At 38.4% G+C, this 144,179-nt stretch overlaps 3 protein-coding genes and 1 pseudogene across 15 annotated transcripts in view; 3 read left to right on the top strand and 1 right to left on the bottom strand.

Moving 5' to 3' along the window:
* USP44 (ubiquitin specific peptidase 44) overlaps positions 1 to 39,666 on the top strand; it is a 53,286-nt gene extending 13,620 nt beyond the window's left edge. For 2 of the 10 annotated variants that reach the window (XM_077845862.1, XM_077845868.1), the window contains 6 exons: positions 2,710 to 2,776; positions 26,864 to 28,358; positions 31,409 to 31,604; positions 33,696 to 33,804; positions 37,554 to 37,759; positions 38,687 to 39,666. In XM_077845862.1, coding sequence (XP_077701988.1) covers positions 26,934 to 28,358; positions 31,409 to 31,604; positions 33,696 to 33,804; positions 37,554 to 37,759; positions 38,687 to 38,886 — 2,136 coding nt within the window. In that variant the 5' untranslated portion in view covers positions 2,710 to 2,776; positions 26,864 to 26,933 and the 3' untranslated portion in view covers positions 38,887 to 39,666. Of the gene's footprint in view, positions 1 to 1,685; positions 1,828 to 1,924; positions 2,081 to 2,709; positions 2,777 to 8,605; positions 8,838 to 11,963; positions 12,052 to 19,762; positions 19,895 to 26,863; positions 28,359 to 31,408; positions 31,605 to 33,695; positions 33,805 to 37,553; positions 37,760 to 38,686 lie in introns of those variants that run through there. The other 8 variants (XM_077845864.1, XM_077845871.1, XM_077845866.1 and 5 more) reach the window with 7 other exon arrangements.
* Positions 39,667 to 42,551: 2,885 nt separating this feature from the next.
* METAP2 (methionyl aminopeptidase 2) lies at positions 42,552 to 78,201 on the bottom strand. 4 transcript variants are annotated; one of them, XM_077845873.1, is made up of 11 exons: positions 77,970 to 78,200; positions 76,062 to 76,169; positions 67,100 to 67,165; positions 62,485 to 62,587; positions 51,063 to 51,224; positions 50,148 to 50,329; positions 49,236 to 49,330; positions 48,905 to 49,001; positions 45,150 to 45,253; positions 43,916 to 44,031; positions 42,552 to 43,238 (listed from the first exon to the last, which is right to left on the bottom strand). In XM_077845873.1, the coding sequence occupies exons 1-11, from the start codon at positions 78,118 to 78,120 to the stop codon at positions 42,986 to 42,988; spliced, it is 1,437 nt and encodes a 478-aa protein (XP_077701999.1). In that variant the 5' UTR covers positions 78,121 to 78,200; the 3' UTR covers positions 42,552 to 42,985. The 4 variants fall into 4 exon arrangements, with proteins under 4 accessions (XP_077701999.1, XP_077702000.1, XP_077702002.1 ...); XM_077845874.1 differs by having other exon boundaries at positions 76,062 to 76,166; XM_077845876.1 differs by lacking the exon at positions 77,970 to 78,200 and adding an exon at positions 77,059 to 77,209 and having other exon boundaries at positions 76,062 to 76,166.
* On the top strand, positions 77,827 to 126,418 carry LOC144282346 (uncharacterized). Its single transcript, XM_077845878.1, has 9 exons — positions 77,827 to 78,845; positions 80,361 to 80,475; positions 80,689 to 80,764; positions 91,594 to 91,666; positions 91,805 to 91,889; positions 105,521 to 105,975; positions 111,399 to 111,458; positions 113,735 to 113,834; positions 125,456 to 126,418. Exons 6-9 carry the CDS (start codon positions 105,795 to 105,797, stop codon positions 125,682 to 125,684), a joined length of 570 nt encoding a protein of 189 aa, XP_077702004.1. The 5' UTR covers positions 77,827 to 78,845; positions 80,361 to 80,475; positions 80,689 to 80,764; positions 91,594 to 91,666; positions 91,805 to 91,889; positions 105,521 to 105,794; the 3' UTR covers positions 125,685 to 126,418.
* LOC144281639 (methylsterol monooxygenase 1 pseudogene) lies at positions 97,403 to 98,540 on the top strand (annotated as a pseudogene).
* Positions 126,419 to 144,179: the final 17,761 nt, after the last annotated feature.

Below are 144,179 nucleotides of genomic sequence, written 5' to 3'. Positions count from 1 at the left end.
TTATTATTTCTCAAATTTGTCAATTGAAAAACAAAAGTAGTGGTGTAATATACTCCATAGGCTTAATATTACATTAATCAAAGCTGATGACCATGAAAACCATGTATTGTTGTATTTGAACCACTAATTTCAGATGAAATCTAAAACACTCAAGTCCCTATTGTTAACACTGACATGCCAACAAAAACATTAAGGAAATCCTTTGTAGCTAGTTTATACTAGTATGCGTTTACTTGAAAAAACAAAATATGTAGTAACTAATGTATCTAAATCCTAATGTAAAAGCCTTCAATAAAATCCACTCAGTCAAAAGTTGAACAAATTATACTACATAGCTTAATTTAAAATCTTTGTTGTCATGCATCAAAGTCTGATAACCATACTTTACAATTTAGTGTATGTGGTTAGACCATTGCCTAGATTAAATAAATCCAAAGGTACATATCCATTCCTACAGGAGCCAGTTAACCTGAAAAGGAGGATAAAATCAGTAACCTATCACTATCACAACTTGCTATCTCTCCAAGTTCTCTGATCTTGGTCAAAACTGAGTTCAAAGGGCACTTGATAAAATTGTGGATGAATAGCCTTGGTAAAAAACTACTTAAAATGCCATCTTCACAAATGAAGTACAGTACCCCTTTACAAATGAAGTACGTACTCTAAATATAGGGAACAGAGCATGCTGTGATCCAGTTAAGAAAGGGTTTTCCTCTCTATTGCTAAATTGAACACCTCTCAGAGTGGATCCCACTCTGGGAGAATTTGAACAAGTTGAGCCTGTTTCCTCCTCAGCTGTAAAATGAGGATAATAACACTGACCTCCTTAGGACAATTGGGAGAATTACAGTAAGTACAGTAAGTAGTGAATACAAGCTAACTAAGCAAAAGCAGGAATAGTAGTACCCAGAGCTGCAGCCCTCACTGTTCTCATTCTGTCCTAATGCATAGGAGATCATGTACAGGTCTTAGAATAAAAAGTAGGAATGTGTTTTAAGAAGGAAAGGGTGATCAACTTCAGCAAAGGGTGAAGGAAGATCAATGGCTTTTGAATTTGACAGGAAGGAATTGTTGCAAAGTTTGCTTTAGAATATTTTCAAAGCAGTAAAGTGAAAAGCCTGATTGTAAGTGACTAAGGTGGCTCAGTTAGGCATGGATCATGATCCTAGGGTCTGGGATCAAGCCCCACACTAGGCTTCCTGTTCAGTGGGGAACCTAATTCTCCCTCTGCTGCTCCCCTTGCTTATGCTCTCTCCCTCTCTCTCTCAAATAAATAAATGGATAAAATTTCTTTTTAAAAAAAAGGAGATGGCAGGTGTAAGCCAGAGGTTTTCAACAGTTTGCCTCCAGCAATCACTATCAGAGTCATGATGATTTTTCTAAATCAGAGAAGGACCTATATTTCTAGGCTTTTTATTATAGTTCTCATTTACAATAAATATTAGAATTGAGAAAAACAATTACTGAGACTGTCTTGTTACCATGGTCTAAGTCACAAAATGTCCTATTAGTGGTTGACAATATATAAAATCATTGAGGTTATAATGGTACAGAGAACACTGATGATGCACTAATAAATGGAAAGTAAAGTGGGCAGGGGGAGGCAAGCCATATCTCTAAATAGGAGACTGACAGAAAATGAATTTTTAGTGATTGTGATGAAATATGGTTTCATGGCAACTATTTCTATGGATACAAGCTTGTTGTTCACGATATGAGGGAGAAGAGAAATACAGTGGTTGAGACAAGAAACCATAAGTCAGGCAATTTCTTTCAAGATGTGGAAAACTGCATGTTTGAAAGCAGAGGTCTAGGAGCCAGTGAAAAGTAAGAGAACAAAGAAATAGAAGAAGAAAGCAAGAAAGCTTAGCCACCAAGTACTTCACATAGGATAGGATATGATTCAATAATGATAATAGGAATCTAACATTTATTGGGAACTATTATCATTTAAAAATTGTTACATCTCTGTGTTATACACAGTAGCAGCTTAATAGGAACAGTGCAATTCTGATTCTTACTGTTGTCAACAAATTTGTAAATTATGTAGAAAGATCATTTATCCACCTTTTTAAAAAAGGTATACTTTTTAATTGTATTTTTATTTATTTATTTTTTTTAGATTTTATTTATTTATGAGAGACACACAGAGAGAGAGAGAGGCAGAGGGAGAAGCAGGCTCCATGCAGGGAGCCTGACGTGGAACTCAATCCCGGGTCTCCAGGATCATGCCCTGGGCTGAAGGCTGCGCTAAACCGCTGAGCCACCCGGGTTGCCCTACTTTTTTATTTTAAAGATTTTATTTATTTATATGAGAGAGAGAGAGAGGGAGAGAGGGAGAAGCAGACTCCCTGCTGAGCAGGGAGCCCAGCAACAGGGGCTCAATCCCATGATGCTTAACTGACTGAGCCACCCAGGCACCCCTCCACCTTTTGTACTTAAATTTCACTTTGAATTCATGTCATACTGCATGTTTTACAACAGCATTCACATAATCCTCAACAATGTGAATCTGCTGAGTCGGTTTTGTAATTTTCATTTTCAGATATAGAAATTAAAATACATGAAGGTTAAATGACTTGAAAAGGGTTCTTTTTATTTTTCTTAAGCCCAGAGTTGATTATGAAGATATAACTCTTAAATTTTCAAGAGATAAAGTGTCAGACTTCCTAACTAGCACTCATCTTAAAATGTTTTTTGTTCATTCAGATTCTATTTCCCCAAAGACCCAGTGAGTGCCCTGATGCTATTCCACTCTTGATCAGATCTCTCAGAGGTAACATAATATCTATGCGTGTTTCTCATTTCTCCCCACCCTTCCCCCGTCATCCTCCAAATTTCAAAACTCATTTCCCATTATCTTCAGAGCACTATTAATTTATCTAATTCATTAGTTTGCATTAAGATATTAAAACTGATCAGAGCTTGGGGTACCTGGCTAACTCTGTCAGGGAGCATGTGACTATTGATCTTGGCGTTGTAGGTTCAGGCCCCATGTTGGGTGTGGAGCTTGCTTGGAAAAAGAAAAACTGATAGAAGCTGAACAAATTATCCTCTCCTAGATTTGCATTTTAACCTGGGGCCTTAAATTGTTTTATTAAGATGGCATTTCTGACCCTCATAATGGAGCCAAGGAAGTTTGGTTTTTCCTGGCATCCCTTCACATCAACACATCAGAGGCATACTTTATAGGACTTTTTGTAGAAATAACCATAACCTTCATTACATGTACCGGAGTATTAAACAAAAAGGGAGAAAATTACTCATAATAAGACTAGCCAAAGTTATAATCCTTTTTGCCCAGCTTAATTTTGTGATTGATGATAATATTAAACCAGTTTCATCTTAATTCAGTAAAATGTTACAAGCATAAGCAAATAAGTTAAAATGTTTAAGTTACTCTTTAATACTATTACTCATTTTCATGAAAAGAAAAAATAATTTTATAAGTGCTGGTGAATTTATACAGTTTCCTTTCGTGATCAGTCCTGAGACATTTTAGAGTTCTCATGCAAATAGATGAAAGAAAACTTCATTGTTGCTAAAAAGATCTCGTTTATGTCACCTTTTGTTTTCTACTTATTGACTCATCATTATTTTTCTAAAGATCAGGAGCCACATATATCTAGTTTAAAAATTAAGAAACCTCTATCAAGCATCTGTTCTGCTTAGTTCTGTAAACACTTGTTTCAGGACCAAAGACAAAATGAAATAGATGGAGGCTATCTGTCTTACATACAACCTCCTTTCCCTTTAAGACTCTCCTGTGGAAATGTGGTTTTCTAGAACTTCATTCATCTCTGGTTACCTGAGCAAGGAGAAGCTTACTGATACTAATAGACGGCTGAACCAATGACTGTCACCAAGGGGGCTCTCAGCCTGAAAGAAAGTCACCTTAAGATCTTAAGAAGAGGGGCACTTTGGTGGCTCAGTTGGTTAAGTGTCTGCCTTTGGCTCAGGTCATGATCTCAGGGTCCTGAGACCAAGCCCCTCATAGTGCTCCCTGCTCAGTGGGGAGTCTGCTTCTCCCTCTCCCTCTGCCCCTCCCTCTGCTCATGCTCTCTCTCAAATTAATAAAATTCTTCAAAAAAAAAAAAAAAACCTTAAGATGGCAGAGAAAAGCAGGGTGGTCATCCTGGATTTTGCACATGAAAAATTGTCAGCTTTTTTTTTTTTTTTAAGATTTTATTTTTAAGTAATCCCTACACCCAACGTGGGGCTCAAATTTACAATTCCAAAATTAAGAATCACATGTCCTACCTACTGAGCCAGCCAGGTATGCCAGAATTGTTAGCTCTTTTTATTGCATGTATATATCCTGAAACTACATTATGAAGTTTCTTTTATATGATGTAGTAGTTTACTACATTAATTGCTGCTTTATGTTCAGCTTTCTGGTTTTTTGCAACTCTAAAGGATGATGTTTCCTTCCTTCCAAATCATTTGGGAAGATGTACATGATTATACAAGCAATTATGGTTAACCACCTATACTTTCCTTATTATTTTTTTTTTAAGAAATGGGTTTAAAAACATGTACAGAGTATAAAACAAAATTTAGGTATCTCAATCATCTTTCCTCATGAAAGATTACTTTCCCTAATGAGGGGTGCCTGACTGGCTCAGTTGGAAGAACAAGGAATTATGGAGCTCAGAGACATGAATTTGAGCTCCATATTGGGTATAGAATACTTAAACTAAAAAAAAAAAAAAAAAAAGAGGGAATCCCTGGGTGGCTCAGCGGTTTAGCGCCTGCCTTTGGCCCAGGGGGTGATCCTGGAGTCCTGGGATCAAGTCCCACATCAGGCTCCCTGCATGGAGCCTGCTTCTCCCTCTGCCTGTGTCTCTGCCTCTCTCTGTGTGTCTTTCATGAATAAATAAATAAAGTCTTTAAAAAAGAGAGAGAGCAAGAGAGAAAGATTACTTTCCCTCATGAATGGTAGTTTTAGTATCTTTTTGGTATGGTTTACTAAAGTTTTATATTAAAATTTCCAACTCTAATCCTTTTCCTTTCTCTCACTGCTTTTCCAGATTCTTCCCTTGCTTGCTATGAGAAACAGAGACTAAAACTTGGTTCTACATGTTTCTCAGAATACTAATTTTTAACTTCTATAGTATTTATCCTCCAGTTAACTATTACTTTAGTATAGAAGGAAAACACAACTTAAGGGATTATAAACACAAACAAAACTCAGTTCCTGACCTTAAGAAATTTTACAGGTTAGTAATAATCCTGAGAGAAATGATAATGATAAATATATTTTATTTTTCTTTTTACACTTTATGAAGGGTTTACACATGCAAAAGTTGATTTGATCTTTAAAACATCCTTGTAAGGAAAAAGGACAGCAACTATCTTCTTAATTTTACAGAGGAGATAGAAGTAAAACTTGCAACACATTTAAAGAACTAAAAATATGTAGATAAACTGTCATACATTGTGATTATAACCAGATAAACAGGGACGCCTAGATGGCTCAGCGGTTCTGCGCCTGCCTTTGGCCCGAGGCATGATCCTGGATGGAGCCTGCTTCTCCCTCTGCCTGTGTCTCTGCCTCTCTCTCTGTGCCTCTCATGAATAAATAAATAAAATCTTAAAGAAAAAAAAACTAGTTAAACACGTTATATCATTATACACATACATCCTTAGCTTATCCTTAGAAAAGTATCTAGGCTTACAAAAATATCTATCCCACATATTTGCCACAATGCCTAAAAATCTCATTTTATTCATTTTTATCTATCTATTAAAAGATTTTTAAGTAATCTCTAGATGAGGCTTAAACTCACTACTTAAAGATTAAGAGTCATACACTACTCCAGGGCATCTGGGGGCTCAGTTGGTTAAGTATCTGCCTTTGGCTCAAGTCACAATCTCAGGGTCCTGGGATTGAGCCCTGTGTTGGGCTCCCTGCTCAGCAGGGAGTCTGCTTCCCCCTCTCCCTCTGCCCTTCCCCCCAACCCCTGCTTGTACTCATACTCTCTCTGTCTCTCTCTTAAATAAAAAAATACAATCTTGGGGCAATAAAATGTTGGTGCACCTGGGTGGCTCAGCGGTTGACCATCAGCCTTTGGCTCAGGTCGTGATCCCAGGTCCTGGGATCGAGTCCTGCATCCGGCTCCTCACAGGGAGCCTGCTTCTCCCTCTGCCTGTGTCTCTGCCTCTTTCTCTCTCTGTGTCTCTCATGAATAAATAAATAAAATCTTAAAAAAAATACTAAATATACTTTAAAAAATAAATAAAATAAAATAAAAAGTCAACACTCCATTGACTGAGCCATCCAGGCACCCCTAAAGTCTTATTTTAGAAATCCCATAAAAAAAATAAAAAAAAGAAGTCCCATAATCAGTGTCTATAGGAGGTCCATTACAAATAGTCTTAAATAGAGAAAAATGCAAAAACATTTCCAAGCACAAATAATTTACTACATGATAGTTGGGCTCCTTAGAAAATGGAAGTTTGGGATAAAGGGTGCTAGAACAAAATGGGAATCATTTTGCTGGGAGAAAAGAGAGAAAGGCCCTGACAGATCTGAGATAAAGCCTTGGGCAAAAGCAGCCTGTGGATCCCCGAGAAAACTGAGTAGGGTGGAGATGGAGTCGATACTAAAAGGAGACCCCAAATGACTAGCCTCACAATTTTGCTACTGCTAATGACAAAACCCTGGGCTCAGTTTCAGTTTCTGGTAGGTCTATGTTGGAAATTCACTGCCAATGTACAAGCGTCCTTCACAGGCCACCAAATAAACACTTAACAGCCCTTTAAAATGAAATCAGCTTTGGTATCTTCTACTTCTTAACTTACATTTGCCTCCCTTACCAGGGCACCACACTCATTCTTTCTTTCTTAGAATTAAAAATGGTGTCTGTTTGGCTCTATCCATAGAGCATGCAACTCTCCATCTCAAGGTAGTGAGTTTAAGCCTCACATTGGGCATGGAGCTTACTTTAAAAAAAAAAAAGAATTTAAAAAGGCTAATTTTAAAGCCATTTCTTTCTCCTCACTTTCTTCTATCTATATTCACTAAGACCATATTTTGTCATCTGCCATTCTATTTCAATATTACTCTCTCTTTTCTTATATATTTGCCTCAAATTTAAGATTCTTTGGGTAACTCTATTTAAAAAAATAACTGCAGGGTGTTGCTACACCTTAATCAAACTATAGGTCTGAGTCCTTTAGTATTTTCTTTACCTATTTTCTCCATTAAATCCTTTATCTCTTCCTAATGTTGAAATGAAGGTCATGGACATCTCAGTGCCTAGCATGATGCCAAGCATATACGTGTTCAAAAATATGTGTTAAATGAATCCTTTATAACTTTTTTAAAAAGATGTTATTTATTTATTCATGAGAGACAAAGAGAGAGAGGCAGAGACATAGGCAGAGGGGGAGGCAGGCTCCCCATAGGGAGCCTGATGCAGGACTAGCAACTTAATCCCAGGACCCCAGGATAACCACCTGAGCCAAAGGCAGACAGTCAAACACTGAGCCACCCAGGCACCCATAACTTTCTTTTTTTTTTTCTTTAAAGATTTTACTTATTTGAGAGAGTGAGTGTGTATGTGTGTGTGTGTGTGTGAGAGAGAGAGAGAGAGAGAGAGAGAAGAGAGAGAGATTACTAGCAAGGGCGAGGGGCAGAGGGAGAGGGAGAAGCAGGCTCCCCGACATGAGATGGGACTGGATCCCAGGACCCTCGGATCATGACCTGAGCCAAAGGTCCACGCTTAACTGACTGAGCCACCCAGACACCCTCTTTCATAACTTTAAGAATTATTAATAGGAACATATAGTCTATCAAATTCTGAGAATTATTTTTTTAAAAAGATTTTTATTTATTTATTCATGAGAGAGACACAGAGACACAGGCAGAGGGAGAAGCAGGCTCCATGCAAGGAGACTGATGTGGGACTCGATCCCTGGTCTCCAGGATCACACCCAGAGCTAAAGGCAGACGCTCAACCGCTGAGCCACCCAGGCACCCAAACTCTGAAAATTCTTGTAAGTAGTTTCCTCAAAGTTAACAAGCTCCCAAATTCTTTAATTGACCATTAGGATTCCTAAGATATTTCGTATCTTCATGAAAGACTGGAATACAGAATTCTAAAAATCTGCACAAAGATTAAAAAGCAGCTCTAAGATTATACAAAATTTGCAGTGTTTTGTCTTCCTTTAATTCATTCACATTTTCAGGATCCAAGGAAGAATAGGTTTGTGTTCTACCCACTTCAGAAGTTGGATATGGCCAGAGAATTGAGGTATCGGAGTCATTAAAATTTTATCGTTAGAAAACTGTCCACTTACCTTAGAAAAAGGGCAAATTGCCATTTCTCCCAATGTGGGGACTGTGGAAACAAGGGAAACCCCCATACACCATTCCACGATCCCATATTTTGTGAGGGAGCATCTAATTTTAACTCATGAAGCATTTTGAGAATATTTTTGGCCAGCAGTATACTCTTAAAAGCTGTAAAGAGACACACAAGCAAAGCAAGTGCACATTCCTTGTCCCCTAAGAGGTTACAATGCAGAGAACCAGGCGTGGAACTCAGAACAAAAGCTGTGACTGCATAATAAGGTATTGGGGTGTGGGGGATGGGGCTCTGAGAGCCTAGTTACTAGGAAAGCAATTTCCAGGAGGTGAGAGTTTAGGCTAGCCCTGAAAGAGTTTGATTGTAATGATTTGCAGGAGTGAAAGTTGGAGGGCCTTCTACGTAGGAGATAAACATCTACCCTGATTTAAAGGTGGGAAGTGCCTGAAGTGTGTGAAACGTAAAGAGACTGACCTAGCAGTCAAAGGCGGATAAAGGGGAAGACTGATTTTGAGGAGATAATAGGTAAGTTTGGGGAAGACTTGATGACGTGTGAAGGGAAGAAGACATTTTTTTTCTTTGTTATAGTAAGCTTAGATTTCATGAAAATTAGTGTAAAACAAGTAGGAAAATTGCATGAGAAAAAATGAGTATGACAGCTATATAAAAATGAGATTGCAGTAGAGAGGTTCTGGGGGTCAGGAAACAAGCTGGACACACCAAAATTTAGGCCTAGGTTCTTAAGACCTAGAATAAAATGGTAGCTGAGGGAATTTTCAAAGCTGAATAAATAGTAATAACAATACATATAAAGCTAAACTACAATCTCATTGCTTATCTTTAATCATTAACACAATTATTTAAAAGATTTTATTTATTTATGAAAGACATACACAGAGAGAGGCAGAGACAAAAGCAAAGGGAGAAGCAGGCCCATACAGGGAGCCTGATGTGGGACTCGTTCCCGGGACTCTAGGAACACGCCCTGGGCCGAATGTAGGTGCTAACCCACTGAGCCACCCAGGGATTCCAATTATTAACACAATAATCTCCAGAAAATTTCTTATCTCCAGCTCATCCTTCCCATCCAGCACCTCTCCCTAGCTTGTATTTTTGTATTCAGTCCTATGCCTTACTCAACTTGCCCTTGTTTTGTTGTCTTCCCATTTCTTTTTTTTAATTTTTAAAAAATTATTTATTTATTCATGGGAGACAGAGAGAGAGAGAGAGAGAGAGAGAGAGAGAGAGGCAGAGACACAGGCAGAGGGAGAAGCAGGCTCCATGCTGGGAGCCCGATGTGGGACTCCATCCTGGGACTTCAGGATCACACCCTGGGCCGAAGGTGGCGATAAACCGCTGAGCCACCCAGGGATTCCCCCCACCTTTTTTTTTTTTAAGGTTGTATTTATTTATTCATGAGAGATACAGAGACACAGGCAGAGGGAGAAGCAGGCTCCCAATGTGGGGTCTGATCCAGGATCAGGCCCTGGGCCAAAGAAGGCGCTAAACCGCTGAGCCACCTGGGTTGCCATTCAGGCACCCCTGAAAATAAGATTTTTGAGGATATCAGATATACTTAACCTTCCCCATAGTGCTGAAAGTTAGGTTATTTTTTAAAGATTTTTATTTATCCATTCGTGAGAGACACACACACACAGAGACAGAGACACAGGCAGAGGGAGAAGTAGGCTCCACACAGGGAGCCTGATGTGGGACTCGATTCTGAGTCCCCAGGATCACGCCCTGGGCCAAAGGCAGGCGCCAAACCACTGAGCTACCCGGGCTGTCCAAGTTAGGTTATTTCTGATTTTCACTATCCTAAATAACACTGAGATGAATAGCCTTCTAAGTTGCTGGAGTCTCAGGTAAAAATTATTTGTATTCCCAAAAGTAAAATCCCTAGATTGGCAGTGGCAAACTTTTAATATTTGCCAAAGACCTTCCGGAAGGGGTTTTTCACATTGAAAATGAAGAGCAAGGGTACTGAACTCCTATTTTACTTTCTAGGAAATGCGGGAAGCACTATATCGTTATGTCGGAAACACTTAGAATGAAAAACTCCCTCTTAAGAGATACTCTCTAGTAATGCATTTAGTACATTTTAGAAATTAATGAGCTAAGAAAGATTACAAGACAGCGGTTGATGTGTTTTGAGTGGGAGGAACGTGCAGGGGACAGAATTGAATTATAAAGAATTATTATGCACTTAAGTATGAGGGGGAAATGAAGGAAATATTAAGCTCTATAAATTCATTCCTTATGTATAATCTTTATGTGCATGACTACATTTTATGCAGTTGAATCATGTACATTGGTTTTTTTTTTTTTAAGATTTTATTTATTCATGAGAAACACAGAGAGAGGCAGAGACACAGGCAGAGGGAGAAGCGGGCTCCATGCGGGGAGCCCGATGCAGGCAGGACTCGATCCCCGATCTCCAGGGTCACGCCCTGAGCTCAAGGCAGACACTTAACCGCTGAGCCACGCAGGCGTCCCTATTTGGTATTTCTTCAAATATAAATTGATCACACTGAGGCCGCTTTGTGATCTACATAAGAATTCTCGAGGTTAATATGCCAGATGTTAATTAGCCTTTTCCCTTCAAACTTCTGTTTCCGATAATATACTACGAATACCTTCGTGCGCTCGTTTTTATTCTCCAGGTCATACTATGGAACGATATTCCCCAAAGTAGCTGTTGACTAGAAGACATGCACAATTTTATAACTCGCCTTACATATTGCAACGTAATGCACTTCACGGACGTGCTACTAACTTGGCGCGTCCGTCTTGCTGCTCCCACCTCTCCTGAGAAAGGCAGGGTCTTTCCACTCGCAATACTCTCCTCAGGGTAGCGGAGGCGGAAACGGCTCAGAGCTGAGCAGAGAGTAAAAGCTCGACAAATACTAACGGCTTAGTCTTCGTGTACCTGTACGTTTGACTTTAGTCCAGACTTTTCAGCTTCATCTTCATCTACCTGGACGTTGGGCTTTCCTCTTCTCCAGATTTTTCTCTCCCGGCTCTTCCTTTCGGTGTCTATCTCATTATCTTAAATTGGCAATTTCAGGTCAGTCGGCAACTTCAGAGTCAACTAATTCTGGACAGGGGTGTCCCTTCGGGCCCCTTAAGTTTATTTCTCACTAAGTGTGCCATTCTGGAACCTTCCTTGCCCAACTGCTGTCTGAGGAGGCTGAGTCCAAGGGGATGCCCTTGAGCTCACACCTGGGTTCCTCCTCAGAAAGGAAACGTTTTGTCGAAGAATTTCTACGCCAGTTAACCTGCGCTGATTTTTATTTATTTATTTTTTTGAAGACAACCGAACTGGCGCGCGTCTCTGCCAAACAGTCCGCCGCGGCCTGAGTCGCAGAAACTCCGTGGGCTGTGCCGCGTCTCCGGACTCGCGGTGCACGCTGGCGACGCCGCCCCGGGCCGCGGCCTGAGGACAGGTGCCAAGCCGGCCTCGGGAGGGAAGCCCGGCTCCCAGCGCCCCCGGGGGCAGCCGCCGAGCGAGGCTGTGGAGCGAGGCTGTGGAGCGAGGCTGTGGAGCGAGGCTGTGGAGCGAGGCTGTGGAGCGAGGCTGCAGCCCGGGCGCTCCCGAGGCGCGGGGGGCGGGGCGGGGCGGCGTCACCGGTGACGTAGCCGCTCGGCCGGGCCGCCGCCGCCGCCGCCGCCGCCGCCGCCGAACCGGGGGGCGCGGGGCCCGGCGTGAGCGCAAAGATGGCCGCGCCGGCTCGGGCGGGTGAGTGTGGCGACGGGCGCGCTGCCTCGGCGTTGGCCCAAGGGGGCGGGGGCTGTGCGGGCGCGGAGGTCCCACGGGAGCCCCCCGGGGCCGGGAGGCACCTGGCGGCGTTTTCCCGCCGCGCTGGACGCGGGGGCCCCTGAGGGAGGGAGGGGGGCTGCGACGGACGGAGGGGAGCGAGCCCCCGGGCGCGGAGGCGGCGCTGGCAGCGGCGGCCGGTCGGGCGAATTTAGAATTGGCGCCTGTGGGAAGTTCCGGTGGGTTGTGCGATGCCGCGGCCGGCGTCCCGGTGGGGCCGCCTGCCGAGTGCGCAGGGATGCTGCGAGGAGCCGCGTCCTCGGCGGCCGGGCTCGCCGTGCGGCCACCCCGCGCGGGGCTGGAGGGGGGCGGGTTGCGAGGGGAAGGGGGGAAGAGCGAGACTGTCGGGGAGACGGGGGGGGGCAGATGTGCGAGACCCGCGGTCCGAAGCGTTGAGGAGACGGGATCGCGAATCCCGCGCGCACCGGGCGCTCTGCGGAGCTGGTCTCCCTCTGCCCCGCCTGCCACCGAGGGATGCTCCACGCCCTCGGGAGGCTTTGCCAGCGCCGTTTCTGGTCCTCCGTTTGCGAGGAACGGCTTGTCCTCTCTGCCTCGGTCGGGTCCCAGCGTTGCCAGCACCTGCTGCCACTTAGAGACACTTAGGATTTTGGGATTCTAGCCTAAACCATCCCCGCTGGCCTTCGGGGAAGGAATGCTAATAAGCTAACCTCGTTTTGAGGCATAAGAAATGGGTCAGCAGTAGGAGAAAAAAAAAAAATGCTCAAGTTTAAGAGGTAGTAGGACACGGTCCTCCTAACCCTCACCCCCAATTAAAAAAAAAAAATGAAACATGGTAATTGTTGCAACTGCAAGTTTGAGCTGTTGTAAATTCTACCGGTAACTGGATAATTTCTTGCAGTCTTAATTTTGGAAGTAAACAATTTAGCGAGTCTCAGAAGAGTCGCTTTGTTCTGAAGCCCTCCCGATTCCCTCCCCCCTCCTCCTCCCGCTCTTTAATGGTCATATCTTGCAAGTAACGGGATTGTGAAATTAGCATGGAAATAGGACCTTCAGGCCCTGCACTTGAATTCCTTATTATCTGTGAAGTAGCTGCCTGTGGGGAAAAAGTAGGGGGGTGGTAACATTGGGGCCTGGAATTCCATATTGAGTCGTCCTTAAAACCAGTATTCAGTGTAAACAAGGAAAAAGAATTGGCTGTTCACTGTGATCAAATTCAGAAAGCCAAACATGAGTTAAGTACATGTTTATAGAATATTTCATAATCTCAGTGAGATATTTAGTTGTCTTGAAAGAGAGGAAAACTTTGTATTCTTGGAACCCTAATCTTTTTATTTTTAATTTAGCATCTTGGGATTTGAAAGAGATTTTTACTTAATTTCCCCCACTACCACCCCCCCCCTCCCAGATTTTAAAGAGATTTTAAACATTTTGGCTTGTTGAGCTTCTATCTTCCCTGCTCTGATTTCTCTTAACATTTTGTGTACTAGCCATTAATTTTGCAATGGATGGCAGATTTTTTAATCTAGGATTTTTTCATAAGATTTTCTGTATTGAAATTTAGAAATATTCTAATATTGAACAGAGTTCAACGCATACATTGTAGACAGTTGAAATTTTTTTGTCTGTTTTGATTGAACATTCATCTTGTTTTTAAGATTTTATTTATTTACTCGTGAGAGACACACAGAGAGAGAGAGAGGGAGAGAGAAAGAGAGGCAGAGACACAGGCAGAGACACTGGCAGAGGGAGAAGCAGGCTGCCTGCAGGGAGCCTGATATGGGACTCGACCCAGGGACTCCAGGATGATGCCCTGGAATGGTGCTAAACCACTGAGCCACCCAGGGATCCCCTTGTTTTTCTTTTAAAATATCAATTGTCTCAGATTTTTTCAGTTTAAAAACATTTAAGTGATAAGTGAATCTGTGTTGTATACTATACAATGATACACTTACTGGAATATTTAAAATGAAAATCTGTTGATTTGGGTTAAAATATTTAAAATATATTGTTTCTACTTAATTATCTTTATACCCCCCCTTCAGATTTTTTTTCATTTTGTACTGCAAAAAGAAAGGAGTAAGTTATCATATATATCCTCTACCAAACTTTTCCTCTACATACTTGAATCTTATTGAGTATTATGGTGGTACATAAGAGGATTTTCTGCTCATTGGGTTGTCTGAGGGCAGAGTCTGGTTGTATTTTGTTTGTATCCCTAGCACCTATCTGCTTAACATGCTGGAAAACCCCTTGTAAATGTTTGTTGAATTGTGTTTTCAAATGGTATAGAGATACAGAGAAAAGCAATATCTTGACTTCTTGGTAGCAGAAGAAAAAGGGTGCTCTGGAGTTTTTCTCCTTCCTGTAATGTTAGGCAGAACAAACATGGTTGCCAGATTCTAATGGCAGATTAGAGAGAGACTAGAGCACAGGCTTAAGAGTCTAATCAAGGTAGGAAATTTGAATTCAGTAATGGCGGACAGTTTTGCCAGTAGGCCCAACCTAAATATTTGACAAGTAACTAAACTGTAGGACTCAATAATACTGGCTTTCTGGCAAAGATTAAGAGTATTGAAGTACATTGGTTTTTCACAGCACTTTCAGGTACCATAAAACTTTATTATAAAGAATTCCTTTTTCGTGGAGTTCTACATAGGAAAAGCTAATTTATTTATAGTCCCAAGAATATACTTGTTAGGCCAAATCATGAATATGCTAGAATGATAGTCTAGGCATTTTATGCAAAGTATTTGAAATCCGTTTTCTAGACACTTAGTAGAATGGTCAATCTTTTTGTCAACATTTCCCTCATTGTTATGAAGTTAGCTGCAATAGATTGATGTATAAGTATGGTGGTGTGACACTAATGATAAATATTTTGGAACAAAATTGCCCATGAGTGAAATACTTAAAAGCAGTGATGGGTGAGGAAATCAATTAACCTGGTGGGAGAACTTGCTTTCTAGAAGCTTTTTCTTAGAACATTATCAACTAGATTCAATTTCTGTGCTTCTGGGGGGTGGGGGGGGGTGGCAATGTTAAGAGACGTGAAGAAGATCCAGGGTAAAAGGATATCCTTTTTTGTCTAATGAGGAGTTTCAAGCAAGATCAGGGTAATTATAGACTCTAGATCTCTAGAAGCAGAAAGAATAACCACAGCCTTTCTAGGATAAAGGAAAGGAAATACATCATGATTGACAAGAAGAGGTGCCAAAGCACATAATAGGCATAATAGCATACCTAAGAGGGAAAAGGGAGTTCATTGTGTTCGTTCATTCAATAATTTCTTCCTTCAGAATTTTGAACCCTTTTGTACCAGTCACTATGCATGTCCTTTGGCATTTTTTTTTTAAGATTTTATTTTATTTACTCATGAGAGATACAGAGCGAGTGAGAGAGAGGCAGAGGGAGAAGCAGGCTCCACGCAGGGAGCCCGATGTGGGACTCGATCCCGGGTCTCCAGGATCAGGCCCTGGGCTGCAGGCGGTGCTAAACTGCTGCGCCACCGGGGCTGCCCTCCCTTGGAATTTTGTAAACATCTCTTAAGATAACAGGGTACTATGGTAGTTCCATAAAATAAATGGAAATTTGTAAACTACTCATAAGGAGTGGGTAGGGTTTGCCCTAATTACTATGGATAAAGTTATTTTCATTCTTAATCCAAATGCATGCAAAGATTGTGGTGGCTAGTAATTTTTAAGGCCTACTTCCTGTTGAAATTGCCATTTCCTCCTATCTTTTATTATGGAAAATAATAAGTCTCCCTACTTTTAATAGCTTTTAGAGGATCTGTTTAGGTTATTTGGTACCGTTAAAAGAAAATTAAGTTTTGTGGGTGGCTCTGTCAGAAGCAGCCCACTCTTGATTTTGACTCGGGTCGTGATCTCTGGGTGAAATCAGCCCTGTGTGGGGCTCCATGCTCAGCACAGATTTGGCTTGGGTTTCTCCCTCCCCCTCTGCCCCTCCCCTCCTCAAATAAATCTTTCTTTAAAAAGTAAGTTTTGTTATAAAAATTAGCTTTGTTAAAATTTAACATATGCCTGCTCTTTAATATCTGTCCCTCTGGGAGGTTCTCTAATAAGATAAAGATGATTACTGTAACATGATTTTATTAAATATTCTTTTTATAAAAAATTATTTATTTTAGAGAGAGAGAGAGAGAGAGCACACACACCCACAAGGAGAGGGGCAAAGAGAAAAGAGTCCTAAGCAGACTCCACACTGAGCACAGAGCCTGAGGTCATCACTCTGAGATGACCTGAGCAGAAACCAAGAGCCCCTTACTCAACCCCTTACTAAATAAATAAATAAATAAATAAATCTTTAAAAACTGTACAACAGTGCTATGAGACACACTAGGAATTATATAAAATGCAACTTATATGATCATTTGACAAAGTATGAGCTATGGAAACGGAGAAGCTTCTTAATAAAGCAAAATAGTTTAGCATTTATTCAGATTTGAAAATACAGATTATTTTTAGGAGCGTATATTAGCCAGATCCCTCATTCTGTGTCACTTTAAAAAAATTTTTTTAAAGATTTTTTACTTTATTCATGGGAGACACAGAGAAAGAGGCAGAGACTTAGGCAGAGGGAGAAGCAGGCTCTGTGCCGGGAGCCCAATGTGGTACTCCATGGATCTCAGGAGATCCCAGGACCCTGGGATCAGGCCTTGAGCGGAAGGCAGACATTTAGCCACTGAGTTCTGTGTGTCACTTTTTTTTTTTTTTTTTATTGATTTATTCATGAGAGGCAGAGACACACACAGGCAGAGGGAGAAGCAGGCTCTATGCAGGAGCCCCATGTGGGACTCAATCTCTTGTCTCCAGGATTACGCCCTGGGCTGAAGGCAGGTGCTAAACCGCTGAGCCACCCAGGGATCCCCCCATGGTTTCTTTCTAAGTGTCTTAAGGTGTAAAGGGAGTGGCCAGCTGAAAAGATCATTTTGTTGAGGTTAACAAATTTATAGTGGAATGTTAATTTTTTAAAAACCTTTTATCTATTTTTTTGAGAGAGAGCATGCACACATGACCAAGAAGTTGGGGGGAGGAGGGGAGAGGACTAAGTGGACTTCCCACTGAACAGGTAGCCCAACTCCATCCCAGAACCCTGGGATCATCACCTGAGTTGAAGGCAGATGTTGCTTAACCTACTGAACTACCCAGGTGCCCCGGATTGTTAATTTTTGAATAAAATATTAGCTACCCTTCTAATTTTTCAGTGATATTTGTAGCTCTTAGTAATATTTATATTTGGAGCATAAATATATATTTAAAGGGTCACTACATATCCTACCAAAACCTAAAATAATCTTTTTTAACTTTTTGATCTATTATTTTTTATTTTTTTAAAGATTTTATTTTGTGGACATTTGAGTGGCTCAGTCTGTTAAGCCTCTGACTCTTGATATCAGCTGAGATCTTGGTCTCCAGGTCCTGAGTTCAATCTTATGTTGGCTCCATACCCTCCACACAGGGTATGGAGCCTACTTAAAAGAAAAAAAAAGATTTTATTTTATTTTTTTTAAAGATTTATTTATTTATGATAGAAATAGAGAGAGAGACAGAGACAGAGACACAGGCAGAGGGAGAAGCAGGCTCCATGCCAGGAGCCCGACGTGGGACTTGATCCTGGGTCTCCAGGATCGCGCCCTGGGCCAAAGGCAGGCGCTAAACCGCTGAGCCACCCAGGGATCCCCAAAAGATTTTATTTTTAAGTAATTTCTACACCCAACATAGAGCTTGAACTCAAAACCCCAAGATTAAGAGTCGCACACTCCACCAAATGACCCAGCCAGGTGCCCCTGTTTATTTTTTAAATTTAAAAAGATTTTTAAAAATATTTATTTGAGAGCAAGCAAGCACAAGTAGGGGTGCAGGCAGAGGGAGAGGGACAAGCAGACTCCCTACTGATCAGGGAGCCCCAACTCGGGGCTCAATCCCAGGACCCTGAGATCATGACCTGAGCCAAGGCGGATGCTTAACCAACTGAGCCACCCAGGAGCCCTAAAGATTTTATTTTTAAGTAATCTCTATTCCTAACATGGGGCTCAAACTCACAACACCAAGATCAAGAGTTAAATGCTCTAGGGGCACCTGAGTGGCTCGGTTCTGTCCATTAAGCCTCCTGACTCTTGATTTCAGGTCAGGTAATGATCTCAGAGTTGTGAGATCAAGACCTGTGTGTGTCATCCCCCCTGCCAAAAAAAAAAAAGTTGAATGCTCTATTAAGAGTTGAATGTATACAGACTGAGCTAGCCAGATGCCTAAAACAATCTTAATTAGGGGTGGGGAAGTATATCTCCATTTACTTTTGTTTAAAATCTATTTGGGTATCTGAAAGCACAAAGAATGGAACAAGACATGTGGTAGGCTGTGGTTAAGGATGGAGAAAGTAGGATAATGACATCACAAAATATCAGGAAATTGCCTTGACTGACTCTGAGGGGGAAATGGCCACTTGAGGGGGATGGAGGACAATTTTGGTCACTAGTGATCCATGACTTCCTATTCTTTCTTTTTCCTTTCTCTCTCTTTTGAAGTATAATTGACTTCCTATTCTTGACCACTTACTCAAATGTTATAAAGAGAGCTGAAGCAAAACCTGCATTTAAACAAGTTGGTTGATTGTGCCAAGAATTGGGTAACCTGGAACAAGATGGCTATAAAACCTATAGGATTGGTAATTGTCATCATTTAAGTGGTGTTTAAAACCATGAGCATACATGAAGTGGGGCACCTGAGTGGTTCAGTTGGTTAAGTGTCCGCTTTCAGTTCAGGTCATAATCTCAGGGTCCTGGGATTAAGCCCCTCATCAGGCTCACTGCTTGCTCAGTGGGGAGTCTGCTTCTCCCTCTCCTTCTCCCTCTGCCCTCCACCCTGCTTGTGCTGTCTCTGATGCTCTCTTTCTCTCTCATATAAATAAATAATCTTTAAAAAAATCCTGAAGGATCTTCATACAGTTTTTGTTTTTTTTTTTTTTTTTTTTTGCTAAGATGATCAAAATCTGTTTGAGATATTATCCCTCACTGGCCATAGGGAACCTACCCAACAGTTCAGTGGGTATGAACTGTATATTCACAAACACAAGGATTCACATTTGGTACAACCCAAGTCCTTTAGGAAGTTAGAAGAGATAGATAGATAGATAGATAGATAGATAGATAGATAGATAATAGATAGATAGATAGATTGATTGATTTAAAGTAATCTCTAGACCCAACATGGGGCTCACACTCACAACCCTGAGATGGAGAATTGCAGGCTCTACAGAGTGAGCTAGCTAGGAACTTCATAAATCTGTTTTATTGGACTATGGGGAACAGAGGATTTCTTTTAAGATTTTATATGTTAGGACTATGGAGGGGGAGCAGAGGAGGAGTAGGGGGCCTGACATGGGGCTTGATCCTGGGCCCAAAGCAGATGCTTAACCCAGCACCCCTGGGGAACAGGATTTTAAGAGTAAAACCGTCAAAGCAAACTTGAAGATTAATTTGCCAAGATAGTACAGGAAGAGCCTGGATGATGGGAAACCAGTTTGGATGTTACTGCTGTACCTCAGGAATGATATAATAAAAGTCCATAAAACTCTTCAATTGAAAAAAAATAAGAAAAAAAAAAAGAAAAGAAAAGAAATAAAGACTTGGGAAGTAATAACCTTATATCCATAGGTGACAAATTGAATGTTTGAGTGGAAAAGATGGGAGGGAGGAGTAAAAACAACAAAACCTATTCTGGATACTTCAGTGATGATATACTATCTTTAATAAGAGAATATTGGAAAAGGAACTAATTCTGTGAAGGTAAGATGTATTGGTAAGCTAAGTTTTGCAGTGTGCCTGAGACTGATGCAGAAAGATTTTGGTGGTCAGCTATTTAGAACTGCCAATAGGATGAGCTATTGAAATAGATGTCAGAAAGGTATTACTACATGCTTAAAACCTGGATTGTATGATGCAAAGGGCTATAATTTGAGTAGGTTAAAATTAATTTCAGACACTCTACACTGGGTGGTAAGCATGAGCAGTTTTGTTTTATTGAACTGTAACAAGTTAAATGTTTTACTAATGATATTTGATTTTTTCTATGATATAAATTTTTAACTAAAAATACCATATTTAATAAAATTGAATGTTTTATTTTTCTTCTAGTCATTTTAGCTTTCTATTTTGTAATTACCTTAATTATATGTTAACCCTCTGTAAAATAATCAGCTTTCAATAAGTCAAATACAATTATTTTCTTGAACTTTAGGGAATTTTAAAAATAAAAATGCTTAGTTATAGGGCATGAAAAGCTTAAATCATTTAAATGGTTTTCTTTGAGCCATTTGAAAATTTTAATTGTCTTTAAGCAGTGAAGAATGACAAAGCCCTCAGAATATTTATAAATTGGTCTTTAAAATAAAGATAGCGTACCTGGTTTCAAAAAACACATTTCGTAGATATTCATTGGAATTTTAAGTATGAAACATTTTTTTTTTTAATTTTTATTTATTTATGATAGTCACAGAGAGAGAGAGAGAGAGAGAGGCAGAGACATAGGCAGAGGGAGAAGCAGGCTCCATGCACCGGGAGCCTGATGTGGGATTCGATCCGGGGTCTCCAGGATCGCGCCCTGGGCCAAAGGCAGGCGCCAAACCGCTGCGCCACCCAGGGATCCCTAAGTATGAAACATTTTTTAAATACACAAAATGATAGTATATATATTATTTTAATCTTTATAGATTTCGTTCAAAACATCATGACTTGTGTGTGTTGCTATTATATACAGGGACAGGTAATATTTTATCAGATTCTACATGAGGATGCAGAAATATTTGGTTATCTCTATTTAAAGTGAATATATTGCTAAAAATTACATAATCAATCTCCAAACTAACCAGTTAATACATAGTTTCTCCACAGTGGATTAGCAAGTGAAAAGAAGTGCTCTGAACCCAGTAGAGGAAAATAGGAAGTGTCAAGAAAATACTCCCATCCCCCTTTGCTTTCCTCCCAGCTCTTAGGTCTTTGTGTGTTGAGGCCCCTTTGGGGATACCTTAGTAAGTGTCTTTGAGCTTTGGCTCTAAGCAGCAGTGCTAGCTGGAAATCTCAGGCAGCAATCTTGTTTGCTAGCTCTTGCTTACTTCCCTGCCCTTCTCTTGGTTGTATGCCCCCTCTTGGTTTCTTTCATAAGTAAACAGGGTGGGCCCCCTGCTCTAAAATATTAATCTCCTGATCTGTCATTCCAGCCTCTGGTTTCACTTCTTTGTGTGTTTGTTTTGGTTTTGGTTTTAAAAATTTATTTTGGGGATTCCTGGGTGACTCAGTGGTTGAGTGTCTGCCTTTGGCTCAGGGCGTGATCCTGGGGTCCTGGGATCGGGTCTGCATCAGGCTCCTTGCTGGGAGCCTGCTTCTCCCTCTGTCTATGTGTCTGCCTCTCTCTGTGTTTCTTTTCTTTTCTTTTTCTTTTTTTAATATTTTATTTATTTATTCATGAGAGACACACAGAGAGAGGCAGAGACACAGGCAGAGGGAGAACCAGGCTCCGTGCAGGGAGCCCCACGTGGGACTTGATCCCAGGTCTCCAGGATCGGACCCTGGGCTGAAGGCGGCGCTAAACCGCTGAGCCACCGGGGCTGCCCTCTCTCTGTGTTTCTCATGAATAAATAAAATCTTTTAAAAAAATAAAAATTTATTTTGAAGTAATCTCCACACCCAACATGCACTTTGAACTCACAACCCTGAGATCAAGAGTGTCTTGGGTTCTACCAGCTGAGCTAGCCAGGGAACCCTGGTTTTCACTTCTTTGGATTTTTTAAAGGATTTTATCTTTAAGAGATCCTCTTTTAAAATGCAAATACCCTGGTAGAGGTCAGACCTTAGTTCTCAGCTAACATCTTAATTATCAGCTAGCACCTTAGTTAGGGTGAGAAGAATGAACCCTTGGCTAAAAGTGAGAAGTTGGGGTGAGAAGAATGAACCCTTGGCTAAAAGTGATAAAACTAGAAGGAAACGTGTATTTACAGCAGCAGCTGCAGCAGCAGTATTGTCAGCTAACATGTACTGAGAGCCACATAATTAAGTGACAGGGTTTATTCTAGGTGCTTTATACATATACATTTATAAAATTCCCTCAACAACCCTGCTGGTGTTCTTACTATTGTATTTTAAAGATAAGAAAACTGAGGTGATTGGAGCATAAATAATTTGTCTAAGGCACACAGCCACATGTTAACATTGAGGCTTTTGGATTTCAGAGTGTGCTTTCTAACCATTTTGTTGTGATACCTCTCCACTGCTATATTGCCTCCCAGAGAGATGGCATCTGATAATCATTTCACCCTTTTCATGACTTTTTATTGAATAGAATCATGTTGAAGGGTGCGGAAGTTCTTACTATCTAAATAGATTTTTTTAGTAATATCTAGGCATGTATTTGCAGAATATATTAAAGGGAGTAAAGAGGCTATATTTAGCACATACATATAGCTAAATCATACACTAATATGTATACCTACTTAAAACTTATACAAGTAATATGCTCATAATTTCTAGATATTTGAAAATATGAATAACCCCAAAATAGGCTATATACTTTGTAGGGTTTTTTCTTTTGAGTCTTCTCTGAATTTTGTGTAAAGTGTTAACTCATACCACCTTTAAAATTTAGAAAGAGGGGCTCCTGGGTGGCTTAGTCAGTTAAGCCTCTGCCTTCAGCTCGGGACTGGGATTGAACCCCTGTGTCCTGTGTCTGGGAAATCCTGCTCAGCGGGGAGTCTGTTTCTACTTATCCCTCTGCCCACCCCCACTTGTGCTCTCTCTTTTGCTGCTTCTCTCTCAAAAATTTTTTTCAAAGGAAAACAGTTTTTTTAAAGATTTTATTTATTTATTCATGAGAGACACAGAGAGAGAGGCAGAGACATAAGGCAGAGGGAGAAGCAGGCTCCATGCAGCGAGCCTGACATGAGACTCAGTCCGGGGACTCCAGGATCATGCCCTGAGCCAAAGGCAGACACTCAACCACTGAGCCACCTAGGCATCCCTCAAATCTTATTTTATTTTATTTTATTTTATTTTATTTTATTTTATTTTATTTTATTTTATTTTATTTTATTTTATTTTATTTTTTAAGATTTTATTTATTTATTCATGAGAGACAGAGAAAGAGAGAGAGAGAGAGAGAAAGGCAGAGACACAGGCAGAGGGAGAAGCAGGCTCCATGCAGGGAGCCCGATGTGGGACTTGATCTGGTCTCCAGGATCATGCCAGTGGCTGAAGGTGGGCGCCCAACCGCTGAGCCACCCAGGGATCCCTCCCTCAAACCTTTAAAACATTTTTATAATGAAATAATTTCCCTTGAGTACAGATAAATGGCATTTCTCTCTTCATCTCAAGCTGAACTAATAATTACTGTCTGACTTACAGAAATAAATGTTTAAATTATCTCTGTATTCTTTATATGATCCTTTTAATTTTATTTTTATATGATTTTTTAAAAAAGATTTTATTTATTCATGAGAGACACAGAAAGAGAAAGAGAGAGGCAGAGACACAGGCAGAGGGAGAAGCAGGCTCCATGCAGGGAGCCTGATGTGGGACTCGATTCCAGGACTCGAGGATCACGCCCTGGGCCGAAGGCAGGCACTAAACTGCTGAGCCACCCAGGGATCCCCCCATATGATCTTTTTAAAAATAAAAGTAGAAGGGTGTCTGGGTGGCTTAGTTGGTCAAGTGTCTGCCTTCATCTCAGGTCATGATCCTAGGGTCCTGGGATCAAGCCCATGTCAGACTCTTTGCTCAGAGGGGGAATCTGCTTCTCCCTCTCCCTCTGTGTGCTCTCTCTTTCATTCTCACTCTCTCTCAAATAAATCTTTTTAAAAAATAAAAGATAAATAAAAATAGAAGAGAGCCCTAGATTTTTCTCTTACTCTCCATATTCTATCAGTCCTTTCAGCCAATGTGTGTGTAACACTAATTTACCTCTGCTCCCATCTTTGTTTCAATGCCGCTGCAGCTTTAATTTCCATACAATATCTGGAGTAATAATTTCCTTTTTTTTTTTTTTTTAAAGATTTTGTTTATTCATAGACACAGAGAGAGAGGCAGAGACACAGGCAGAGGGAGAGAAGCAGGCTCCATGCAGGGAGCCTGACACGGGACTCGATCCCAGGTCTCCAGGATCACACCCCAGGCTGCAGGCGGCGCCAAACTGCTGCGCCACCGGGGCTGCCCTGGAGTAATAATTTCTTATAATCACTCACCGTGTATCTAGATCTGCCATTTCAGATCCATCTATAACCTATGTATCTGATCATGTCATTCTTCAGAATTCTTTAGTGGCTTTTTATTGCCCACAGGCCCTGGAAGCAGGCTTGGGGATGATTGGGGCAGGGAACTTTTGAGGTTCCAGGTACTGGTGAAGGAGTCCAAAAGGGGAGTTAGGGATGTGTGCTGGTAACCACATCCTAAAAAGCAGGGACCCTCTAAAATGTCAGGTCTGGGCCCTGGTGGTTTGGGTTCAAAGGCAGAGTGTGCTGTAGCTGTGTAAACTTTTGGTGGCAGCAAGAATCAAAGTGGGGAGACCATTTAAGGAGCCTTATTGCAGCAATCCAGGTAAGACTTGATTGTGCTTGGCGTGGTGAGAGCAGTGGAGGTACTAAGTAGTCAGGTTCTAGATATATTTTTAAATATATAAACCAATTTTAAATATTTTAAATATTTAAACCAACCATTTTTCCTGAAGGATTGGTGTGGGGAAAGAAAGAGGAGTCAAGAATGAGCATTTAGCTTCAGTACCTGGAAGGATTTAGGATAATGGAGAATATTCATCACTGATGTTTTAATTTTGCCATTAGCAATTATTGTTGAATACTAGCAGTTCTAATAAGATGCTATATTTGAATAGGTTTTGGACTTTAGGAAATTTTGGAGGAAGAGAAATAAACTTAAAATATGCTCTTGTATGCACATGTAATGGTCAGGACTGGTCAGCCTTAAGTCCATATTCAGGATACACCCAGCATCTGAAAAAGTTAAGTGGAGGGAAAGGGCCTCTTTGATTGCTAGGAGATTTTACAAAAAAAGAGGTGGGAAGGAATCAAAAATTAGCTTCACTTCTGTAGCTTTCTTAGAGCCCTGGAGGTGGCATCTGCAAGTACTGCTGAAATTCATATTGTCTTGCTGCCCTAAAAAACTTAAAGCATCGATCATGCTACATAAAATGATCTGAGTGTTTTGTAACTAGGTTTTCACCTGTGACCTGAAATTTGTGATTGATTTGCGTTAAATCAGTGAAGGAACTATTTTGTGATCCCTACTTTTTAACTAGATTTCAGTTTACTAGTTTTATTTTTATTTTTAAATATTTTATTTTTAAGTAATCTCTTAACCCAGCATTGGACTCAAACTCACAACCCAGAGGTCAAGAGTCATGTGGTCCACCAACTGAGCCAGCCAGGTGCCCTATCTTTAGATACTTGTAGCAGAAGTAAGTATTCCTGACTCTATTATGATAAAGGAGCATGTTTCTGGTCAAAACCATATAGGTTTCATTTGTTTTATTTGATGGGGGGTTTTGTTTTTGTTTTTAGAATGAGCTTATGATTTCAGATAGTGTGTAGGCCTGCCAGAATGTAAAAGTTCATAATATTGTCATCCACTTCATATTCTTCCTTTTTTCTCTTTGCCTGTGTATCCTTGCACATTCCTAAGAGGCCATTCAAACACAATTCTCCTCTTTTGTGTTCCTCCCTCCCTAAGGCAAATTGTAAAGTCTATCAAATTAAAAGTATGTTATAAAGCCATAAATTGAAGGTCATTATTGATTTACTAGCAAAAAGCTAAATTTAAAATGGTAATTAGGTAGAATATTGTGATTTATTTAAATAAATAGAATATTAAGATTTGTACACTATAACTGCCATAATATATATATATATATATATAGATAGATTTTATTTATTTATTCATGAGAAACACAGAGAGGCAGAGACACAGGCAGAGGGAAAAGTAGGCTTCCATGCAGGGAGTCCGACGTGGGACTTGATTCCGGGTCTCCAGGATCACTCTCTTGAGTGCTGAAGGCACTGAAGGCAGCGCTAAACTGCTGAGCCACCCGGGCTGCCCTATAACTGCCATTATAGCTACCATTTATATTGGGTGTTTAGTATGTGGTAGACAAATATTTTATCTCAATTCTTCATTGAAATTGATGTGATTCTTCCCTGTTTTACAGAAGAATTTTAGAGAAGTTAAAATAATTGCTCAAATCAGACAAACAGTATGTGGCAGAGGTAGAATTCTTATCTCTTAAGTTTTTATTTCAGAACTCATGCTTTTACACTGTGGTTATGCTTTAATAACTATGTTGATAAGGCTCTCAAAATGTGGATATTTGTAAGATCTATTTGAGTCCCTTTAAGAAAGGGAATGTAGTTTTATAAATTGCCCTCAACTGTTACATAGGAGGATGGATCTTATTCTAGTTCATTGAAAAGGGGTCAGTACCCATTCTTTACCAGTAGATGGTGGCAGAAAATTAAAAACAGTTTTCAAAGGGAACCCATTAGAGAAAATAAAGTGAAGTGTGTGGTTCTCTCTGAGCAAGGCGGATGAGAGATTAGAGACCTCCAGAGCAAGAGAAAAGTGAGAACTGTCTGTGGCTTATGACAGGCAGCCCAGAAATTGGGAGGAAAGGAAGCAAATTTATAAAATTATTCTTGGAAAAATACCTTATAAAAAAGAAAGATACTGCTTTCTTTTATTTAAAAATGGTATTGTTCTGCTTAGTTTTCAGATGCTTCAGGTATCGTGAACAGAGACTTGTTTGGATTATGTGTTTCTCAGCTAGACTAAATAAATGTTAACAATGGATAAGTGCAAACATATTGGGCAGTTGCAGCTTGCTCAAGACCATTCCATCCTCAACCCTCAGAAGTGGCATTGTGTGGACTGCAATACAACTGAGTCAATTTGGGCCTGCCTTAGCTGTTCTCATGTTGCCTGTGGAAGATATATTGAAGAACATGCACTCAAGCACTTTCAAGAAAGCAGTCATCCTGTTGCATTGGAGGTGAATGAGATGTATGTTTTTTGTTACCTTTGTGATGATTATGTTCTAAATGATAATGCAACTGGAGACCTGAAGTTGCTACGAAATATGTTAAGTGCAATCAAAAGTCAAAATTATCAGTGCACCACTCGTAGTGGAAGGGTTTTGCGGTCTGTGGGTACAAGTGATGATACTTACTACTTACCTGATGGCACCCAATCTCTCCTTCAAAATGAAGATCAAATGTATACTGCCCTGTGGCACAGGAGAAGGATATTGATGGGTAAAATATTTCGAATTTGGTTTGAACAATCATCCATTGGAAGAAAAAGGCAAGAGGAACAATTTCAGGAGAAAATAGCAAAAAGAGAAGTGAAGAAAAGACAACAAGAATTAGAGTATCAAGTTAAAGCAGAATTGGAAAATATACATCCAAGAAAGAGTTTACGTTTGCAAAGTCTAGCTCAGTCTACTACCGTAGAAATAGTTCCTGTTCAAGTTCCACAACAAACCCCAGCATCACCAGCAAAAGATAAAGTAGTATCTACCTCAGAAGATGTAAGATTAAAAAAAGCCAGTGACTCCTCAGGTAAACGAAGGCCAATAGTAACCCCTGGTGTAACAGGATTGAGAAATTTGGGAAATACTTGCTATATGAATTCTGTTCTTCAAGTGTTGAGTCATTTACTTATTTTTCGGCAATGTTTTTTAAAACTTGATCTGAACCGATGGCTGGCTGTGACAGCTGGTGATAAGACAAGGTCACCTTATAAGCATCCACCAATCACAGATGCAGTATATCAAATGAATGAATGCCAAGAAAAAGATACATGCAGTGCTCTCTCCAGACATCCAAGTTTATCCTTAGGACTAAGTGGTGGAGCATCCAAGAGTAGAAATATGGAACTTATTCAGCCAAGGGAGTCCAGTTCACAATACATTTCTCTCTGTCATGAATTGCATACCTTGTTCCAAGTCATGTGGTCTGGAAAGTGGGCCTTGGTCTCACCATTTGCTATGCTACACTCCGTGTGGAGACTCATTCCAGCCTTTCGTGGTTATGCCCAACAAGATGCTCAGGAATTTCTTTGTGAACTTTTGGATAAAATACAACATGAACTAGAGACAACCGGTACTAGGTTACCAGCTCTTATCCCCACTTCTCAAAGAAAACTTATCAAACAGGTTCTGAATGTTGTGAATAACATATTTCATGGACAACTTCTTAGTCAGGTATGGGTTTTTTAAAATCTCATTTTCATCTTGGGGAATTCATAAAATGAAGCCTAAAAATATACCTTTTCTCTGTATGTCTAGTGTGTTAGAGCTAGGACTTTTTTAAGGTAAAAATTGCTTTTTCAGAAGTCAGCTCACGTAGTGTTTCACTCATTTACAGGTTTCCTTCATGAATCACTGAAAGTTTTTCATCTATGATATCAATGTTTTTTATTTTTGTTTTTGTTTTGTGTGTGTGTGTGGGGGGAATCAGGAAACAGCCTTTTAGGTTAATATTAAATTCATTTTCTGAGGGATTGAGAAGAGAGGGTTTAACTCCACAGAGAATAGATTTGAAGATGCTGCTGTACTGGGAATGGATTTTAGTAATCTCAGGATCCAAGAAGTAGCCCTGGAGGACTTTTTTTCTATAAAACCAAAGGGGTATAAGATCTGAAAACTTAAACAAATAGGGAAATTTTAAAGTAAATAAATACGATTTCATTGAGAAAAATCCTGAATGGTTTCCTTTATTTTAATTACAGCTGTAAAAGTTGCCTTGTGAAAAGGAATCACAAAACCAGAATCTCCCATCTAATTAATAACTCTCTGTAATGAGTGGACTTATTGGTAAACTATTAGTAGGCAAAAGGCTCTCTACTTTTCCATAGCATAGAGCTTAAAATTTTTTCTGTTTTAGGTAATTGGGCTGTTAGGTCATTTCTTTCCCCTTGCACACCTGCCTCTTCTCCTCAGTTCAACTTTCACAGTAATGATACCATCTTTATAGCATACTTTTCTGGAATGTAGCTTAAATATATTTAAAAAATTTTTTTTAAAGCTCATCATGGGGCTTGAACTCAAAACCTGAAATCAAGAGTCACGTGCTCTGTGGACTGAGCCAGCCAGGTGCCCCTGTAGTTTAAGTATTTCAAATATAATTTTCCTTAGAGTTTATCTGTGACACTTATTCCACTTAATGTTTCAGCAATGTAAAGATTCTACATTGTGCCATTTAGCAAGTAAGAGCTGTTTCTTGTGTTGCATGCAATTTTATTTTTTCATCATTTTTATACGGAAGTTTAAAATGCACTATTAATAGGAGTGCCTGGCTGGCTTAGTCAGTAGAGCACGTGGCTCTTGATCCTTGGAGTGATGAGTTCAAGCCCTACATTGGGCACAGAGCCTACTGAAAAAGTTAAAATGAACGATTATAAGTAGAAGTAATTTATACTCCTAAAAAAACCTATATGATACAGTAAATCTATGCAGTAAAAGAGAAATCATCCCCTTGTCCCATAACCCCACAACTCACACATAAAACTATTAATATTTTGGTATATATCCTCTGGTTTTCCTTCTCCTGTAGATTAAATTTTTTTATTTAAAGTTGTATATTTATTTTAAGTAAACTCCGTGTGGAGCCCAACATGGGGCTTGAACTCAAGACCCCAAGATCAAGACCTGAGCTGAGAGTCAGGCACTTTAACCAAGTCACCCACATGCCCCTATCTTCTGTACATTTATATTTTCTCATTCTGTGTGGTCATGATGAATTTACCTGATTTTTTTTTCATTATTAATGTAAAGGTCATTAAAATATTTGATATTTTTTTTACAGCATGTTAATGTCCATTATATGTAGAGACCATAATTTAGTTACCCATTCCTGCATTGTTGACTTATAAACTATTTCCACTTTTTCTGTTATTATAATGTCACAATACATTTTTTTCTAACAATTTCATTAAGACAGAGTCCTAGAAGTAAAATTGCTTGGTGTCAGAAGTTAAGACTTTTGATACTTGACTACAAATTTCTTTCCAGAAAGTTACTATTTTCTATTTCAAGTAATGCAAGGTGCTGATGTGCTTATTTTTCCCTTTATGGATGACTTGAAATTAGCCAAAAACTGGCATAATAATTTTTATTCTCTTCCCTTCAGACACATAATAAACTCTTAGGAAACTGGAAACCAGTCATCCAAGGAGATTCAGATGATTGGTTCCTGGAATGGCTTCTTCTTTCTTTTTTTTTTTTTATTCAAGAAGCTGTTCTCAAAAGGTTAAATCCCCGCCCAATGAGTTTCCAAACACCAAGAGTATTCTTTTCTTTGTGTCAGTTTGTTAAATCTAGAATCTGCATTAGACATGGCTTATTTATTTCATTGCCTGTTCCAGGAACCTCTCTTTTATAAAAGAGTTTAGTAATGTATCATGTAGGGATTCTTAGATCTATAGAGTCTGTCTTCAGTTTTGTGCAGTGTTTGTTGGCATTAAATCCTGCTGAGTGCTTCACTGGTTAAAACTGCCCCATGTTCTTTGTGGTTCCTGTATTTGATGAAGATTTTAATGTAGTGACGTTTGCTTTAAGTGATAGTATGACATCATTTACATTAAACGTATTGTCTTTTGAAATTATCAGTTGGTAGGTATCCAATATATATAAAAATATACAAATAGTATTTTGTTTGTATCATGGTTAAAAAGCTATAGGGATTTGGGGGGAGAAAATTAGTGGAAGATGAGGAAGGAGAAAGGGCAAAATACAAGGCTAATAATCTAAACACATTAAATGCGTGTAAATCGGTTTCTTTTTTTTAAAGATTTTATTTATTTATTCATGAGAGAGACAGAGAGAGAGAGAGAGAGAGAGGCAGAGACACAGGCAGAAGCAGGGAGCCATACTTGGGACTCGATCCCAGGTCTCCAGGATCACACCCTGGGCTGCAGGCGGCACTAAACCACTGCACCACCGGGGCTGCCCATAAATCAGTTTCACACACACACAATGTATACCTAATTAAATGAGTCCACAGGTGTTTGTTTACCTACATTCAGATTTGATTAATGCCTTTGGAGTACATAATGAGTTTAATGATAGTCATCGAAAGGAAAAATTGTAATAATGAAAAAAATTCCTGAAAGTATATAAAAAGCAGATTACTCAGAATTTTGATGGTGCATTTTCAGAAGAAAAGCTAATTCACTGGGAGTGACCTCTAGAGTGAAAGGAGTAAATGTTTTGATGGGATTGTAATCTGAGGAACTAATTATTTTTATTTGCAGGTTACATGTCTTGCATGTGACAACAAATCAAATACCATAGAACCTTTCTGGGACTTATCACTGGAATTTCCAGAAAGATACCAATGCAGTGGAAAAGATACTGCTTCCCAGCCATGTCTGGTTACAGAAATGTTGGCCAAATTCACAGAAACTGAAGCTTTAGAAGGAAAAATCTACGTATGTGACCATTGTAACAGTAAGTAGAGACTTTATATTGAGAGAAAGCTGAGAGATATCCTGAAAGCAGTTATGGAAGTAAACTTTGTTGGTTCATCAAAAGAAACTGGGATAGATATTTCTACTTTATAATTGGCGCTGGTGAACTATGTGTTTGTTTTCCCTTATTGATGACCTTTAAACTTTTTTGATCTCATAGTCAATTATGGAAAAGATTAATAAGAAATTTGAACTTAATATGTGAGGCAGAATAAAGAGGCAATAGGGAATAGTAAAAGGAAAGCATGGTATTTAGTACTAAATAAAATGTTTGCTTTATGAGTCCTTTTGCTATCTATACAGTCCTTTTGATATATAGATAATATACATATATAAGTGTGTATATGCATATACATATACATATATATGCATATATATATTTATTAAAGGAAATATATAGCTGGACTGCTGCTATGGAGATTGGCTTCATAAAAACAAAGATTTAGTCAAAAACCATCTGCTATCTCTTCTATATTCATTATTCTAATTGCTATGGATAGAAATAAAACACCTTCAAGGTGCTCACATACCTAATGGAAGAAACAGACAATTAAGATCTATTATGAGAAATTTTCTACTAGAGGTGAACCCAGGAACTCAGCACTGGGGGGTTGAAATAGTAATTTCAATTAAAGGAAAGCATCAAACTCCAGGGAAATTGTGTATGAAACTATGACAGATCTGCTGTGTCTTTTTGGTATCTTTATCTTCTCTATCAGTATGCATGTGGTATCTTAGAATACCAGGTATTCAGGTGTTCTCTAATTTCCATGTTTGAAAAAAAGGATCCTGGATCTTAGATACTAAACTTCAAAGGTAATATAAAAGAAATATTGGATGTTCCAGCACTGAAGAAATGTCACATCAATTGATGGTTTTTTTAGAATGCCTTCTATTAACATTTTCTGAGTGCTAATATGAACTCTGTGATAAGTAGCCTAAGATTTATAATGTTTGAAAAAAACCTTTATCAAATTCGAATGATGAAGTAATTTTTTTCTTGGACATAAATGTGAATGGTTCTAGATGCCTCCAACACCAAATCTGGGAATAGAAAGATATTATGAATGAATATAGAATATGGTTTTATAACCTGTTTCTATGTGTTTACTGGGTTTACCAAATAAAGTCCTATAAGAGCTGTTATAATTTAATACATAAAGGCAAATGTTTAAAATTATAAGTCAGGGAGTTGACATCACGTATATAGCCGTATTTGAGGCCATACATTCAGGGAGGTGATCCAAAAGTAGGTCTAGGACATTAAGCAGCACAGGAACAGGAACAGAGTCTCAGGAACAGCACAAGTCTCAGGAACAGAGACCTGGAAGACAGGATACCTATGGCAGGTGGAGATGGCTTAGAAGACAGCCTCCTGGGAGACTAATTCCACCTTAGGAGAAGCAGCTGCTGCTGTGGCTGGAGTCAGAGCTCTTGTATACGTTGAAGGACCGCTCCTGGGTGTCCAGAGCAAGCTCTGGTAAATAGTGCCCCAGCCAGAAGCTTTAGGTAGACCTCTAGAGAAGCAGAAGAGACAACAAAACAGAATCCCAAGTGCCACTTGTTTAAGATCTGGTATGAAAACAGCAAAAGCAAGACACTGAGGGAGGCCTCAGGCTCTGAGCTGGAAGAGGACTGCTTTATCAGGAAGTAGGAAAGAATATTCTGAGCTATTAAGGGCCCACCCCCCCTGGAATTCCAATTTCCCTCAGTAAATGAACTGACCGTGATATTTTCAAAGAATTTGGGAAGAGTATATTAAAGTATGTTTAGGGAAAGTTTTAACTTTTTTCTTTAACTGGAATAGTCAAATTCATTTTTAAATATTACAGCACTAGATCATTCTGTTGCCTTATTTGTAGGAGTATATTAAATCAGATACTTAATTGTTTATGTGTCTGTCTGCCTAACTAGCTCTTAAATTGTGTGTGTTTGTACTTACAAGTTTTTTGAGAACAAGGCCATGTCTTTATCTCTAGCACAGTATAATATGTTTCTAAAGTATCTAAAGTCCACTCAGCATTTCTTTGTATTTTTAAATTTGATTCTCATTCTGTCTTTGATGTCACAGCAAAGCGTAGAAGGTTTTCTTCAAAATCAGTTGTACTCACAGAAGCACAAAAACAGCTTATGATTTGCCACCTACCTCAGGTTCTCAGACTACATCTCAAACGATTCAGGTCAGTAGTAGTAATATTCCAACTACACACTTCTTTTGTTTTAAAGATTTTTTTATTTTTAAAGTAATCTCTGTACTCAATGTGGGGCTTGAATTTACAATCCCAAGATCAAGAGTCTCATGCTCTACTGAGCCAGCCAGTCTCTCTTCCAACTATACACTTCTCATTTAGTCATTCCTTTTGCTTATAGTGCTTCAAAACTTAACACATGATGAAGCAGATTTTAATAGTATATATTCGGCTAGCAGATGACTTAACATCTATCTACTTCTGGGTTTTTTTTTTAAAGACAAAGAAATTCTGTCATTATCTCTAGCCTTGACCCATGGACATCTTCCGTATTCAATAAGAATACCCTGGTTAGCTTCCCTGGATTGACGATGAGTAGACCCTTCACATTTTCTGCGTAGTAATATTATTCTTGCAAACTTCTGCTTATAGAGTTTAATATTCAGCATATTTTAGGTATAAAAGTTTAAAATTTTTAACTTAAGAGTGGCCCAACTGCTTCATTCTTGGAAAATATCTAAGGTATTGTATAGTTCAATTCAGAGCAGTTAACAAAAAAAAAAAATCTCTAGTGTTCAGAAACAGGTGAATTAGTTTGCATAACTATTGGTTAAGCAAGGCATATGGATTTTCACACCTTGAAATAACTACGTTAACCTTAGAGCTTATTCTTAAGTTACTTTATGTGCTGTGATTTGAAACTATTGAAATCATGTTTTTCACACATTGGTTTTTGGTTTGTTTAAAGTTTCTTTTTTTTAATTATTTTTTTAAGATTTTATTTATTTATTCATGAGAGACACGGGCGGGGTGGGGGCGGGGCGGCGGGGAGAGACAGAGAGACAGAGAGACAGAGACACAGGCAGAGGGAGAAGCAGGCTCCATGCAGGGAGCCCAACATGAGACTCGATCCCGGGTCTCCAGGATCACACCCTGGGCTGAAGGTGGCGCTAAACCACTGAGCCACCCAGGTTGCCCTAGACCATCCTATTTAAAAGTAGCACCACCTAACCCTCATTACATTACCTATTTTTGTTTATTTATTTATTATTTTTTAAAGATTTTATTTATTTATTCATGAGACACCGAAAGAGAGGCAGAGACACAGGCAGAGGGAGGAGAAGCAGGCTCCATGCAAGGAGCCCGATGCAGGACTTGATCACATCTGCCCTGAGCCAAAGGCAGATAGATGGTCAACTGCTGAGCCAACCAGGTGTCCCTTATTTTTGTTTAAATGGTAAAACCCACTATCTGCAATTAGTAGTTTATTTACTTATTTCTCTCCCTCTGGCAGTAATGACAGGGACCTTGTCTATTTCACCTGTATCCCAAGGCCCAGAACTGAGCTCTGTGCATAGTAGTTGCCCAACAAATGTTAATTAAGTGAATGAATGGGGCATATACAGAAGGGGGAGCACTTCAGCCCAAGGGAGCAACATGAACAAAGGTATGGAGGAAGGAACAGGGAAGTGTACACAACAAAAGGTTTAGTGAAATCAGGTGAGACCTGTCATTATGCATAAAATCAAGTGGAATGGAAACAGGAAGATTAGTTAGGAGGTTAATTTTGTATTTCATGGTAAGGTAAGAAGGGCCAGGGAGCATGGACAGGTAAGAGCATAAATAAGATTCTGTAAAGATAGAACTGAAAGGATTTAAATTTTTGTTACTTAAATTTGCATTGAATTGGCTACTGTAATCTGTTGAAGAGTTCCTGTTCTTTATAATTGCTGTTGTAATCTGATATTTGAAGCTCTCTTTCGAGTTAAACCTATTTGACTCTATCCCTTTCCGTCTTTTACCCAAAACCTTTTTGACCCTTCATGCGGTATTTGTTACTGATTCAGAGATTTTGTTTATGCTGCCTTTACCACATTTGTCTTTCTCTTTTTCCTTCATTTGTTCAAAAAGCCCTATTGTATTTGCCAGTTCATAAAATGTATAGGATATATAAAAGATAAAAGGGAGAACAGGATTGGGGAGGGGCATACAGGAACCTCTGAAAAAGCATTAAAAAAATGGAACATTCCTAGTACCTTAGTACTACTCCCCACGTGTGCCTCCCAGTCCTTATTCTCCCTTCTCTTTGAAGCAAACCACTATGAACTAGGGAGATAGGGTTTTCTTATCATTTTACTGTATTTCCATCAGCGGGGAAAAAAACCTGGGCACCCAGCTTAATCCATAGGAATGAGTATTGTCTATTTAGGTGGTTTACAAGTGTTTATTTAGCATTATTAGATAATGTCAGGTTTGAATTTTATGGTGAACTGAAATAATCTTTTGAATGATAGGAATTATAGGAATGTGTGTGAAACAAGTCCCACCCCCCCCTCCCCTTTTTTTACATGCTTGGTCTTCCATGTTGACTAGTTAAAGGTACATTGAATATAGGATCTTTTATAGATTTCATGGGGAAGGGCAGCTTGGGTGGCTCAGCGGTTTAGCGCCTTCGGCCCAGGGCATGGTCCTGGAGACCCGGGATCGAGTCCCACGTGGGGCTCCCCGCAGGGAGCCTCCTTCTCCCTCTACCTGTGTCTCTGCCTCTGTGTGTGTGTGTGTGTGTGTGTGTGTGTGTGTGTGTGTGTCTGATGAATAAATAAAAATCTTTAAAAAAAAAAGATTTCATGGTTAAGTTTTGTGATATGACTCCTACTTCAACAGATAATTTAATTTGCAAGTCTCACCTTTAGTTCCATAGATTTTATATTGTACTAATAGCATTTTCAGTAATTTTGCTTCATAAAACCTTTCTCCTTCTCTACCACTGTTATTTATCATAGCTTCATGTTTTATGCTTTAATGCTATCATATTTTCATCTATGTATATCTGTAGTCTCTTCACCACCGCATACCAAGCTGCATTACAATTTCTTGAACAACACATTATTTTCCCCTGTAGCACCAGCTCATACAATGTGTATGATGAAAACATTGCTTGCTATGCTTTGGTCCAGTATCAGGAAGCATGACCATCAGACTGAGCAAATGACAGTACAGAGGCATTATTTATGTCTGTCCTAGTGAGTATAGTGCAGGGTCCCAGTTCCTTTTTTTTTTTTTTTTTTCCCTTAGAAGAGCTCTCAAGCGTTCTGAAATTAGAAGTGCGTTGCTTTGTCCTGCTTTTTCCCCAAATCTAGCCAAGAAAGGTCCAGATTATGTCTCACAAGAACAAATTCTAGCTTCTAGGGTAGCCTCCTCATGGTGTGACAAGGCAACAGAGAATTAAAAACCCATTAGTACCTTGAATTAATATATTAGAAAGGGGAAACTGCTATAGGGCCATAATTTCCTTTGATGAAAAGTTCATTTTCTTCCTATATTATCATCTAACTACAGAAGGCAGGTTTTTTTTTTTTTTTTTTAAGATTTTATTTATTCATGATAGACATAGAGAGAGAGAGAGGCAGAGACACAGGCAGAGGGAGAAGCAGGCTCCATGCAGGGAGCCCGACGTGGGACTCGATCCCGGGTCTCCAGGATCGTGCCCTCGGCCAAAGGCAGACGCTAAACCACTGCGCCACCCAGGGATCCCAGAAGGCAGATATTTTAAAACCTAATCAGACCTGTTTAATAAACCTAAATTCTTCCATTTATAGCCCACTTCAGCATAAAAAGGATTTTATAATTACATTATTTTACATATGATACTTTGTATTCTATACTGAGGCCTAAGTCTATTATTGTGACTGTCTGAACCTAGTACACTTTTTGATAATTTTACCCTGGTTTGTTCACAGGTGGTCGGGACGTAATAACCGAGAGAAAATTGGTGTTCATGTTGGCTTTGAAGAAATCTTAAACATGGAACCTTATTGCTGCAGGGAATCCCTGAAATCCCTCAGACCAGAATGTTTTATCTATGATTTATCTGCTGTAGTAATGCACCATGGGAAAGGATTTGGCTCAGGACACTACACTGCCTACTGCTATAATTCTGAAGGAGGTATAGATGGGGAAAAGTATTTTATCTTGGGTCAGACTTGGAAGCTAGAATTTAGGCTTTATGATTTCTAAATTGGCCACTTAGTGAAGCCACATGACCTTTTGTTTTTTTCCAAGAATACTTCTGCAGTTAATAAAAAAACAAGAATTTATGCAGAAAATGGGCTATATTCTGCAGGATAGTAGTTTTGACTTTCAAAGGCTATAGCGATAGGATAATAAGGATGGTCACATTAATGAAGTCAGTGCTATCTTACAAGCACATTTCTAAGGGGAAGTCCTCTATTCACTGATTTCTAATTATCTTTGTTAAACAGAGCATCTAAGTGAACTGGGGAATCACATATTTAGAATAAACTCTGGGTTCAGGTTTTAACAAAACTCACTTTCCCTTACTGCCTCCATGGACCTTCAAGGACAGTCTTCATAGGTAGCACAAGTGATTTAGGTTTCACTTTTTATCTCCCCTTTCCTTAACTACTGCTGAACGAAAACTGAGCCTCCCCGTTTGTACCATTTCCCCTCACCCAGAAAAGGGGCGTGGACAGAAAGCCCACATAATCTATGAAGGCAATTAATTTAACAATGAACTACCAAGAGTAAGTTGTACATTATTTGTTTTACGGTATGATTAGCAGCAGAAGCATTAACTGGCAAGATTATACCTAGAATTAAAGGTCGTGTCAAGTGAACTAATCAGATTTTTAAACTTCAGATTTACTTCTAGAAGAAAGGCAGACAATTCCAGAATAACATACAGCCCAAGCTGTATTTCTCAGTAATAAAAGTGAATTGGCTAGATAATTATTTTCTCCTCAAAGAAACTTAACTCGCACTGAAACTAATACCCCTAAATCCATTTTAATTTATACTTGAAACTTTTAGTTATTTTATAAACCCTAAGGTATATTTCTGTGCTTCACTCTAGGGTTCTGGGTACACTGCAATGATTCCAAGCTAAGCATGTGCACTATGGATGAAGTATGCAAGGCCCAAGCTTATATCTTGTTTTATACCCAGCGAGTTACTGAGAATGGACATTCTAAACTCTTGCCTCCAGAACTCCTGTCTGGTAGCCAACATCCCAATGAAGAAGCTGATACCTCTTCTAATGAAATCCTAAGCTGATCCAAAGACAGTGGGGCTTTCTTCTTGTGATTTTATATATACTTTTTTAAAGGGCTTACAATTTTGAGCTTGTTTTTTTACCTAGGAATCAGTGCACTGTTTATACATTTTGTATCTACAACAAAGCTCTTTTTACAGAGACAAGATTAGCATAAATATGTACTATCAATGACAGCAAGTAACTTTTTTCAAGTACTTCAGAGTTTTAAACTTTGTGTTTACTTCAGACTGGCATTACCTTTTATATTTTGATGTCTAAATTGGCTCAGATCATGAATTTGTGCAATCTTTTACCGAAGTTCAGGTGGCATCATTTTATATTTATCTTTTGTAGGTATTTTCTATACAAATTCTTAATTAGATACTTTCTTCACTGATAGTCATACCAAAAAAAATTTCTTTCAGGCCATTTGCATACCTGAAGTTACTTTTGCCCCTTGAAGGGAGTTAAACTACTACATTCATTGTGAACTATCAAAGTATCACCTAAATACTCAATTACACTAATTGATATTCCTGACGCTTTGTGTGTTACAGGGCTCAGAATAGACATTACTTTGGCTAATGGAACTTCTATTTTTCCAAAGATTTATTAAGATTTAATAATTGTTCTTTATTTGGCATGGTCCAACTTTATACATGAAAATGACAGCTTTATAAATAGTATGTTTAAATTACTTCAGTACTGTTGACATGAAAACGATGGCTGGGATTTATAATGATGATTTGGCAACAAACAGGTTTGTCCAGAATCTAATAAAGTCTTACCAAAAATCTGAATTCAGCAGTGTATTATGATATATAAGTACCGTTTAACTTGAATAGTTCATTTGATATGTTTAACATTAATCTCTTAAAAAGCTTTGTACCACATCCTACCTTGAGATTTTTAAAGGAAGAAATCTTGAAGAGATAAAAATTGCATAGGACAGAGAAAATAATTGTTCAAAATTGGCAACTGGGCAACATGTTCAGCATCTCTTATTTCTAAATAACTAAAGGCTTGGACAACTTTTGCTCTGATTATGTGAAGACTAAGAACCTCAGATAGTCAAGCACTGGGCCCTTACTTTATAATAGAGTGCAAGTTTAGGTAATTTTTTAAAATATAGCATGACACACTCTTTGCTCTTCCCTAATAATCTCACTAGATCTCTTTAAAATCCTACTGCCGCTAATTATCCACTAACCTCTATATATCAGCTATTTAACATTTTAGCTCAGTTTTAACCACTGGAAGATCTTTTTTTCCTTTTTTAAATGGGTTTTCTTGCAGGTTGAAATTTTTTTTTTTTTTTAAGATTTTATTTATTAATTCATGAGAGACAGAGAGAGAGGCAGAAGCAGGCTCCATGCAGGGAACCCGACGTGGGACTCATCCCAGGTCTCCAGGATCACACCCTGGGCTGAAGGCAGCGCTAAACCGCTGAGCCACCCAGGCTGCCCGCAGGTTGAAATCTTAATGAAAGATGATATCCTACAGAGTGTTATTCTCTGCTAGTAATCATCTATTAAGTTTAAGCTTGAAAAGGACCTTTGTTAGCAAATTTTCCTTAAATTTCAAAGAGCAAGTTATTGGGCAGCTGATCATGAAGTGCAATGAGAATTTATCTTTGAACAGACAAATCATTTATGCCAAATATATAGCTTGAGTATTAAATGGCTTGGAAGTTTAAAAAATCGTTCATTTAAATACCTATGCAAGTTGTTACCTCAACTGTTAACATAATTATACCTCATTAAAGATTTATGTGTTCAAGATACTAGAGTCTAGCCTTTTTTAACTTTAAGGATTACTTTATACGTGGGTTAACTGCTGTATACTCTAGCACCTAATTTTAGGGACATAATTTTAAAACCACTCTGAAAGCTTTGCTGTTTATAATAGTATAAGTTGCTTATTTCAGTACTTAATTTCAATATAATATATGAAAGAAAGTGCCTTAGGCTTTTACTTTTTAATCCCTCAAACCCAAAACCTATGGGGGAGGCTGTGTGTGTGTGAGAGGTCAAGAAGGTATATGAGAACTCTACTTGCTGTTCAATTTTGCCACAAACCTAAAATTGATATAAAATTAAATAGACTTAAGACAAAACTAAAACTTAGCCAATGAACAGAAACTTAGATTTCTTATTGTGTATCTCAGTGTAGACTTCTACATTCAGCTAAGTTGATCTAACAAAAAACAACATGTTTTGGTTGTAAAATAATTTACTAAAGGCACTATTTGTTAAACATCAAACTAATAATTTGTTACCAAAAAGGTACATCATTGTAAACATGACAAAATGATTTCAAGAGATACATGGCTAGTAGGTAAACAATACAATTTTAAGTGACAGCTTTCCTATTTACAAGATCATATTCCTTCCAGCTCTTCCAGGGGCTTGCAAGTGATGCTACTGCTTGTGACAGTTACCTGAGAGGGGAGCTTGGAGCTCCTAACTGGTTTGAGATCACTACTGCTAAAGAGGTCTTACAAAGCTCCAAAATTCTTCACTCATAAGGTCATTTGAAAACTCTTGAGCTTAGAAATCAAGATACTTTCTGTCTCCCACCAAAACACATCAAAAAGATATGGATTCAGAACCCCAAAAGAACTAGCTGGAGGGCACAAGCCCTGTAACATGTCTACGCATGAATTGGTGAGCTCTGCCACTAAGCACATCACAGAAAATGGAGAAAATAATCCAAAAGTAGCTATTGAACATTAGCACCATAATAAACATGGCTCATATAGCTAAAAACTAGATTGTTTATCCCACCAGGTAACATTCATTTATAGCTCTAATGCTGAAAGAGCAGCTTTTTAATGTATAAGTGATCTCAGTACAGAAGTCCGGTTTTAATTCCTATGAGAAAAATGTTAAACAAAATACAAACTAAACAGCATCCCAGAGGCAGTGAATCTTACTGTGCTAAAGCATATACAGATTAAGGCTTTACTTTGGTACATAAACAATTTTGAAATTAGGTTGGAACATTACCAACAAATCAATTACAAAGAATTCAAGCAATTTGTTTAAGAATCTATAGTGGGACTCAGTTCAAAAGTATTAGGCATCTTACATTCAACTTATGCACTTAGCTGCCATAATAAGTGTTACTGTAACTTCACTCCCTGAAATGCCACCCACAGTTTTGAATTCAAGCCAGTCAAGTGTTAAAAGAATTTGGTTCATTAATGAAAAAGCCTAATGATTCAATTAAACTCTTCTAACTAGAGAATGATCCAAGTATAGGAAGTTTCCCTGTTTTAGTATTTGTAGTTTCAAATGCCCTTTTGGTTTACTGAGTAAACACATTTCCTAATAAATACCACCACTGGACAATAGATCTAAATGTTAAGATTTTACTAAGTCAAGGTTTCAAGCTGGTACAATGTTCCTACTAGGTCATGTTTCAATTAATCTTTCCAATGTCAGGGAAAAAAATGAAAGACAAAGACTAACATGGTTTGAAAAAGAAAATAAAGGCAAACTATTCCTAAAGCTCTATATTATGAAGAGTCTCCAATTTTATGCATGTATAGATCTTGTTTTAGCCACTATGCCAGAAGTTTCAGTGTAGAGGTTTACAATCTAGATAAAAGGCTCTACAATTTCCCTACATGTTTAGCTATTTACTGTGCAGAATTATAACCACAGACATTGAAATATAGCTCTCAGATCTGAAAATGTCTTTATTTTTTAGAAAATGGATTCCAGGAAGGTTAAAAAGCAATACCAGAGGGTATAGGTGCAGAATTGGATGTAGTCATTCAAAGCATTCAATTAAGAATATGGCAATATAAATATCTGAAAAGCATCTCTTAAGTGTTCAAAACAAAAAATGTATAAGTCATTCCTAACTAATTTGAGCTTTATAGCATTTCCTAGATGGGAAAAACAGTTAACATTTGAAAGTCCTGAAAGCTTTTTCCTTGACTAATTACATCAGATGGTTTGCCTTTGATCAAATTCCTTCCTTTTTAAACATGGATAAAAGCATTACATAGGTCCACTGTTAAACAGACAACATGTTGCAAATTACTTCTGGTATAATGTATTCCAACAAAGCTTAGAAAATAAAAGATGTTGAGGCGGCTTTGGACTAAGTTTAATAGTCATCTCCTCTGCTGACAACTTCTTTACACGTTGGACGCAACAGTATGGTATGTTCAAACTGCGCTGTATATGATCCTTTAATGTCACATAATGGTGGATATGGATCTACAATGCCCAAGTCACACAGATTCTTCAGAGCCATCAAGTATTTACTTTCTCCCAAGCGATCCAGCCATCTGCGGCAGAAGGCTAGGGTGCCAAAGTTTTCATTGATGACATTCAACAAGTGTTTTGTTCTTGGAAGCCTAAGAGGAGAAAATCCAAAATTAACAGGTAGCTAAATGAGTTACCAACTCATTTTCCCCATTAAGGAAAATTTATATAGTACACGTGGCTTTATTCACTAATTCAAAAAACATTTTGTTGCCTCTTTGAATATTCAAGTCAGAATGTAAACAACCCATACCTAATCCTACATGGCAACTGAATGGGAGACCAGCTGAAAGCTATCTTATCACGTTTATGTGTCTATACATCTGTGTGTTAAATTCCCAGTGGAGACTCATCAACAGTATTATGGTGGCAATTTCCTTTTTTGTACATCAAGCTGAAAGACCTGCGCATAAAGGAGGTATAAATCCATCCTTCAACAATCTTCTCCAAGAAGTTTAAGGGGGGAAAAAGGTAAAAATACAAGGTTTACCAAAAGGAAAGTATTAACAAAAACCTAGAAATGACAGCAAAATAATTACGTGTGAAATTATTGGAAATTGGATCTGAACAGAATACTTGTTTATATCATTTTTATTTCAGTTAAGATTTGTAAGAGGCCAATTTCTATGCCGTACTACAAAAATCCACATAATTTACTGGTAGGCTACAGAACTTTACATTATGAATGCACAATTGTGGATGTTTGTTAAATTTTTTAAAATGCTAACTGGGAAAAGAAACTTAATACTCCTAAAAACAATGGTCTCACCTGATTGGCACGTGTCCAACATCAAAATTTTTCATATAATGTGAACATTCCATGTCATCATGAACAACGCCTTTTCCTGTGCTTCCAAAGGTTTCAATGGCATACACTTCTCCTTCCTAGAGTATGTAAAGGTCACAGGGAGAGAAGAAAAATCCAGAACTAATCAATATTGCCATTTGTTAACTTCAGGCTGAGGTATTACTTTCTTCACATAAGAAACAACATAAAAAAACTCTAGGGATCCCTGGGTGGCGCAGCGGTTTGGCGCCTGCCTTTGGCCCAGGGCGCAATCCTGGAGACCCGGGATCGAATCCCACATCAGGCTTCCAGTGCATGGAGCCTGCTTCTCCCTCTGTCTGTGTCTCTGCCCCTCTCTCTCTCTCTCTCTGTGACTATCATAAATAAATAAATAAATAAATAAATAAATAAATAAATAAATAAAAAGAAACAACATAAAAAAACTCTAATAGTCATTACCACCCTTCTCTGCTTTATCTCCTTAGCTCTTTTTGGTCTGTGTCCTCCTATTAGAATGTCACCTTTATGAGGCACCTGGGTGGCTCAGTCAGTTAAGCATCCAACTTTTGATCTCAGCTCAAGTCTTGATCGCAGGGTCGTGAGTTCAAGCCCCACATTGGGCTCCATGCTGGGCATGGAGCCTACTTTTAAAAAAGGAATGTAGGGATCCCTGGGTGGCTCAGCAGTTTGGTGCCTGCCTTTGGCCCAGGGCGCGATCCTGGAGTCCCGGGATCAAGTCCCACGTCGGGTTCCCTGCTTGGAGCCTGCTTCTCCCTCTGCCTGTGTCTCTGCCTCTCTCTCTGTGTGTCGCTCATGAATAAATAAATAAAATCTTTATAAAAAAATAAAATAAGTAAAATAAAATAAAATAAAAATAAAATAAAATAACATAAATAAAATTAAAAAAGAATGTAGCCTTTACATGGGCAGGGAATTTTATTTTGTTCACTACTACATCCTCAATGACTACTAAAGAGTCTGGCACCTAAGAGATGCTTAATAAAAAGTGGTGAATAAGCACTCTTTTGGCATACCCAATATCCACAGCTAACTGTGCCCTGTTCTGACCAGACACAATTTGCACACACAGAGACCAATTCCTATTGGAGTACAGATGGCAAGTTAATTTCACTCAACATACTATATACTCAACTATCACCAACTTTAGTTTGGAAAAAAAATTAAACAACACAGACACTGTTAATGGCATATATACCTCCATTCTTGTTGCCTCTCCTCCTTTCACAATGGGCACTGTTTTCCCAGCATGTATCCTATATGGCCCAATTGAATGTCCATTTAGGTTACGGATTGGTTTCACTGGAATAACAGAAAAAAGAGTTATTCAAGGTCTACAGAAACACAAACATCTCTTGGCTTTTTTTTTTTTTAATTAATTTATTTATGACACACACACAGAGAGAGAGAGAGAGGCAGAGACACAGGCAGAAGGAGAAGCAGGCTCCATGCATGGAGCCCGATGTGGGACTCGATCCCGAGTCTCCAGGATCAGGCCCTGGGCTGAAGGCGGTGCTAAACCGCTGAGCCACCCAGGCTGCCCCAATCTCTTGGCTTTCTGGCAAAGAGTTCAAGAATCGACTTAAGACATGGCTCTACTAAACTCCATGTTGACATAGTTAAATGCAAACTGGAAAACCAGTGGAATATAAAAAGATGTTTGCTACAGTGTTACTGATTAAAAACTAGAAGGGAGTAAGAGGAGATAGTGGGAAAAGAACAAACTATGTGATGACACAACAGGGTCATCTAAAGAGGTATTGTTAATAAAAAGTTATAAAATGCCATGTGATTAGGGATTACAAACATAAAAAAATATGGCTATGGTTAAGGACCAAAAGGTAATGTGAAAATGAGAATTTTGTGTTGAAATGTCAGGATTATAAAACCTTAAATTTTATAATTATAGCACTTCTAGTTCGTTATTTTTTTTTTAAGATTTTATTTATTTATTCATAAGAGATGCACAGAGAGGCAGAGACATAGGCAGAAGGAGAAGCAGGCTCCATGCAGGGAGCCTGATGCGGGATTTGATTCCAGAACCCCGGGATCACGACCTGAGCCAAAGGCAGATGCTCAACAAATGAGCCACTCAGGTGTCCCCAATTCAAGTGTTAATAAAGGAAAATCTAAATAATTCCAAGGTCCAGAGACCAATGTCAAATTGTGGTATATTCACACAATGGAACACTACACAACAATAAAATGAAACAATAAAAACAAAAAGTTGGTGATACTGAACTGAAATAAACCCAAAGAAAAAAGAACAAAAGAAGGCACAATTACATATATACCGTTTTGTTATTATATATCAAAATTAAGCACAATCATGCTATTGTTTAGGGATGCATAATTAGGTGATAAAGACCAAAGCAAATGCAAATACTTTAGTACTCCAGACAGTGGTCTGCTAAAGGAAGGCTGCACTAATTCAAAGGGGTATATAGAATTGAAGGGCTTTTGGAGTGCTGGCAACATTCTATTCCATAAGGGATAAAATTATGTAGCTTTCACAGTTTAGCTGAATTTTTATATTGTGTATCTCTAGTGTATATTTCACAATAAAAAGATTTCTTTTAAAAAGATTTTTTATTTATTTATTCATGAGAGACAGAGAGAGAGAGAGAGAAAGAGAGAGAGAGAGGCAGAGATACTGGCAGAGGGAGAAGCAGGCTCCACACAGGCAGCCCGACGTGGGACTTGATCACGGGACTCCAGGATCACACCCTGGGCTGAAGGTGGCGCTAAACCTCTTAAGCCACCAGGGCTGCCCTAAAAAAAGGTTTTAAAAAATCTAGCTCTACAGTGCTAGAATTCTCAGTACAAGCTACCTTTTTTATCAGGGCAGAATTAGGTAGCAGGATTTTGAACTCTACAACAATGAAACGATGACAATTATATTTAGAAAATGGCACAGAAAAATAAAAATTAGCTCTTCAAAAAAATTCTCCTTATACAAACAATAAGCTAAGTTTGCTTTAAAATTCAGCAAGCTTGGGCAGCCCGGGTGGCTCAGCGGGCAGCCTAGGTGGCTCAGCACTTTAGCACTGCCTTCAGCCCAGGGTGTGATCCTGGAGACTGGGGATCGAGTCCTACTTCGGGCTCCCTGCATGGAGCCTTCTTCTCCCTCTGCCTGTGTCTCTTGCCTCTCTCTCCTCTGTGTATTCTCATGAATAACTAAATAAAATCTTAAAATAAAAATAAAAATTCAGCAAGCTTTACATTTCTCCAAGATGTGGCAAACTTACCCCATAGGCCAATCAAAAACACATTTACATAAAAAGATTTCTTAGCTATTCCAACCTAACATACAACCAAGTTACATAAAAGCAGGGCACAGGAGTATACATTTTTGTATTACACAGGTTGTGACAACACCAGGCTAATTCTGGGACTAACTGTAAAGGTTAACTTTCAATTCTACAGCTTCTGATGAAGGTAAAAATCATTCCCTTGATGGTTGAGTTATGTGGTTTTTGGAAACTGCTGCTCAGAGTACAGCTTGTCCATTTTTTTATCTTCCCAATGTCATGATTTGTCTATACCCTTTCTGCTCAAACTAGTAAAAATTAATTATACCACCCTCCACTAAGAACCTTAACACAATAACTGGTATCAAAAAGGGGTGTGAGGGGGATCCCTGGGTGGCTCAGCAGTTTGGTGCCTGCCTTCGGCCCAGGGCGTGGTGCTGGAGTCCCAGGATCTAGTCCCACATCGGGCTTCCTGCACGGAGCCTGCTTCTCCTCTGTGTCTCTGCCTCTCTCTGTGTGTCTCTCACGAATAAATAAATAAAATTAAAAAAAAAGGGGGGGGGTTATGTTAAACAATAGAACCTAAAGTGTTGCACCGGCTTAATGGAAAGAATAAGAAGGCAGATACCGATTCCAATATTGCAGGTTGGCATTGTTTTTTGTTTTTTGAAAGATTTTATTTATTTGACAGCACGAGTCGGGGGAGCAGGCTCTCCACCAAGTAGGGAGCACAACGTGGGGCTCGAACCCAGAACCCTACGATCATGACTGAGCCAAAGGCAGATGCTTAACCAACTGAGCTGCCCAGGTGCCCCTGCAGGTTTGCAGTTATGTGGGGACTCAACATTAAATCAAACTCGCTTAATACACCTTGAAAGGCAGACCACAAGCCAACCAAAGTTGTAAAATTAGGAAAAATTAGAAGGGAAAGATAATATGAGAGGGACTTGAATAAGCATTGTTTGTTGTGGCACCAATCCCAAATCTGGGGGCAGGAAATAACAAGTATACATTTCTTTAAAAAAAAAAAAAAAAAAAAAAATGCCCCACTACAGTCAAAGAAACTTGGGTTCTGGAGTTTTTACAAAGTTCATCTAGGCTCAAAGATACCCCATAATACCTCCCATCCAAGTGTGAGCAGCCTTAAAGTTTTTTGATTTGTACTGATGTTCACAAGATCTCTGAGAGAGGAACAAGGATAGACACCATCAGGTTGCAGAGGAAGAAATCCTTCTGCAGTTGGCAGAAACATAATACTCTATCAGTATCAACAAAATTATGCAAAGAATGCTAAGTGATGTGGATTTACTGAGGGCAAGGAGGCATGAGTATCTCTGCAAAGAGGAACATAAAGAAGAGAGAGGATGTAGTTAAAAAGGGAGAGAGGTCATCAATGGAAAGAGCCTCTGGCTTGTCTCTCAGCCTCAATTTAACTAAGTCACAGAAAACCAAGCCTGCATTTTGGCCAGCATGGAATAAATCCCTGGGTGTCCTTCAGTTACCACAGTAGTTTGGCAATAGTTCCCACCTAGTGACCACAGTTTCCCTAATTTGAGGATCACTGACATTTTCCCTCTTTATATTCCCAGGAGATAAAAATAAAGCAGCTGACCCAAAGAAAGCATTCAACACTATTCTGTAAAATTAATTCTGCAAGAGGTCATATGCATTTCAAAGTAAGATACATTTTAAAAAAACATACCTTGATAGGTCTTCCCATCTATTTCAACCTCATAGGATTCCATAACTTCTTGGATGGCCTCACCAACATCACATAGACGGACATCAATTCCAGCACACTAAAAACAAAATGATGTATATTAGAATTTTACAGCAATTTGTTAGTATTTTAAAATAAAGGACAACTAGATAAACTGCTTTGCACGTTATAACTTTTATAAAAGTACACTGTACTAGAATTACCCACTTAAAACCCTAAGGCCAGTGGACTGGTCTTACATAATCCAAAGACCTTAAATGGGCTATAAAATGTTCAAAATATGTTCAATGAAATTTCCTTCTAGTTCACATACCTTTATTCCAGTGTTAGTGGCATCCTTTACAGCTTTTAATAATGTATCATATTTGGGATTAAAAGTAACAGTAAAAGCACAGTCAATAATCCTACCTGAAAGAGAAAATTATTTAAGTTGACTTAGCAGCTAGTCAATTTGCCTACTTTATAGCATCTACTCTATTAACTTTGCTAGTTAAAAGGAAAATAAAACGTGGGTTCAAATGAAGGCAGCAATCCAAGTACCCAGATAGCATTCACAATCAAAGTGGAAAAAAGTATAAATTATATAAAGGTTTCAGATCAAAAAAACTAATTCCAGTGTTAGTATATTACTTCAAGATAGTATCAATTCAGTACTAACCCAGGTGGCTAAGCAAAAATAGAAACTAATCAAAGAGAAAAACCCAGGGGACTAAGAAATAGCAATGTGGGCAGAGAAAATGTACAAGGTCCACAGACACTAATCATCAGTCCAGCTTCACCAATTTATCAAAACCTCAGGTAAGTACTTAATCTGAGTTTTATTTTCTCACCTAGAGTGAGATAAAAAGATACTAACCTAATGAGGTTTGGGACAGAATTTAGAAAAGCCAGCAAGTATATTAAAGGTTGGTAAACTTAAAAGGTTCTCAGTAAATGTTTGTTGTTGTACGGATAAATGTCTGAAACAACATGAAGAAATATAAGATTAAGTTCTTCAGATTTTAATAGAAAGAGTAATAAACCTCAATTACCCAACGATTTGCATTATACTCCATTTAGTAGGATGCTTAAGAGTACATTTCAAAATCTGCCTCAACACAACTCTACTGAAAAGTGTGGCATAAAGAAGAAAACTAGTGAGTTCAAGTAACTATATCCCCACCCAACAGAGAAAAGACTAATTTTTAAGGGGAGGGGAGGGGGTTACATATTTCCAAGAACTCACCACTTATATGTGTTCCAAAGTCTATCTTACAGATGTCATCATACTGTAATACTGTTGTATCACCAGCATTTGGAGTATAATGGGCAGCACAGTTATTCAGAGAACACCCCGTAGGAAAAGCCAGGCCTGCATTTAATCCATTCTCTTTAATTAGCTTTCGTGAACAGTCTTCCAATTTTTCACTATTAAAAAAAATTATTTACTTTTACATTTTTATCCTTATATATCTTATACATCATCAGCTCCAGAGAGTTTACTAAAAATTCTTAAATTACTTTCTTGAAGTGATCTGAACACTTCCTGGATGTGAATAAGAGTTCTCTGATGCTATGAAAATAGTAGCTCATCTCAAAAGATGTAAGAATTTAATTCCACTAGAAATCTAAAGAAACAGAACCACATGAACCACTTTTAACTTAGTTTACTAGGAAATGAGATTCTTGACTTAGACTAATTTAAATGCTGATTATATTTTATTTGCTCAATGTTGCACATTTAAAAAATCGTCTAAATTACAGAATTGTTGCTTGTTACAGCTAATTACTTCTAAAAGGGAAAAACTAAAGAAATAATTACTTTATTGTTTTCTTCACTGCATTATAACTTATGACCAATAATTTTAATATGAATGTTAGCTAGCAAAGTAACAGATCTCCAAATAAAACATAAGAATCATAGTAATGTGTGCATTTGAACATGTAAATGTACATGAGTACAAAATAGGGTGGTTGAGGTACTAATGCCCCTCTTACAATTTTCTCATTACATTTACAGTACGAGATGTCAGAAGATATTTCTAGGAGTTTAACTTCAGGTTTTAGCAAAGTAGGAATGAAAGCCAAACATTACAGTCAGAGTTAGCACTAAAAAAAAAAAAAAAATTATCATGTTCTTACAAAAACATATTCCTTTTACCAGATTTCTATCATTGTCATCCCAGGCTTGATCCAGCTCATAACATATTTTCTAACTTGTCGATGTGCTTCCGCAGCTTCTCGAAAATCATTCCAAATCTCTTCACTAGCTTGATCTAATGCTTTCTTTTCTTCACTCGTAGTTCTCCAGGCAGCTGTTCGCCTTTACAGTATGCACAGCATAGTATTAGTCATTTAAGAAACAGCAGATAAGCATTAAAACTGAGAGATAAAAATATATTAAGACATTTTAGATAAAAATGTTACATATTCAGTTTCTTTTATTAAAAGTCAGCAAAGTTTCTGAAATACTAGTCACACAATTGCAATCAAGCCAAATCAAGTTAAACCTTTTGAGAGACTCAAAATCCTCAAGTGAGATTTTATTCATACAGAGACTAAAACTCTGCCACACAAAAAAACATAAAAAGAAAAACAAACAAACAGAGAATTCAGAAGAGAGTCCTAGAAACCAAGCAGTGGGAGAAAAAAAGTCCTTCTTCCACTCAAGGTTACAGTCTAGGAGACTTCAAAAGACTATACCAAAAATTAGCATTTAACTTTATACACAGGGTAAGTACTAATGTGAAAACTTGCTCTGGAAATCTATATACCTTCCTCAAAACACAAAATATTATGTGTTTTTGTAGGATTTTTTCTAATTGCATATATATAAGAAGTGATCTTCCTTCCTTGAAGGATATAGCTCATATTTTAAAACTGCCAAGAGCAACAAACATTTTCTATTCAGTATCTGGGAATGAGGAGATCCACTGACTCCCTTTTAAGCGCACATTTCAAAAACAGTTAACTGTTTTCAAATGAAAATCTTTTAAGAAGTTGTAACTTTCACACATTAAGCAATATTGAATATACAGTTCACAAACTCAGTGATCACTGATGTATAAATACACTCAGTTATAATAAAAGTGATGTCTTTGGGATGCCTAGGTGGCTCAGCAGTTGAGCGTCTGCCTTTGACTTAGGGCATGATCCCAGATTCCCATGGAGCCTGCTTCTCCTCCCTCTGTGTGTCTCCGCCTCTTCTCTGGGTTTCTCATGAATAAATAAAATCTTAAGAAAAAAAAAGTGATGCCTTCAAGAAATTCCTATTTGTCTTAAAGAATAGCTTGCAGGCAAATCTAGCCTGGCGCCTGTTTTGTAAGTAAAATTTTACTGCAATACAGTTATGTCCGTTTGTTTACAGACTGTCTATAGCTACCTGCATGCTACAAAGGCAGAACTGAGTAACACTTAAGGCCTGAAATATTTACTGTATGTCTCTTTAAAGTTTATATAACTGCTCTACACTATGCCCCTAAGTTAATGCCCCCAAATGCTGGGAATTGTTCTGTCACTGTCAAGTTCATATGATTACTTCCTACTGCAGTAGCTACCTGTGTGCCAACATCTAGCACCTCTAACTTGCTACATAGACTCAAAGGGGCTGTCCTATGTCAATTTAAGGGTACTTAATCATCAAAGAGGCTTCTTTGGCTTATTTTGTTTGGAAATGTATTTTGGATCTGTATACTGACATTATCGGAGAACTGAAATATTGCAGCACCATCTCTTAAGGTCAGTTTTATCTCCACAAATACTTAAATGCGTATGAATTACTTTTATTAGAATAGTGACAATCCAAGAGGCAATTCCTAATAAAAGCATTCAAATGAACATCCTTAGACTGAAAGGTAACAGGAAAAGATTCAGTAACAAGTATATTCTCAAAATGATGGGACAGACCAGCCACAATATCCTGACCTGAAGATGTAACTCCTCAGTCCATGCTCTCCCATGAATCCAAAAATATTTCCCAGGAACAAAGAACCTGAATATTCTAAGAACAAATCATTTTCTGGCAGAAGAGAGTAGTGGCTAAAGTCTCAGATCAATTTTTAAACAAAACTTATCACAATTCTTCATCTCATCCAAGGCCATAACTCTGGCACATATACTTGACAATGACTGAACAGCCATACCTATATGCACACCCTTGTCTCAAAAGCCAAACATTTTGTGAAAAGCAAAAATATCCTCAAATGTTTACTCTAGGATGGTCCATCCACAGGGAACTGATGGATATCATGCATGTAGGGCCACGAATATGAAATTGGTCATTATCAATTCCCATTTCTTCCCAATTCTTCAAACCCACTTTTACAGGTTAAAATGTTAAGTATAATTAAATTACAAATGCTATTTGACTACATTTTAGAATCAAAATACAGTACAATAAAAATCCCCAATCTGAAATCAATAGGCCTCACATGATCTTATACTTTTTTTAAAGATTCTATTTATTTATTCATGAGAGACACAGAGAGAGAGAGAGAGAGAGAGAGAGAGAAAGACACGTAGGCAGAGGGAGAAACAGGCTCCATTCAGGGGGCCCAATGCAGGACTCAATCCCAGGACTCCAGGATCACACCCGGGCCAAAAGCAGGTGCTCAACTGCTGAGCCACCCAGGCATCCCTGATCTTTTATTTCTGAAGCCACATAGCTATTCACAGAAGCAGTGAATTCAAAAGGTTATGGAATGTACTGCATTATTGGTAAAGAGCTACCAATCAGAAAATGGATTAAAGGGAGTGCTGGGTGGCTCAGTCAGTTAAGCATCTGCCTTCAACTCAGGTCATGATCCCAGGGACCTGGGACTGAGCCCCACACGGGGCTCCCTGTTTAGCTGATTGCCTGCTTCGCCCTGTGCCTCCCCCTGCTTGTGCTCTCTCTCATATAAATAAAATCTTAAAAAAAAAAAAAAAAAAAAAAAGAAAATGGATTAAAGAAATTCTAAGTCTTGAGTTCAAATTGAAAGTCATTAAAGTAATATTCAAGCATCTAAAATTACAATTCTAAGCTTGTACTAATTACAAAAAATATGAAGGAGCTGCTCCCCTTTCCAAAACCTAATATTTTGATGTTCAGTCTACTTAGCAAAAATAGAGAAATTAATTAAGATGAAAAAAAACATGCTGAGCTCATAATAATTATCTGAAAGAGCAATTAATTCATTCAACTGACAGAGGTGGGTTAGAAATGCTTTTAAGGGGAATCTGGGTGGCTCAGTCGGTTGGGTGTTTGCCAGGGTCCTGGGATCCAGCCCTTCATCAAGCTCCCTGCTCTATGGGGAATCTGCTTCTCCTTCTACCCCTCCCCCTGCATGTGTTCTTGCTCTCGCACTCTCTCCAATAAATATATAAAATCTTAAAAAAAAAGGCTTTTGAAATATGTTGTGTTTGCACAACAAAACTATCAGAATAACTGGTCAATAGAGAATCCTTATAGAAGTGTTTACAGAGTATGTAAATTCACACCTCTTTCATATTTCTGAGTCTTCAGTATTTCATCATTTTTACTAGATTAAGGGCATAAATATAAGTAAGACCAAAAGATACAAGGAATCCAATTAATAATTTCTTTTTTTGGGATCCCTAGGTGGCTCAGTGGTTTGGTGCCTGCCTTTGGCCCAGGGTGTGATCCTGGAGTCCCGGGATCGAATCCCACGTCGGGCTCCTGGCGTGGAGCTTGCTTCTCCCTCCTCCTGTGTCTCTGCCTCTCTCTCTCTCTATGTCTATCACAAATAAATAAATTTAAAAAATTAAAAAGAAAATAATAACAATTTCTTTTTATTAATCGCAGACTTTTAAAAAAAGATTTTACTCATTTATTCATGAGAGACACAGGGAGATAGGCAGAGACATAGGCAAAAGGAGAAGCAGGTTCCCTGCGGGGAGCCCAACGTGGGACTTGATCCTGGAACCCCAGAATCATGCCCTGAGCCAAAGGCAGATGCTCAACCATTGAGCCACCCAAGCGTCCCCAACCAGTAATTTCAAATTTCATAAACACTTGTAAACTAAACACATGGATAACTTAAAAGCTAATTGTATTTTTAAAGCACTGTATGGCATATTTATTAAAAACCATTTAAAAATGTCCCTAAATTTTTTTTTAAATGCATGTTTTTAACCCAGAAAGAATTAAGAATGCATGCAGACATGACACCAATTTCTTCTTCTGAAAACTGGTACTTAGAAGGGAAAAAAATAAAGCATGTTTTAGCTCTGCCGATAGTTAACTAATAAAGTTAACTGATACTCAGCTGATAAAGGAAAATCCTTCTTACAGAACGTCAGCTAATAAATGTAGAAGGAAACAAAATTAGAAAATCACCATTTTGCAGTCCCCAGTGAAATAACTGAGTAAGCATGGATGGGTATTAAAATAATTAAGTAGAAAGTTGCTGAAGCAAAGAATATTCCAATGGTACCAAATTACCCCCACAGATTACTTGGAAACTGCAAAAAGAAAAAAGTATCTTTAAAAAAGAAACAGTTGGCTGTTACCAAATTAACCAAGTGATCAAACGGTAAAACCAGTACTAAAAAAACATAACTTTACAACTGATGTAATAGACTATGATATAATATGAAGCACATATCATAAATGACATGTTTTTCCTGTCAAAAACATTTAATCTAAATCTAATCTAACCCTTTACAACTAATTCTGGTTTACAGAAAATAAAGGAATAGAGAAAAAAGTTTAATGACACCACAAGGAAACAGTAAGAAAAATTGCAGGATAGGAGTCTTTCTAAACTAGTCTCTTCAAAAAGTCAGTGCAAAAGAGAAGAAAGCGAGAATTCTAACCATATGCACTGTATGAACCTTGACTGAACCCTGGTTGAGAGGGCAAAAATAGCTTAAGAGATATTTCAGGGACAATGGAAAAAAAATTCTAAATATGAACTAGGTATCTATATAATACTGGAAAATTACTCTTAATTTATATAAATGTGATAATTTGGAGAATATCTAATTCTTGGGAGATGCTTTAAGTTTGTTTGTTTTTCTAAAACAATCACGTGGCCCAAACTTACAACCCTGAGGCCAAGACCTGAGCTGAGGGGCATCTGGGCAGCTCAGCTGGTTAAGCTTCCAACTCTGGATTTCTGCTCAGGTCATGATCTCAGGGTTGTAAGATTCATCCACAACAGGTTCAGTGCTTAGAGGGGAGTCTGCTTCTTTCCTTCCCCCTCTCCCTCTGTCCATATCCCATCCCTCTGAAATGAATTAAAAAAAAAAAAAAAAAAAAAGACCTGAGCTGAGATCAGAGTCGGACACCTAATGACTGAGCCACCCAGCCCAGATAGATCCTTAAAGTTTTTTTTTTTAATTTTTTAAAAAATACTTTATTTATTCATGAGAGACACACAGAGAAAGAGAGAGGCAGAGACACAGGCAGAGGGAGAAGCAGACTCCATACAGGGAGCCCGACGTGGGACTTGATTCTAGGACTCCAGGACCACACCCTGGGCCGAAGGCGACACTAAACCACTGAGTCACCCGGGCTGCCCTGATCCTTAAAGTTTTTAGAAGTGAAGACTCAATGGAGACCTGAGGTACCTGGCTGGCTCAGGCAGCAGAACAAGCGACTCTTGATCTGAGGGTCATGAGTTCAAGTCTCATGTTGGGGTTGGAGATTACTAAAAAAAAAAAAAAAAACAAAAACCTCAAAAAAACAAAAAACAAAACCACCTCATTTTTAAATGGTCTAGCAAAAAAAAAAAAAAAGAGAAAGAAAAACAAATACATACATCTACATCTACATAGACATATAGAAATACTGTTTATTTCTCTACTAACATGAAAAGAAATTTAAAAATGGGTTACAGAGGCACCTAGGTGGCACCTGGGTGGTTGAGCATCTGCCTTTGGCTCAGGTTGTGATACCGGGGTCCTGGGATCAAGTCCTTATCAGGCTCCCCACAGGGAGTCTGCTTCTCTCTTTGCCTATGTCTCTGCGTCTCTCATGAATAAATAAATAAAATCTTTTTAAAATATTAAATTAAAATATTAAAAAATTAAAATGGATTAAAAAGCTGTTTGCAGTATAGATCTATCTTGAAGAACATTCCCAGGTATTTATAATACACATTTATATAGGGACTATAGAGGAAGAAATAGCATGTTAATAGTGGTTTTAAAATTCATTGGTAGAATTTAGAAGAATATTTTAATTTTTTTCTTTTAGCTTATTTGTATTTCCTACCTCTTCTATACACATTTATATAGGGACTATAGAGGAAGAAATAGCATGTTAATAGTGGTTTTAAAATTCATTGGTAGAATTTAGAAGAATATTTTAATTTTTTTCTCTTTGCTTATTTGTATTTCCTACCTCTTCTATAATGGATGTGTACTGCTTATAGAACTGTCCCAAATAACTGCCTACTAAATTTAGAAATAGGTATCAAGAATTTGAAAATAATTCTTCATTCTACATCTAGAGATCTAGAGTAAGAGAAAAATCAGATCTGATTAATATACAAAAATGTTCATCATAAAATTTTTGCTATGGTAAAAAAAATTTGCTATGGTAAAAAATTCAAAACTAGGGAAATATTCAAAAATAGAAAAATCACTAATAAAATTATGCTAGGTACAATAGAGTAGCATTACAGTCATTCAAAATTGGTTTTAAAAATGTTTAATGGCACAGGAAATGCACACAGAATGTCAGTTTTTTAAAAGGGAAAATTATTAATTATAAGAGGAAAAAAATAGTAATATCACACTAGAGAAACTGGATAATACCTTATCCAAGTGATGAAATCTGACATTACATGCCTCAAGATGTTATCTGAAAAGGATAGGTTATCTACTTGTCCAGTATTCCATCCAAAAATATACAAATTACTGGGCGCTTGGGTTGCTCAGTCAGTTAAACATCTGACTAGGGATCCCTGGGTGGCGCAGCGGTTTGGCGCCTGCCTTTGGCCCAGGGCGCGATCCTAGAGACCCGGGATCGAATCCCACATCGGGCTCCCGGTGCATGGAGCCTGCTTCTCCCTCTGCCTGTGTCTCTGCGCCTCTCTCTCTCTCTCTGTGACTATCATAAATAAATAAAAATTAAAAAAAAAAAAAAAAAAAACATCTGACTGGCTCAGGTCGTGATCTTGGATTGAGCCTCAGGTGGCTCTGCAATAAGCAGGGAATCTGCTTTTCCCTTTTCCTCTCCCTCTGCCCCTCCCCCTGGTTCATGCGCTTTCTCTCTCTCTCTCAAATAAATAAAATCTTAAAAAGAAAAATACACAAAATATTCAAATAATTCAGAAAAAGTAGTATGAATACAGATTCACCAATAACATGTTCCACATCTGCCCTCTATCTATCTTGCAAGGAGAAAATTTAATGTTACTGGTATATTACACAGTATATGCGTAATTGTCATACTCCACTGAGAGAACAATAGATGAGACAAATGTTAAAGAAAACCTGAATAAAAGGTATGCAAGAGTTCTTTGTACTATTCTCTTAATATGGAATTATTTCAAAATAAAAAGTTAAATACTGCACTCAACATGGGTGGTAGTTACACAGGTGAGTTCTTTGTGATAATTCATGCAATTTTTAGTAAGTTTATTAAAAAATAATGAAGAGGGAAAAAAAAAGAGAGAAAGATAAGCCAAGAAACAGACTCTTAACTCTAGAGAACAAACTGGTGGTTCCCAAAGGAGAGGCAGGTGGGGGGGAGGGGATGGGTGAAACAGGTGATGGGGATTAAGCAGCGCACTTGCTGTGATGAGCGCCAGATGATGTATTGAAGTGCTGAGTCACTATGTTGTACACGTGAAACTGTATGTTAACTAGCTGGAATTTAAATGAAAAAAATTTTTTAAAATGAAGGTAGGTATAAAACTATAATACTTTACCAAATCTGTAAGAATACTGATTCTGATCTATTTGCAAATAATCAAAACTGGTTATATGAATGTCAAAAAATATCAAAATATCAAAAAATTACTGAAGACCAAACAATCACAATAATTTTTTTTACTTCTCCACAGCATACATTGCTTTTCAATATTTAAGCATTACTCAAAGAAATACTATAACATATAATTACCATCTTTCTCTATTGTTTCAAAAACAGAAGTTATTCCACCTCCATAATATTTAATTTGCAATAGAAAATGATAGTAAGGATGGAAAGATAGTTTTTAAGGTTTGTAAAATCTCAATTTTTCTTGTATTAAATATTACTTCAAGTGTTCCACCACATTCACATGGTTAATAAAAATATTAACAATCTACTAAAAGCATAGGAAATCAATGACTTTCTTCCACTTTAGCAATAAACACATAGAAATGGAAACAGGTGTGATAACATCTTGTTCACATCAGTAACAAAACCATCAAACACTTAATAAGTTTAACAAAAAAGGGACAGGACCTATCTGAAAAAAATCAGAGTCAGTGGGAAAACATACTATGACAACAGGTAAGACAATATGACACAACTGTCAATTTTCTTAAATAAATACATAAATGCAATTCTGATCAGACTTGTAACGAAAAGCATTTTTCTGTGGGTTATGTATGTTAGGAATATAAGCCTGAGCATAGCTAAATATAAAAAAGAACTGTGTTCAGGTGTGTGTGGCAGAAAGAGATCTGCCTTAAATTATCAATATATATTTTAAAGTTGATGATAATCAGAGATGCCTGGGTGGCTCAGACGGGTAAGAGTCTGCTTTTGGTTCAGGTCAAGATCTCCAGGTCCTGGGACTGAGTACCACCATCATCCCACATCGGGCTCCCCACTCAGTGGGGGGTGGAGGGGGTCTGCTTCTCTCTGTTTCTCCCCACTCCACCCCTCATGCTCTTTCTCACATGTGCTCTCTTGCTCTCAAATAAATAAAATCTTTTAAAAAAAGTTAAAGTTGCTGATAATTAGATCCAAATAGTACTAGCTAAGAATACACAAACAGATCAGTAGAATAAAAGAAATTGGTGGATTATGAAAATATAGTTCCTTCATATGAGAATATAGTATATGCCAAAGGTAGTCATTCAATTCAGTAGAATGATTCATTTATTTAAAAAAGATTTTATTTTCTTAATTGGCAGAGAGATGGAGAGAGTCAGAGAGTACAAGTGGGGCAATGTCAGAGGGAGAGGGAGAAGCAGGCTCCTCACTAAGCAGGGGCTCAAACCCACAACTCTGGGATCATGCCTGGAGCCAAAGGCAGATGCTTAACCAACTGAGCCACCCAGGTGCCCCTAGAATGAATTATTTAATAAACAATTCTAGCACAATGGGCTTTTCATTTCAAAGAAAATAAAATTAGCACTCTCAACCTTACACAAAAAAGCTCCACACTAACCAAACGATGTAATAAAACACAGAGTAAGAAAAAAAAAAAAAAAAAACCCACAGAGTAAGAATTTGGAAAAAAAAAAAAAAAAAAAAAAGCTATGAGACTGCTAGGAACCTATAAATATAAAATAGTATAAAACAGAAACACAGGGATCCCTGGGTGGCGCAGCGGTTTAACGCTTGCCTTTGGCCCAGGGCGTGATCCTGGAGACCCGGGATCGAATCCCACGTCGGGCTCCCAGTGCATGGAGCCTGCTTCTCCCTCTGCCTGTGTCTCTGCCTCTCTGTCTGTGACTATCATAAATAAATAAAAAATTTTAAAAAATTTAAAAAAAATTAAAAAAAAAAAATAAAACAAACACAGACTATATACAAAATTTTAAAACTTCTGGAAGAGTAAAAGAATAAAGCCAACAATCAAAAAATGCTCAAAATCATTAGCAGTCCAGGAATCATAAACTAAAATATTAACATATTCTTTGATTCAGCAATTCCACTCCTAAAAAACTATCCCATAATAAAACTTCCATAAGAAAATAATACACATACATACACATATATACATATACATGTATACACTCAGAAATGTTTATTACAGAATGGTTTGTAATACGGCTAAAATATTAGAGGCAAAATGAATGCTCATCAATTAGAAAATGGTAGATTAAAGTATAGCATATTATGAAGCCATTCAAAAGAATAGCTATTCTGATGGACTTGGGAGGACCTTTCAAGAAATAGTCCTGAAGGAGAAAGGTGAGGAAAGTGTGCCTGTGATTCCATTCTGGAAAACAAACAAGACCAAAACAGTCCCCTTCTATAAACAGACACAGATGACCACATATATGAGCATATTAAAATATGGAAGGCTACCTGCTGGGTGGTTATATAAGTCTGGAAGGAAGGGAAAGAAGAAGGAACAAGCACAAAAAAAAAAAATTTAAAAAATTGTATATAAAAATAAATGTATTATATGTACTATGAAAATTTATAATTAATGTGAAATTACATGTCTGTGACATTTCAAAAATAGATGCTTTAAGATAGAGATAGTAATTAATTTAAATTCAAAGAAAAGATGCTCCTGACATAATATTTCAGAACTTTACATTTATTCCCCTAAGTACCGGGAATGAAGGAGGGGGATTAAAATATAACAATATCACATTCTTCCCTAAAGTCCTAAAATTTAAAGAAAACAATGATATCTTTACAGGTCAATGAAACAAGGCTACAGTAGAAGCTTTCTTAACCAACTATTGCAACCACTGGATTAACTGATGCTCTTTATCCCTCTGTAAAATATACTGACCAATGCCCACTGTATGCTGAATATAAGGGGCTGACAGGTTCCTGTTCTGAATAATAGCAGCAGTTAACACTTAATGCTTACTATGTGTCTGTTACTCTCCTAAGTGCTTTACATATGTTTATTCCTCACAACAACCCTATGAAGTGCTCATTTTATAGATAAAGAAATGAAAGCAAAGACATGATCAATTACTTGCCCAAGTCACAAAGCTAATAAATGTTAGAGCTGGGACTGAAGTGAATCCCAGCTTCTGTGTTCTTAACCAGTCAGCATAATGCCATGATGAATATCTACTGACCAGCTCTAAAGTATCCTTTAAGAACACTTCCAACAATCAGGATATTTGTTTCCAAACCAGTGTAAATCTTTTTTACTTGTTACTATAATTATGTAATTAGTTATATAGTACGTACAAAGAATTGTTTCTATGAAAACTAAATTGACTACTCAGAAAAGTCTCAATAAAGGCAAGTCATCAAAAAACACTTCTGTCAAATTAAGTGTAGGTAAGAACTGCAAATGGTTTCAGGGAAAAAATGTAAACATCCAGGTTCAGATTACTTAGTTTTTATTCACAGAAACTCAAAATGGAGTATTTCATAGACAATGCATTATGGCTTATGAGAAGAAAAAAGTGGAGTACGATACAAAATCCATCTTCAAATATCCAGAATGATGAAAAGCAAGTATTTGTTTAAAGGTAACTTTTATCAATGAAAATTTTAATGTTTTGTGATCCCCATTTTAACATACTTTTTTGATTAACTGAACTATTACTGGTCCCAATCATTTTGGATAAGAGGGCTTCTACTGTATTTTTTGTTAACAAATTCATAAGCTTTTATTAAGGCAGTGGAGCAAATTCTGAGAAAAATAAAATCTGCTTTATTGCTAAGCTATAACTTTCAAAAGTCAAACTGGAAGTTATTTTATGATCCTTACCCATCTTGTGTGGGTGGGTACTCGCATTCTTGTCCTTTGGGAAATACACCATTAGGATACAGGTCACATATTGGAACTGAGGGAGGGTCTGTTTGAACTTTTGCTGTGAGATACAAATAAAGTATTAACTTCTGTAGTTAAAAGTAAAATTAAGCAGTTATCATTTCATTACAGTTTTTCTCAGTTCCTAATGATTATTTTATGTCCTAATTTTAAGGAACCTCCTTGCTATCACAGCCTTATAGTTAAAAACAGAAAATATTTCACCATGCTGGACACTTCCTCGCCAATTTACTATTGCTTAGGAATAGAAATATTCAACTCTCAAAATTCCAATACGTATTTAAATAGTGTATGTCTTGGCAGAAAGCATACTTCTAATGTTTTTGTCTTTATTTACTATAATGGAAAAAGAATAGCAAATAGAGGCCGGTTTTCACAAATAAAAATCAAAGAAGTAATAAAGTATAAAAGAGACTCTATAGCAATGAAGTAAAATATAAAGATATTATGTATTAATAAGTGAAAAATTTACTTCAAGGGTATATTAGGTATAAAAGTTAAGATAAACATATCCAGTGCTAAAGAATATAGGTAGCCATATACAAATTTCCAGATACTTAAAAAGTTAGTCCTTAGCATGTATTTTAAAGACATTACTTCCCAAACTATATTCTAAAAGACACCAGTGTTCCAAGATGATTTTTAAAAACAAATGATTTGTCTTATAAAACAATTTTTAAGTACCTAAGAACTATTTAGAGTTCTTATTATATGTAACTGCCTTTTAGTAATGAATGTTGTTTCCAAAAAATGCCAGGAAACAGAGTATATTAATTTATGCAGTGATATAGAATATTCAATGTGTATCTGCAGCATTTCAACTACTGAGGTGAAATATGTGGTTTCCATTTGATTATAACTGGTCTTATGGATTGTGGATCTTAAATTTCAACACATTTTGCTCTCTTTGTTCTGCAACGGGGGGAAAAAAGAACTACATAAATACAAGTATAACTGTTCATTGAGTCAAATCATTTACCTATGGAACCATACTTCGGTTCCTTCTTTTAACCCAAACACACAGCATCTCATGAGCACTAAATGTTTTTCTCTCTTTACATAAAATGTTTAAGTGTTCTATGGGCAAGTAATCTTAAGAAAACATGTTTTCAGTTCCTCCTAAGAGAGAACTTTAGAATTTAAAATCAAAAAAGATCTTAGAGGGGGACACCTGGGTGGCTCAGTGGTTTAGTGCCTGCCGAAGGCCCAGGGTGTGATCCTGGGGTCCCGGGATCGAGTCCCGCATTGGGCTCCCTGCATGGAGCCTGCTTCTCCTTCTGCCTGTGTCTCTGTCTCTCCTGAATAAATAAAATCTTAGAAAAAAAAATCTTAGAGGTCATCTTAATTTTGCTTTACACTTAAATCCAGGAATTCCATAATGCCCCTGACAGATGGCAGTGAGCTTCTAAGAATGGAGACAGTCTTTATCTCCCAAGTGAAAATCCACTCATTTTGAAAAAACTGTAACTATTATAAAGCTCTTCTTACATTAATTTAATACCTCCTTGTTACTTTCATCTGTTAGTTCTAGCTTTATTCTTTGCAGTTGAAAGAATTTTACTTCTCATATTTACTGACTCCTTTCCCTCTATAAGAAACCACTTTAAAGGGGCACCTGGATGGCTCAGTGGTTGAGCAAAGGTCTTTGGCTCAGGTCATGATCCTGGAGTCTTGGGATCAAGTCCCGCATCGAGCTCCCTGTAGAGAGCCTGCTTCTCCCTCTGCCTGTGTCTCTGCCTCTTCTTCTGTGTCTCTCATGAATAAATAAATGAAATCTTGAAAGAAAGGAAAAGAAGAAAAGAAAAGAGAAAAGAGAAAAGAGAAAAAAGAGGAGAGAAGAGGAGAGAAGAGGAGAGAAGAGGAGAGAAGAGGAGAGGAGAGGAGAGGAGAGGAGAGGAGAGGAGAGGAGAGGAGAGAAGAGAAGAGAAGAGAAGAGAAGAGAAGAGAAGAGAAGAGAAGAGAAGAGAAGAGAAGAGAAGACCACTTTAATGGGACGCCTGGGTAGCTCACAGGTTGAGCATCTGCCTTCAGCTCAGGGCATGATCCCAAGTCCGGGAATTGAGTCCCGCATTGGGATCCCTATGAGCCTGCTTCTCCCTCTGTCTATGTCTCTGCCTCTCTCTGTGTCTCTCATGAATAAATAAAATCTTTAAAAAAAAAAAAAAAAAAAAAAAAAGGAAGGGATATGATTCTTAACCCCCTCACCCCTATTTGCCAACCCAGAATTTGTCAATGTTTCTTTTAGGTTGGTAATAGAATGGACTTCTATTAATAGTCTAAATAAGGTATAAATTAGTGTAAAACTATAATGATTCTAAAAATCCTACAGCTGTTAGTTAAGACTCCCTGCTTTTTGTGTTATATCACACTAGCACTCAAAATCCTTAGATCCTATCACCTGTACTAACTTTATATATGTCTATTAAATTTCAACTTAATACTAGCCTATTTCTCAGTCTTCCTGATCTTTTGAAATCTTGAGTTTTATCAACCAAAGTAGTATCGCATTATCTTCAGCTTGATCTCATCTACAATTCTGATAAAGATGCCTTTTATATTATCCATAAATTATTAAGGACTTGAAAAGATCATTAGACAAAAAAATTTGTACTCAAAACAAGAGGGTTGGAGTCCAGCCTTAACCACTTATTAATTGTGACTTGGGACAAATGGCTTGATGTGCCAAGCTTCAGTTTCCTCATCTACAAAATGAAGAACCAGATGAAATCTTGGATAACCTTTGAAAATTATAATGCATTATGTCCAAGTTATTATCTAAAACTATGTAGAATTATAATAATCTGTACTGCAGCTATCATTAACTATCATTTATAACTCTCTCACTTTATAGATGAGGAAAATGAGGGCAATAAATAGCCCATAATTACATTATTTGGTTTATTCCAGAAGTGATTTATGATAGCCTACGAGGGTATTTAAAATACACAAATAGAGACAATAAATTAGAGAATAATAAAAACATGGAAAAAACATAAAATAGAACCTGAAATACTGCTAATACAAAACCATAGATTTGGCTCTAAGCCCTCTAATAGCCAAAATACAAACAAAAAAACAAAAAAACTAGTTTATTTGCATGGGTCATGTTTATGAGATAAACACATTAGGTACTCAGGAAAAATATTATTATTCTTGATACCAAGACCAGACAGAAGATTCTCTCGAGAGTACTCATAAAGAAATAAAATGAACAGCAAGTTCAGTAACATCCTCAGAGGAGGCACAATAAAAGCTGATGGCATCATACTAAAACATGTGTCAGTGGAAGAATTCTACCAAGGGCAAATAGGCAGTAGCCCTTTAACATTCCTCCCTGCTTACCTATCTTCATTAGGGAGTAATTTAAGAGACTGGGAGAAATGGTTCTCTGAAGCCATTCTCAGGTAATACCACGTCTCACAAGCACACTGTTAACAATTTTTGAATGGAAGGAATAGGACATCACAATCACTGGAAGATTCCTAGAACACATGGACTATACGGGCAGCCCCGGTGGCCCAGCAGTTCAGCACCGCTTTCAGCCCAGGGTGTAATCCTGGAGACCAGGGATCTAGTCCCACGTCAGGCTCCTTGCATGGAGCCTGCTTCTCCCTCTGCCTGTGTCTCTGCCTCTCTCTCTCTCTGTCTCTCATGAATAAATAAATAAAGTCTTAAAAAAAATATGGACTATGCAAGGGACATACCTGACATCCTATGACAAGAAAAATCTAAAAGTAGTTGCCTGAATAGAAGGAAGGCTATCCCCCATCCTCATCTGGGGAAACATCAGGAATATTGCTGATAGAGCCAAAAGTTTTCTTAAAAAATATTTAAGAACTTCTCTCAACCTAGAGATAAAAATGAGTAAAGCCCCCAATATCCTGATTCATAAAATTTCAACCTGAAAGACTTAAAGGAAGGTATAACCAGATACTTAGTGGTCCCTAATAACGCAGAGGGCATCCAGAATTAGAACTTGCTCTGATTCTCAACCCAACCTTTATTCTCTAATACTTTACAGTCTCCCTGTCTCCTTAATAGAATTTCAGGTCCCTGAAGAGGCTTGGTTTGCCATTTATAAAAACAAAGCACAAGCAGGATCATATTTTAAGTAAATACGAAACAGTACAATGTTATTAATAAAATTCAATGACATGCACAAAGTTTAATAAATATTCATCAAGAATCTCTTAGCTTCAAAGCTGGCAAACGATGTTTATCCTATTACTGTAGAGTGGTACCACTTTACTCAACCCTGACGGAATTGTTATTTGTTATTCAAGTTTTAAATTATCAACTTATTCCTAAACTGCAGTAAAATGCAATCAACTTATTATCAACATCCCTTAACTCAATAATAGGTAAAGAAAATACCAAAAGGATTGTTAAATGAAAAAACAGTTGTGAGCTTCACTAAATTCTAGCTTTATAAAGCCTAAATGTATTTCCTTGACATACAATGGGATCTTAAGGAACTTCAAACCCACTCTTCAAACCTGCTGGTTAATACACATTTTTAATTTGTCAGGTTAGATCAACTTAAGACACTAACGTCCTCTCTTCTTCTTCTTCTTTTTTTTCTTCTTTCCAGTTGCTCCATCTCCATCCCCATCTCCATCTAGGAAAAGACCATTTAAAGTATTTATTTAAACTTCATAAGCAGAGGAACAAGGCAAGTATAAGCAGACAAGTACACATACACAAAGCATCTTAAATAGCACATAATGAAGCTGGCACAATATTCTTAGAAAATAATTCTGAATATTGCTAATGTAACAGAATTTGTGTAATCAAAAGCACTAAGGAAACTTGACTTCAATTTACTCTAATAAAAGAATTGTTGAATAAGATATTCTTAAGAATAAAAACTGTATTAACTCTTTCAAGAGCTAAGAACTAGTGTTAATTTAATACTAATAATAATGACCATGTGACTTCACCTAAAATAATACTAGTGTGCTTACATATGCTTTGCAGTTCAACACCCGTATTTCATGACTTCATGTGACCCTTAAAGCAACTTTATGAGATAAAACAAGGAATGTTTAAGGGACATGCCTAAGATAATCCCAACCGGTAAACAGCAGAACTAGACCAAGAATTAAAAAAAAAAAAAAAAAAAAAAAAAAAGAACTAGACCAAGAATTTGTCACCTAATTCCCAATCCAGGGAGGAGTATTTGCGGTGTCATATTTTAAAATATCTTTTCCTGCATAGTTATTATTAGAGAAAAGGAGTTCTCCTTCTGGTCAAATTATATGCAAAAATCAGAACGTATATATACTTTTACTAGGTTCACAGTTCTCAGATTCTCAAAAGAACCTGATGCCCAAAAATGGGGATTGAGAACTAATTCAAGAAAGGGGCACCTGGGTGATTCAATCAGTTAAGTGTCCAACTCTTGATCTCAGCTCAGGTCTTGATCTCAGGGTCATGTGTTCAAGCCCTGTGTTGGGCTCCATGCTGGGCATGGAGCCTACTTAAAAACAAAAAACAAACACAAGATCTGCCTGCCAGATTTTTTTTTTTTTAAGATTCTTTTATTTGAGAGACGAGAGAGCACAAGCAGGGGGAGGGGCAGAGGGCAAAGGACAAATGGACTCCCCTCTGAGCATGAAGCCAGACTTGTGGCTTGATTCCAGGACCCCAAGACCACGTCCTGAGCCAAAGTCAGACACTTAACCAACTGAGCCACGCCAGTGCCCCTGTCAATTTTTATAACAATCTTATGAAGCCCATACTATACTCTTGAACTTGGAGAAAAAATAAAGAATGCTATTATGGCCAAAATTAAATAAACAGTGACTTAAAATGTTTTAAATAAAGGTATCAAAAATAGACTGAAGTGTCTGAATTTCTAAAAATACTGCTCAATAATTAGAACATTCATTAAGTACTCCCATCTACCCACAAATCACACTGCTATAAAATAAGGAAGCTGTGGCAGACAAATGGAAGTTGACAGCTTAATAGTATGTTCACCATATAGTGTTCTTTTAGATGTTTCACATAGTGGCAGTAACTCATGGCTAGTGTCAATAATTGTAGATCATGAAATCCACACCCATAAAATAATGTCAAATGACTGCTTACATTTTCTTCTCAAAGAGCTCTTTTACTCCCAGACCGATAAGCAGGAGACATAAAGGAATTTTTCTTTGGTATATTCTTCTAATTATCACACCAAATTGCAACCTTTTTTATCTTTTTTGCAAAAACGATTAGGGGTTTCAATGACCCCCAGTTGTCTGTGAGCTCTTTAAAGATTATATACCATTTCCTAAGTTAAGGCACAGGGCTAAGCATGTGATAAATATTCATTCTATTCAACAAATGAATGTTCTTTTAGTTTATTTTATCCTGTTTTTTTTCCACCTAAATGAGAAATAGGAAACAGTAGTTTAGCAAAGACGGAGATAAGAAGATATAGGGCTTTAATGGACTGATAGGAAACTACCAATATGATAATTTTTTACTTACAAAATTGCAACTTATTTCTATTATTTTCTTCTTCTGTGAGAGAGAGAGAAAAAGAGAAGAGAATCCTAAGGAAGCTCCACACTCAGCAGAGCCCAAGATGGGACTCAATCTCATGACCCTGAGATCATGACCTGAGCCAAAAAACAAGAGTCAGACGCTAAACCCCTTGTTGCTACAAGCATTCTCTCTTTTAAGTTTTTTTTTTTTTTTAATTTTTAAGTAATCTCTAACCCAATGTGGGGCTTGAACTCACAACCCCAATACGCAAAGTTGCACATTCTATCAACTGAGCCAGCCAGGTACCCCACAAAATTGCAATTCCTTATGTTTAATCTTATAAAATTGGGTATAAGAAACATGGGAACACCGTGGAAACATGGCTGACATACTCATTATTGGCTTCTAGATTCAAAAGTCCAACAAAAATAACATGAAAATTTTTTTAGAAAACACAACTTTCAATTTCCTCATGTATCTTACAATCTAATTCACATAACTTGTACTACAATTTTAATAGTAACTTTCATTCATTCAGTAAATGTTTCCTGAGTTCATAAGTGCTAGGTAACAGGGACAGAAAAACAAGGTAGTCTTTACTCTGGAAGAACACACAATGCTTAGCATACTGCTACATACACTAGATTCAACCTAAAACAAATGCTTCAAGATGTATAACTAATTTTAGGGGTGCCTGAGTGGCTCAGTCAGTTAAGCATTTGTCTTGGCTCAAGTCACTATCTCAGAGTCCTGGGAGAGAGCCCCACATCAGGCTCCCTGCTCAGCAGGGAATGTATCTCTCCCACTCCCTCTGCTCTCCCACTTATGCACATGAACGTGCGCTCTTTCACTCTCAAATAAAATCTTAAAAAAAAAAAAAAAGGCGTATAACCAGTTTTAAAAACATACTAAAAATTCTGCAAGCTGTGTGATCTTGGGCAAATTATTTAGCCTCTCTCTACCTCGGTCTCTTCATCTTTAAAATGAGATAAGAGGGATCCCTGGGTGGCGCAGCGGTTTGGTGCCTGCCTTTGGCCCAGGGCGCAATCCTGGAGACCCGGGATCGAGTCCTACGTCGGGCGCCCGGTGCATGGAGCCTGCTTCTCCCTCTGCCTGTGTCTCTGCCTCTCCCTCTCCCTCTCTCTCTCTGTGTGACTATCATAAATAAATAAATTTAAAATAAAATAAAATGAGATAAGATGAAGCTCTTCCTTTGATACTCAATCAAGGTCTGTATTTAGTATAGGATAATAGTCACTGTTTATTAAACTCTTTTATCAGGATAGTAACAGTGTGGATCCAAATACCAAACTATATACGCTTATGTTCCCATCCATTATACCAATGCACAATTTATGTTTTTATGTCTTTCTTTCATAGCATCCCAGGATATTCTTAACAGGCAGAGGCTGTTCATATTTATTTCTGTACTAGCCCTATGCTCCAATCAATTAATGTTTGTTGAATGAAAACTGGGCATCTATATGCAAGGAAAAAAAGGAATCTCAACTCTTACCTTGAACTATATACTCTAAATGGATATAAACTTCTTAAAATTAACTCTAAATGGATATAAACTTCTTAAAGAGAACATAAGAAAAAAATTATCATGATCCTACAGACAACAATTATTTAACTTTTTGGATAAAACACAAAAAACATAATCCAGGAAGAAATAAAATAAATGAGACTATAAAAATTAAAATCTTTTCTGCTGCAAATAATACCAGCATGAAAGAAAATATTAGTAAAACATATCAGATAAAGAACTTGTATGAAAAACAGGGGTGCCTGAGTGGTTCAGCTGGTTAAGCATCTGCCTTTGGCTCAGGTCTTGATCCCTGAGTCCCCGGGATCTGGGATCAAGCCCCTGCTTAGCGGGGAGTTTACCTTTCCCTTTCTATCTTCCTCTCCTCCCGCTTCTGCTTCTGCTGCTCCTGTGCACAAGCTTGCTCTCTCAAATAAATAAATCTTTTTTTTTTTCCTAAAGAACTTGTATGAAGAGAGGAGCCTGGATGGCTCAGTGGTTGAGCATCTGCCTTTGGTTCTGGTCGTGATCCTGGAGTCCTGGGATGGAGTCTTGCATCTGGCTCCCTGCAGGAAGCCTGCTTCTCCCTCTGCCTATCTCTGTGTCTCTCATGAATAAATAAATAAAATCTTTAAAAAAAACACAAAACTCGTATGAAGAATATATAAAGAACTTCTACAACTCAATATGAGAACAAATAACCCAACTGAAAAGTGGACAAAAGATATGAACATTTCGCCAAAGATATATGAAAGGCAAAAACATGAAAAGATGTTCAATATCTACCAGTCATTAGGGAAATACAAATTAAAACCACAATAACATACCACGACAAACCGGTTAGAAAGACTAATTAAAAATTAACAATATCAAGTGCTTCAGAGATACAAAGGACTTGGAACTCTCAACCAGTGCTGACAAGAGAGCAAAATGATACAGCTATTCTGGAAAATAGTTTGATAGTTTCTTGTAAGATTAAATATACACTTCCCATATGACCAGCAACCCTACTCCTAGGTATTCACACAGGAGAAATGAAAACTTGCGCCCAAAGACTTTTATGCAAATGTTGTCTTTATTCATAATACAAAAACTAGAAACAACCGGAATATCCCTCAACTATTAAGTGGTTAAACACATCTGGAATACTACTCAGCAATAAAATGTAATCAATTACTGATACATATGCAACAAATGGATGACTCTCAAAAGTATCATGCTAAGGTTAACAAGTCAAAAAAACCTGCACGCTATAATAATTCCACTTATATAATATTGTAGACAAAGCTACGTAACACAAAGTGCATCAGTAGTTGTGAGGGATTGGGGTGTGGAGCAAGAGAATGGACTACAACACGGTAAAAGGCAACTTTTTGGTGGAGATGGAAATGTTAAATGAAAATGGTCTATATCTTGGTTGTGGTTACCCAAATGCATACATTTGTCAACTCACCAAGCTATATACTTATAAACAGTGAATATATAGAATGTACAATATCATAAGTAAGCCTAATGAAAAGTATGGACTTTGCATAATAGTGATGTATCTATGTAGGTTCATCTATTGTCACAAATGTACCACTCCAGTGGGGGATACTGATAATAAGAAAAGCTATGCATGTGTGGTATATGGGAAATCTCTGTACCTCCTGCTTAATTCTGCTGTGAATCTAAGTAAAACTGTTCCAAAACATAAAGTCTGTTTTTTGAAAATGGTGAATTTATGCCTTAACAAATGAATGTGACTTAAAACTTTATTGAATTACTTCTAGCACACTGGCAAATGCCCACAAGATTAACTATTCACACCAATACTCCAATTTCAAATTAAAACCATCTAAATTTAACTCAATACCTTCTTCTTTGCCTACACCCACCTCCCCAAATCTATTAACCCATTCTTCCTCCCTATTTTACCATTTCAGTAAACAGCACCAATTTTTTTTTAAAGATTTTATTGGGGATCCCTGGGTGGCTCAGCGGTTTAGCGCCTGCCTTTGGCCCAGGGCGCGATCCTGGGGCCCCGGGATCAAGTCCCACATCAGACTCCGTGCATGGAGCCTGCTTCTCCCTCTGTCTGTGTCTCTGCCTCTCTCTCCCCCTATGTCTATCATGAATGAATGAATGAATGAATGAATGAATGAATAAATAAATAAATAAATAAATAAATAAATATTTTTTCAACGGGGGGGAGGGGGCGGGGGGCGGGGAGAGGGATCCCTGGGTGGCTCAGTGGTTTGGTGCCTGCCTTTGGCCCAGGGCGCGATCCTGGAGTCCTGGGATCGAGTCCCGTGTCGGGCTCCCAGCATGGAGCCTGCTTCTCCCTCCCCCTGTGTCTCTGCCTCTGTCTATCATAAATAATAAATAAATAAATCTTTAAAAAAAAGATTTTATTTATTTATTCATGAGAGACAGAGAGAGAAGCAGAGACCTAGACAGAGGGAGAAGCAGACTCCTCACAGGAAGCCTGAAATGGGACTCGACCCTCGACTGGGATCATGCCCTGAGCCAAAGGCAGACGCTCAACCGCTGAGCCGCACAGGCGTCCCCAGCACCAATTTTCTGTCCCCCAAGTTCAAACCTCTAAAACCTCTAGAGTCTAATGCCTCTCTTTTCTTCTTCCCCTATCGAAAGTCATTTAAGTCCTTTGAATTCTGCTTCCACAATCACTATTCCATTGAACCCTTCCCTTCCATTCTCATTTATGCTCACTCATTTAAAGATATTTGAGAGACAGCGCATACACACATATGGGGTGGGGGAAGGGTGTAGAGAGAAACAAAGAGACTCCACACTGAGCATGGAGCCTGACTCAGGGCTCAATCTCAGGACTCTTGAGATCATGACCTTAGCTGAAATCAACAGACTGAACCACTCAGGCACCCCACCCCATCAATTTAAATCATCATTACCATATGCCTGGGCTGTTAAGTGCCTTCCAAAATGATCTCCAAACCTTTTCCTAGATGTTTCCTCCCCTTCTAACAACCCTGCATATATATGAAGACAAAATTAATTTTTTATAACATTCTTCTCCCTTTTTTAATCATTTTATTTTTTAAGTAAACTCTATGCCCAACGTAGGGCTTGAACTCACGACTTCAAGATCAAGAATCACATGCTCTACCAACTGAGCCAGCCAGGCACCCCTAAAACATTCTTTTAAAAATGCTCCAAGGCTCCTTCAACAAATCATATGGTCAATCTGCATTATTCCCTACACTTTGAATACATTCTCAGCATTGTTCTGCCCCAAAGTGGTCTCTTCTGTTTGCTTTTATTCAAGTCCCATTCCTTCCAAGAAGCCTGCCTTCAGCACTCAGCCCGGATTTCCAACTCCAAATTTCAAAAAACTTTATAGCAGATACTGGTATATCTTTTCCCCTCTTTGCTTTGTCTCTCCACCTCCACCATCAGTTTTCCTTCAGAACAAAGATTCTGAAATACTACCTTTCCATCCTTTCAAAGAACTCTCACAACAGGGATCCCTGGGTGGCGCAGCGGTTTGGCGCCTGCCTTTGGCCCAGGGCGCGGTCCTGGAGACCCGGGATCGAATCCCACATCAGGCTCCTGGTGCATGGAGCCTGCTTCTCCCTCTGCCTGTGTCTCTGCCTCTCTCTCTCTCTCTGTGACTACCATAAATAAATAAAAATTTAAAAAATATATTAAAAAAAAAAAAAGAACTCTCACAACAGATTAACAGTATTGATTCACACTGATTATTAAAGTGAATTAGAAAAATTCACTTGGAGAAAACCAATAGTCCTGAAGTCATCTTTATTTTTTTTTTAAGATTTTATTTATTTATTCATGAGAGAGACAGAGAGAGGCAGAGACATGCAGAGAGAGAACCAGGCTCTCTATGGGGAGCCTGATGCGGGACTCAATCCCAGGACCCCGGGATCATGCATTGAACAGAGGTGGATGCTCAACCACTGAGCCACCCAGGAGTCCCGTAAAATCATCTTTAAAACATTGACGATTTCCATTCTGACAAGCAAAATTTTCTCTTCAATGGCAAGAGATTCATACAGCTTTGTAGTGGAGCAATGGAACAAGGAATGCATTTCAAGATTAACACTGTAATACTCGGGATCCCTGGGTGGCGCAGCGGTTTGGCGCCTGCCTTTGGCCCAGGGCGCGATCCTGGAGACCTGGGATCGAATCCCACATCGGGCTCCCGATGCATGGAGCCTGCTTCTCTCTCTGCCTGTGTCTCTGCCCCTCTCTCTCTCTGTGTGTGTGACTATCATAAAATAAATAAAAATTAAAAAAAAAAAAAAAAAACACTGTAATACTCTACACAGTAGGCCTACAGTAATCTATTATATAACCTTGAATTTACAAGTCCCTTTCTTGCTAAGGGTTCAAAATATGTTCATAATTTGAAGCACAAACCAAGATAAAATGGACAAGAGGTTTGCTTAAAGAAAAGCTAACTATTCCCTTGAACCTTAGCACTTTTCCCACCAAATTCTGACTATATAAGCTCCTTGAAGGTAGAGAGATTATGCATTATCCTAGTGACAGTTAAAGTATAACAGGTATTTTTTTGCTAAGGATTGGAAGGTACAAGCCCAAACTGGCAGTGCTTAAGGAAGAGCAGTAAACTGTAATAGTAGATAATTCAGAATGACAAAGCCCCATCTCCCCTTCTACCGAAAGAGGCTATAGAATAATTAGCAAATATTCCCTCCACTGTCTGATAGCATCAATTTCTAGAATTCTAAAAATTACTATCTTTAAAGAAATCTTACAGGACCAACAGACCACAAGAAGCTAGGGTCAGGGAATTTATAATCGAGTTTAGCAGCACTCCAATATACTCCTTGAGAATAAAGAAAGGGAGCTTTCATACAGAGTAAAAGGAACCAAACTTGAAATCAGGTTCTGGATTTGAAACTTTGGTTCCACTCTACACATATCAGCTGTGTCACTCTCAGCAAATGACATAATGACTACTATTGTCTTCACAAGTACAATAAGTATTAGTTGTTCAATAAATGTTAGTTAAATAAACAGTTCTTTAATTTCTTTTTTTTTTTTAAGATTTTATTTATTTATTTTAGGGAGAGCAAGAGTGAGAGAGCAGAAGCAGGAAGAGAGAGAAAGAAGCAGGCTCCCCACTGAGGAGGGAGCCCTAGATTCGGCTTGATCCCAGGACTTTGGGATCATGACTGGAGCCTAAGGCAGACACTTGGCCAAATAAGCCATCCAGGCACCCCCCCAACAATCCTTCAATTTCATCTTAATACCTCCTATTTGGCATTTTACCAAGTACATTTTTAAAAACTTGAGATGTGTTATTTGAGCAGCCATTCAACCTATCCAACTTTTTAAAAACTGCTAGTAAATACCTTTTCCTTTTTATCTGTGCTATTGAGGCTTTAATGTCAATTAAGTAAAACATCAGATAATCACAAACTTTATGCACAAATTAAGTAGTTTTGTTCAAAGAATGTCATATCTTCTTGCTTTTCCAACCACAAAAATCAAATTTACCATTTACCTTCATCGTCATCATCTCTCTCTTTCTCTTCCAATGCTTGTCTTTCCAATTGTCTTGCTACCTCATCAACTGAGGCTCCTGATTCTTTATCAGGTTCTTGTTGCCCTGCTGATCAAATATAACAAATTAAATCTAATAAAGGTACTTTCCAACTAGAATATGTTTTAAGGATTCTGGAGAACATAGAAGTCCTTTCCTACCTGATAAGTACTTGAGAAACAAAACCAGAAACATTATTGTGAACATAATAGAATTTATGTAACGACAAAGAAAAATCTTTCATTTGTAAGTAGCATTGTCCATTCAACAAAATATCCATTACACTGTCTCTGTGCTAGCAACCAAAGGATAAACAAAACTGTGAGTTTGTCCCTATCCATAAGTTGTTTAACTTTTTAAAGTATTTAACAATTAGACTACTATAACAAATGGTTTACTAACGAAATAGATACTTAAAATAGGTAAGTTCTTAGGAAGTTCTTAGGAAGAGGAGGATTTCTATGGACACTGGAAACTTCAAGTCTTCACGAAAAATATGTTGTCAAGCTAGGCTGGGTAAAATCAAATAAATAAGAAAAGATATTTCCATTACTAAAAAACAAAATTACTGAACAGCTAAGCACAAGACCAACCCAACCCCCCCATTGCCTCCCCCCCCACCCCCAAAGTGAATACAATATAGCTGTAGTAGCAGTAGGTGTGTGTAGAAAGAGATAGTATTACCAGTTAGCATATACTGAAGTGATATTCTGGCTACTGTAGAGGATTCATATTGAGAGCTACAACTCTTTAATAATATATCACGGGACCTGAATGGACAAACGGAAGTGCCTGGATTTCACGGAAAGCCAAGAACAGCCACCAGACTATGTCCTGGGATTAAACGGTCTCTGCAAGAGTCCAGCACCCACAACTTTCCCTTTCCAATTCCCACTTAATCACAATTTCAGAAAGATAGAGACTTCCAACCCCTCTCAACTTCATCTTCATCACTTACGGCCTCTCTCCATTTGTCTCTCAATCTCTGTGTGGCTGATTTTAAAAACAGGTACAAACACTGTTTTTCCTAAAATGAAGGACCACGAACAACACTGACTTCTCAAAATATTTAAGGTCCTAACTCATAATGTAATCCAAGTATAAACTTTCAGCTGTTTTCCTTGCCTTACCAGTGGATTTAGAGAAGTTCCATTCCCATCTACCTAATATTCTATCCGAACTGCCTGCAAATGGCATCATAATTCAGGCCTAAAAGCCCTGAAGCTTGACGATGCCATGGGTTTAGGCAGGTGAAGATTGGAAGCACGACCACACATTCTGCATTACTACTCAGTGACGTGACCGCGTGGGCATACACACATAGACACACATCTCAAAAGTGCAGCCGGCAACAAAAATCCCTCTGTAAACCGGGAAGGGGGAAGGGGAGTGCGGTCAAGGCACTAAGACTCGCCCACTCCATCCCCGTCCTTGGAAATACGCTCCAGGTTCCTCCAGCCAAGAGGCGACAGTGTGGGTCAGAACCAGGTTTTTGAGGAGGGCGAACGGCGGGGAGGGTGGCGGGGCTGAGTCCTGTGCGCGGCTTCGAGTCGGTTGCACGACCTGTGAGGCGGCCTGAGTTCTAGCACTTCCCAGGGCTGAGGCCCGGCGGCCCCGCGACTACCTCACGACAGGGCTGAGGCACCCTTCTCACCCCACCCCACCCTCAACAGCTCCCCCGTCCCACAGGAAGAGAAGCCGCCTCTCCCCGACCCTGGGGATCCGTAGCCCGTTCTGACACACACCCTGTCCTGGGATTCAGTCCAGGGCGGTGTGCCGAGGCCCCCGTTTCTGTCACTCCAGCAGGGCCTGGGCCGAGCCGTTCGGCCATCCCTGACGGGGACCGGGAACACATACAACTCCCTTTACCTGTGGCAGCCCCTTTACTCTTCTTCTTCTTCCGTCTTTTTTTCTTGGCTGCTTCCTCAGCCGTAGAGGCAGCTCCCTCTTCTCTGTCGTCCGGATCCAGGTCGCCATTCAGGTGGCTCCCGGAGGACGCTGCCTCCTCCACGCCCGCCATGTTGCCCGAGAGAGCGCGCGCGCGAGTGAGACCGAGCGACGAGGGCCCGCTCCTTCTTCACCCACCTACACCAGCGACACCGGAAGCCGCTCTCGATGGGAGGGGCGCAGGGAATGCTGGGATGTCGGAGGACTCTAGCGCGCGGATCGCGCGCGAAAGGGCGCTGGGGTCCTCTCGGGTGGAGCGCAGCGCTGTGGCGCCTGCGGCGCGGTGGATGCTGCCCCGAGCTCCTCTTTCGGCCCGCGCGTTGGGCGTTCCCTGGGCAAATGTGCCCCGCGTTGGGGCAAGTTGAGTGACTGTTCTTGCCCTGTGGACAGGCCCAGCCCCGTGGAGAGAGGGGGGCGTCTCTGCTGAAACCAAAAAGTTCTGTTCGTGGTATCGGGAAGCGTCCCGGAAGCGAGGAGAGGGCTCCCAAATGTGTTCGCTTGTACACACTCCTTTTTTATGACTCAAAAGGATTGCGTTTGTTTTTTCCTTAGAGCTCGCGGCGAGGCTGTCCGGGCCCTTAAGGAGATGAACCTGCAAAGGAGCCTCGAAGAGGCAGGAAGAGATGGACGGGTTTATCGTTAGAGAAGGCGAGGGGAGCGGATTAACTGCAGAGAGCTGCGGGGGTCGGGGGGCGGCGGTCGAGTCGGATGACTGAAAAACGTCCGTTGTTGGCTTTAGCGAAGCTACTCAGGTAGAGATGGACGCCGGACTCCAGAGAGTTGAGGAAGGAGAAAGAGGTGAGGACGTAGGGCATCTCCGCATCCTTCCAGATTTCCGCTTAAATGCCACTCCCTCCGAGACCCCTCACTCCACAATCTAAATCAGGCTCTGCTTTTACAACCCCTTGTTGAATTCTTAACCTTTTTCCGTGGCAGTTTGTCATAATCTATTTGTTTGATCAATTGTTTTCTATCTTCCCAACTACCTCGAGCTCCGTAAAGAAGGGAACCCTGCGTGTTTTGTACTCTTATCGCCAGCACCCCAGAGCATACTCTGAGCTCAGGAAATAATCATTGTATAAACAGCACTTTAAGAGCTCCAAGCCCTTTATTATGCCGTTTCATCCGCTTTTGAGTTCGAGGGAATTAGTTTTGTGAACTTGCATCAGATCATACAGCAAGTGAATGGGAGAGTTAGCATCTAAACCCAGGCCATCAGGCACCAAAAGTTTAATAATCCTGTACTCTGCCTTCCCAATTGAAATTTCAAGTCAGTAAATATTTATTGATTGTACACTAGAAGTAATTTTTCATAATGGAAGATTTAAAAAAGTGAATGCCGGGATTCCTGGGTGGCTCAGCGGTTTAGCGCCACCTTCAGCCCAGGTCCCGATCCCGGGGTCCTGGGATCGAGTCCCACATCGGGCTCCCTGCATGGAGCCTGCTTCTCCCTCTGCCTGTGTCTCTGCCTCTCTCCCTCTGTGTCTTTCATGAATAGGTAAATAAAATCTTTAAAGAAAAAAGTGAATGCCACAAATCTATACCCTCAAGAAAGTAGCATTCAATGAGGTAGACATGTAAATAAACATGAATAAAACTAGGTGCTAGTACTTTCCTTAAGCCATTTATTATTTTCTATTCCAAACTAGTGTATCACAAAGCTGAGAAATTTAAGAGTCCAAAAGATCCTCAGACTAGAGGCAAGAATGTGGCTGACTAAGTTCAGGAGAAATCAGAGCTTTCACCCTTTTGAGGTGCAAACTGACTGTCAGAAGCTTTTCAACATCCTTATAAGTAAGATCTGCCACATCAAAAATGCCTTTAAAGTTTGTTTTAAATCTTCCCAGTTCCTCCCTAAATTCTAGGAACACTTGGACCATGACTACTACCTCAGACCCAGTACAGGAGACACAGGGTCCTGGAGGACAGAAACAGAACAGTAGGATCGATAAATGAATTTTCACAAAGGAGTGCTGGAGGCATAAGTGGATCTATAGAATTATCAGTGTCAAGATAAAATTTGTTCAGAAAAAAATAAAATACTAAAATGCAATGATAAAATACAACTTCTTTGTTGAAAGGGATTGTATTTTTTTTTTTTAAGATTTTATTTATTCATGAGAGACACAGAGAGAGAGGCAGAGACACAGGCAGAGGGAGAAGCAGGGTCCATGCAGGGAGCCTGACATGGGAGTTGATCCCAGGTCTCCAGAAACAGGCCCTGGACTGAAAGCGGCACTAAACCGCTGAGCCACCGGGGCTGCCCAAGGGATTGTATTCTACTTACCTTTTATTTATTTATTTATTTGACAGAGAGAGAGTTAGAGAACACAAGCAAAGGAAATGGCAGAGGGAGAGGCAGAAGTAGGCCCCCCAGCCCAATATGGGGCTCAATCCCAGGATCCTGTGATCATGACCTGAGCTGAAGGCAGATACTTTTTTTTTTTAAATATTTTTTTTCAATTTTTATTTATTTATGATAGTCACAGAGAGAGAGAGAGAGAGGCAGAGACACAGGCCGAGGGAGAAGCAGGCTCCATGCACCGGGAGCCCGATGTGGGACTCGATCCCGGGTCTCCAGGATCGCGCCCTGGGCCAAAGGCAGGCACCAAACCGCTGCGCCACCCAGGGATCCCTGAAGGCAGATACTTGACCCGCTGAGCCACCCAGGCCCATCCCTTCTTTCCTGAAAAGAAGCAAGAAGATAAAACTTTAAGGTAGTAGTATAAAAACAATACGTATCTTAACAGTATGGCAATGGATATTTACTGGATGACTGTTTTTCCAGGATACTCCAGAGTTTGAGGTAACTAAGTAAATACTTAAAATAATAGCCCATGACACTCCTTGTTTTCATCATTTTTCTTCATTTGGTTTTCTCTACAAGAGGAAGTTGAATAGGACAAAGGAATGACAAATGTTGAAAACCTAAGAATTTAAGAGAACTAAGAATCTAAGTAAAAAAATATAATTCAATACCAGCATAGACTAGAATATTTTTTCTAGCAAACTAAGGCTGTTGGGAGGCTACAGAGAGAGGTTGAATTGCAGAAACACTTTTAACAGAATTAAGAGAACTTGATGGTCCATTAAATGTGGAGAGGTAGGAGTTGAGGATGACACCCAGGTTTCTGGCTTGGGTTCCTGGGTGGTTAATGGTACCACTCCCTGAGATAGAGAATAAAGGAGGAGGAGTAGACTTTGTAGGTGTTGGAGAGGAAGATAAGCTTTGGGCATTTTAAGTTTGAGATGCCTGCAGGACATCCAGGCAAAGATATCTAGTAGTCAGAAATATGGATCCAGAGATATAGACATGTGAGTTATTAGGGCTTGGGTATGGTAGAAGGCTGTGAATGCAGTAGTTCAGGGAGGAGAGAAAAGGACACTAATGTTTGGGGGTTTTGTTTACAACGGGAGCGGGAGTAGGAAATTCCATTAAGAAAACTGCAAAGGATAGTAGGACAAGAAAGAGAAAATGCTTTAGAGAATAATCAGATGGAAGTATGGAGAGAGAAAAGTTTTTTTTTTTTTTTTTTTAAGATTTTATTAATTTATTCGTTAGAGAGAGAGAGAGAGGCAGGGACACAGGCAGAGGGGACAAGCAGGCTCCATATAGGGAGCCCGATATGGGACTCAATCCTGGGTCTCCAGGATCAGGCCCTGGGCTGAAGGCCGTGCTAAACCACTGAGCCACCTGGGCTGCCTGAGAGATGAAAGTTTTACAGAACAAAAGTTTGGTCAGCTCTATTAGCTGCTGAAGAAAGATTGAGTAGTATAAAGCCTCAAACTAGGCCATTGATTTTAGCCTTCAGGAGGCTACTGGTAACTTTAGTGAGAGCCATTTTGTTAGCACCAAAAAGGGATCCTCACAAGAGGTTGGGATGCACTGTCTTGAACACCAGCTCAAGAAGCAAAGGATCCCTTATCCCAAACCTATTTTATCAGTGACCCTTGCAGTACTCCCCTCTTTTGTTCTCTTGAACAGGACCTTTCTTAAAACTAAGTGTGGCTGTTTTTTTTGTTTTGTTTTGTTTTGTTTGTTTTTTTCTTAAGAAGGAGACAGAGGCAGGGGGAGTGGCAGGAGAGGGAAAGAGAGAATCTTAAGTAGGCTCCAGTGCAGAGAGCCCAGTGTGGGGCTCCATCTCACAACCCTGAGAGTACAACCTGAGCCAAAATCAAGAGTCAGATGCTTAATGAACTGGGCTACCCATGCACCCCTAAATTGACTCTTTTGCCACATGTTTTTCTATAATCCTTTCCCTATTTTAGTTCTGTCCAACAATATCCTAAGTTACTTTTTATTTTATACTTTGTTCTTTTTGTAACTGGACGATAGATACTTAATAATAGAACTTCTTTATCTTCCCCATAATCTCTGTGTAGCATGCATGTATTTAGGCTGGACTTTGGGAAAGGTTTATATGGTTGCAAGCAATATTCCTATGGCCAAGATGTCAGGAGTATCATTACCAACATGGAAGTTTCAAGTGTTTATTAGTCAAATACACATAGGAATCAATATTAAGAGTTTATAAAAGAAAGATAAGAACTACATGAAATACTGGAGGACAAACAACAGTACCATTCATAAGTTCCCTCTTCCCATCTTTCCTGGTTGGCTTAGTTGGTTAAGCATCCTATTCTTGATCTCAACTCAGGTCTTGATCTCGGGGTCGTGAATTCAAGCCCCTCATGGAGCCTACTTAAAAAAAAAAAAAAAAGATGAGGGTTATTTTGGTGTTAAAGATCAGGGTAGGCTGAGTTGAACTGGGAGTATACTGTGAATGTGGTGCAGAGTTGAACTAGTAATGTATTATGAATGTGGTTGTAATATGGAGAAAGATTAGGTGCTTTTGGTCTCCTCAGGAAACTTTCACACTTGAAAAATTATGGAGGACCCCACAGATATTTGTTTATATGATGCCATAGATTGAATGTGTCTCTCCAAAATTCATATGTTGAAAAATAGGCCCAATGTAATGGTACTTGGAGATGGAGCTTCTGAGAGGTGATTAGATCATCAGAAGAGAACCCTTATGATTAGGATTAGTGTTCTTATAAAACAGGCTTCAAAGAGACCCTTTACCCTTTCCACATATGAGGACACAGGCATCTATGAACCAGGCAGCTGGACCTCTCCAGACACTGAATCAGACAACTTGATATTGTCTTACAATTACTGAAGTTTGTTTGACTTTGGTTTTGTTTTTTGTTTTTATCTTTTTCTCTTTTGCTTCAGTTTGGATGGCTTCAATTGCTTTGCTCTCAAGGTCACTTATCATTTTATAGCGTCTAATTCCTGTCAAATCTATCCAGTTAATTTTTCATTTCAGATGCTATATTTTTCAGTTCTAGAATTTCCATTTTGCTTTTTTTATAGTGTCCATTTCTCTATTAAGATTTTCTATTTCTGGGATTCCTGGGTGGCTCAGCAGTTTAGCACCTGCCTTTGGCTCAGGGCATGATCCCGGAGTCCCAGGTTTGAGTCCCACATGGGGCTCCTTGCATGGAGCCTGCTTCTCCCTCTGCCTGTGTCTCTGCCTCTTTCTCTCTCTCTGTGTATCTCATGAATAAATAAATAAAATCTTTAAAAAAAGGATTTTGAGATCCCTGGGTGGCGCAGCGGTTTGGCGCCTGCCTTTGGCCCAGGGCGCGATCCTGGATACCCAGGATCGAATCCCACATCGGGCTCCCGGTGCAGGGAGCCTGCTTCTCCCTCTGCCTGTGTCTCTGCCTCTCTCTCTTTCTCTCTGTGTGACTATCATAAATAAATAAAAATTAAAAAATAAATAAATAAAAAAATAAAAAAAGGATTTTTTGTCTTATTACATTTATATTTTCCTTTAAATTTTTAAACATAATAGCTGCTTTATTTTTTATTATTTTTTTATAATAGCTGCTTTAAAGTTCTTATCCCCTATTTTCATTCTCTCTCTCATTATTTAAAAGATTTTATTTATTTATTTGATAGAGCAAGCACACACAATCAGGGGGAACTGCAGAGGGAGAGGAAGAAGCAGGCTCCCCACTGAACAGGGAGCCCAATGTGGGGCTCCATCCTAGGACCTTGGGCTCATGACCTGAGGCAAAGCCAAATGTTTAACTGACTGAGCCACCTAGGTGCCCCTCATCTCTCTCATTTCTGAGGTTACAACTTTTTCTCCTGGTTAAGAGTCACATTTACTAATTCTCATGTCTAATAATGTGTTATGCTGGATACTACAGATACTACTTTGAGTGACCTTTGTTCTCTTTCATAATAGAGAATTGAATATTGTTAAAATGGTTAACTTACTTACATCTCAGAGTGCCTGGGTGGCTCTCTCTCTAGCTGTCTCTCAAATAAATAAATAAAATCTTAAAAAAAAAACCTTATGGGTAGCCCAGGTGGCTCAGTGGTTTAGCCACCTTCAACCCAGGCTGTGATCCTGGAGACCAGGGATGGAATCCCGCATCAGGCTTCCAGCATGGAGCCTGCTTCTCTTTCTGCCTATGTCTCTGCCTCTCTCCCTCTCTCTCTCTCTCTCTCTCTCTGTGTCTCTCATGAATAAATAAAATCTTTTAAAAATTTACTTGCATCTCAATGTGATTTCAAGGTTTCTTTTAAGGTTTTTTTGTTTGTTTTTTACGTAGAGCTATAGTACACTTACTCTAGGGTACCACTCTTTTTTTTTTTTTTTTTTTTTTTTTTTTTTTTACCACTCTTTAATATGAAATCCACTAATCATGTATGGCTATTAAATAATTGAAATGTGACTAGTCCAAATCAAAGTGTGTGTTAAGTGTAAAATGAACACTGAATTTCAAAGACTTAGTTATGAAAAAGAGACTGTAAACTATCTCTTTTTAATTAATAATCTTCCATGTTCATGGGGTGCCTGGCTGGCTCAATTGGTAGAGAATGTAACTCTTGATCTTGAGGTTGTGCATTCAAGCCCCACATTGGGTATAGAGATTACTTAAAAAATAAAATCTTTAAAAAAAATCTCTGTTGCAAAAAAATAATCTCCCATGTTGGTTACATGTTGAAATGATAACCTTTTGGATATATTGGGTAAAATAAAATATTTTATTAATATTGTCTATTTTTACTTTTTTTTCTAAGAGGTTACTAGGAAATTTTAAATAACACTTCCATCATTATATTTCTATTGAATAGTGTCACTGTATTGCTAGATTAACCCTGTTCATAAAACCTGGCCTTTCTGGGATACCTACTAAATTTCTGAGGTAGTTAATTAGATCTTTCCACTGTTGTTGGTTGGAATACCAACATCTCACATTATTGTTTAACTTTTTTTTTTTTTAAGATTTTATTTATTCATGAGAGACACAGAGTGAAGGGCAGACATAGGCAGAGGGAAAAGCGGGCTCCCTGCAGGGAGCCTTATGCGGGACTCCATCCTGGGACCCCAGGATCACGTCCTGAGCCCAAGGGCAGATGCTCAATCACTGAGCTACCCAGGCATCCCCTGTCCAACTTCTGATCATTGTTCAGCCCATAGCTTCTCCATAGTTGTTCTGTTTCTAATAGTTGTTCTTTGTTTTGTGGAGTCATTTCCTGTGCAGACCTCTCTGTGTAGCTTCCTTCTCACTGATATCTGATCTCCATCCACCTCCTCAGTTCAGATAGACCACCATGCTTTATTTGGCCTTTCCCAGTGGAAAGTACCCCCAGGCAAAAAGCCATTGTAATCATGAAACTAATTCATTTGTTTTTCTTTGGTTAGGAATAACAGTTATATGTTTCCTATTGATCAATATCTAAAAACAGTTATTTATTTTGTCCAGTTTGATCATTGTTTATGGTGGAAAGTCTTGTGTCAGTTTTAGTTACTACATCATGATTGAAAGTAGAATTCTTTTTCTTTTAAATTTTTTATTTATTTATGATAGTCACACAGAGAGAGAGAGAGAGAGAGAGAGAGAGAGAGGCAGAGACATAGGCAGAGGGAGAAGCAGGCTCCATGCACCGGGAGCCCGACGTGGGATTCGATCCCAGGTCTCCAGGATCGCGCCCTAGGCCAAAGGCAGGCGCTAAACCGCTGCGCCACCCAGAGATCCCAGTAGAATTCTTTATTATAATCTTTCACTTCCATGTTGCACATTTTCCTTAAATGTCTCATGGGTATTCCAAAATATAGAGGACTTGGTGCTCAGTTGGCTTTCTTAATCTAGAAATTCCAAGCTGACATTCCCAGTGACTGAGGATGACTGAGATAAAAGACATGAATGGAATCAGCTGGTCTTGAAGTTCTGGATGGAACTCTTGTATAAGGTTATTTTGGAGTCAGAACCAACAGATCTCTAGAATTCTTTGGTCTGAAAATTGCAGAAGCTAGTGAGACAAGAGGTTGGTACTTTTAAAGGCATTTGGATATTTTTGATCTTTGGAATCTGACACCTTAGGTTATGGGTAGAAGCTGGAACTGACTGAGGTTCTTGGGTACTCCTTTTTTAAAAAATGGTAAATTTAAATATCATAAAATTCACCATTTTGAGGTTTTTAGTATATTACAGCTGTATAATCACCACTATCTAATTATAGAATATTTTTCATACATCAATTGATAGACCTTTGGGTTCTTTCTATTTTTTTGCTGTTATAAATAATACTACTATGAACATTACAAATTTTGATATGGATGTACATATTTTCATTTCTCTTGGATATATATCTAGGGATACAATTGCTGAGTCTTATGGGATAACTCTATGTTTAAGATTTCGGTGAACTACCAGACTGTTTTCAAAAACAACTGCGCAAAAAACAAAACAAAACAAAACAAAAAAAACAAAAAACCTGTGCCATTATACAGTCCTACTTGCAGTATATGAGATTTCTAATTTCTCCATATCCTTGCCAACGTTTATTATTGTCTTTGCTTAATTATAGCCATCCTAATAGGTGTAAAGTGGTATTGCATTTTGTTTTTGATTGGCAGTTAATTACTTATAATGTTGAGCATCTTTTCGTGTGTTATTGGTAATTTGCATATATTCTTTGAGGAACTGTCTATCCAAAACTTTTATCCATTTGTAAATTGAGTCAGTCATCTTTTATCTTTTTTATTGTTGAATTTGAGTTCTTTATATATTCTGGATACTAGACCCTTATTACATATATGATTTGTGAATATTTTTCCCATTCTGTGATCCGTTTTGAATTGATTTTTTGTATTCAGTGTGGTATAGGGGTCTGATTTCATTCTTTTGCATGTAGATATCCAGTCGTCTCATTACCATGTATTGAAAAAACTATTTTTTCTTTCATTGAATTGTTGTGGCACCTTTGTCAAAAATTAATTAACCATAAATATAAGGGTTCGTTTCTATTTTTTGCTTTAGTTTTATTTATTTATTCATGAGAAATACAGAGAGACAGAGACATAGGCAAAGGGAGAAGCAGGCTCCCCGGGGGGAGCCTGATGCAGTACTTAATCCCAGGACCCTGGGATCACAACCCAAGCTGAAGGTAGAGCTCAACCACTGAGCCATCCAGGCATCCCATAAGGGTTCATTTCTAGACTCAATTCTAATTCATTGATCTATATATCTATACTCATGCAAGTACCACTTTTGATTACTGTAGCTTTTGTAAGTTTTGAAATTAGGAGATGTGAGTCCTCCAACTTTGTTCTTTTTTTAAGATTATTTTGACCATTCTATATTCTTGAATTCCTATGTGAATTTTAGAAATGTTAGCATAGGTGGTACCTGAGTGGCTCAATTGGTTGAGTGTCTGCCTTCAGCTCAGGTTATCATCTCAAGGTCCTGGGATTGAGTCCCGCATCAGGCTCCCTGCTTAGCAAGGAGCCTACTTCTCCCTTTCCTCCACCCTGCTTGTGGTCTCTCTCTCTCCCTCTTTCTTGAATAAATAAATCTTTTTTAAAAAAAGAGAAAGAAACATTAGCATATTCATTTCTGTGAAAAGGATCATTGGAACCTTGACAGAGATTGCACTGAATCTATCGATCATCTGGGAAATATTGCCATTTTAACAGTATTAAGTCTTCCAATGCATCAATACAGAATATCTTTTCATTTAGTTAGGTCTCCAGTTTTTTCCAACAATATTTTATAGTTTTCAGTATACAAGTATTTTTTTTTTTTTAAGATTTTATTTATTTATTCATGAGGGAGGGACACCGAGAAGCAGAGACACAGGCAGAGGGAGAAGCAGGCTCCATGCAAGGAGCCTGACATGGGACTCAATCCTGGGAATCTGGGATCATGCCTTGAGCCAAAGGCAGATGCTCAACCACTGAGCCACCCAGGTGTCCCATCTGTCTCATCAGTGTATAAGTCTTGAACTTCCTTAATTTATTCTTAAGTATTTTATTATTTTTGATACTATTGTAAGTGGGATTTTCCTAATTTTACTTTCAGGTTTTTTGTTACAATTACATGGAAATATGACTGATTTTTCTATATTGATCTTAAATCTTGCAGCCTTGATGAATCTATTATCTGTAATAGTTTTTTTTTGTGGATTCCTTAGGATTTTCTATATATAAGATCATGTCATGTGCAAATAATTTTCCTTTGCAAATGGGATGGTCCTCCCTTCTTTTTTGCCTGTCATTGCATGTACTTCCAGTACAATATTGAATAGAAGTGGTAAGAGAGGATACCTTTTTTGTCTTGTTCCAGATTTTAGGGGAAAGCTTTCAGTCTTTCATTATTAATTAAATATTATGTTAACTGTGGGGTTTTTTTTGTAGATATCTTTTATGAGGTTGAGGAAGTTCCCTTCTATTTCTAGTTTGTTGAATATTTTTATCATAAAAAGGTGTTGGATTTAGCCAAATACTTTTTGTATGTCTATAAATATGATCATGTGGTTTCTTGTTATTTATTTATTTTTTTGTCCTTTATTTATATGGTTGTTACATTGATTGAGTTTTGGATGTTAAAGCTACCTTTCATTCTGAGATAAATCCCACTTGGGCATGGTGTCTATTCCTTTTTATATGCTGCTGGATTTGATTTGCTAGTATTTTTATTGAGGATTTTTGAGTCTATATTCATAAGAGTCTGTATCTGTGGTTTGCTTTTTATAATGCCATTGGTTTTTGTGTCAGGGTAATGCAGGCCTCATATATGGAGTTGGGAAGGTTTTTCTCCTCTACTTTTTTGAAGGGTCTGGGGTACTCTTAATGCTTGATTTTTGAGACTTCCAACCTTCCTTTCCTTGTGGATCTAGGCTAGAACTGTTTACAGTTTGTTGATGTTCTCAGGATCATCTTTTTATTTCCTTCTTCTTGCAATACTACCTCCCTGATTTCCTCAGGGAGGAAATCCCTATGTTTCAAGATAATAATGACCTGATTTGAAACACTGTATACATTTACTTGTTTAAGGTGTTTTTTCTCCTCTCAAGGAAACATATCAGTTTACCCTTGAGCAATGCTGGGGTTGGTGTTCTGACCAACCCTACACAGCTGAAAATCCACAAATAACCTTTGACTCCTCAAAATTTAACTAATAGCCTACTGTTTATCTGAGCTTTATCAATAACATAAACAATCAATTAACACTTATTATAATATCCTGTATTCTTATAATATGTGTATATATGTATAATATCCTGTATTTTTATAATATGTATAATATCCTGTATTCTTATAATAAAGTAAGCTGGAGAAAAGAAAATATTATTAAGAAAAATCACAAGAAAGAGAAAATACATTTACAGTACTGTAAAAAATGTGCATATAAGTAGACCCATGTAGCTCAAACTCATATAGTTCAAGGGTCAACTGTAGTCTGTTTTGCCACAATTTGTGTTTCTGTAATGCAAATTAGCTGATAATAATTAAATAAGGGAATGATACAGCATAGCATGGAAGTTATCATCCTTAACTTTTCATAGTTGATTTTTCTAGCAGTAGAGGTAATAGAACTATAACCTTTATTAGGATGGAGAAAAGCCTTCAACTCAGCTGCTGCACAGGCAAGAACTCTTTCAACTCTTAAAAACAACAACAATAACAACATAAAAAAAAGAGTACTAGTTCTCAGGATCCCTCCCCAGAAAGGCACTCTCTCAGACTTATGGCTCTTAGACTATGGCAGGCTTCACTTCTTTCTGTGCCCACCTTAAAGCAACCCTATTGGCAAGAAACTCTACTTTATCCACATTATTTCAGTACCCCTAAGTTTGCATTTTTATTTTTATGTTGTTGTTTAATATCCCCTGAAGTAATTTCTGGCTATAAGTGCCTTCCTGGGCTATTTACGTTTCACCTCAGGTGCCAATTATTGGCACGTGTTTTTTTGTGCTTTGGTTCCAAAGTAGTATAGATTTTAAATGTTGTGCCCTAACCCTATTTTTTCCATAAACCCTATTATTTTTAGTGCACAATATTGTAGGACATGAGGTTTTCATTACTGTGTGTCACATGTTACAATGTAAATGCTTGTATTTTTACATTTTAACCAAGGATTTTTGAGATACTGGATTTACTTAAAGTGGAATCTTTACTATGGCAGGACAGTGAAATGGAGATGTTTAGGTAAATAGGAGTTTTGCTGTCCCTCAAATATTTTAAGGAGATTCTCCTACTTCTTTTTAAGGAAGAGCTAGTCCAACCTGGGCCTCTGAAAATTTTCTCCACTAATAATAGTAACAGCTAACAATCCTCAGTCCCTCACATTTCCCATTCCATTGATGCTGTGGCTGCTACCCGTTCTCCACTGTGTGGTCCATCTTTCCATTGTAAATCCGGTAGGCTCATTAGCTTTGAGTTAGCCAGTCCTAGGCTTTCTCCTCCTCCAGTCACGAGGGTAGTTTTCACAACCTGCTTGGTAAAATGTGTCCTCTTGGTCAGTGCTGCGCAAATTTGGGCACTTTTCAGAATCACCTGAAGGGCTTGTTCAACCACAGGTTCCTTGGATGCCACCTCCAGAGATTCTGACACAGTATACATTAAGTCTGAATGAGAATTTGCATTTCTAACAAGGTCCCAGGTGATGCTGAGGCCTCTCATCCAAGGACCACATTTTGAGTGCCATTGCTATAAATGGCCCTGTCATCAGCAGTGTCACTTATCTTCATCAGTTCCTCCCACATCAAACCCAAGACATTGCATTGGCATAATAATTCTCAACTAGGGGCACTTTTAATCCCCAAGAGATATTTGACAATGTCAGGAGACACTTGTCATAACTGGGAAAGAGGTTATGCTCCTGATGTTTGGTAGGTAGAGGTCAGAGATGTTGCTAAACATCCTACAATGCACAAGATAGCTTCTTACCACAAAGAATTATCTGACCCAAAATGTCATTAGTGCCAAGGTTGAGAAACTTGGCAGTGACATGCTATTGCTTTGTTTGCCCACAGCATGCAATCCTTCTGATTGTATCTATACCGAGTTGATAGCCCATGAAGTGAAAATACAAGCAAAGAAACAGTTCCATTCCCCCATCCCACAATTTTTTATATTTCATTGAAAATAAAACATCTAAACTTTAAAACTATGATTTGGGATATCAGCTACAAACATGATAACTTGTCTTCAGAATACTAATTTCTCCTTTTTAGGTCTCATGGCAGAATGGAAGCCTTTACTGAAGCTAAATCTTTGGACATTGGGCCAACCTATTTCTTTGATCAGGTAATAATATAGCTCAGTCTCATCAAATTGTAGTTTACTCTTCTAAAAATAATTCAGTTTGGGCCAGCATTTTTCTCTGTTTTTTTTTTTTAAATTTTTTTTCTGTTTTCTTAATTAGAAAATTTCCTTTCATTTTAGTGAAACCAAAAAGGAAAACATGGAAAAAGAGAGAACATGAAGACCATTTCCTCCATTTGAGATACACCTCAGGAGCTAATTATAAGTAAATATTTGGAATTATTCTTCAATTGCTGGGTTACTTTACATTTTCTTTTTTTTTTTTAAGATTTATTTATTTATTCATGAGAGACACAGAAGAGAGAGAGAGAGAGGCAGAGACATAGGCAGAGGGAAAAGCAGGCTCCTCAGAGGGAGCCCAAAACAGGACTCGATCCTGGATCCCAGGATCATGACCTGAGCTGAAGGCAGGTGCCCAACCCCTGAGCCACCTGGGCGTCCCTACTTTACATTTTCAAAGAGTTATAAGGTGTTCAGGACCAGTGCTTCCCTACCCTATTCCCCAACTTTCAAGAAACCATAACAAGGAATTTTCCATTTCAAAACTGACCATGATGCCAATCAGAGAACTTTATTTTAGCCAAATCAGTGATTAATTAAAGCATAATTGGTCATATCTGACTAGCTACCCTGTTTTTTTGTTTGTTTGTTTGTTTTTGTTTTTTTGTTTTTGGTTATTCCACAACACACCCAGCCCCCACTCTTACTTTAGGGAGTTTGTAGTAGCTGTTCCCTTTGCTTTCTTCATTGTTTACTTTCTATTCCTCTTAAGTTTTTACTTAAATAGCACCTTTTTGTTGAGATTTTCTTGATAATCCTATTTCAAATTTCTACCCTATCCTCACCTTGGCATTATCTATCTGTCTTCCTAACTTTCCTCTTGTATTTGTCACTTTCTGACATTCTAAATGTCGTTCTTATTTCTTTGTTTGCCCTCCCTTTCTTCATGGGAGTATCAAGTCTATAAGGGAAAGATTTTTATTTTTATGATTTTATTTATCTTTTAAAATAAGAGAGGGAGAGAGAGCATGTGCGAGGGGCAGAGAAGGCATAGAGGGAGGAGAGGGAAAGGGAAGAATCTCAGGCTGACTCCATGTGGGACGTGGAGCCCATTGGGGGACTCGATGTCACCACCCTGAGATCATGACCAGAGCCAAAATCAAGAGTCAGTCACTTAACCGACTGAGCCACCCAGGTGCCCCAAGGGAAGATTTTTTTAATCTACTTGCTCCTTTATCTATCCCCAGTCCCAAAAGCAACACTTGAGCACATAGAGTGGGCTTATGAGAGATCTGTAACTTGACAACCATGGGATAGTGTCAGCCATCAAAGATAAATGAAATAATGGAACAAGCCATTTCACAGTGTTTTTACCCACTACTTACTACAGTTTCTTTCTTTTTTTTTTTCTTACTATAGTTTATTAATTTGGAAATTAAAATACCCCAACCTGTCTTAGAACATATATCTCAAGGTTGTATAAAGTTAAAAGCTGTCACTTATACCAGTGAGTTCTTGAGCAGGGGCAATTTTGCCTCACGAGGGACATTTAGCCATATCTGAAGGCAGTTTTGGTTGTAATGTCTAGGGATGTGGTGCTATTGTTAATCTAGTGGGTAGAGACCAGAGATGCTGCTAAACATCCTACAATGCACAGGACAGCCCCCCACAACAGGATATTATCTGGTCCAAAATGTCAAGAAGGCCAGAGTTGAGAAACTCTGGTGTATACTAATCTGGTAGAGTTTGTTTGTTTGCTTTGAGCATGCTGTAACTTTTCTCAAGACCACTGCAAATTGCTGCTCTTTTCAGAAGTCTATTGTTTTTCATTTCCAACTCTTTCTGTTTGAAAAGTGATTCAGCACAACTTGGTTATTTTGTATTCACGTTGCTTGGCTTATAATTGGCACTCAGTAAGTGAGTTTGGGTTGTCATATGGGCAATAAGTAGGTCTGTTTATTATCAAGCTCCAGGGCTTTGTTGGCTGCCCAGCTTTTTCATTTGATGTATGTCTTAAGCATTGCTTCTGTTTATTCTACTTGGAAACACCGTGTTTCTACCACTGACTATCCTACTGCTGCCACTGCAGCAGGAATAAAATCCACACTTCTTAACCATGAATGGCATGTCCTTCTGTCATTTCCTCTCCTGCAGGCCTTCCAACCTCCTCAGATATCACTCTTTGTCACTTGTTCCCCAGCCATGATGGCTGATCTATTCTTTTAACAGCATAACTCATTCCTGCTTTTGGTTCTTTGCATTTGCTGTATACTCTGCTTTAAATGCTTTTCTGCCATATTATTTTATGCTTGGCTCTTCCTCATCATTATTCTAGTTTCAGTGCAAATGTCACCTCCTCACAAAGGCCATCCCTGACTACCCAAACCAAAGAAGCCAATCATACACCTGCCCATCACTCTATTATAGTGTCTTGTTTTATTTTCATCATCCTAGTTAACACTACCCATGCTTGTTATATCCTTCCCTTCTCCCTCTTCTCCCTTCATGTTTTCCTTCTTGTCTTTCCCCAACTGTAGTCTAAGGTCCATGGGGGCAGGGTTATGCCCTCTTTACCATGTCTCTCCAGTGCCTAGAACCATGCCTGATGAATATTTCTTAAATGAACGAATCATTTCTTCACATCTCCGGTGCTTAGAGAGAGGGGGCTACTTTAAGATTGGGCCAGGTGTTAAGACCTTTATTGTTGCTTATCCCTTGTTAAGATTATTAAGTCTGGTTTTAAAATGGATAGTCCATTATTAAAGTTTCTGTCTGAAAAATAAACCAGACATATAAATATTTTTTAAGTGTACATTAAATTTCTTAACCTTCTGAAGGAGGTAAAATTATTGACCTTATTTTATATATGATAAAACAGAGGCAATTAATAAATGGCAGGTATTAATATTATTGTAATATGTACAGTTTTTATCATTTTATTTGAGCAATAGACAAATCTGGCAATTATGAATGCATATTTATAGAATGTTGCAAAGAAAATAACTTTAAAATGAAGATAACATGATAGCTGGCTCATAGGGTTAGTATTAGAGTTGGTATAATGATGTTTATGAAAGCAGCTTTGAAATCCATAGAGATATATAGAAATTTAAGGAGTTATTATTGTAATATATTTAAAGTTTTCAAAAATGAGTCTTATATCTTTTAAATATCTGTGAAAAGATAAACATTACTTGAAGATCAATATTTAAGATCTATGTTTAGAATTCTTATGCCGATTAAAATACCTTTTGATCTTAAAAAACATCCCTTTTATTTTACATTAAATACTTAGTTGGGAAACTAGTATTATTTCAAACTATGTGAATGGAATTATTATTTAGAAGATAGATGCAAGTGGCTCTGTAGTGCTGTTTACCATTTTATAAAAACTTTATTTAGGTGAAATTCCATCCGGTGCCAACATGTTTTACTACATTGACTTGGTGAAAGAAAACACTTTGAAATTGTTATGACTTGGGTAGCTGTCTTAGAAATCTTTGAGCAACTAGTTTAGAGAACATTTCAAAGGACAGTTCACTTAAAATATTTTTGTTCATGCCTTTGATGGTGTAGTGAAATTAGTTTTTTTTTTTATGCAATAGATATTTGTGGAATGAATGAATAAAGATGGTAGCCAGATTATAGATTTTAAGGTCCTGAAAAGGGAAGGACCGAGACTTCTCTCTGTATTCTATGTAACACAGTGTCCACACAATATATGCTTGATTATCCTCCTAGATTTTATTAATCAACTATCTAGAAGCTTGAAGATACCTTTGATGTTGCTCAGTGAAATATGTGCTTGGGATATAAATATTCTATATTTAACTCATGGCTCCTATCTTGAAGAAGGATCACATCTGGGCAAAGCTTGGACCCACTAAAGTTGCTACCTGTACCTAAATCAATCTTTTTTTCTTTATTCTAATATTTGCTGAGCAAATATGTGCTAGAGAAACAGTAGTGAACAAAACAAAGTCTCTGCTTCATGGAGCTGTCATTGAAGCAAAAGGAAACAAAAAAAGCCAAGTAAACAAGTTAATATATAGAATACCAAATAGTGATATGTGCCTTGGAGAAAATAAAACAGATTCAAGGGGAGGAGAGTGATGCTGTTTTGTATAGGGTGTTCAGAATGGCACCATTTCTACAGTAATATTTGAGTGGAAGGTGGATGTGAGGGTGTATGGTACATAAATGTGAGAAGCATCATACCTGTCTGTTGGAGGACAGCAACGGGCCAGTGTAACTGAAGCAGAATGAATTGGAAGAGAGTAGTAGTAGGAGATAAGATCACAAGAATAAGAGGAAAGGGAGAGGGTCTGATCATGAAACACCTTAGATGCCATTGTTATACAGGCTTTTACGCTGAGTGAGATGGGAAGCCATTGCAGAATCTTAGTGGAGAGGGGTCACTTGACTTGAATAAATGATCAGGCTTACATGTTGAAATTCAATTTTAAGGATTAGAGAAAAAGCAGAAGATTCGGTAAGAGCCTATCTATAGTAATAATCTAGGCAAGGGATGATTGTAGGTTAGCTAGTATGGTAACTAGAAAGAGGGACAATGAGGTTGCATTCTGGATGTAGTTTAAGGCAGAGATGACTGGGTTTGTTATGAAATGGACATTGAATGTGAGAGAAGGAAGATAAAGATATCCAAAGATAACTCCAGAACATTTGGCCCGAGCAGTTGGAAGAATGGAATTGCTATTTATTGAAGTAAAAACTAAGGGAAGAACAGGTTTGGTGGGAAAATCCGACATGTTGGATAAGCTGAGCTTGAGGTGCCTATTAGATATGTTATGTAGGAAGTTAGATATACAAGTCTGGAGGTCAGGTGGGAAGTCAGAGCTAGATATTTGTGAGTTGTCAAGGTCTAAATGGCTTTTAAAACCTTTTACTTGGGTAAGATTACATGGGGAATATTGGTAGAGAGAAGAAGAGGGGTGTGAGAGGGAGAAGTTGATGAGAAACAAGCAAAAGAGTTGGAGAAGGAATATCCAGTGAGGGAGGAGAACCAAGAGAAAGTGTTATTCAGAAAACTAAATGAAGAAAATGTTTTAAGAATGTTCAGTTATGTCAAGTGCTACATTGAGGTTGTGTGAGTTGAAGACTGAATAGTGACCATTGGATTCAGCATGATCAAGGATTTTGGTGACCTTAAAAGAGGCCTATTTGGGCAGCCCAGGTGGCTCAGTGATTTAGTGCCGCCTTCAGCCCAGGGCCTGATCCTGGAGACCCGGGATCGAATCCCACATCAGACTCGCTGCATGGAGCCTGCTTCTCTCTCTGCCTGTGTCTCTGCCTCTCTCTCTCTCTCTTTGTCTCTCATGAATAAATAAAATCTTACCCCTCCAAAAAAAGAGGCCTATTTGTGGAAAGGTGGGGACACATAGAGAGGGTCGAATATAGAATAAGTATAAACAACTTTCAAAGCTTTGCTTTTTCAAAGCAAAACAACTTTTACTGTATACCACTTCACACATGCTAGAATGGCTATTAAAAAACAAAAATGTAAAAAAACAAAAAAAAAAAAACAAAAAAAAACCACAAAAATGTAACATTCCTGCCCCTTGGCCAGAATTCTAAGGCTTTCTGCAAAGATTTGAAAAATGGCAACAAATGAAAGTATCAGCATCTTTAGTTCAGCATCCTTGGCTATGAAGTATGTAGATGCACTTTTACCTGAGAACCCTCTACAAGAACCATTTAAAAATGCTTGGAACTATATGTTGAATAATTATACAAAGTTCCAGGTTGCAACATGGGGATCCTTTATAGCTCATGAAGTTCTTTATTTCTTGTTCTGTTTACCTGGATTTTTGTTTCAATTTATACCTTTCATGAAAAAAGCACAAAATTCAAAAGGATAAACCAGAAACATGGGAAAACCAATGGAATTGTTTTAAAGTACTTCTCTTTAATCACTTTTGTATCCAGCTTTCTTTGATCTGTGGAGCTTATTATTTTACAGATATTTTAATATACCTTATGATTGGGTAGGATGCCAAGATGGTATATGCTTTTGGCAAGATGCTTTGGCTGTGTGGTGATTGAGGATACCTGGCACTATTTCCTGCATAGGCTCTTACATCACAAAGAATATATAAATATATTCATAAAGTTCATCATGAGTTTCAGGCTCCATTTAGAATGGAAGCTGAATATGCACATCCTCTGATTCTTGGAACTGGATTTTTCATTGGAATCATGCTTTTATGTGATCATGTCATTCTCCTTTGGGCATGGGTGACTATTCGTTTGATAGAAACTATTGATGTCCATAGTGGCTATGACATTCCCCTGAGCCCTTTAAATATGATCCCTTTCAATGCTGGTTCTTGGCACCATGATTTCTACCACATGAACTTCATCGGAAACTATTCTTCCACATTTACATGGTGGGATAGAATTTTCGGAACAGACTCTCAGTTTACTGTCTATAATGAAAAGATGAAGAAGATTGAGAAAAAGATGCAATAAATATCTCATCTCAACTATCCTGAAAGCACACACCTTTCCTGAATTAAAGCGAGTAGCTAACATTGCTTCTGCGGAGCAGAAATAGACATGTGTCTTAGCTGCTAAGTGATACAAAGAACGTTAACAACCTTTAATTATCTTCCTAGTGGGAACTTTTTCTACTTTACATAGAAGTTCTGTATGTGTAGAAATAAGTAAATATATAACGAAGTATGATTTTCGTGAGGAGGTTGTAAAGGCCATGTTGCTAACCTTACAGAAAGGTTTTAAGTAATGGAAGAAGTATCAGTCTGTGTCTTTCCCCCGGTAACACCAGAGGCCTGAAGCTAAGATTGGTCTTTAAAATCTTGTAAGTATATAGTGGCCATTTTAGTGTCGCTCTTTTTTTTTTTTTTTTTTTTTTTAGATTTTTTTATTTATTTATTCATGAGAGACAGAGATTTTTTTATTTATTTATTCATGAGAGACAGAGAGAGCGAGCTAGGGAGGCACAGACAGAGGGAGAAGCAGACTCCATGCAGGGAGCCCGGCATGGGACTCGATCCCAAGACCCCAGGATCACGCCCTGGGCCAAAGGCGGCACTAAACCACTGAGCCACCCGGGCTGCCCCATTTTAGTGTCTCTTATCAGAGTTTTGGCGTCATATTGAACTTTAAACATTTTCTAGAATTTGCCTAAACATCCAAGTATCATGGGTCGAACCATATCGATCCACAGTGAGAGTGAGGCTGCCAAATCAGGAATAGCCAGCCTCAAGAACTTCCAATCTGATCCTGAGCTGACTGGTTTGGGGTGATTCTCCTTCTTTGAGAAGCCCTTTTGGATGGCAGTGTGCTACTGGTTATCTATAAGGCATTTTCGAGTTGTCGTAAATGGAATATTTTAGTCTAAAGGTTTTCGGGTTACTTGAATTTTTTTTTTAATTGAGCTTTATTTTTGCTATTTACCATTTAATTTTTATATATCAAGTTTTCATTCTTAAAACTGTATCTTGAAACATTGTGAACTGACTTGCTGTATTTGCACTTTGAACTATTGAAATAAAGGTGATTTTTTTTTTGGTCTGAAAAAAAAAAAAAAGCAAAAATGGGTACACCTGTGTGGCTTAGTCGGTTAAGCATCCAACTCTTGATTCGGACTCAGACCATGATCTCAGGGTCATGAAATTGACCCCCCAGTCAGGCTCTGTGTGCAGTGGGGACTGCTTGAGATTATCTCTCTTCCTTTGCCCACCTACCCGCCCTTTTAAAAATAAAGAAAGAACTCTTTAAAAAACAAAACAAAAAACAGAAGGTAGCAAGAGTTGGCAAGGATGTGGAGAAATTGGAACCTCTGTGCACTGATGATGCGACTGTGAAATGGTGCAGTAGCTGTGGAAAACGATATGGGATTTCCTCAAAAAATTAAACATAGAATTGCCATGACCAGCAATTCCAATTTTAGAAATGAATGAAGAGACTTCAACAGATAATGTATACCCATGTTCATAGCAGCATTATTCATAATTGCCAAAAGGTGGAAGCCACCCAAATCCATTGACAAATGAATGGATAAACAAAGTGGGATACACACATACAATGGAATGTTACCCAGCCTTAAAAAGGAAGGAAATCCTGACACATGCTACAACATAGTTGAACCTTGAAGACATTATACTAAGTGAAATAAGACAGTCACAAATGAACAAATATTGTATGCTTCCTCTTACATGAAGTTCATAGTAGTCAAAATCATAGAAACAGAAAGTAGGATGGTGGTTACCAGGGACTGGGGGGTGAGGGGAATAGAGTATATTGGTATATAGGGTGTATCATTTCTCCTCTACCCTTTCAGGGTCATCTGCTGGAATGGATATAAGACAGATCAGTAAGAGATAAAAATACAATTTTTTTTGAAGATTTTATTTATTCATGAGAGACACAGAGAGAAGCAGAGACATAGGCAGAGGGAGAAGCAGGCTCCCTGCAGGGAGCCCGATGTGGGGCTTGATCCCAGAACCCTGGGATCACGACCTGAGCCAAAGACAGACACTCAACCGCTGAGCCACCCAGGCACCCCAATAAACATACAAATTTTATCTACTAATTTTTACATCGTATATAGGAGCCCTCTCAAGAATGAAGACCTAGTCAACTAGACCTGAATGCTTATATACTACGTTGGACAAAGTGATAAACTATGAAAATATGACAAAACTAAGGGGTTGGGATAGAGCAGTTAAACCTAGAGAAGTGATTTGGAAGGTAAGAGTTAGTTTTTAAAAATCTGTACAGGGGATCCCTGGGTGGCTCAGCAGTTTAGCGCCTGCCTTTGGCCCAGGGCCCGATCCTGGAGTCCTGGGATCGAGTCCTGTGTCGGGCTCTGGGCATGGAGCCTGCTTCTCCCTCTGCCTGTGTCTCTGCCTCTCTCTCTCGGTCTATCATAAATAAATAAATAAATCTTTAAAAAAAATCTAGATTTTTCCTGGCCTCAACTTCCTCTCTGGTGTTAAGAATATTTCTTATTTCTTAACATGAGAGTTTTAGCTCCTGCTTTCAGGAAGAAAAAAAAGGTCAGAATGCACTCCTTGCATTTGTTGTCTTTCAAATGCCTTTAACTCAAAATAATCACTATGCCAAAGTGGCAGATTTTGGGGTGGCATGCTCTGAATCTCTACAGGGAGAATGGAGAGTTAGTGTTTAATGAGTACAGAGTTTCAGTGGGGGAAGATGAAAAAGTTCTGGAGATGAATGGTAGTAATGGGTGCACGACAATGTACATATACTTAGTGCTATAAAACTGTACATTTAGAATTGGTTAAAATGGTAAATGGTAATTTTTATGTTATGAGTATTTTATCACATAAAAAAGTTTTGCTTTTAAAGAGGGAAAATATGGTATTGTGGTTGGCAGGGCATTTTCACCTATACATTAGTTCTTAAAAGTTTATGGAGAAAATCATTGAAGAAATTTGTAAAAGGAGACTGCTGGTAATGCCTTATAAAGGAGAGTTGGGACGCCCGGGTGGCTCAGTGATTTAGCATCTGCCTTGGCGTGATCCTGGAGTCTTGGGATTGAGTCCCACATCAGGCTCCCTGCATGGAGGCTGTTTCTCCATCTGCCTGTGTCTCTGCCTCTCTCTCTCTCTCTGGGTCTCTCGTGAACAAATAAAATCTTTAAAAAATATTAATAGAGGAGAGTCAGCTGAAACCTTGTCTTCTTTAGTCCCTACATCCCAGATTCAAACCTTGTGCATTTTAAGGACCCAGAGTTGGATATGATCAAAAACGAGGGTAATCAGCACGTGGAACATGGACTCATCAACCAAAAATATTTGTGGGATGGGGCACCTGGGTGATTCTGTCAGTAGGGCATCTGACTCTTGGTTTTGGCTCAGGTTGTAATCTGGGAATTACAACCTGAATTATAGGCTGAATCATGGAATCAGCCCTAGATGGGGCTCTGTGCTCAGGACTGTGTCTGCTTGTCCCTCTCCCTCCCCCTCTGCTCCTCCTTCACTTGTTCATGTGCTCTTGCTTTCCCTCTCAAACAAATAAATGAAAAAAGAAAAAGAAAGAAAAAAAAGAAAGCATAGACTTTCTTTCCATTTTTAAGAGAAACTTGGAATGTGGATTTTCACAGAATACCTCTGGTCCTCACATACTGGCAACCAATCCAATTTTTATTTTTTTTTATTTTTTAATTTTTTTTTAATTTTTATTTATTTATTTTTATGATAGTCACAGAGAGATAGAGAGAGGCAGAGACATAGGCAGAGGGAGAAGCAGGCTCCATGCACCGGGAGCCCGATGTGGGATTCGATCCCGGGTCTCCAGGATCGCGCCCTGGGCCAAAGGCAGGCGCCAAACTGCTGCGCCACCCAGGGATCCCCCAATCCAATTTTTAAAATGCCATGTACACTTCACTGGATAAGCCAAACAAAATATATCTCTGAATTCTGCCCCATGGCTATTTGCCACTGAATTCTGGCCTAGAGCTACCTAGTTTACAGGATTTTCAGAAACTTGTTCACTGTCACATAAAATATTGCTTAGGCTGATATTTTTCTGGACTCATCTGACAATCATAGTCCTTTCTTTATATCTAACAACACTCCAGAAAATGCGAAAGAAGTCGAAGAACCCAGATGAGTGCTCCTTAATATTAAATCTTTTTTTAAACTTAGTTTTGTTGAAGTGAAAAGTCTTTATCCTAGAAATAAATATAACATTTCCCCTTCAGTAATAAGAGAGATAAAAAATTTACCTCCTAAGGTTGTTGAAATATCTAGTCCAATATCAACTGCCTATTAATTAAAATTTTTAGATCAACAAGTTATTATTTAATAAATGATAGTAAAACTATCATATTATATATAGAATACTATGAAATAGAAATAACACCTATCTAATAGAGATATTTTTAGAGTTGAATAAAGTTATCTATGTGAAAGTACTTTATAACTATAAAGTGATGAATACATTTATAGTATCATTATTACAATAGTTAACAAAGGTTATTAAAACAAGATTTCTGTCTTCTAAAAACCAGTGAGTATATAAAATTACATATATACGTACATATAGATATACATCTGTATGTGTGTACGATCATATATATTTATATATATATATAAATTCATGGGGTGGGTCAAATTACACACTTTTTAAATCACCAAAAGTATCCTCCTTCATTTTATCCTTTTGTTTTTGTTTTATTCTTTTACTTATTATTTTAGAGAGAAGGAAAGAGAGAGCACGAGTGGGGGAGGAGCAGAGTGAGAGAGAGAACCCCAAGCAGGCTTCCCACTGAGTGTGAAGCCTCATGTACTGTTCAATTCTGCAACAATGAGATCATGACCTGAGCTAAAATCAAGAGTCAGACACTCAACTGAGTGAGCCACCCAGGCGCCTTGATCTCCTTTTATTTTTTAAAATTAATAGTAAATTTCAATGACTATAAACAGATGGTTTTTTATAATCTTACTTCTGCTCAATTTTAACTTTCCATACTTCATTGTGAAGATTTTCTTGACTTATCTTTCATGTAACTAATTTTCTCTTCAGCTTTGTGTCTAATATGTTATATGTTTGTTTTGTTTTAAAGATTTTATTTATTTATTCATGAGAGACACAGATAGAAAGAGGCAGAGACACAGATAGAGGAGAAGCAGGCTCCATGCAGGAAGCCTGAGGCAGGACTAGATCTCGGGACTCCAGGATCACGACCTGAGCCAAAGGCAGATGCTCAACTGCTGAGCCACTCAGGCATCCCTAATATGTTGTTAAATCCATCTACTGAGTTCTTAATTTTGGTGATTGTATTTTTCAGCTTATAATTTCTATATAGTTCTTTTTCAGATATGCTCTAATATTTATACGTGTGTGGGGGTGTGTGTGTAGTTTTCGATTCTTTGCAGAAATTCTCAATTTCCTTGGTCATAGTAAGCAGAGTTATTTTAAACTCTGTATCTCCCTGTGGTTCTATTTTATCAATTGCTGTTTCTCCTGGCTCTCATTCATGTTCTCTTGATGCCTTGTGAATCTTGTTTTATAAAACACTTTGTATCACACATTGTGCTTGAAAATTGTTTTTAAAAATAATTTGAGGGCTAGGACAGAGTTAGCTTCCATTGGAGGAGATTTACATTTGTTTTTGTCAGAGGCTTGGGGATAGCAACACTTTGGGGTCACCTTAATTAAATGTCAGGGAATGCGATAATTGAAGCTATGTTATAATGAGCTGGACTAGGTGTACTTCTGGATAACCCTTACTTCTAGTATGCATGCAGCCTTTTTGAGACTCAACCAGTAACCTTGCCATGGAAGGCCCTAGATTCCAAATTTTTAACCCTTAGCCTCCACAAAGCTATCAAAAGCCCTACTAGTCTTTCAGTCTCTCAAATGCCTCTTATAGAATTAGTAAATTATCTTTCCTCACCCTGACCTTCCACGAGGGGGGAAAATAATGGGGTTTTTCTCTTTGGATTCCATCTTCTTCCAGATACTGATAGTAATTCGTCACTTTCTTGTTAGCTCTCTGTAGTCTTTAAGATTTTTTTCAAACTTTGTCCAGCGTTTCTAGTTGTCCCCAAGAGAGGGTTACTTTGAATTACCTAGGTGCTATTAGCAAATGGGGAAGGCCACTTGCAAGTTTTAAACATGCTATGCATAGTTGTTTCATAAACTGTGGCTAAAAATTCCATTATCTGAAACACTTAGTCTCTTTGTAGATCTATTTATGTTGCTGCTTTGGAGTTTCAGTATAATATAGTAACATCTGATGGGGTGTGTAAGACAGGCTAAGAGAACAAAGAACATGTTTGTCCACTAACCTAAGAAATTCAGGAAAGGCTTTCTGGAAGAAATGACCTCTGTCTTGTCTTATAATTAAAGTGATTAATAAGCAACACACATGCATGTTTTTATCTCCTGTGTACAAACATAATAAATATTCATTGTAGAAAAGTTAGAGGGGAGCCTGGCTGGCTCAGTCTGTAGACTATGCAACTCTTGCATGCGAGTCTCTCAGGGTTGTGAGTTTAAGTAAGTGGGGAGCCTACTTGAAAAAAAAGGAAGAGTTAGAAAATATCCAATAAAAAATGACTTCCACAATCCAAAAAAATCAAGGTACTTTTTGGAGGATCTTTGCTTAGTCTCTGTACTACCAGATATGTGATATAGACATTACACACTTTGAGGACATCCCACATATACAGTTATGTATAATCTTTATATATTATAACATAATATATATTTTTTTAAATTTTTTTTATTTTTAAAAAATTTCATTTATTTATTCATGAGAGACACAGAGAGGGAGAGAGGCAGAGACAGAGGCAGAGGGAGAAGCAGGCTCCACACAGGGAGCCTGACAGAGACTCGATGCCTTGGGTCAAAAGCGGTGCTAAACTGCTGAGCCACCCGGGCTGCCCTCCAAATACTTTTTCATGCTACCCATTGTATGAGAATGGCATTACTTATTTAGCTATATCCTTATAGTCACTAGGTTTCTTTCAATTCCATTATCAAAAGATAATGTTACAGTTAGCAATTTTATTCACAGATGTTATATACCTTTTCTATTACAATTTAAGATGGATTTCTAGAAGTTGAATTGCTAGGTTAAAGAAGATAAAATATCGTTAAGGCTTACATATGTTTTTGTTTGTTTGTTTGGGTTTTTTTTTATGATAGTCACAGAGAGAGAGAGAGAGGCAGAGACACAGGCAGAGGGAGAAGCAGGCTCCATGCACCGGGAGCCGATGTGGGATTCGATCCCGGGTCTCCAGGATCGCGCCCTGGGCCAAAGGCAGGCGCGCTAAACCGCTGCGCCACCCAGGGATCCCCACATATGTTTTTTTACAGACATACAAAGAGTCCAATATCTAAAAAACTAAAGGATGCAAGACTACCTACAATAGCTGAAGCTGAGGAGGAAGATGAGGTCCATTCATTCAGCATCTCACAAACGCCTAGGGTTGCCAAGTTTTCTCCTAAACTTCAAGTCTCCAAAATATACCTGAAAAAGAATCTACTTGAATATAAACTCCTTGCTTCTGAAATACTGCATGAACTTGGAGAGATATTGCAGAAATATGCAGAGTGTAACCGTATATACCCTGCAGGAATTGTAAATCTTATGAATTACAGTTGGCATGATCTTATTGAAGGTGCTTATGAGTGTGCAACCAAAAATTCAATCAAAAACAGTGCCTTGCAAGGAGATCCCAAAGCGACCCAAATCAGCAGCTATTCAAGGGAGGAATATCATAAGGAAAATCATCTAGTGAAAGTAAAGAAAGACCACCATGTTCCATCTGGTAAGTAGAAGTTATTAGTTAGTTTTATAAATAATCATCCAGGTTTTTTAAAAAAGAATAAAAACAACGAGTGAGATATTGCCAAAACATTATATTAGTGATACTTGGTTTGTGTTAATAATTTTAATGTGTATTAGTGAAAGTCAGGAGAAAGATAACAAAAATTTATAATGCTTTCATTGAAATTATCTATTATACTTCTTGTGATATGAACTCTCTGTCTCAGGGGATCCTACAAATTCTTTTACTGTGGCAGGGTCCAACAGAAATATGATGCTATCCACATACATAATGTTTTTAGTTAATTTTATTTAAGGTATTTTTTTATTTTTTTAGATAGAGGGGTGGGGGAGGGGTAGAGGGAGAGAGAAACCCAAGCAGAGTCTGCCTGAGCACAGAGCCCGAAACAGTACTTGATCTTACAGCCCTGAAATCACAACCTGAGATTGCCACCTGAGCCAAAACCAAGAGACTGTGCCACCAACTGTGCCACCCAGGCACTGCATTAAATTAACTTTTTATCTTAAGGTGATTATAGACCCACATACAGAGAGATCCCATATGCCCTTTACTCATTTTCTCCATATGACATCTTGTAAAATTGTAGTTCAATATCACAACCAGGATATTGACACTGATACAGTCCAGATTCAAAATATTTCCGTCAAGGTAAGGATCATTCATACTGTCCTTCTGCAGCCACACCCACTTCTCTCTTTTCTCCACCCCCTTTTTAATCCTGGCAACCACTAATGTGTTGTCCATTTCTATATTTTTGTCATTTCAAGGATATTATATAAATGGAATCATACAATATATAACTTTTGGTGATTGCCTTTTTTCAATCAGCTTAATTCTCTGGAGATACATCCAGGTTGTATATACTTGTAGTTTGTTCTTTTTATTGTTTAGTAGCAGTTCATGGCATGAATGTACCTGTTTGTTTAATCATTTGCTCCTTGAAGGACATCTGGGTATTTTGGTTTTCCCCCCCGTTTTTTGGCTGTTTTGAAAGCTGCTAAAACACTCATGTATAGGAATTATGTAAATACAAGTTTTGATTTTTCTTTCATAAATGTCCAAAAGTACAATTACTGGGCTATGTGGCAATTGCATGTTTACTTTTATCTGAAACTTTCAAACCGTTTTCCAAAGAGGCTTATACTGCTTTACATTCCCACCAGCAATGCATGAATGATACCATCTTTCCATATCCTCTCTTGTGTTTGGATATTATCATCATGTTTTATTTTAGTCATTCTTAGAGGTATGTAGTGGTATCTCCTTGTAGTTTTCATTTGCATTCCTTTTTTTTTTTTTAGATTTTATTTTCAAACAACCTCTACACCCAACAAGGGGCTTGAACTCACAACTCCAACAGTCTCATGCTCCACCCATTGAGCCAACTAGGCACCCCTAATTTGCATTTCTTTCATGGCTAAAATATTGAATATTTGCCATCTATATATCCACTTCAGTGAAATATCTTTCATTTTTTTTTTTTGCTCATTTTCTAATTGGATTATTTGCTTTTTGCACTGTTAAGTTTTGAGAGTTCTTTATATATTCTAGGTACTAGTCCTTTGTTGTATATGTGCTTTGTAAAAATTTTCTCCCAGTGTCTTTTCAACTTTTTAATAGTGTGTCTTTTGCAAAGAAAAATATTTACATTTTGATGATATCCAATTTATCAAAAGTTTTCTTTATGAATAGTATTTTTGGTATCAAGTCTAAGAATTCACTGCCTACCCTTAAATCCTGAAGATTTTCTCCTTATTTTTTTTCTAGAAGTTTTATAGTTTCAAATTTTACATTTAAGCCCGTGACCCATTTGGGGTTACCTTTTGTGTAAGATGTGAGACCTAGGTTGAGGTTCATTTTTTGGCCTATGGATGTCCAATTGCTTCAGCATCACTTGTTGAAAAATGCTCTTTCTGCCATTGAATTGATTTTGCATTTTTCTCAAAAATCAGTTGGGCATATTAATGTGAATCTATTTCTGGGTTCTCCTTTTGTTTCTGCTCATTCTCATTCATGTTCTCTTGACTCCCTCTGAATATGATTATTTTAAATTTTGTGTCATACATTGTATTTGAAAAATTATTTTTAAAAATAATTTGAGGGCTAGATGAAATTATCTTCAACTGGAGGTGATTGGAAGCAGGGACTCAAACAGATGTTTGTATACCAATATCATAGCAGTATTATTCACAATAGCCAAAAGGTAGAAACAACCCAAATGTCCATTGTGTATGGACGTGTATATGGATAAACAAATTATAGTATGCACACACAGTGGAATATTATTCAGCCTTAAAAAGGAATGATATTCTGATACAGGTTAAAATATGGATGAACATTGAAGACATTATGCTAAGTGAAATAAGCCAGAAACAAAAGGACAAATATAATATGATTCCACTTATATGAGGTACCTAAAGTAACCCAATTCATAGAGACAGAAAGTAGAATGATGGTAGCAAGGGGCTCAGGGGAAGGGAGGATAGGGAGTTATAACTAAATGGGTAGAGTTTCAGTTGAGGAAAATGAAAAATTTCTAAAGATGGTAGTGATGGTTGCATAACAATGTGAATGAACTTAATGCTACACAATTAAACACTTAAAAATGGTTAAAATGGTAAATTTTATGTTATGCAAATTTAACCACAATAAAAATATTTTAATGGTTAAGTGGTAAATTTTGTTGTGTATATTTTACCACATTACAAAAAAAAGGGCAGGAGAGGGGGAAAATATTTGCAAGTACCAACCCTGAGAATGTTAAAAATAATAATAAAGCCTTAGGGGTCTGAAATTTTTCCTGATAATGATTTTAGAAAACTTGATAGGGAAATATGAGTCACTGGTACAGACATGCAATTAAAAAAGGATGAGGAGGGATCCCTGGGTGGCGCCGCGTTTTAGCGCCTGCCTTTGGCCCAGGGCGTGATCCTGGAGACCCAGGATCGAATTCCACGTCGGGCTCCCGGTGCATGGAGCCTGCTTCTCGCTCTGCCTGTGTCTCTGCCTCTCTCTCTCTCTCTGTGTGACTATCATAAATAGATACAAATTAAAAAAAAAAAAAAAAAAAAAAAAGGATGAGGAACCTCACCAGAGCTTAGCACTATATTGTGAAGAGTACTGGTAGACCCCGTTTTTATCCCCGGAGTGTAGCTTTATCTTTAGGACTTAAGATTTTTCACTTTGGCTTCTATTGTGTTGAATATATACGAGCAAGTTTCAATGTAGCAAAAGAACTGATATTTTAAATATTACAATCATATTAGTCTATAATATTTTACAGATCATAGAGATCTTTCTAGCCATTATCTAATTTAGTTGTCCAGACACCCCTGTCCAGGATTTCTGTTTCACTAAGGAGAAAACTGAGATGCCAAAGGGTCAACTTGCCCAAAGTCATACAGTTTCAGAAAGAGCCATGATCTCAACCATGGTCTTTTAACTCCCAGTGTAGGGTCCTTTCTGCTACTTTATCCCTAACTCTTATTCTGCTATCATATGAGAGATAATAATTTTGACAAGGAGAATAAATAGTAGTGGCAGCTGTCTCTACAAGACCCCTCTGAGACAGAGAAGTAACCCAGTGTAGTGAGTAACCTTTGCTCCTAGGATTCCTGGGTCCAAATCCTGACTATCGCACTTACTACTTGTATAACTGAACACATTTCCTAATCCCTCTTTGCCTCAGTTTCATTTTCTGTGACGTGGTATTGCAAATTGTACCTCCTTCCAGGGTGGTTCTGAATATTAAATAAGTTAACACTAAAGCACTTGGAAAAGTAACGAAGTATGGTAGACACTACTTTTTTTTTTTTTACACTACTTATTTTTTTAAAGTTTTTATTTAAATTCCAATTCAGATAAAACGTTGTATTAGTTTCAGGTGTACAACATAGTGATTCAACACTTCCACCCATCACCCAGTGGTAGACACTACTTATATGTTTGTTATTTTATTATTATTATTATTACTATCTTCATTATCTCATGATCCTCAGAGTAACCCTTCAGGATGTTCATATTATAATAGGTTCCTGATGGTTCATGAAACCCAATACATTTGCTTTAACAAGATAGTTCTAGCAATACAATTTTTACTTTTTAAGATCAGGTGATTGCTGTTAATTAAGAGATTGAAAGGGATCCCTGGGTGGCGCAGTGGTTTGGCGCCTGCCTTTGGCCCAGGGCGCGATCCTGGAGACCCGGGATCGAATCCCATATCAGGTTCCCGATGCATGGAGCCTGCTTCTCCTTCTGCCTGTGTCTCTGTGCCTCTCTCTCTCTCTGTGACTATCATAAGTAAATAAATAAAAAAAAAATTAAAAAAAAAAAAAAAAAAAAAAAAAAAAAGAGATTGAAAGGCTCTGTAGCAATGGTTCTCAGAGTGCGGTCCCTGAACCAGTGTATCAACATCACTGGGAACTTGTTAGAGCAAGTCCTAGCAAATTTTCTGGTCTTAATCTAGACTTATTTGAATTCCTCATCTGTAAAATGAGAATGATTAATGATAGAACTTTGTTGAAAGAAATAAATTATATAATGCACATAATGTGCTTAGCATAGTAGCTGGGATATAGTAAGTGTTCAATAAACATTAGTCATAGTTATTTTGTACATTCTTATCTGTTGCTTATCATCTCATCATTATAATTATAATATCATTATAATTTTCTCATCTTTTAAATTGAATTAAATTTTATTTTTATTTTTTAAAATCTTAGATGTAGCCTATTTGCTATGGGATCCTGGACTTGTGGACTTCTCAATTCATATATAAAGTTTGAAGCTACTATGAGTTTTGCTCTCTTTTCAAAATACCCGTTAGTATTTTGTTTTTAGACAGCTTTTAAGGTCTAGTTTTTCTCTATAGGAAAATTTTCTTCATAGACTAATGAGATTTCTTGTTTTAGATTTAAATTTAGCATAAAACTTAATAAAGATACAAAGAAGTCTTGTGTCCATGTAGCCTTTTTTTAAAATGTCTTTACCAGCAACAGGCTGCTATCCTCCAGTTGCTAAAAGAATAAATGAAAATAAAACATGAATGTTTTCTCAGTAGTTCTCATGTGGAAGGGCAGTTCTTAGGACAAAAACATTAAAACAATCTTTTAGTAAATCAAGAAATTATGCAGAGGAATTTTCAATTTAAAAAGCTGTTTCATTTCCAGAGCAAATAAAAATATTTAATGGGTCATGGGTCATTATGGGTTCTTATAGAAAACTTTGCTAATGCCCTGGTAAGAATATTAAAATATTGACAACTGATTTTTGTGTTGATGATGACCTAGAAAAATACTCACTTTCTCTTCTCTTTTCCCTCTCCCCCCTCAACTTCCTCCTCCTTCCTTTTTTTCTTTTTTTGGCTCATGTCAACCAAAACCAACATTCTCATGTACCCCAAGATAGCAATTTACCTGTTGTCATCCACTTCTCACTGTTATCCAAGATCTGCTTAGAAAATGGTAAGATCCCTTTACCCATCCAAATTAGGGTCTACTCTGATGAGCAACCACAGTGAGAATCACTTACATTCCCTGAATTTGGAAACTTTCTCCCAGTCATCCTCTTAGTATGACCTTAATCAAAGCCAGGCTTTTAAGTTCATGAATGCCTAGTCAAAGTTTTCAAATGCATCTCCTCTAACCCAGTCTTCCTTGATATCTCCACTTTTTTTTTTATAAATTGTTTATAAAATTGTTTATAAATTGTTTATAAAATATAAAAGTTATATAATTGTTTATTCATGAGAGACACAGAGAGGCAGAGACACAGGCAGAAGGAGAAACAGATTCCATGCAGGGAGCCTGACATGGGACTCCATCCCAGGTCTCCAGGATCGCCCCCCCGGCTGAAGGCGGAGCCAAACCGCTGAGCCACAGGGTCTGCCGGTTATCTCCACTCTGCCCGGTATCTCCACTCTTATACCTGGGAGTTTCTTCTTCATGGTTCTGAGAAACTACCTTTAGGTCGGCATGGTCTTCCATCACAAAAACATACCAACTTGGATAAGAAACTAAAGCTTCTGTGTTAAAAGACAAATATTGTTTCTTAAACTGTTTAAATGTTATACAGGAGACTTCTCAAGGAAGATTATGGTTACAAAAATCTAGAAAGAATACAGTCTATCCCCAAATGAGGTTGTAAAAGGGATAGGATATGGGTTGTTGGGAAAAGGGAACCTTGTCATCCCTTGAAATACAGACATAATGTAGCTAGCTGCTGTGTGGCTCAGGGAGTGAGTAAGAGTTGGGGCTGGTTGCCCTGGGTCTAATAGATTTGCTTTTCATAATCTTTTCGTCATAATCTAAGAACTTTAGAAACTGTTGAAAGTTTCTACTTTTAGAGAATGTGCTTTTAGGAGTCAAGTATCCCTCCAACACCTCCCCATGCCCTATAATTAAGGAATAGAATTTTATTATTAGAACTGTCTCACTGGATTGGGATAGGTATTGAGGAATATGCATATGCTAAGAACAAGCTCAGTAAGCATGGCAAAACAGCAAATAGGAATGAAGTAAGTCATGAGGTATCCAGAGGGTTCAGCATGAAAATGTCCAGGAATCCAAATAGGTGGGTAGAGTCAGTGATAGGCAGTTGAATGGCAAGCAGATAATCTGTGAGAAGGGAGCAAAGTCTTAGTCATTAAGGGGCAAGACTGAAATCCCAAAGTGAGAGCCTGGGATTACATTATATAACCCTTAGGAAACTGGGATAGAGTTTGTTCAGTCTTCTCTAGTCTAGAGTTAGGGCTCTCATGATCCGGTTCTCATGATCTGGATGATGAAACTGAATGTGATTTGTTAGTCAGGAGTCTTTAAGCTGTAGGTGACAAGAGCCCAACTCACACTAGCATAAGCAACAAGAGAATTCTTTGCTAGTGTACTGGGGGCAGCTCACAAGATTAAAGGGAGAACTGCAGGAGCAAAGATCCAAGGCAGGATGGTGGGAAGCAACACTTGCAGAGATTCTTCTCTGTCCATCTCTGCTTGACTAAATTCTACAGTTAGGCTTGCTTTACACAGTGAAGGAGGATAGTCACTGCCAGCCCTAAATTCACATACTCTGTGTCTAGAAATAAAGTGCTTCTTTTCCTCTAGTGTCCATGAAGAAGACAGGAACAGAACCCAAGTCTGCGGACTACCAATAAAATGTTCTCTCTTGAGAGATGGGATCTCGAGACTAGGGGATGCTGACGAAGCTCATCTGTAGGTCTGCAGTGTGTGTAGGATTCTTAAAAGTCCTCTAATACTTCAGAAGTCATCATAGGGATTTAATTCCTTGGGTAGAAGATTTGGTCCCATTTTAGTGCAAATCTCCTGAGGAGGAGTAATTCTTAAGCTAATTACTTATATTTTATATGAATGGATTTGGGTTCTTTTTTCTTTTTTAAAGGTTTATTTATTTGAGAGAGAGAGAGAGATTGTGTGTGTGTGCACGCTCAAGCGCTCAAGCATTCAAGCACAAGCTGAGGGGGGCAGATGGAGAGGGAGAGAATCTCAGACTCCCCACTGAGCATGAAGTCCAACTAGGGGCTCAATTTCATGACCCTGAGATCATGAACGGAGCCAAAACCAAGAGTTGGTAACTCAACTGACTGAGCTACCTAGGTGCCCCTAGATTTTAGTTCCTTTTTTAAGTAGGCTTGGGTAGACTAATGGCTGAGCAGGATTTATATAATGGGTAAATTTTTAAATATCCCCTTTAAGTTAATATTTGGTCGTGTTGTTGTTATTTCAAGGTTGGATCTTTCAACATCCTCATTCAAAAATGGAAATTCTGAAATGGAAGACAATCCTCAGTACTGCTGTGAAAAGACTACAAGAAGCCATCATTCAAATGTAGGGAGCCCTCTGCAATTTTTTTTTAAGATTTATTTATTTCAGAGATAGAATAGGAGAGAGAGAGTGCACACACACACACACATACAGAAGGGGAAGGGCAGAAGGAGAAGGAGAGAGAATCTCAGGTAGACTCCCCGCTGACCGAGGAGCCCCACACTGGGCTGGATCTCACAACCTGAGCCCAAACCAAAAGTCAGATGCTTAACCAACTGAGCCACCCAGGCACCCCTTCAATCTTTAGAATTGTATACTTTTATGAGGTATATGATGGGTAGATAGGCAAGAAGAGATGCAAAGCCTGTGGGACCCTGGGCAAGTCACTCTGTCAATTTGCCTTGTATCTGTAATATGAAAAAAATGCATACTTGCATGCACACATAAACCCCTCTTTTCCTAGTAACTCACAGAAATAAATCACTGCAGTATACAACTTTATCCATTAGTCAGCCTTGTCAAGTGACCAGTACAGAATCCTATGTGAAAACAGTAGAGAGGAGAGAGAGAACAAAAGAAGTCAGGGAAAGAAGTGCCCACAATAGGAAAAGCTATTCTAAAGAAATATGAAACTAGTCCCTGTGTTCAAGAAACATGTCACCTAAACAAAGAAGAAGAAACATGTCATCTAAAATGAGAAACTAACCATCTCAGCAAGTTGTCTAACAATCAGCAGAGGATAAATGAAACAATTAGGATAAGAACCAGAGCAATCATTGACAAAATATCTACTCTGGAACTAGACAATGGAGCTGATGCTTTTCATTTGTTATCTATACTACTTAGAATAACCCCATGAGAGAAAGGCAATTATCATCTCCATCTTACAGATGAGGAAACTAATGTGCCAGGAAGTGTGGCTATTTGTTGGGAGTCATACAGATAGAAAAAGGCAGAGCCAGGATGAAACCCAGGTCCATCCAAAGTGCACCGATGTTCATCAACCATGCTTTATTTTCATTCCAGTTTTCCACCTGGCCTTTGGTGTGAAAATAACCACTTATGCTTTGTGGAATGTCTTTTAAATGTGATACATGCTTAGTATTTAAAATACTTATTTAAGGGACACCTGGGTGGCTCAGTCTGTTAAGTGGTTGAGCATTTGCTTTTCAGCTCAGGTCGTGATTCTGGTGTCCATGTCCTCCATGGGGATGGAGCCCCATGTTGGGTGTAGAAATCATTAAAAAAATAGTAATAATAAACTTTACATAAAATAAAACAAAATAAAATTACATACAAAAAAGTAAATTGCAAAACGAGAAATGTTTAGATCAGAAGAAAATACATTTTAATACTGTTGATAAATCTAAATTGTTAAGAGAGATCTTGTAATGTGAAATTCTTTATTAGATTTTTCTAAAATACTGGCTTTTCCTGCTCTGGACAGGAATCAAACAGCTTGTGCAAGGACTAGGAAAAAAGTGACTGCAATCATCTGACTCAGTCTCTTTGATGGTGTCTTTCTTTTTAAACCCCTTTAAGGAATGGGAAAGACAGAGTAAGCCCAGAGCCCGGGCCTTGGTTAAGATGTTAGATCTTGTGCTGAAAATTCCTGGTGATTTAATAACAAAGAATAATTTCTAGTGAAATTTAATATTGAAATTAGTATTTAAATTTTTAAACTTTGTTTCACTGAAATTATTCTTTATTGGTTGAATCACCAGGGATTTTTACATTTAAATTAGTAAATTTAGGGACCCCTGGGTGGCTCAGTGGTTGAGCATCTACCTTCAGCTCAGGACGTGATCCCACAGTCCTGGGATCGTCTCACATCAGGGTCCCCTGCATGGAGCCTGCCTGCTTCTCCCTCTGCCTGTTTCTCTGCCTCTCTGTGTCTCTCATGAATAAATAAATAAAATCTTTAAAAATAAATTAAAAATAAATGAATTAGTAAATTTACTATATTGGTAAATTTAGTATCTAAATTTACATCATATTAAAATTATTATTTTAAAACACCTATGCTTAGGGGTGCCTGAGTGGCTCAGTCAGTTGAGAATCTGACTCTTGATTTCAGTTCTGGTCATGATCTCAGGTTTGTGAGACTGAGCTTCACATGGAGCTCTGCATGGACTGTGGAGCCTGCTTAAAATTCTTTGTCACTCTCTGCCTCTCCTGGCTCCTGTGCACTTCCTCTCTCTCCCTCAACTATGCATAGTATATAAATTAACTTTTATTGTGCAGTTATCAATGTTTTGTTTTAAGATTTCTCCCCCTAGTTTCTATGACTGGAAAAATCTTTCCTCATGCTAAAATTAGATAAACCTACTCTATTTTTAATTTCTTTTTTTTGCATTTAGTTGGAAATTTTGTTGTGTGTGGTATGAAGATTCTAGCTTTCTTTCTTCCATGCTAGTAATTATTGAGTGCTAATAATAATAGCTAATGTTTATCGAGTGCTTGTCTTGTATAAGCCACTACACAAAGCAATTTACATGCCTCCATAAGTCACTGCTTTTATGCCACGGTCAGAAAGCTAGTGAATGGCGGAGCTGCTATATACTCTCAGATTTGTCTGATACCAAGGGCTGAGCACTATCATCACTCTGGAGCCACATATTGAATACATTCTGTGTTATCCCCTGATTTGAGTTCTCAACTTAATCATACCTTCAGTCTTACATACATTAAAGTCTGCTTTTGAGCTGTCTATTCTATTTCATTGATCTGCCTAATTGAGTTTTCATCTATCTCAAGAATTCAGATTATACAATATGAGAGAGACAAGCAGAATGTTAAGAAAGGGAGCTTGAAGCCAGCCAAATTTATTGGGCTACAATCCCAGCTCCATCCATGCATGTGATCTTGGGACAGGCATCTAATTTTCTCTTTGCCTTATTTTCCTCATATGTAAAATGTAGTTCCTCTAACTACCTTCTAGAGTAGTTGTAAAGCTTCCTAGCACATTCAAAGAGGATGTGCTTGGAAAGGAATGAAGAGGCATTCAATAACTGTTAGCTATCACCATCTTAATAATATCTGATACAACGAACTTCCTCTGGTTACTATTTCAACATCAAAAACAGCTTAAATAATTTCACCAATTTATTCTTCCAGGTGAACTTAGAATTAGTTTTTCAAGTTTAAAAAGACCTCAAGTGATAGGAGCAGGCACTGTATTTTAGGGGTGGGGGGGACTTATAGGTAGTATAAGAACTCCCTGTACTTTCCACTCAATTTTTCTGTGAACCTAAAACTGCTCTAAAAAATAAAGACCAGGGGATCCCTGGATGGCTCAGCAGTTTAGCGCCTGCCTTCGGCCCAGGGTGTGATCCTAGAGTCCCAGGATCGAGTCCCTCGATCCCTGCATGGAGCCTGTTTCTTCTTTCTCCTGTGTCTCTGCCTCTGTGTGTGTGTCTTTCATGAATAAATAAATAAAAATCTTTTAAAAAATAAATAAAGACCAAAGCAAAAATTGAAAGAAAAAAAAAAACTTGGAGTCAGAACATCTAGATTCATTAGTCAATGGCGTGGGATCTTGTGTAAGTCTCTTGAACTCCCTGAACCTCTGCTCCTTTAGTCATTTAGGGATAATAACATGTCTTCTGCTTACCACAGCAGGTAGTTGTGACTCAGTATATATAAGCGTACTTTGCAGACACTGAAGCACTAAGCAAGCAAAAACCATTTTTTAATAACCCAGTACCGTCAGAAGTGGTTTATTGAAACAAGCCTAGAACCAAGAAGAGATGGCTTGGCAGAGTAGATGGAGGAGGTGAATTTAGCTGGCACACAGCACCAAGGATGAGTATGGTGCTGTTATACATCACCCATAGTAATAAACTATGTTAAAGGAGTGGTTTTTTAACAGTGAGAATTGCTAATGTTGGTAGAAATTCATTCCCAAGGCATTTATCATATACAGAATCCAAGCTTTAAAAAGAACTCGTGTAATTTTACAGTGTGTGCATTACAAAGCATTTCTGCAAGAAAATCAGCCAAATTATAACATCCCTTGGTTCCCAGGGTAAGAGATAGAGCATGTAGATTTAAAAAATGATTGCTGGATGAAATGCAATTTTAAGCAAATCAGAACTATTGGCATTTGTACCCTACCAAATTTCTATCACATTTGCTCAACACAGAACATTGTAGAAGTTTAATATCAAGTCAGACCTAGGGAAATTAGAGAAGAAAGAATCTTCTGTAGCTCCATTGGCAGGTGCCAAATAGACTCTCTTTTCTTATCACTGGAAGACTAGTCTGACAAATGTAGTGAACCCTCCCATCCCAGACCAGATCCCAAAGTGCTCCTTACAGCAGAGCACATCCTCCACAGTGGAGCCTGAATCAGATCTCTGGGCTGTGACTAGTGAAGGTCTAGTCTTCTGATTTTATTCATATTTACTATTATGGCATGGTGGTACAAAAGCATTAGGCTAGGAATCCCATGCTTGCTTCTAGCCCTGTCCCTGCCGTTTCTTATTTGTGTGACCTGGGGTACAAGAGGCAATGTCTGTAAAGGTACAGAGCTTGAGCTTTGTAGTTCACAAAAATCTCATGCTCCCATTTGCCAACCGTGTGACTTGGGGCACTTATTCTGCTTCTCAAAGCTTTACTTTTCTTATAGAAGATGGAGGTCCTACTAAAATGTACCTCATAGGGTTATTGAAAACATTACATGAAATCATGGGGTTAAATAACTTAGCACAAACTGTAGAATATAGTGATTGTTTGATAAACAGTAACCATTATTTAGGATTTATCAATTCCTTTTTCTGTGCTTTGGCTCCATCTGTAAAATGGAATGAGATATTGTTCAAGCATCCTTCAGTTCTTAGAGTCAGTGAATGCCCTCACTATATTGAATTTAGCTTAGATTCCTAGGCAGTTTTGATTTGAGATGATTCAAGATGTAGTTACCTTTCTATTCCAGCCTCTCTCTTAAAGTGGTCCAGATGCCAGAGGGCTGGGATAATTGGGTAACTTCTGACTTAGAGAAGGATTCTTTTGTAAGCCCCAACAATGACTTTTCCTGGGAATGACCAATCACCCAAAACTTCCAAGAAACCTTTTTGCAAATATTAGGGCTCCTTTGTTGAACTAATCAATTTGGTGATAATTATCACCTGCTGGAGAATCCAGAGGTCAACTTCTGACCCTCAGGCAAGAGGAAAGCAAAACCACCCACTGCTAGTTTCTTGAGAAAAGGCAGAGAAGGGCAGCCTTTTGTTGGGAGAGAGGCTGGTTTGTCTTTACACAATAACCAATACTCTTTGTCTAGAGTCTTGTTAAAGGGATTAGAAAAGGAAGCACTTACTACTTTTAAAGGAGTTATGAGGAACTTCCCCAAATAATGGTTGCCCACTGGCATTCATATAAAGTAGGAGATTTTGCATGAGAGTTTTTTGCACTATAACTTTGTATCTTGATTTCTGGCCTTGCAGGTAAGGAGGGGGAGCATGCCTTTGTTTTCTCCCAATGTTTATAACTATTTACACTTTAGAGGCATACTTACCTTTCTTAATAATCTGAAAGGTCCATTTGTAGAGAGTTACAGAAAAATGGAATCATGTTTCTGCATTGAATGAAAAGGGCCAAGATGTGGGCCGGGTTAATGGTCATTAGATTTAGGTTTTCAATTGGTTTATACATGTGTGTTGTTAGGCTGACATCCTGCCAGCGTTTGATGCTCATAAATGGAGTGGCATATGTGTGTTCTGTGTGGAGAAGAGTGGCAATTTATAATTGCTCTTTTATGAGAAACAGAGGAAGGAGAAGGAAAGCAAAACAAGAAACAAATGGCAAGAGAAACCAGTTGTTTTAATCAAGCATTTCCATTTTTGAGTGGTAGATCTGGTCTTTGCCCAACCTCCTGGCTCTGGTTCCTTTCTCACAGGACTTGCTGAGAAGTCCCCCACCCCCCCCTTCTGAGAGGGGCAAGCAACCCTTGCTGGTTGCTAGGGACTCCCATCCCCAGCACCTCCTGTGCCAACAGCACTATGGCTATTATACCTCTCTCTCCCTCCATTACTCAGCTCTGTTATTCCCAATTACTTTTTTTCATCATCATAAATGTACTCTTTAGTCCTCCCATCTCCTATTTCACCCACCCCGCCTCACCCCACCCCTCTCTGATAACCGTCAGTTTGTTCTTTAGAGTTAAGAGTCAATTTTTTTGGTGTGCCTCTCTCTTTTCCCTTTGATTGTTTGTTTTGCTTCTCAAATTCCACATATAAATGAAATCATATGGCATCTGTCTCTCTGATTTATTTTACTTACCATTATATTCTCTAGCTCTATCCATGTTGTTGCAAAGTAGATTTCATTCTTTTTTATGGCTGAATAATATTCTGTTATGTATATACCACATATTCTTTATCATCTACTGATGAATGGGCTGCTTCCATAATTTGGCTATTGTAGATAATGCTGCAATAAACGTCAGGATGCATGTATTTCTTTGAATTAGTGTTTTTGTATTTACAATTTATAATTTGTATTTGTAAATACCCAGTAGTGTGATTGATTCCTGAATCATAGAGTGATTCTATTTTTTTAATTTTTTGAGGAACCACCATACTGTTCTCCACAATAGCTACACCAGTTTGCATTCCCACCAACAGTGCATGAGGCTTGCTTCTCTACCACATCCTGTCAACACATGTTGTTTTTTGTGTTTTTGATTTTAGCCATTCTGACACATATGAGAATCATGGTAGTTTTGATTTGCATTTTCCTGGTGATGAGTGATGTTGAGCATCTTTTCCATGTGCCATCTGTATGTCTTAATTGGATTATTTGTGTTTTGGGTATTGAGTTATATCCTTTCTTTATAGATTTTGGATACTAACCCTTTATTGGATATGTAATTTGCAAATATTTTCTCCCATTCCATAGGTGGTCTTTTAGTTTTGTTGATTGTTTCCTTTGCTGTGCAGAAGCTTTTTATTTTGACATAATTCCAATAGTTTATTTTTGCTTTTATTTCTCTTGCGTCAGGAGACATAGCTAGAAAAATGTTGCTATAGCCGATGTCAGAAAGATTACTACCTGTGCTCTCTTCAAGGATGTTTATGATTTCAGATCTTTAATACATTTAGATCTTTAATACATTTTGAGTTTATTTTTGTGTATGGTATATGAAAGTCATCCAATTTCATTCTTTTGCGTGTTACTGTTCAGTTTTCCCAACACTGTTGAAGAGACTTTTTTCCATTGTATATTCATTCCTCCCTTGTCAAACAAGGGAGGAATGATATATATATACATATATATATATATATATATACACACACACAATATATATATATAGTATACAATATATATATATACACCACATATATATACATATATATATAGTATACTATATATATATGTGTATATATATATATATACACCACATCTTCTTTATCCATTCATCTATGGATGGGCATATCAGCTCTTTCCATAGTTTGGCTATTGTGGACATTGCTGCTATGAACATTGGGGTGCATGTGCCCTTTTGGATCATTATATTTATATCTTTGGGGTAAATACCCAATAGCAAAAAATAATAATAATACCCAATATCACAATTTCTGGATTGTACAGTAGATCTATTTTTAACTTCTTGAGGACTCTCCATGCTGTTTTCCAGGGTGGCTATACCAGCTTGCATTCCCACCAACAGTGTAAGAGGGTTTCCCCTTTCTCTTCATCCTCACCAACATTTGTTGCTTCCTGATGTGTTAATTTCAGTCATTCTGACTGATGTGAGGTGGTATCTCATTGTGGTTTTGATATGTATTTCCCTAATGCCGAGTGATGTTGAGCATTTTTCGTGTGTCTGTTGTTTATTTGTATGTCTTCTTTGGAGAAACATCTGTTCATGTCTTCTGCCCATTTCTTGACTGTATTATTTGTTTTTTGGGTGTTGAGTTTGATAAGTTCTTTATAGATCTTGAATACTAGCCCTTTCTCTGATATGTCATTTGCAAATATCTTCTCCCATTCTGTAGGTTGCCTTTTAGTTTTATTGAGTATTTCCTTTGCTGTGCAGAAGCTTTTAATCCTGATGAAGTCCTTGTAGTTCATTATTACTTTTGTTTCCCTTGCCTTTAGATATATGTCTAGCAAGAAGTTGCTGTAGCTGAGGTCAAAGGCGTTGCTGCCTGTGTCTCTTCTAGGATTTTAGTGGATTCCTGTCTCACATTTAGATCTTTCATCCATTTTGAGTTTATTTTTGTGCGTGGTATTAGAAAATGGTCCAGCTACATTCTTCTACATATGGCTGTCCAATTTTCCCAGCACCATTTGTTTATGAGACTGTTTTTTTTCCTTTGGAAATTCTTTCCTGCTTTGTCAAGATTAGTTGACCATAGAATCTGGGTTCTCTCTTCTCTTCCATTAATCTATGTGTCTGTTTTTGTGCCAGTACCATACTGTCTTGATGGTGATATTATAACTTTGTAATATAGCTTGAAGTCTGGCATTGTGATGCTACCAGCTTTGGTTTTCTTTTTCAACATTTCTCTGGCTACTCAGGATCTTTTCTGGTTCCATGCATATTTTAGGATTATTTGTTCTAACTCTGTGAAAAAATGTCAATGGTATTTTGTAATGTAACTTGTAATCTGAAATTGTGTTACTTCCAGTTTTGTCCAATTGCTTATTTTGTTTAAAGAAAATTTAAAAAGTGGGGCTTGAATTCATGACCCTGAGATCAAGAGTCACATGCTCTACTGACTGAACAGTTAGGTGCCCCATCCAATTACTTATTTTTAATCCCTTAAAAAATTTCCTTTTAGGGGATCCCTGGGTAGCTCAGAGGTTTGGCGCTTGCCTTCAGCCTAGGACGAGATCCTGGAGAACGAGGATAGAGTCCCACGTCCGGCTCCCCCTCATGGAGCCTGCTTCTCCCTCTGCCTGTGTCTCTGCCTCTCTCTCCCTTTCTCTGTGTATCTCATGAATAAATAAATAAAATCTTTAAAAATAAGTAAATAAGTAAGTAAATAAATAAATAAATAAATAAAAATTTTCCTTTCAGCATAGCTCTTCTCATACCCCAAATTCTACACTCAACCAATAAATGCACAAGTATGCATACATACACCCACACATACGCACAGACTAATTCTTCCAAACACTCCAAGACCCTTATTGAGAGATGCCAGCTCAATTTTAGGAATTTTCAAGTGCACCCTAAAATGAAAACCACTGAGGATTCCTGTTTGAATATGCTCTGAATCTGAAGGGACTTGCTGAGGGCCACCTTAGATATTCTTTTTATCCTGTTTCTGAGGTTTGTTTGTTTTGCATTCCACTCTCTACCCATGTTAGAAATGCCCAAACTGCTAACTCTTCTCTGAGAAGGTAGCTCCCACTTCTCCTAGTTAGAGTCCTGACATTTCTGATTATTCTCAAGTGTTGGTCATGGATCTGCCCAATTCCATCCCCACATTCTTTCTTTTTTTTAAGATTTTATTTATTTATTCATGAGAGACACAGAGAGGGGTAGAGACATAGGCAGAGGGAGAAAAGCAGGCCATGCAAGGGGTCTGAGGTGGGACTCGATCCCGGGACTCCAGAATCATGCCCTGAGTAGCTGGGACCAAAGAGTAGATGCAAAGCCAGTCTCTGGCTGTTAAACAGGTGATGTTGGGCTCCAAGACAGCCAAGGATGTCTTTAGTATATGACCTCTGCTTTCCCATCCTGATTCCGGAGTCTTCTTTTTTTTTTTTTTTTAAGATTTTATTTATTTACTCATGAGAGACACAGGGAGAGAGAGAGGAGGAGACAGAGGCAGAGGGAGAAGGCAGGCTCCATGCAGGGAGCCGGATGTGGGACTTGATCCTGGGTCTCCAGGATCATGCCTTGGGCTGAAGGTGGCATTAAACTGCTGAGCTACCTGGGCTGCCCTGGAGTCTTCTTCTAATGCCATGTTGCCAACAGCTTCTACTTGGCATGCTTGGATGCACGAGTGTATGAACACATGTGTGTGTGTGTGTGTGTGCACGCATGTGAGTATATATGTGTGTGCATACCTGTGTGTGCATATGTGTTGAGGGCAGGAAACTGGGTAAGAAGTAGGAAGGTCTGCTTCATTGGCTGACCCTCAGATACAGAAAATGTGAATCTGCATTTTATACTATGGCCACAGCTCCTATAGCCCCTGACAGTAGGAATATGAGGAGCAGTCTCATGAAGTGAAGAGAGTAGAGAATTTGGAGTTGATATGAATGACATCGCATCCTGGCTTTATCGTGTAGATACAAAACTCAGGCACTCTTTAGAATGAGTATAGATAGCACCTATCTCTAGGAATGTATGAATTTTGCCCATGGAAGATACCTAGTGAATATTTACGAATGGTTTAATGAATGTTCCAAGGGAGCTACCTTAATTTCAGGGTCTCTGTCTGAAATGTAGAACATAGATAGTTTCATATTTACCTATCCTTTCTTTCTACCACCTTATTATTAATAAACATATATGTATATGTTCTTCACCAAATTGTAAAAAAGAAACAGCTAGTATATTTAGAAGGCATGCTAAATACTGGGATCTATGCCTAGAGGTCTGTGTGCATCAATTAACCAGAGATTCCCTACATTTCTGTGAGGTATTGTTATTCCCATTTTGCAGAAGAAAAACAACACGACTCAGAGGAATTTAGTATTTTGTATACTTTTTATACTTCCAAGAGGTAGCACCAGTGTTTACCTCAGGTCTTGTCCAAAGCCTGTCCTGTATTGTGCTGTTCCTTTTTTTTTTTTTTTTTTAAATTTTTATTTATTTATGATAGTTACAGAGAGAGAGAGAGAGAGGCAGAGACACAGGCAGAGGGAGAAGCAGGCTCCATGCACCGGGAGCCCGATGTGGGATTCGATCCCGGGTCTCTAGGATCACGCCCTGGGCCAAAGGCAGGCGCCAAACCGCTGCGCCACCAGGGATCCCTATTGTGCTGTTCCTATGGGGCTACTTACTAGTCCTGCATTTGCTGCAGCCTCTAGTACAGTGTTTCATACACAGCAGATCCTCAAGAACTGTTTAAAAATGGTAGGCACACGGGACACCTGAGTGGCTCAGCCATTTAGCGGTTTAGCATCTGCCTTTGGTCAAGGGCGTGATCCCGCAGTCTCGGGATTGAGTCCCGCATCGGGCTCTCTGCATGAAGCCTGCTTCTCCTCCCTCTGCCTATGTCTCTGCCTCTCTCTGTGTGTGTCTCTCGTGAATAAATAAATAAAATCTTTTAAAAAATAAAAAATATAATAAAAATGGTAGACACTCAATAAACATTTGACTGAGGATTTCCAAATCCAGCTGTCCAGATCTAAGTAAGCCTACTAGATTGACAGTAGTAAAGTCACAGCCATTTACGCACCCTCCAGCCCTTGATAAGATCAGGAAATAGCTAGTTCTTGAATTTTTCTTTTCTTTTTAGGTTTATTATTTATTTGAGTGAAAGAGTGTGAGAGCAGGGAGAGGGGCAGAAGGGGAGAGAGAGACAGAAGGGGGAGAGAGAGAGAGAGAGAGAGAGAGAGAGAGAAAGATAGAGGAGCAAACTCCCTGCTGAGTGTGGAGCTTACCATGGGGCTTTATCTCAGGACCCTGAGATCATGACCTGAATCAAAATCAAGAGTCAGATGCTCAGCCAACTGAGCCACCCAGGTGCCCCATTGAATTGTTTTCTCTTGAACAGAAAAGCAGAGGAAGCAAAGCTTAAAAAAGAAGGATTCAACAAACAACTCATCCTATGCCACTATAATGATCCAAAAGATATGATAAACGTGAACCACAGTTCCAAAGTTTCTCAATGTTTCTGGCTAGAGCTGCTGAAGAGAAAGCCCAAGATGCCAACGGTCAAAGAGGCTGACCCAGAGATGAAGAAGTTCCATTATGCGCTGGTAGATGGCTCCTCTCTGACCTAATATCCTTTTGACATTCCAAGGGGAAAAGAGGATGGAGGGAGCGAGCCAGGCATGATGGAAGGGAGTGATGGGTAGGGTATTTCTGTCTCAGCAGAAAATCACATTGGAAAAGGAAGTCAGGTTCCTTATGGTTTATTCAGTCTTTTTCTCCCAAGGGTCCACATTCTCTCCCGCTGGGGACAAGAGAAGTCAAATCAAGAAAGAGGCTGGGGCAAGTTCTCCAGTTTGCTAGCCTTAGTTCTATTTAAGGGAACCTCTGGTTGTAGCTGGTATTTCTGTGAAGCACCTAAGGGCTCACTCACATGGTTCTGAGAAAATGAGTTCTCCTTCACTTTACTGATTAGTACAGAGAACCACATGGGGATTTAGCATCAGGAGGATCTACCCTAGAGACAAAAGAGATTTTCTCTCTTCCCTAGAGAAAAGAGATTTCCTACAAATCCAAAATGAAAAAGATCTCAAAAGTTTGGTACAGCTAGGTTTTGTGAACTTGTTTACATATCCATAATAGTCCCTCAGCCCTCCTTTGCTCTTATGTGTCCTTAGATGTTGGCAGGGAGACACAATCCTCCTGCTGTGTGCTGTAGGGCCATAGTGGATATCGATGGGCAACTTTGGTTTCCAGTCACTCTTCCACTAAAAGGACCAGTCTGACCAGACTTCCTTGTTAGTATTCACAAGACTAGTTTCAAAGAATTGGGGGCTAAAATGAGGGTGCCAAGAACTGATGGTTATCGGAGGGGTGGTGGGTGTGGGGAGGAGGGTGGGATGGGCTAAATAGGTGATGGGGATTAAAGAGGGCACTTCTGATGAGCACTGGGTATTGTATGTACATGTTGAATTACTAAATTCTACACCTGAAACAAATAAATAAATAAGTAAATAAATAAATAAATTATTTGAGGGTGCAAATAATGTAGACAAATGGGAAGAACATGCAAGTGGGAGTCAGGGAACCTGGCTGCTGACCTGGCACTACCATTATTATCCTCAGTGACTATGGGAAAGTGAGTCACCCTCTTTGGACTTCTTGTTAGCTTATCTGTAAAGAGCTGATTTAAAAAATCAAATTGGTGTCCCTGGGTGGCTCAGTTGGTTAAGTGTCTGCCTTTGGCTCAAGTCATGATCCCAGGGTCTTGGGAATGAGCCCCACCTCAGGCTCCCTGCTCAGCGGGGAGCCTGCTTCTCCCTCTCTCTCTGCCCCTCCCCCTGCTAGCGCTCTCTATGTCAAATAAATATATAAAATATTTTTTAAAAATTAAATTGGAGGGGATCCCTGGGTGGCTCAGCGGTTTAGCGCCTGCCTTTGGCCCAGGGCGCGATCCTGGAGTCCCGGGATCGAGTCCCACGTCAGGCTCCCGGCATGAAGCCTGCTTCTCCCTTCTCTGTGTCTCTGCCTCTCTCTCTCTATGTCTATCATAAATAAATAAATCTTTAAAAAAAATTAAATTGGATGTGGGTTAACATCATTCCAAATAAGAATAAGTATTACCATCATTGTTTTTTTTTTATCAGTATGAGTTCCTTAACCTGTATTTTATCTATCCTTCTGGCCGTCTAGCTATCTGCCAAAGCTACTCTGCCCTCCCTGGGGGTGGCACATACACCAACATATTCAGTGATTTGCCAAATCAAGTTATCCTTGGAACCTTCACGCCTTTTGGATGTGGTAGCATTTCTTTTCCTAATGGGTATGTGAGATGCCAGACAAACTAGAATCTGTGGGTAGGCCGAGGGGTGGAGCAAGAGCTAAATCCCAACAGAGGGGAAGGACAGGAAAGTGATCTTTCACATGATCAATCTCACTGGGAAAACAGATAAGGAAAATGAAACATACGCATGTGTTCACAGCAGCTCTAGATACAGACTGACAAGTTGTAACAGGCCGAAAGAGTCCAATTGTGCCACCTGTGGAGTGATGCTGTGGCTCTCAAGAGCAGAGGGACCTGAATGAAGGGAAGGCCCCAAGAATGCAAACTGCTGGGAAGTGAAACAGGGAGATTTATTTAGGTGAGCCAGGTATCAGCTGGGCCTCTCTGTCCCCTTAAGAATGTGATCACGCTGGCAGCACACCATCCCATGCCCTTAGAAGGTCACATCCAGGGCAACCCAGGTGGCTCAGCGGTTTAGCACTGCCTTCAGCCCAGGGCCTGATCCTGGAGACCTGGGATCGAGTCCCACATCAGGCTCCCTGGGTGGAGCCTGCTTCTCCCTCTACCTGTGTCTCTGTGTGTGTGTGTGTCTCATGAATAAATAAATAAAATCTTAAAAGAAAAAAAAAAAAAAAAAAAAAGGCAGCTCCGGTGGCGCAGCGGTTTAGCGCCCCCTGCAGCCCAGGGTGTGATCCTGGAGACCCTGACTTGAGTCCCACGTCGGGCTCTCTGGGTGGAGCCTGCTTCTCCCTCTGCCTGCTGTCTCCGCCTCTCATTCTCTCTCTGTGTCTCTATGAGTAAATAAATAAAGTCTTTAAAAAAAAAAAAGGACTCACTGAACCTTAAAAAAAAAGTTACATCCCCCCCAAGAATGCTGCAGAATTCTTAAGGGTTATGATCTGGTGTCTCCTCTGACTTTGATACTCTGTCTCCTCTGAATCTTGTTCTCCACTCTCTTGTAACTGTGAGTTTATTTTGACTTTCTTTTGATGTGAACCAATTTTTTTAAATCGCTTTTTTTTTTTTTTGATTTTCCATAAATACCACTCAATGGAGGCCTCTGTGAGGATGGCTGAATTTGTTGGTAATTTGGGTCACAGGTAGCTTACTGCTTAGTGCATCAAACATCTCAAATGAAGTGTAAAATGTAGGAATGTGTTCCTTTTTAATAAAGATTTCATTTATTTATTTGAGAGAGAGAGAGAGAGAGCATACAAGTGGGTGGAGGAGCAGAGAGAGAGGGACAAGCAGACTCCGTACTGAACTGAGTGTAGAGCCTGATGCAGGGCTCCATCCCACCATCCTGAAATCATGACCTTAGCTGAAATCAAGAGTCGGATGCTTAACTGACTGAGCCACCCAGGTGCTCCTGTAGGAATATGTTCTTAAAAGTGGTTCATCTATCCAACATGTTGTCCAATTCTTCATTTTCCTCTCCAAGATCCTCTTTTCTTCTTATCCTATTTTAGGAGCCCCTCTTTCCTTTCATTCCCCACCCTCCAAATCCATCCATTTTCTTAATGAAAGAGAAGTTCAGGTCTTTATAGCTATATGCCCAACCAATTAACATTTGTATATTCAGGCACTTAGCTAACAATCTGGATAAGTCATCCTGGGAGTAGGCATGAGGAGATAGAAGAGGGATCAAAGAAGGAGTGAGGTTATTTTTATTGCCACACCATTGCTACCATACGTCTCATTCATTCATTTGTGTATTTCTCCTTTCCTTCATTCCTTTTTTTTTTTTTAAGATTTTATTTATTTATTCATGAGACACACAGATTGAGAGAGGCAAAGACATAGGCAGAGGGAGAAGCAGGCTCCATGCAGGGAGCCTGATGTGGGACTCGATCCCAGGACTCCAGGATCATGCTCTGGGCTGAAGGCAGGCACTAAACTGCTGAGCCACCCAGGTGTCCCATCCTTCATTCCTTTAGTAAATATTTATTGACCATCTATCACATGTCAGACACTCAGAGAATAATACAAAGGTCCTGTTTGTCAGGAGATGTGTTACAGGAACACTGAAAAGCAATATTTAGAAAGGGAAATAAATGCATAAAGTTGAAACAAAAAGGTATCTGTAGAAACTATTTATATTCATTGATTCAACAAACATTTGCAGAGGACCTACTGGTGTGAGCACTATTTAAGCACAAGGGATGTAGCAGAGACTAAAACAAAGTCCTGTCCTTATATAGCTTACATTTTAGTGAAGGCAGACAGTAAAAACAAACAAATATACACCATATCAGGTGATAAAGAGGACTTTAAAAAAATCAATTATTAAGCTGGATAAGGGGAAGTAGATTCGTGGGAATAGGAAGTTGCTATTTTGTACTGATGGCTAAAGAAGAACTCTTTGATAAAGAGCCATTTGAGCAGAAACCTATGGTAATGTGGGGCATACCATGCTGTCAATAGGGAAAGTGGTCTAGGCCGAGGGAAAAACCAAAAGTATGAGCATATTTAACAAATCCAAATTAAACCATGATCTCTGGAATGCTGGCTCCCAGAAAATGTCACCAAAATATCAACCCGATGAGAAGACAAAGATGAATTTATTCTAACCAAGGGAAGGGAGATGGAATCTTCATAATTTCCTGTGAGTGGAGAGGCCAACCCAAAAATCTACTGGCTGAGGAATAAGGTCTTCTTATCATGGATACAAATTTTAGTCCACATGTTCAAATAAGCAGGAAATACAACTTCATTTTTTAAACCCTCAATTTAATTTCTAGGTATATTTCTAGGCAGAAACTTAAAATGCTGGTATCCATGCCCTAAGAGTTTATTTCAGTTCCAAGGAGCTGATGAAATGAGAAGACATTAGTGGTTGGGGAACTGTTTTGTTCTTAAACATCTTCATTCCAAATGGTCTGCAGTGGTTGGTCTCTGAAGCTCATGGGTGCATCCCTCTGACTCTAGTTATAAGGTCTTTCAAGACCAAACTCTTTCTCAGATGCTTTCACATCCTTCTCAGCACACAGGAAACATTTGTCTGGCTCTGTCTTATGCTGAACATGGGAAAATTGAGACTGTCCTACTCCCATCCATGTAGAGCCCCATGCAGTATCTATTCTCTTACTCTTGAATTATGTTGAGCCTGAGGTCAGTTCCAAGGCTCACCACCTACCCAGACTTTCAGATACCTCAAATTCACCTGGGGCCTCTACTGAGCTCCCCTTACCCCCACCCCATCCTGCAACTTGGCCTCAGGAGGATGGCACAGAGCTTTTTCTCTAAAGGTCTCTACTGCTGAACTCTCTTACCTCTGACATTCCTTTCCATGCCCACTCCTTCGGGGTGGGAAAATCTGCTCCTGACAGATTGCAGTCTCCCATATCCCTTTTGCCATGTGTCTAGAGTTCAGCTTTTTTACTCCAAAAGCCAAGAATTTGACACTTTTATTTTCACAACACTTTCCTGAAACCACAGGTGATGTTCAAGATCTACGTGAGTAGGAGAAGGCCATGGGTAAAAAGGAAAGACTGGGGAGAGGGTACAGTGCAAATTTCTCCCACTACATTACATAACATTCCCATTAAGGGTGATTAGTACATGAACAGTGTAAATACTTAGAATGTATATATGTGTGTGTGTGTGTGTGTATGTATATACATTTACATATTGTACCATAAAAACATGGCAATCTATACACAATATTTATAGTCATTTAGCAAGAAATATATATGCGTTATTGCTTTTATAATCATAAAAAATAAATATTATTTTAAAATTTATGTATATACATTGTGCCTATCCCATAGTATGGTTGTGAAGACCTAAATAAGACAAATTACTATGTAAGTTCTTAGGGCATCCTAAGATAGGGATGATAAGACAGAGATAAGTTTTGAATGTGATGGATATGTTTATGGCATAGAATGTGGTGACGGTTTCATGGATGTATACTTATCTCCCAAATCATTTAGTTGTATACATTAAATATGTACAGCTTTTGTATGTCTGTCATAACTCAAAGTGGCTTTTTTTTTATATATAGATGGATGGATGGTTGGATGGATTGATGGATAGATAGATGGAAATAGGTCAATAGATAAAGATTTGAAAAGTTCACGAAATGGTGATGCTGTGTGGCAGGAAGAGGGGGCAGAGAGTGTGTGGAGTGGGGAGTCTTGAGACTACCAAGGCTGAGAATGTGTGCACATGTGACAGTGTACAGGCAGGAACAACACTGAGAGATGCCATCATAGGGACTATGAAATTATGTGTTTTAAAGTGTTATGGCTCTATACTGCTTTAGGAAATGTGCCATAAATGTGCCATAGCTAATATTTCTTTGTAAAGTCAGAGATGGTTAAGTGTAGAGATACAATACTAAGAATGGAGTCTGACCTGGAAGACCTATACTGTTCTTAATAATACTGGAATTTCTATCTGTCCTTGGAAATTGCCCATGAGGATCTTGATCTCAACTTCTTATCCCAGTGATATTCCTGAACCTAACCGGTGCCTGATCCAAAGCTCCCCCTGCTTTCCACCTGCAGCTTTCCCCAATTCGAATCCCTCCCTATCTCATATTTCGGAAATCAGGAAAAGGAGGGAAAGGTATGGCACTAGGTGTCAGAGTAAGGAGAGAGGTAGCCTAAAGGAGTCAGGTAACAATGTCAAAATGTCCACAGCCAAACAAGTGCAGGAGGCAGAAGCTGCAGGTCTTTTTCAAGACCACCACCTCCAGCAGGTGTTAATTTATTGTTGGTTGTCTGGGGCTGCCATTACAAATTGCCATAAACTGGGTGACTTAAAGTAATAAAAAGTTATTCTCTGGAGTTCAGGAGGACAACAGTCAGAAATCAAGGTACTGGCAAGGTTGATTCCTTCTGAAGGCTCCGAGAGAGTATCCATGCTATGTAGTTCTCCTAGCTTCTGGTGGTTGCTGGCAATCCTTGGTGTTCCTTGGCTTGCAGACGATCACTCCAATCTCTACCTTTATTTTCATATTGCTTTTTTCTCTGTGACCTCTCCTCTTCTTACAAGGACCCTAGCCATTGGATTTAGGACCCATTCTAAATCATCTTGAAGTCTTAAGTATATCTGCAAGCCCTATTTCCAAATAAAATGACATTCTGAGATTCAAGGTGACCAGGAATTTGGGAGGTACACTATGGCAACTCACAATAATTACTGTTCCTTTATATTTACCTTTATTTGAGATATTACGTACCCTCATACCTCTGCCTGCTCGCCGTCCATGTACTTAATTTCAGTTTAGTTGGTGATTCATATTTAAAGCACCACAGATGGAAAATTTTGACCAAAGTTACCTTAAATATATATATGCAGCAAATAAAAGAAAACCATAAAATATGGGCTTAAAAAAACATTTTCTAGCCTTCAAAGCTTTAGGAAGAGATTGACATTGTAGCCTATTCATATGACAGCTTTTCAGTGAACTAAGGCACCATGTCAGTAAACTCATCCTCCAGATTTGCTGAATTTGAATTTTTCTGAATGAGCCCTAATCTCTTATTTTCCCATCTTTTGTGTTTTGAATTCTCTTGATTTCAAGGTGATGGGAATTGAAGGTTAGGTCATCCAGAAAGCAAGATCCCCCTCGTCCCTTTTTAAAACCATTTCATAGATATGCTTTTATGTGTTTCTGGCATGTTAAGCATTTCATATGATGACCATGCTTTGGGTGAAGCCCCTTTCCTAACTGTTATGAGCCAAATCACCTGTTGAATGTGACAGAAGTTTACCAGCAAAAAGAGTATAGGTCCACAAAAAACTAAAAATAAATTTAAAAACTAGTGCTTGATTCTCAAGATGCAAATAGAGAGAGTCAGATGGGGCAGCAAAGTGCCTTGGTGAGTGGCATGTAAATACCTGCCCTCCATGTGTAGAGCCTTTCCCAACTTTGATGTTGAGATGAAAAGATGATGACAGAATCTGGAAGCATTTCAAAGGCAGAGAAAGTGCATACTTTCAAAAAACTCTTTCCCTCTCCCAGCCCTAGTAGCTCAACAGTTTCAAAAGAAAGATTAATAAATACTACCTAGTTTTATGGCATTTTAAATGAACATTTTATTCTGTGACACCACAAAGTGGAAAAGTAACAATTGCTTTCATGAAGTACAAATGTATTTTCACTCAGTTTTTCCAGGGATCATTAAAGTTAGATTCTTTGGAAATTGTTTCTGGAGAGCTCAGTTAAAACATCTCACCCTTATTGACTGCTAATATATATCACTTTATGTTGAGGGCACTTTTTCATGTTTTCTCGTTTTCCCAGGAACTATCATGATTAGGTGTAATTCCTAGCTAAGGCAAAGTGAAGCTCAGAGAAAGTGGATAATGTTTCCCAGGCTACATGGTAGAGAAAAACATTGAAGTCAGTTTTCAGACTCTAACCCCAATGCTATTTTTCCTCTTTCCAACCTTTAATACATTGAAAGCTGAGAACACAACATATGAGTAATAATAAGAGTAGTAATAATCAGGGGCACCGTAGTAGTACAAGTGGTTAAGCTTCCGACTCCTGATTTTGGTTCAGGTCGTGATCTCAAGGCTGTGAGATCGAGCCCCACATTGGGCTCTGCACTGGGAGTGGAGTCTGCTTAAGATTTTCTCTCTCCCTCTTCCTCTGCTCCTCCAATCCCCTTCTCTCTATCCTTCTCTTAAACAAAATAAAGAGTAGTAGTAATCATAAACATAATCATTTGGTAATAAGCATCGGTTAGATGTATCTAGCAATAGGTTGGAGCAACAGAGAAATTGGGCTTTGTGTATCTAGCAGGCTAAGTATCTAGCAGTATCTAGCAGGCTAAGCTCAGGCTTCTTGACAGGTAGCTATGTTCCAAAGCAGTAAGAGTAAAGATAAATCTCAGTGCATACACAATTTTCAAGTCTTCTCTAATATCATGTTTGCCAAGGACTCATTTGATTAAAGCAAGTCATGTGACCAAACCTAGATTCAAGGAGTGAAGAAATAGACATACTTTTCTTGGAAGAAGCTGCAAAATATTGTGGCCATTGTTGGAATTGATCACAAGGGCAACACTTGAATCTAAATTATGACTTCTCTCTTTCTCTGTATCTTTCCATCCCTGATTCTATTTTAATCAATTGCATGTAGTAGAATTTGAGAATCATGAATATATAAAATGATCACTTAACAGTATTAGTATGTTAACATCCAATCCCTCCTCTCAAGAATGTTCATGAAAATTTGCAACGATTGATTATCTTCTTTCTCCTGATTTTGGTCCAGATGTTCCTATATTCTCACTTGGAATTCTGTGTCATCCTCTGATTCCTTGCTACAGTCTGTAGATGATTCAACCTGGGTTGGTCATGCCCTTTTATTTCAGGTCTCAAGTATGTTATCTATAACTGCTCACAAAGTTCAGATACTATGAAATTTATATTGTGTTAATGATTTCTTTCCCTGTTTGGTATTCTATAGGATCCCTACATTCTTAACTGTCTGGAAATGTGAATTCTTCTTGGACTCACTAGAATATCTGTGAATATCTCCTAGAAATTGATATTTAAAACAATGATGGAAGTAATTTAATGGAATTCCCCAGGTATAGGCTAATGATGCTTTAAATACTTTTCCCTTTTGAAACTTGATGCTTCTTTTCTTCATGACAAGGTGTTTTGCAGCTCTAGCATTTGGAATTAACAGCTCTTCACCTGCTGCCTCATCCGGGGGTTTCACTATTAACTATTTCATAAAGACTTCCATGTGGATTTTGTTGTCCAATGAGAGTTTGTATCAAAATGGAACTTGGTGACTTTGAAACTTTCAGAAGACCTTTTTCCTGTACTAGCCTCTTTCCAACCTCATCTCCTACCACTCACCCCCTTGTTTACTAAATTTCTGTCTCTCTTTGTGGTCTTCATAGCCTTTGTTTCCTGGGACTGAAAGTTCTCATCCCAACTCTTTGCAAGACGGGTTTCTTATCTTTCAGGTCTCAGTTTAAATGTCACCTCCCTGGAGAGAGCTTTTCTTTTTCCTTTTTGTTTAGATAGCTTTGTTGAGAAAAATTACATTCTGTAAAACTCACCCATTTAAAGCACACAATTCAATGGGTTTTGTGGAGGTATATTTACAGGTTTTGGGAGGTATATTTACAGAGTTTTGCAACCATTACCATTATCTAATGTTAGAACATTTTCATTACCCTGAAAAGAAACCTTATAGTAATTAGCATCCACTCACTCTTCAACACTCTCACCTCTAACTCTAGGCAGCTATTAGTCTACCTTCTGCCTCTATAGATTGGTCTGTTCTGGATATTTCATATAAATGGAATCATATAATATGTGGTCTTTTGTGACTGGCTTTCTTCACTTACCATTAGGCTTTTAAGGTTCATCTATGTTGCAGCATGTGCCAAACCTCATTCCTTTTGACAGCCAAATAATATTCCATTGTATAGATATACCACCTTTCATTTCTTCATTCATCAGTTGGCAAATATTTGTGTTGCTTCCATTTTGGGTGCTACTATGAATAATGCTACTGTGAACATTCACAGGTTTTTGTGTGGACATATGTTTTCACTGCTCTTCAATAGATAACTAGGAATGAAATTGCTGAGTTATATGGTAACTCAATTTTTAAACTTTTAAGGAACTTCCAGACTGTTTTCCAAAAGAAGCCTGTTCTGACCATCCATTTTAAGAAGGCCTCTCCTTTCCATTATTCTAGTGATGACTTTATTGTTTCTTAGCACTAATCATGATCTGAAATGAAATGTTCATTTATTGGGTCTATGGACTAGTATCTGAGCTCCATGTTGGGAGGGATCACTTATATCTTGTTCACTCCGTTGTTCCCAAATACTTACTATGTCCCTAGTATATAGTGAATGCTTAATAAATGTTTGTTGAATGATTGAATAGTGAGTGAATAAAACTCTTGGAAATATTTGTGTCAAGCTATTGGGAATGGGTGGTGGGGAGTGGGGAGGCTAGGATAGATGGAATTCTATAAAAACCAGTCATAGAAATTGTAATCAAAAAGGTTGTAGCAGTTAGAGGGTTTTTTTTGTTTTGTTTTGTTTTGTTTTGTTTTGTTTCGTTGCTGAAAGTAGAGTTAGGATCCTTTGCTATAGCAAATAATAGAAAATTCTACTCCAAATTATAGAGAGGATAGACTCTAGATACAGTATAATTTGTGATTTGGTCATGTCATGAAGGATCCAGATTCTTTTTTTTTTAAGATTTATTTATTTATTCATTCATTCATTCATGAGAGACACACAGAGAGAGGCAGAGACTCAAAAAGATAAAGAAGCAGGCTCCTCACAGGGAGCCTGATGCAGGACTCGATCCCCCCTATCCGGGATCATGCCCTGAGCCTAAGGCTCAGCTCAACCACTGAGCTACCCAAGAGTCTCATGAAAGATCCAGATTCTTTTCATCTCTCCACTCAGCTATCCTTGGCATCCTTTCCTTCAAGGTGGTTCTCCTTTGTGGCGACTAGTGACAGTGGCTACATGCTCTTTTTTATGTCTAGGAGTTAAAAACTTTTTTTCCAGAATAAAATATATATATATATATATATATATATATATATATATATATATGTCCTTCCTTTCAGTCTCTTTAGACCAATTTAGTCATAGGTCCAATGTCAAGCGAATGCCATGCACCTATGGGCTTGGATACTCAGCATCTAACCCCTGTAAATGGGGATGGACTCAGTGAAGGGTGAAGAGCTGAATGAACAGGAATTTGTTCAAAAGGGAGGAAGGCTCTTAAACAAACAAGGGGCAATTTAAAAAAAAAAAAAGGAAGGAAGGAAGGGAGGGAGGGATAGGGAATGGACGTTAGGTAGGCAATCAACAGTCAAGTAGATAGAACTTGATTTGGGTCAGCAATCTGTAAGGATCTGATCCAGTGGGAAAGGGCAAGGCAGCAGGAGGATTTCCAAAGATGTGGTGATAGTCAGTGGAAGAGAGAATAGTACCTGGACCAGGGACTGGCAAAGTTTTTCTATAAAGGGCTAGATAGTAAATATTTTGGGTTTTGCATGCCATACAGTCTCTATGGCAGCTACTCAACTCTACCACTGTAGCATGAAAGCTACACATAAACACATAAACACGTGGGCATGGTTGTGTTCTAATAATATTTTTACAAAAACAGGCAGCAAGCCAAATTTGGTCTGTAGGTTAAAGTTTGCCTAGACCGTGGATAATATCACATAATTATCCTTGCTATTGAGAAAACAGCTTAGAAGTCATGTTTTGCTAAAGTTGGATCAGCATTTTCTTTTTTTTTTTTTAAGTTTTATTTATTTATTCATGAGAAACACAGAGAGAGAGAGAGGGGCAGAGACACAGGCAGAGGGAGAAGCAGGCTCCATGCAGGGAGCCTGACGTGGGATTCGATCCCGGGTCTCCAGGATCACACCCTGGGCTGAAGGCGGCACTAAACTGCTGAGCCACCCGGGCTGCCCTGGGTCAGCATTTTCATTCTTGTATGTACTCTTAGACAAGGATTCTCCTCTAAGCTTGAAGATTTAATTCATAAATACCTAATATATATTGAGCACTTACTATGTGTCAGGCTCATCTGCATTTCATTATTTATCTAATTACTCTCTTGCTGCTTTCAAGATTTTCTGTTTGTCATTGGCTTATTAATGGTTTGACTACAATGTAAGTGTGGATCTTTTTGAACTTTGAATTGTTCAGTTTCTTGGATGTATATATTAGTGTATTTCATCAAACATGGGAAGCTTTGGGCCATTATTTCTTTAAATATTTAATCCTGTTTCATATATGTTAGTGTTTTTAATAGGGCCCCATAGCACCCTAAAATTCTTTTTTTTTGAGAGGGAGTGAGAGAGAGCAGAGGAGGCGGGGGAGAGAGAAAGAACCCCAAGCAGGCTCCATGCCCAGTGTGGAGCCCAATACGGGCTCAATCTTACAACCCTGAGATCATGACCTGAACTGAAATGAAGACCCAGGTGCTTAACCAACTGAGCCACACAGGCACCCCAGGACTCTGAAATTTCTATTTCTCTTCACTCTTTTTCCTTCCTGTTCTGCAGACTGGATAATCCCTACTGAGCTATCTTCAAGTTCACCAATTCTTTTGCCAACTCAAACAGGGTAGCGAAGTTTTCATTTCCATTATTGTACTTTCTAATTCCAAAATATCCACATTGTTTTTTTTAATTTCTTTTTGTTTCTATTCCCTAATGAGGAGTCATTATAATCCTATTTTTCTTCAACTAAAAATTATTCCCTTTAGTTTTTTTTAAACATATTTATATTAGCTGATTTAAAGTCTTTGTAAGTCCAACATCTGCACCTCTTAAAGATAGCTTCTATTTCCTGCTTTTTTCCCTATGTGTAGGCCACATTTTCCTATTTCTTTGCATGTCTTATAATTTTTTACTGAAGCTAGATATTCTAGATAATATATTGTAACAACTGTGGATTCTGATCCCTTTCAGATTGTGGAAGTATATCTTTTCTAATTTTGTCTTTTACAAATAACCCTATGATATAATATGTAACTCACCCAGACCAAAAAAAAACAAAAAACAAAAAACAAAAAAAAAACCCTTTAAGGCATAACTCCCTTATGGAAGCTAGTTTTTCCTAGTATTGGCTCCTGAATCTGTTTCTTAATAGTCTGATAGGGTCAGCCTAATCTAGGTATCAATATATAATGACACTCGGGAGAGTTGTGAAGATAAAAAAGAATTGTTTAAAAAGGTCTAAGCTGGGCAGCCCCGGTGGCACAGCGGTTTAGCACCGCCTGCAGCCTGGGGTGTGATCCTGGGGACCAGGGATCAAATCTCACGTCAGGCTCCCTGCATGGAGCCTGCTTCTCCCTCTGCCTGTGTCTCTGCCCCTCCCTCTCTCTCTCTTTCTGTTTCTATGAATAAATAAATAAAATCTTTTAAAAAAGAAAAAGATCTAAGCCTATAGTCTATGGTGATAAACTCCAAATAATCCTCTACAATATACTGATATAAAGAAAACTGCAAAGGACATTTGTTCAGAGGCATGTGGGATTAGTGTTTGGTTTTACATAACTAAGAAGGTGAAAACATCTAAACATCTAACTGGCAGGACTAGGCCTGAGTTGCAGGCTGGACCCTACTGCTCCAGACTCTAGAGCGCCAGACTATCCTGAGATGCCCATTTGTTGCATGAATATTCTGATAATTGAGTCAAAATCTTTGCTTAAGTACTGTCTATTAATGTTAAATCCTTATTAATTAATTCACTCCTGTGTGAGACTTCACTTTCCTTTAACGAACAGAAAATGCTGTCTCTGACTAAGGGTTGCTGAAGCTTTCTGCAACTCTAACCAGAGAATTAACTATTTACAGCTTCTCAATAAGAAAGTGCACTATGATGTAGGAGGGAGGGTATATTACTGTTTGTACATAAAAATAATTCATGGACATCACAAAAAATTGTATTGCACGGAAATTAAAATTCTCTTCTCAACCTCATACCCCTTCTATCAGTGTATCTACAGCAAAGAACATTTTTATTTATTCTTCAAAATATAGTGGATTTAAATCCCCACACATACATCCAATCACACGTTTGCTTAGTTTTCTCTTTTTCTTTTTATGACAGGCATTTTAAATTCCTAGTGAAAAAAAGTATTTCATGTCCTAAAGTCTGAGCTAAATTTGAGACTCCATTTGGGAGGTCCTATAATCATTCATTGCAACACCCTTAACACATCCCCAAAAAGAGAGCTCAATTGACAAATAAATGATAAATAAAATGTAGTCTATTGATACAATGGAATACTATTTAGCCATAAAGCAAAATGGAGGACTGATACGTGGTACAACATGCATTAACCTTGAATGCATTATGCTAAGTGCAAGAAGCCAGTCTAAAGACCACATATTGTATGATTTCATTTGTATGAAATGTCCTGTATAGGCAAATCTATATAGATAGAAAGGAGATTAGTGGTTGCCAGGGAGACTAGGGGAGGGAAGAATGGGGAGTTACTGCTAATGGGCATGTGGTTTTCTTTTGAGAGTGATAAAAATATTCTAAAATTTATTGTGGTGATAACTGTCCAATTCTGCAAATACACTAGAAATCACTGAATTGTACATTTTAAATCGTGAATAGTATGACATGTGAATTATATCTTAATAAAGCTGTCATATATAAAAAAGAACTTGGGCAGCCCGGGTGGCTCAGCGGCTTAGTGCTGCCTTCAGCCCAGGGCGTGATCCTGGAGACCTGGGATCCAGTCCCACGTCAGGCTCCCTGCATGGAGCCTGCTTCTCCCTCTGCCTATGTCTCTGCCTCTCTCTCTCTCTCTGTGACTATCATAAATAAAAAAAAAAAAAAAAAAGAAATGAACACATAGTGTGATGCTACTGATCCAGAAAAGCTAATAAAATGCTAGGCTGCACTGATAGACATATAAAGTATAGGGAAGATAAAACTGACACCTCCTGTTCTTCATCACCCAAATCTCATCTTTCCAAATCTGTATGGTTCTTGAATCCATACATGTATTTTCCATCTCTCTCATCCCAGCCCCAGTCCAAGCTACTATCTTCCCTCTGACCTCTGAATTGGTCTCTAGCACCTACTTTGGTTCCTTACCAATCTGTTTGATCATGTCACCTCTTTGCTGTTATGAAACCCTTCTATGACTTTTTGCTCTTAAGATAAAATCCATGGTACAGTGTAGGAAGCCCTGCACATGGCCCCTGGCTGCCAGTCACTCTAGTCTCATTCATACCACTCTAGACTCTAGCTACACTGGCTTTCTTTCAGTCCCCTGAATGCATTATGCCTACCACCTTTCTCATGGCCTTGTGTGTGTGTGTGTGTGTGTGTGTGTGTGTATATATATATAACCATTTAGAACACATTCATGGGCAAATGTCCACCCCTGATTCAATGAGCCACAGCCAAGATGGTGGTACCACATGATACAATAATCGGCCAGCAGAGCCCATTCCTATGACTGTATAAATGGGGAGTTGCCAAAATAGAAAACAGTGTTTCTCAGAAAGGGGAATCTTGATCATTTGAGCAGATATATATCAACCTTCCCTTCAAGAAAAATACTCAGGTAGAGGCAAGATGACATCCTCCAAAAATATGATGGGAAGGAATCCTTAAAGGCTACGACCTGGTGACTTTCATTGCCTCAGTCAAATCAATGAGTCCATGAATTTTTCTGGTTCTAAATAAGTCACGTTTCTGTCTTTTTTGTAGCCAAATAATATCAATGATGTTTAATCAGGATGGTGGCCTGGTGATCAGCAAAAAAAGAAAAATCGTAAGGGAATGGATGTGGCCTTCAAAGGGAAAACTTGATGATCCAGTTGACATTTGGGTATTATTTTACAATTTATCCTTCTTATATCTATTTCTTATGCCATACCAATAATTTACTTTAAGCTCCAAAAATATACTATCGGGGAAAATAGGATTGAGAGGACTGAATTATTCAGTTTGGGTGTCTATACCAGCCAATTAACCTGACAAATCTTTATTTCAGTTTTTTTAGTTCACTTGCTTCTTTTTTTTTTTTTAAGATTTTATTTATTTATTTATTTATTTATTTATTTATTTATTTGAGAAAGAGAGCAAGCGTATGCATTTGGGAGTAGAGGGGAAGGACATAGGGAGAGGGAGAAGGAGAGAATCAGACTCCCTCCTGAGCACAGGGCTTGACACAGGGCCTCACATGGGGCTCCACACAGGGCTCAACTCAGGGCTCAATCATACAACCCATGAGATGACTACCTGAGCTGAAACCAAGAGTCAGACACTTAACCGATTGAGCCACCCAGGTGCCCCTACTTCAGTAGGTTCTTTCTTATGGATTTGTCTTTGCTAAGCAGCAGTTACCTTTTCTTTTAAAGTAGGCTCCATACCCAGCATGGAAGCCAATCCAGGGCTTGAACTCATGACCTTGAGATCAAGACCTGAGCTGAGGTCAAGCATCAGACTGACTGAACCACCCAGGCACCCCAAGCAGTTACTTTAAACAGTAATTTTTAAAAATTATCATTAGATAGCATTTTGTGTATAATATAAAAATATTTTTAAAATAGGACAATATATAATATTCAAAGTGAAAGTCCCCTGAGTCTCACTCTGCAGAATTAGCTTTGTAAATAGCTTAATGTGTATTTTTGTCAGATCCAGGGTCAGAAATTCAGATAATGTAAGAGTGAGCTTACCAATGGGAACTTCTGTGAGCTGGAAAGTATGTGTCCTCCCTACCCCAAAGGAGACAGCCTTTAGTGAGGGCCAAAGCACTGTTGCCACATGGGAATGTGGGCCTAAGCCTGCTATATTTTATGATTTTTTAAAAGCCATGAATTCAAAAAAAAAAAAAGCCATGAATTAAGATTTTTTTTGATGAAATATCCTGATATTTCAAAGTTGGCAATTAATTCAAACTCTAACATGACTAAACCAAATACTTCTGAGATGCCAGTCTGTAACCTCTGTGCAAGAATTTATTGGTTCATAAATACTTACTTTATGTGTGTGCTGTATTTTGTGTCCAGGGCCACTGCATATGGCTGTGCAGGTGTCCTGTACAACCAACCTTAGAGGTACCAGTTATAAAGAGCTATGCTGCCCAATATGGCAGCCACTAGACACCGTGGCTGTGGTCCCTCAAACTACACTGTAGGTGTAAACTACACACCAGATGTCAAAGACTTAGTATAAAAAACAAGTATGTAAAGTATCTTATTGATAATTTTTATATTAGTTACACATGGAAACATTAATATTTGGATATATTTAGTTATGAAATGTTTTTTTAAAGTAATTTCACCCACAGGGGCACCCAAGTGGCTCAGGGTTGAGTGTCTGCCTTTGGCTCAGGTCGTGATCCCAAGGTCCTGGGATTGAGTCCCACATTGGAGTCCCCGCAGGGAGCCTACTTCTCCCTCTGCCTATGTCTCTGCTTCTCTCTCTGTGCCTCTCATGAATAAATAAATAACATCTTTTTTTTTTCTTAAAGTAATTTCACCTGCATTTTACCTTTCAATGTAGTTACCAGAAAATTTAGAATTACTTATGTGGCTCACATTTATGGCTCATATCATATTTATACTGGACACACTATTGTGTGAAAAGTACCTCCAGGTCTCTGTTCTAGACAGTTTACAAAATCATCCACAGTGGCCATGTATCCTGATTGGATTGCCATTTTTAAAGAAGTACTGCTTAGCTCTGAAAGTAAAGAAAGTAAAGAGTCAGTAGAGAAACTGCTCCAGCAAGCCTGTACATGCAAGTTTCCTGACACTCAGGAGTCAGCTTCCTCATCTAAAAAAAACCAGGATCCCTAATAGGATAGATTATTCAGTTCAGATTACCTCAGGCAGAAGCTTCAGGAAGCAGGGGAGTGTAGCTTGTAACCAACCAAAAGTCCATGCATTCTTAGAACAATTAACTACCACGCTTTATCTACAGCAAGCCTTTTAAAAATATGCTTTGCAAATCTGCAGGTGTTCACTTGACCTTTAAAAGTTGTTCATCATTACTTTTCTATCCTTGTCATTTATAAAATCTCTCCAGCTTTAATAAGCTTCCCAGTAATAGTAAGACTTGTAAAACTTCTAAGCCCTTGGCAGCCATTAATGACTTTCCTCATCATCAATGGAATTAGATGTTGTCAACTCTATTTTATGAGAGACTGTCTCAAGAGCTAGAATTACAACTCAGAAGTACCTGCAAACTGACCCAGAATTTTCTCAATCTAAAGTGAATCTGACTTTCTTTATAAGACATGACCCTATTAATTGCCTTCCTTCCCTCAAGAAGTCATAACAACACACAAATTTGCAACACAAGGAATGCCTGGGTGGCTCAGCAGTTGAGCG

Source organism: Canis aureus, chromosome 13, assembly GCF_053574225.1.
Source record: "Canis aureus isolate CA01 chromosome 13, VMU_Caureus_v.1.0, whole genome shotgun sequence".
Taxonomy (NCBI): Eukaryota; Metazoa; Chordata; class Mammalia; order Carnivora; family Canidae; genus Canis; species Canis aureus.
This window is presented reverse-complemented; position numbering and strand designations above follow the sequence as displayed.

What these genes read in the sequence shown, in the direction of transcription:
- METAP2 (XM_077845873.1), bottom strand. Translation starts at nt 78,120, where the DNA reads ATGGCGGGCGTGGAGGAGGCAGCGTCCTCCGGGAGCCACCTGAATGGC. An exon ending in AGATGGGAAGACCTATCAAG is followed by an intron (nt 45,254 to 48,904) that starts GTATGTTTTTTT and finishes CTGTTATTCCAG; the next exon opens with TGAAACCAATCCGTAACCTA. An exon ending in GAGAGGCAACAAGAATGGAG is followed by an intron (nt 44,032 to 45,149) that starts GTATATATGCCA and finishes TACATACTCTAG; the next exon opens with GAAGGAGAAGTGTATGCCAT.
- LOC144282346 (XM_077845878.1), top strand. Translation starts at nt 105,795, where the DNA reads ATGAATTACAGTTGGCATGATCTTATTGAAGGTGCTTATGAGTGTGCA. An exon ending in AGACCACCATGTTCCATCTG is followed by an intron (nt 105,976 to 111,398) that starts GTAAGTAGAAGT and finishes ATGTACCCCAAG; the next exon opens with ATAGCAATTTACCTGTTGTC. An exon ending in CAAGATCTGCTTAGAAAATG is followed by an intron (nt 111,459 to 113,734) that starts GTAAGATCCCTT and finishes TGTTATTTCAAG; the next exon opens with GTTGGATCTTTCAACATCCT.